The sequence below is a fragment of the Cyanistes caeruleus genome, chromosome 1, assembly GCF_971803275.1.
Source record: "Cyanistes caeruleus chromosome 1, bCyaCae1.hap1.1, whole genome shotgun sequence".
NCBI lineage: Eukaryota > Metazoa > Chordata > Aves > Passeriformes > Paridae > Cyanistes > Cyanistes caeruleus.
In genome coordinates this window covers 128,513-236,064 of record NC_141701.1, presented here as the reverse complement: position 1 = coordinate 236,064, position 107,552 = coordinate 128,513, and the positions used below count along the sequence as shown (strand labels likewise).

The 107,552-nt window shown below is 53.1% G+C and overlaps 3 protein-coding genes and 1 long non-coding RNA gene across 53 annotated transcripts; 2 read left to right on the top strand and 2 right to left on the bottom strand.

The window, feature by feature from the left end:
- Positions 1-895: 895 nt before the first annotated feature.
- Positions 896-2,758, bottom strand: CCDC166 (coiled-coil domain containing 166). Its single transcript, XM_023919986.2, has 2 exons — positions 2,688-2,758; positions 896-1,908 (listed from the first exon to the last, which is right to left on the bottom strand). Exon 2 carries the CDS (start codon positions 1,884-1,886, stop codon positions 1,023-1,025), a length of 864 nt encoding a protein of 287 aa, XP_023775754.1. The 5' UTR covers positions 1,887-1,908; positions 2,688-2,758; the 3' UTR covers positions 896-1,022.
- A 1,030-nt stretch (positions 2,759-3,788) lies between these two features.
- LOC111924044 (NAD(P)(+)--arginine ADP-ribosyltransferase 2-like) lies at positions 3,789-8,975 on the bottom strand. Its single transcript, XM_023919987.2, has 2 exons — positions 4,418-8,975; positions 3,789-4,144 (listed from the first exon to the last, which is right to left on the bottom strand). The coding sequence occupies exons 1-2, from the start codon at positions 5,199-5,201 to the stop codon at positions 4,065-4,067; spliced, it is 864 nt and encodes a 287-aa protein (XP_023775755.2). The 5' UTR covers positions 5,202-8,975; the 3' UTR covers positions 3,789-4,064.
- Positions 8,976-9,145: 170 nt separating this feature from the next.
- SCRIB (scribble planar cell polarity protein) lies at positions 9,146-107,263 on the top strand. Of its 50 annotated transcripts, none has more exons than XM_086873235.1 (48): positions 9,207-9,477; positions 26,856-26,973; positions 27,166-27,244; positions 29,202-29,291; positions 29,952-30,008; positions 33,385-33,448; positions 35,018-35,092; positions 35,175-35,319; positions 35,638-35,756; positions 36,357-36,556; positions 37,232-37,398; positions 37,952-38,076; positions 39,262-39,387; positions 39,988-40,209; positions 40,693-41,010; positions 44,146-44,208; positions 56,360-56,449; positions 56,970-57,047; positions 59,121-59,435; positions 59,624-59,710; positions 60,143-60,223; positions 64,982-65,239; positions 65,841-65,951; positions 67,130-67,306; positions 67,665-67,781; positions 69,387-69,575; positions 70,339-70,458; positions 70,703-70,759; positions 74,016-74,072; positions 74,782-74,865; positions 78,897-79,283; positions 80,685-80,753; positions 82,812-82,862; positions 83,599-83,640; positions 84,432-84,557; positions 86,246-86,359; positions 87,590-87,637; positions 88,258-88,423; positions 90,144-90,309; positions 91,684-91,773; positions 92,149-92,337; positions 95,969-96,121; positions 96,841-96,980; positions 97,595-97,632; positions 98,501-98,575; positions 100,085-100,136; positions 100,276-100,309; positions 105,076-105,215. In XM_086873235.1, the coding sequence occupies exons 1-47, from the start codon at positions 9,316-9,318 to the stop codon at positions 100,278-100,280; spliced, it is 5,862 nt and encodes a 1,953-aa protein (XP_086729361.1). In that variant the 5' UTR covers positions 9,207-9,315; the 3' UTR covers positions 100,281-100,309; positions 105,076-105,215. The 50 variants fall into 50 exon arrangements, 49 of the variants coding, with proteins under 49 accessions (XP_086729502.1, XP_086729361.1, XP_086729429.1 ...); XM_086873303.1 differs by lacking the exon at positions 105,076-105,215 and adding an exon at positions 100,511-100,649; XM_086873376.1 differs by lacking the exon at positions 100,276-100,309 and having other exon boundaries at positions 9,146-9,477; positions 105,076-107,263.
- LOC147655215 (uncharacterized) lies at positions 44,395-53,604 on the top strand. The gene is made up of 2 exons (XR_015282629.1): positions 44,395-50,215; positions 50,299-53,604. It is a non-coding gene; the product is annotated as an uncharacterized LOC147655215 (long non-coding RNA).
- Positions 107,264-107,552: the final 289 nt, after the last annotated feature.

Below are 107,552 nucleotides of genomic sequence, written 5' to 3'. Positions count from 1 at the left end.
GTGCTTGGACAGACTGCTCACATCAGCTTCATCTCAGGTAAATGGTTCAGCTTGGTGGGAATAAGGGAAAATTCTCTTTGTCAGAGTTTTCCAGTGTGTTCTGCCTGGTGGGAGCTCTTCCTTCCCATGGCTGCTGGGAGAGAGCCGGAATAGCCGGGCTGGGATTGCCAACACGTGAGTGCCCTGCAGGAGATGGCAGCACCAGGGCTGGTGAGTTTGTGTGGGTGCTCCAGAGAGTCCTTCATGGGCAGCCAGACCTGAGGGGTGGCTGAAATCACCTCATTTTACAGCCATGGATGTTGTTTCAGGGGCTTATTTTTGTGTGAGCTGGTTACCAGGCTTTTCCCTGGCAGTTGTGTGGGGAGTGACCAGGGAAGCCTCTCTTGGTCTGACAATTCATACCTGCATCTCAGCCAGAGCCTGGAGCAGAGCTTGATCCCACCCGTTCCCAGTCAGAGCTCGGGGATGGTCCCTGGGACCTGACCCTGCAGAGCCCAAGAGCTGCTGCTGCTGCTGCTCTGCTGCTGCTGTGCTGCTGCTGCACTGCTGCTGCTGTGCTGCTGCTGCTGCTGCTGCTCCTGCTGCTGTGCTGCTGCTGCTGCTGCTGCTGCTGTGCTGCTGCTGCTGCTGCTGTGCTGCTGCTGCTGTGCTGCTGCTGCTGCTGCTGCTGGCACACGCCTCTCGCAGGAGCCACATGCACTGAGAGCCATCATTTGATGGAACTTGGGAATGGTTTGGGTTGCAGGGACCCACCCCGTCTCACCCCACTGCCATGGGCAGAGACACCTTCCAGACCAGACCAGGCTGCTCCAAACCCCGTCCAACCAACCCTGGCCTCGAACCCTTCCAGGGACGAGGCAGCCCCACCTGCTCTGGGACAGAAAGAGAATATGGATCTAGTCCATAAATACATTTTATGCATCCTTGTGAGCAGAGCTCAAAGGCCTGTGTGCTTGCACTGCCAAAAGGATTTGTTTGTTTCCACGTTTAGCTCCTGCAGGTGCCGGAGCGGTGCTGTGAGCTCAGTGGCCCATCCTGACGGGTGGGCACGGCAGGTTGTCCCCGCGGCACCGTGGGGCCGGTGCTGGTGTGAGCAGTGCTGCCCGCTGGGCGCACTGGTTCTCCCGGAGCAGCTGCTCCTGCTGATCCTGCAGCTGGATTTTGGCGTCTCGGAGGAGCTGGCAGTGCTGGAGGAGGCCGAGCAGCTCCTGGCGCAGGAGCCTGTTCTCTGCTTTCACCTGTTCCACGTGCTGGATCAGAGCCTTGAACGCCACCTCCTGCGCTCCCCAGGTGAGCTCCTGCATCCTCTGCTGGAATTGCTGCTCACAGTCAGCCTTTTCCTGCAGGAACTTGCTCCTGACGGCGTGGGTTTCCTCGGCACAGCGTATCCTGGTGACCCGCAGTTCCTTCTCCAGCGCCTTCACCTTCTGCTCCGCCTGGACCTTCTGCTCCTTGTACGGCTCCAGCTCCTCCAGCTCCGTGTCCAGGAGCGAGGCCTCGGCCTCCGTGTCCTTCAGGGCACTCCTCACCTCCTGCTCCTTGCCAGCATACCGTGGGATCAGCTCCTCCTTCTGCTCCTGGATTCGGGCCAGATCCTGGCAGTTCTGGTCGTTGAGGGTGATGACCATACCCGGGGGGTCCTGGCTGAGCTTTGCTCCGCAGGACAGGTAGGACTGGCTCTGCTCCTGAGTGCCCTGGGCTTCCTTTTCCAGGTGTTTGCTTCCCTGCAGGAGCTGCTCCGCTCTCCCCAGGTACGTGTCCAGGTGTAGTGCGAGGATCCTGCACTCCTCCTGCAGGTACAGCTGCCTCTCCCGCACAGGGTCCCCCGTGTCACTCGTTTCTTCCGGTGCCTCTCCATCCTTGCTTTTCTTTGTTTTGGATGCCATATCCCAGTCACGATGTGAAAAACTGAAAGAGAAGGAAAAACCAGCTCAGAGTGAACATTTTTGCCCCAGTCCTGCCCTTGTGTTTCCAGCTGGTTCTTTCAGCTGCTCAAATGTTTGACCCAAAACTGTTTGGGGTGGAAGCGCAGTTGCTGTACCTGGATTTGCATTTCCCATCCTGAATTGCCTCAGGAGAAAACCAAAAATTCACATTTTTAAAGATTTCTCTTTTCTGTCATGGAATGTTGGGATATTCCTGTGGTTTGGAGGAAGACGTGCAAGTCTGCCCCTTTCCTCCCTCGCTGATTCCAGTGTTTGAAGAGGCAGCTGCATCCCAAACCAGTATCTCCTGTCTAAAACCAGTATCTCACATCCCAATTTCAGGACATTCTCTTTAAAAAAAAAATAATTATCAGCATTAATTTAATGAGGTTCAGGTTTTAAAACAATTTTTAAGCATTAATTTCAGGATTGGCTGAATTTCTGAACTATTTATTCCAGTGTAGAATGCTGAAATTCAGGATTTAGAGCTGACAGGTCTGATAGTTTTGGTGAATATTTGTAATTAAAAATTCCCATTTCCTAATACAAGTCATGTCAATTCTTAAGGAAAAAAAAATTGTAAAATTCCTGGAGATGGATGACAACCAGAATAAATCCATGAAATCCCAGCACAGGCTGCACTGATGCTGGAATTTTGGGAGGTTGGTGTGGGGAATGTGTGAGGGTCAGAATATTCCCGTATCCCCATGGGAAAAGGACAAAGCTGGGATTGTACAAAATTTGTTATTTTGAGGCACTGACCTTGGCTGCTCTCGGGTTTTCCCTGGTCCCACCGCTCCCGGTTTGCTGCTCCTGGAGCCCGTGTGTTTGGAGCTGTGTCCATGGAGATGAGGAGCTGAGGTCACAGGGCTGCAGTCGCAGGCTGCAGTGCGATCCCAGCCCCGCTCAGCTTCCACAGTGGGATCTGCAGGAGGATCCCATCCCCAGGGAAACTGTCACCAGCACCCCCAGATCCTTTCCCAGCTTTCCTGACTCTGTCCCAAGCCCGGAGCCATGCTTGGGGTTGTTGTGTCCCCAGGGCAGGACGCAGCACTCGGTCACACTGACCCTCACACCACTGACCCCTGCCCGTGGATCCCATCCCACCAACCCAGCCTGGCCAGATCCCTCTGTGGGGGATCCAGGCTCAGATCCAGGCTCTGCAGCTCCTGAAGCTGGCTCTGCTTCCCAAACCTTCAGCTTCTCCTGGCTGCTCCCAGGGCAGCATGCTGCATTGAATTTAGCAGACTTTATGGAATTTCTGTATCTGGAACAGTTCATGATTATTTTAGTTTCTTGAAAACCTTGGGAACTGTGTGGAAAGATGGATGTTGACATAAAAAGAAGCTGTTTCTACTTTCATAAAGATGGTGGCAAAAATCAAGAAATGAGAGGATTTTGTTGTAACATGAGGTGGAAAACTGGGAAACAAAGCTAAGAACAGTAGAGAAAAAAAAAAGGATGGAAGAAGCAGACTAAATATGGCAAAAAAAGCTGAAATGGATTTTTTATTCTCATTCCATATTATCATGGGGTTCTGGAATGGTGGTGGGTTGGAGGATTTTTAAAGCTCATCTCATTTTACTCTGTGCCATGGGCAAGGACACCTTCCACAATCCCAGGCTGCTCCAAACCCTGTCCAATCTGGCCCTGAACACATCCAGGGATGGGGCAGCCACAGCTTCTCTGGACAACCCATGCCAGGTCTCCCCACCCTCACAGGGAAGGATTCCTTCCCAGTACCCCATCTAACCCTGCCCTGTGGCAGTGGGAAGCCATTCCCCTCGTCCTGTCACTCCAGGCCCGTGTCCAAAGTTACCAGAGCAGGATCAGGTGGAGAAAAATGAAAAGGAAATTCATGAATTAAGTAACAAACAGTTTAATAATTCAAAAGAATGGTATGGGAAGGGAGAAAAGAAACCAAAATGAGAAGAAAATCCCCACTGTGCTTCTCCCCCTCCACCCCATGAAGCTGTACCCTGACACTCCAGCCATGGCTCAGGGAGGGTGGCCACAGGGCTTGTCCTGTGTCCAGCCTGCGGGGGCCTCTCTGCGTTCCCAGCCAGTTCTGCCATCCTGGTGACACCAGTGGTTCCATCCCTGACGCCTTGTCTTCACCAGGCACGGTGGTCTTGTGGCTCAGGGGGTGCCAGTGACAGCTGCCAGTGCTGCCAGGAGGAGCCCAGTGAGGCCTGGGGGGTCTCTGGGGACGCTTCTGCCTGCAGAAGCCAAAGAAGGGGGTCAGGGGGAGCTCCCTACTTGGTGCAAAGTAGAATGAACAATAGAAATCCCTCCCTTTGGGGTGTGAAATAGTGCTGCCTCCAGAAAACAAGCCCAGCATCAGGACAGCACCGTCCCACCCCTTGCCATGATGTGCCAAACCAGGACAGCAGCCGGAGCTGTGCCGTGCCCTGCCACCCCCACCACCTGCCCCACCACCAACCCTCCTGTCCCCCGGCCCAGCTGCAGGCGTCCCCAGCCCAGGACGTCACCTTGGAACAAGGCACAGTTGTATTTGCTGTGCACGCCGTGGGAGTGGAGGTGGATGTAAATGTCGTCCCCTTGGTGGGTGATATTGGTGACCTTGAAGGTCTCAAAGGGTGGGATGAGGACCTCCTGCTCCTCGGGGTAGCTGGAGAAGTTGCGGATGTCAGCACCGTGGCAGGTGTCCACCTCGAAGGTGGTTGTGATGCCGTAGGACTCGCTGACGTTCTGCAGCAGGGAGGTGGAGGCGAACTGGCCGAAGCGGACGATCTGGCCGAGCCCGGTGGTGAAGCGGATGCCGTCGACGCCCCGGTACACGTGCAGGCAGCGGGGGTGGCTCTGGGCACCCCGCAGGTCGCTCAGGGCCTCGGTCAGCAGATAATGCAGCACCTTGAAGTGGAAGGTGTCCAGGTACTCCCGTCGGGAGCGCCCGGCCGTGCGCACGGCCTTGTTGAACTCCAGGTACAGGCCCTCCTCCATGGTGTAGGCCAGGAGGGCGATGGCCTGCTCCGGCCGCAGCGGGGACTCCGTGTGGGGCCGGCTGGCCCATGTGGCCACGGCCCTGTTCCAGGCCTCAGCGTAGTCGCCGTAGGGAACGAACTCGGTGCGGTTGAGTGCCGGCAGCGCCCTCATCATTTTGAAGTGGCAGCGCAGGTACTGGTCATCGAAGGAGTTGGGGGCCATGTTCAGTGCAATCTCCTTGGTGGTACCGCCACGCTCCCACCAGTGCAGGTGGATGCTGGTGGCCAGGCTCCCAGCCAGCAGCACCAGCAGCGGTGACAGGAGCTCCATGGTGGCCAGACTCCCCAGGGACCCCCTGGGCACCGCAGGGACTCTGGGGGGATGTGGCCTGTTCCTCTGTCAGGGGCTGAGGAGGTGGGAATGGGGAGAGGGGACGGCCTGCGGAGAGGGGCCATCTCCAGCCAGGAGCCCCCGGCCGTGTCCCAGCACTGCCCTGACCCTGGCCTGGTCCCAGGGGCCGCTGTCCCCCCACGTGGAGCACCCTGTCCCTGTCCCCGCAGCTCTGCGGTGTCACTCCCGGCACCCTGACCCAAAGCGTTGCCTGTGCCCTGCCATGGGTGTGGGCTCTGGGTGCTGCCCTCAGTCCCTCCCTGTGCTCCTGGACAGGAGACAGGGGGTTCCTCCAGCTTTTTATAGCTGGGATGGCTGGGCTTTAATCCAGACACTCTCCCTGCTCCCGGGCAATTTCACTGTCCCCCCAGAGGAGCTGAAGAAGACACCATCCTCTCCAACCCCAGGGACAGGCAGGAACCCCCTGAAAAATCCTCTCAGCCCCCACCCAGGTGTGGAGGGTTGAAATAATTCAACAAAAACACAAGGAAAAAGAAAAGGTTCCGTAAGCAAAGGGAAAAAGATGAGATTTTATTCTCTACTTCCCATGAGCAGGTGAAGTCCGGGCACTTCCCAGAAAGCAGGACTCCAGCACTTGGAGACATTTCTTCAGAAGGCAAACATTGTAAATAACAAATTTCCCCCCTTCCTCCTCCTTTTCTGAACTTTTATATCTGAGCCAAGGTGATGTGGCTTGGGATATCCCTGGGGTCAGCTGTCCTGGCTGTGTCCCCTCCCGAGGCCCCACAGACGGAGGGTGCTGGGGAGCCAGGGCTGGTGTGGTGCCAGCCCTGCTGGGCAGCACCAGAGCTCAGGGGTGTCACTGGCACCTGCCCAGGTCCTGCTGTGACCCTGGCACTGGGAGGGCTGCCGGGGAACAGGAGATCCAGCTCAGTCACACCCAACACAGCACGGCGAGCGAACGTCCCACTGCAGGGCCCAGGAGGGAGAGACAGAGGGGACAGAGCCCAGGAGGGGCTGGGGCAGGACCTGAGGCTCCCCGGGAGCTCCTGGTGTCCCCAGGCTCAGCTCAGCAGCAGAATCCCTTGAAGCTCTCCACAGTTATTGATTAACTGTGGTTTACACTCTGCAGAGTCTAAACAGGACCAGGCCAGATTGATGGGCCGAGGCCTACGGTTTGAGGTTCAGTGAGGCCGGGTTCTGGGTTCTGCCCAAGTGTCACCACAGTCCCCTGCAGTGACCTGGGCTTAGGGCAGAGCAGCTGGAAAGCTGGAAGAGGAGCTGGGGGTGCTGGTGACACTGGCTGAAGAGGAGCCCCGGTGGGCAAGAGGCCAATGGCTGCTATCAGCCAGAGTGTGGCCACAGGCCCTGGCCAGGCCTGTGCTGGGCACTGTTTAGTCAAACCCTGAGTCAGTTCTGCGGCCATCATAACTAAGAAGGACATTGAGGGGCTGGAATGTGTGCTGGGGAAGGGTCATCCAGCCTTTCCAGAGCCTTCTGCAGAGGTTCCTGCCCTCCAGAAGATCCATATTCCCACCCAGCCTGGTGTCCCCTGAGAACTGGCTGAGGTGCTCTCACTCCCCTTGTCCAGAGCGTGGATATAGACATGAAACAGGACTGGCCCCAGTACTGAGCCCAGGGAATCCCAGTGGTGCCCAGCCCCAGCTGGACGTGGCCCATTCCCCACCACTCCCTGGGCCCAGCCGTGAGCCAGTGAGCAGTGCCCTTGTCCAGGCCAGGAGCAGCCAGGTTCTCCAGGAGAATGTTGTGGGAAACAGTGTCAAAGCTTCACTTGAGTCCAGGCAGACACATCACAGCCTTTCCCTCAGCCACTGAGGAGGTGACACTGTCACAGGGGGAGATCAGGTCGGTCAGGCAGGACCTGTCTGTCACAACCCCAGCCTGGCTGGGCCTGATGCTCCGGTTGTTCTGCACGTGCTGTGCAGTGACACTGAGCACGATCTGTTCCGTGGCCTTCCCACTCAGCAAGGTCAGGCTGGCAGGCCCCGAGTTCCCTGGATCCTCCTTCTGCCCGTGCTTGTGGATGGGCATCGCATTGGCACCTCCAGTCATCTGGGAGCTCTCTGGGCAGCCAGGCCAGATGATGGACAATGGAGAGCGGCTGGGCCTGGTCCCCCTCGAGACACATTTTGTGTCAAACCCCTGAGCCTTTTGCAGAACTGTAATTCTTGTCTTTGTCCCTGCTGTGATCTTGCACTTCTGCTGAGGCTTAGGTAGATCAGTGAACCATCCTCAAAGCATCACAGGTTTGCTCCATTGTACTGCCTCTGCATTTATAGGAAACAGAGCTGGGACCATCCTACCCTTGCAAGTCCTACACTTGTACAAATGCTTAGAGCGGGCTTGAAAATTTAAATTTCACCTTTCTAATTCCCAATGTCCAATTCATTGTCTCTCTCACACCACCTGCCACCACACCTGTATTTCCTGACTCCCTAGATGATTTCTGACAGGGCACAACACCAGGTGGTGCATCCCCCCAGGTACTGCCCCAGAAATAATAATTAGTATGAAATCACAAGTCCATGTTCCATGTGGCAGGATTGCTTTATTACAGGATTGCTGTGACAGACACAGCAGGATATCTCTGTTACAGACACTTGCAACTGAGGCAAATGAAAGCTCAATAAACCCAAATATTTAAAAATGAAGTGCCAGGACAAGGGGGAATGGCTTCCCACTGCCAGAGGACAGGGATGGGATATTGGGAAGAAATCCTTCCCTGTGAGGGTGGGGAGGTCCTGGCACAGGTTGCCCCGAGCAGCCGTGGCTGCTCCATCCCTGGAAGGGTCCAAGGCCAGGTTGGATGGGGCTTGGAGCAACCTGGGCTGGTGCAAGGTGTCCCTGCCCATGACAAGGGCATGGAATTGTATGGGCTTTAAGGTCTCGTCCCACCCAAACCCTTCTGTGATTCAATGACTTCATAAATCCCTTCTTTCCTTCCTTCCCAGTTTCCCAGCCTCTGCCTGTTGTGAATGCTGAAGCTGAAAGGAGAATGTTCACCTCCTCCTGCCCTCCTGCCTGCACTCGGACCTGTCCCTCGCCAGTGTCTCAGCAGGGCCACAAGATCTGGTGTCACTCCCTTGTTGGTCACTTTCTGTTCATTGCAGGATTATTTCTGACTCTGCAGACTGAGGAATGCAGTCTCAGGAATCTTTCCTGGCCTGGGCTGGTGTCCCAGGTGTCCCAGTGCCCTATTCCTGGGGCACTGGGCTCTGCTCAGTGTCACACAGGTATGGGTGTGAAGAGTTGTCACAGTCAGACTGTGAGGAAGGAGGATCTGATCTCTGAAAGATAAATGAGAAATGAGGTAAACAACCACAACAGGAGCTGGTGGAGAGCTGTGTGCAAGGCAAAAGGAGCTGGAACAGAGAATTGCATCTGGAGAGGAGATAGGTCTAAGGGCCATGTGACAGTGCTGGGATAAGAGAGGAGGGAGAAAGTTCAACGAGGAGAAACTGGACAGGAAATATAAAGAGTGACAAAGCAACCAGGCAACTGTGAAAGCAGGAGGGGATAGAACAGGGAGGACTGCGGTGTCCTGGGACAGCTCAAAGGCAACGATTCCCTTCGCATTTTGGCTTTTGTCACTAAGTAGCTGTGTCCCAGAACGGACACACGTGAGCTGTAATGCACCCGTTGTTCCCCGTGCCCATGGTTTGTCCTGCGGCAGAGCTCATTTCCCCGCTCCGCCGCTCCCCTGCGGGCGCTGCCGGGGCCGGCCCGGGGCGGTGCCGGGCGGGGCGGAGCGGACTCCATTTCCCAGGAGCTCCATTTCCCAGGAACTCCGTTTGTTTCCCAGGAACTCCATTTCCCAGGAACTCCGTTTGTTTCCCAGGAACTCCGTTTCCCAGGCACACCCGCGGAGGGCGGCGCGGCCCCGGGCGCAGGCCGGGAGCGGCCCCGGGAGCGGCTCCAGGCCAGGGCGGAGGGAGCGGGGCGGGGGCGCTGCCGCAGCGGGAGCCGCTCGGCGCAGCCCGGCCCGGCCCCCGCACATCCGGGCGCTCCCGCAGGCCCGGCCCGTCCTGCCCCGTCCCGGCCCGGCCGATCCCGGCCGGCGCGGCCCGGCGCGATGCTGCGCTGCATGCCGCCGCTCTGGCGCTGCAACCGGCACGTGGAGGCGCTGGACCGGCGGCACTGCTCGCTGCAGGCCGTGCCCGAGGAGATCTACCGCTACAGCCGCTCGCTCGAAGAGCTGCTGCTGGACGCCAACCAGCTCCGCGAGCTGCCCAAGGTGAGCCCCGCACCGGCGCCGCCGCCCCGCGGCTCCCGGAGCGCGGCTGGGCCCGGCCGGGGCCGCTCCGGTCCGCGGGGGCCGCCCGAGCCGTGCCCCCGGCCCGAGCTCTGCCCCGGCCCGAGCGCTGCCCCGGGCCCGAGCGCTGCCCCGGCCCGAGCGCTACCCCGGCCCGAGCCGTGCCCCCGGCCCGAGCGCTGCCCCCGGCCCGAGCCGTGCCCCGGGCCGAGCTCTGCCCCGGCCCGAGCGCTGCCCCGGCCCGAGCTGTGCCCCCGGCCCGAGCCGTGCCCCGGCCCGAGCGCTGCCCCGGCCCGAGCTCTGCCCCCGGCCCGAGCTATGCCCCCGGCCCGAGCTCTGCCCCCGGCCCGAGCTATGCCCCCGGCCCGAGCGCTGCCCCCGGCCCGAGCTCTGCCCCCGGCCCGAGCTCTGCCCCCGGCCCGAGCTCTGCCCCCGGCCCGAGCGCTGCCCCCGGCCCGAGCGCTGCCCCGGCCCGAGCCGTGCCCCGGCCCGAGCTCTGCCCCCGGCCCGAGCGCTGCCCCGGCCCGAGCCCGGCGCCCTCGCCCCGCTCCGACACCGCGGGCCGAGACCGCGGCGGGTGCGGCAGCCCCGGCCGAGGAGGAGCCCCTCGGCTGTGAGCGGCTTCTCGGCCGGGATAAAGGGGTGCCCTGCCCGCGGGGGAGATCGCTTTACCCGAGTCATCAGTCCTGTCACAGTCACTGCTGAGCGAAGTGCAGCATGAACTGAAAAACTCTGGTTTAATCAGTAAACTGCATTAAGTGTGGAGTAAGTTAATTAAAAGCGATAGAGCTGCTTTATAGTTAGGATCGTAGGGCTACAGAGATGCTCAAAGAGCGGGAGCATCTCTGCCATGAAGACAGGCTGGGACAGCTGGGGGTGCTTGGCCTCAAGAAGAGCTCTGGGAACACCTGAGAGCCCCTTCCAGTGCCTAAAGGGGCTCCAGGAGAGATGGAGAAGGACTTGGGATAAGGACCTGGAGGGAATGTCCTGAATGGGACAAGGGGGAATGGTTTCCTACTGCCAAAGAGCAGGGTTAAACAGGTTATTGGGAAAAAATTATTTCCTGAAGGCTGGTGAGGCCATGGCACAGGCTGCCCAGAGAAGCTGTGGCTGCCCCATTCCTGGAAGTGTCCATGGCCGGGTTGGACAGGGGTTGGACAGGGCTTGGAGCAGCTTGAGATAGTGGAAGGTGTCCCTGCTATGGTGGATGGTGTTTAAGATCCCTCCCATCCCAAATCATTCCGTGGTCTGGGGCTCCAGCCTGCATGTGCAGCTTTTGTTGCCATTCCGTTCACCTGCAGGGCTCTGCACATAGGGAACACCAGGATAAGCCTCCGTGTGCTGTTCCATGCCACTGTGGTCTCTGCAGAAGCAAAGGACTGGAGATGTGCTCCACTGCCAGCTTGGCCAGCAACTCACGGCTCCCAGGGGTTTGCTTTTGCAGGGCAGAGCGTTGGGATGGGGTGAGCTCTCACGTTGGGTCCTGAAGCACCATCCAGCAGGAACCCAAGCCCTGGTGTTTGCATTCTGCCTGGCAGTCTGGTACACTGCATGCTGCAGATGGGAATTTGAACCTGCCTCTTGGGAAGGAAAAGGCCTTAGGACAGTCCTGGGCTGTGGGATACTCCCAGGGAAGTTTCATTGTGTCTCCCCTTTGGAAACAGTATGATTTTTTAAAAATTATTTAAGTTCTGCCTGTGCCAGGGAGGAAAGGCGTTTGACTGCCATGTGCTTGGAGAGATTGTCTTTAGGGAATATAGAATGAGTTGCGTGTTTATTAAAAAAGTTCAGAAGTAGGTCGTTAGCTTTCAAGGTTTTTATTGAATAGTGGCATGTTGTGGAATTTGTCATCAAATCTAGATTAAAAAAAGCCTTACAAACCAGAAACTCGGTTTTGATCCAGGCCAAAGTAGTTTGGTTCAGTTTGGTTAAAACACACAGTTGTTGCATCCACACCTGAACAGATTCTCTTGCCTGGAAGCAGCAGTTCTTGCTCTGGTATTTTTGGGTTCTGTTTGTCTTTCCTGCTGGTCTCTTGCTGAGCTCCGGTGAGCTGGGCTGCCTGTGGGACTCAGCTGTGAGGTTGTTCGGGTATGGAGACACTGGTGTGATACTCTCAGCTTTTCTCTCAGGTAGCTCAGCATCCTGCCGTACTTTAGGCGAGGAGATTTCCCAAACTGCTGGAGAATGTATGTTATGGGCAGGCTGGGACGTGGGAATGGGTGCCAGTCCCGTCTGCAGAGGAGGGTGATTGCGACACTCCTGCGGAGAACCTGCTGGTCCCTGCGCTCTCAGCTCCGAGTGTCCTGCTGAACACTCCCAGCCCGGCCTCGTGCTGCACCGAGCCCCTTGGAACTGCAACAGACTGGGCTTTGTGAGCTCAGAAGAACATCTTTTGGATTATAAATACAAATTTTATACCAACTTTTTGCTTAGCCTGTGGCTGTGGATACAATCCTACTGGTGATCACAGGGGCTGTGTGCGTGCCCTTAGTGCCTTCCTGAGTCACCCCAGGAGCTGCTGTTTCACGGGGCTGTGGCATCTCTTGGAGCATCAGTTCTTGCCGTGACCTGTCCTGGCCTCACAGCCTCTTCTCTGACATCTGAGTGCCCCTTCTGGAGTCTTCTGGCAAAGGATTATTAGAAGAACAAATTGAACAGAGCAGTGAGATCCTGGTGCCCTGCTCTCTGGAGATGGAGTAAATCTGGAGAGGGACAGAGAATGGGGAGCAGCAAAGGGTGTGACCAGAGCCAGGATGTAACAGCTTTTGTGCAAAGGGAGGTGAACACTTTCAGGATGTCTCCATCTGTCTGGGAAAGGCAGTGAAATGCAGAGCCACTCCCCATCCGATGGCAGAGGAGTGTAAATGATGGCCCAGAGGAGTGGACTGGGAGCAACTGATCACTGCTGCTGCTTTCAGGACAGCGTTGAGTGAAACCAAAAAGGGCTCAGTTCAGAGCAAATTAAATATTTTTTTCATGCAAAATGTAGTTTAACTGGGCTGTGGAACCAGTCAGCACAGGACATAACAGTGCTGTGAGTTAACATGAGCTCAGGAGATGAGTGGAGCAGTTCACCAAGGAGAAAACAACCAAAAATGAGGATGTGCAGGGACACCACTGTGTGTTTGCACTGCATGTCCTGGGAGGGAGTTGGCTTTGGGCTTGCTGTACTCACACTCTTCCTTCTCAGCTCCTGTCTGGAGCTGCTGAGGGCTTTCTCTGGCCATGCCAGTGTCAGCCCATCCCCAGACAAACCTAAAACCCCTCACAAGGCAGGTGAACATCAGGTGCCTGCAGCTGTGGAGGAGAAGGGAGACAAGCAGAGCAGTCCTGAGTGCTGCTGTTGGGAGTTTGGGAGTGCCAGAGGTGCTGAGCCTTGGAGACACGTTGGGTGCAGAAAGCAGAATCGCAGCCACTGTCTCTCCCCTTCCAGCCCCTGCAGGTTCCCTGTGGCTGGTGCCATGGTTAGTCCAGAGGCACACGAGGAGCAGCAGGAGATCTGCAGTTGGTGGAACAAGGAAGCAGGTTTGATCTGTCTTAGCTTTGACCCAATGTGTGTCTTGAAGGTTTGTGCTCCAGTGCTTCCCTGAGCTGTGCCAAGGTGTGTTTGGCCCCAGGCACACAGGTCACTGCAGGAAGGGCATTTTTTGAGGATATTCCTGTTGGTAGGGACAGATACCTAAGGCAGGAATAGAAATCTCTGTAATATGAGGTGAATATGGTGATGAAAACTGAAAATAAACTGCCCTTCCACCAGGAAGAGGGAAGGTGGGAGCACTGGGTGTAGGCACACACTGTCCCTAAAGGCTGGTGTTGGGAAACATCTTTGGTTGGGTCAGGGGGATGTTTTCCGTGTGAGGAGTCCTTCATGGAAACAAGGCTTTTTTGGGAACTGGGAGCAGGGTTTGTGCTTACCACGAGGGAAGGTGGAGGAAGGGCAGCGTGCTTGTTTCACACAATGGGGCTGCCCGTGCCCGTTCCATGGGAGAAGGTCTGAAGGACAGAGTTTTGCCTGTGAAGATCTGTCAGCAAAGTGGGAATGAGAGAGCGTGCACAGCCTTGGGCAGCAAGCTTGTGTTTGAGGGCTCAAGCAGGGTTTTTAGGGAAGAATTCCCTGTGGAGGTGATTTTTGAGGTGAAGGGATTGGAGGGGTGGCTTTTGGAAAGGTCAGACAACTCTCTTGAAAATATGTGAGTTTATATGGTCCTTCTTCCAAGGGGTTTCTTACCCAGCAGCTGCTGGGTGTTTCAAACAGGCTTTTCTGTGTCCTTATTTCACCTGTTCCAGAAACATGGCATCTCTTGCTCTTTCTGTGGCACCATTTTCCTCTGCAGAATTTCCAGTGCCATTTGTGCTGCTGCTCTGCTCCAGATCTGATGGGATGCTCTGCCTGTCTCCTGGGATTGCTGAGCGACGCTGCTGTGCTCTCCTCGCTTTCCCCTTCCCAGCTGCAGAAGTCAGCCTGGGTTTCTCTCCATCCTGCAGTGCCAGCTCTTCTGTCTGATCTTGCTTTTTTGTCACCTGTCCCTTGCAGAAACTTGCCTGTTTTGAGCCTAAATTTGCCCATAGGGTGGCTCTGCTTGGGCAGTTTGAAGGGATAGATGAAATCCGTGTGGGAACATCGTCTGCCCCACTGCAGGGATTTGCTGCCCTGGGTGATACCTCGTGATTTAATGGAAAATGATAAATTCCCTTTGATAAGTTGCCTGTGCTTTCCCACGAGGGTGTCTGAATTCCAGAGGTGGAAATTACTTGCTCCGTGCTGACTTGTGCCATGCCTATCTTGCAGGGAATGGTATCTGCAGGATATCTGCAGGAGCAGGGCGGGGAGCAGGTCCTGCATTGGTGGTGTGGGTTTTGGAAGTACAGCTGGCTAAATCACTGTGTTGGAGCTGCATAACATCTAAGTCATCCAGGCCACTCCGTGAGCACTGGAGAAGCGCAGGTCTCAGCAGGAAGGAATGAAGAGAGTTTGGAATTTGGAGCACGGGGAGGTGGCAGACGGAGCCGGTCACAGCCCAGAAGGATCCAGAGACTCTTGATGTGCTTTTGGAGGAGCGCTCCAGTTTGGAGTGTGGGGAGGCTAAAGGGAGCTTGGAGGAAAGCTGGGTGGAGCAGAGCTGGTAGGACCTGGTGTAGGAGGACAAGAGGGTGGAGCTGAGTAGGAACTGACTCCTGAACAAGTCTGTGCAGAGGGAGGAGACCTCAGAGCTCTGGTGTGTCAGCTGCTGGACACCCAGCGCAACAGAGCTGGCTGGAGGTGTCTGAGGCTGTGCAGAGAGGAAACCCAAGGGTTGCCTGTGGTCCCAAGGGTTTTAGCAGTGGTGGTGCTGAAGAGGGAAGCCCTGGGCACTTCTAGTGTAGGGGCTGCAGTTCCTCTGCTTTGCTTTGTCCTCACTACAGCTCCCATGATAAACTGAGCCCAGTGCACAAAGCACCCTCCCCACTGCCCAGTGAGCTGATACCCACTGGCACTGGGAGCTGTGGGAGACGGCACTGCGCAGAGAAGCCCATTTCTGTCCAGGGCAGGTCCTTCCCTGTTTGGGCTTGTTGCTGTTTGCATCATGGCGAGGCCCTTTGAAACTGGCTGGCTTTCAGCAGCTGCTCCTGCGTGGCTGCCGTGGCCTGGGGTGAGAGCATCCCTGTCCCGTGTCCGGAGCCAGGATCCCACTGCAGCCAGGTGAAGCTCCAGACCCCGATTGTCACTTTCCCAAAGCAAAATGGGGCCTCACAAAGCTAATTAAGAACAGCTTTTAATTTCCTGGCATCTGAGGGCTGTGAGGAGGATCTTGGGGTTTATGGGAGAGTAAAGCTTCTCCTTCTGATCTCTCTGTACTAATACAGAGACCTGACTGAGAAAGTCAGGGAGCCGGGAATCCTCCGTGGAATCCTCCGTGGAATCCTCCGTGGAATCCTCCGTGGCTCACTGCATGGAGCCTGCCAAGGCTTGGTGTGCCCTGGGCACCTCCTCTTGCTCTGGATGTGCTTCCTTCCATCCCAGGCTGGGTCAAAGCTGCAGCTGCATTTGTTTAACAAAACCAGCCAACAAACTGGTTTCACTTGCTGGTTGTGAGACTTGTGTGCAGAGCTGGCATGACTCTCTGTGCTTTGCAGGATTAGTGGGTTTGTGGGACAGCTGGACGTGTGTTTGTCTCTCCAAAAGCCTTGTATTCTGGACTGCTGCTGCCCAGAAGTCAGAATAAGTGCAGGCTGTCTCCCCTGCACCCTCCCCTGGTGACAGCAGAGGTGTAGATCTGTGCTGGGGTGGCAGCAGCCAAGTACAAGCTCAGTCATGGAGAAAAGAGCTGATAAAACTCTTGGACGTACAGTTCTTGGATATACAAACAGGGAACAGGAAAGAGGCACACAGGTGGATTTTACGCTTGAGGTCTATGAAAGGGAAGTGACTGTAAATATTCCGTTCCCTGAGCTCTCAGGTGTGTTCAGTTCTGTGTGGGACAGCTGTGGGCGTGCTGCCCAGCCTGTCTCCCCACCAGCTCGGGTCGTGGAGGAGGTTCAGGTGTGGAATAGGAGGTGCAGAGGCAGCTGGGCAGTAGAGATGTTTAGTGGAGTAGAAAGTTCAGGAAAATTCAAGTGGCCATGGTTGGAATGGCTCTGCCTCTCACCAGACCTGCTTTGGCACTGGTTTGGTACCTGCAGGGAGGTCACTGGTGGAAGCAGCTGCTCAGTGTTTCCTGGGTTGTTATAAAGCTCTCTGTACGTCTGTGTTGGGTGATTTAACACCTGCCCTGTCTGTGGGTGCCTCGCTGCCAGTTTGGTTCAGGCTTGCCCTTTGGAGTTCTCCTGTTGCTTGCTGCTGGCTGCCTGTGTCAGCTCCCCAGCCCCTGCTGGTGCTCCCGCTGCTGTCTCTGAACCCAGCATTGCACAGACCCTGCCTGCTCCTCTCAGGTGTCCCTGCTTCCCTTTGGCTGCTGCTGAGTATCTGCCAGGAAGGATTACTTCACTGGTGGCTGGAGGTAGAGGCAGGGCTGGGTTAACCTCTTGAGGTCTCCTCTGACCTGTTCTGTGTGTTTCCTGCATTTTGGAGTCCTGTTTTGCCATGTCCCTGGCAGGAGCTTGGCTGAGGCAGCGGTGGGAGTGTGGTGGATGGAAGGGATGCTGTGTGCCGAGCAGGGGCACGTGGCATTGCAGCCTCTCTGTGGGCACTGACTCCTTGTTCCAGTCCTGGTTCAGGGCATTTACTGGTCTGTGTCTGAGCTGTTGCCCTGGGAGCTGCTCAGAGGAGGTGTTTGGGTCAGTGTCCTTCTGCACAGGGACACTTAACTCTTCTTCAAGACTTCTCCAGTCCCCCAGATGTGCTTTCCTGCATCCCAAGGGTACAGGCTGCCATTGAGTGCCCCACTTGGCATCAGTTATTTGGCTTGGTCTCATTTCCTTGTCTTGGATTCCTAGTTTCAGGGTTCTACCTGGTTTGTTGGGTTTTTTTGGTTGTTTTATAGTACCTCACTGTGCTGGAGATCTGTCTGTCGGATAAACCTACTTATGATTTCTGCCTCAACAAAATCTGATTTGAAACAATTGCAACAGGTTATTGTCTAATACAACTTTTGGCATTTTTCCCTTTGTTAATAGCTGTGGCATTACAGATCAGTCAATTACTTTTTGTAATTGCAGGTTGACCCTTCTTTGCTGAGAGGATGGTTTAGAAGGAGATGGTGTCCCTTGGCTGAGTGGGAGGAGGTGATTCCTGAGGTGCTGGGATGACCTGAATACTAGGGCAAATCAGAAAGGGGCAGAGGTCCCTGGGTAGGACCTGCAGGGTGCTGGCTTTGGCTGCTTCACCCGTGCCCAGGGTGCTCTCCCTTGAAATGATCTCCACAGCTCTCTCCAGATGAAAGCTTTTGCAGTGGAGTCACAGAATCATTGAGGCTGGAAAAGACCTTCAACATTGAGTCCTACCTTTGGCTAAACACCATTTTGTCAGCTAAAAACACAGCACTAAGTGCTGTGATTGTTTCATATATTCAAGTATTTCAATGGAAAATGTCCCTGGATGCCCTGTGCCTGCCTCCAGGAGTTCTGGTCCTTCTGACTTGCCCCATCCCACTGCACAGACCAAGGTGGAGGCTGTGAGTGCTGGCACTGGGGCCCCTCTCTTCACACAGCCAGTCTGCCTGATGTCCAGGATCAGTGTGAGAACATCCATCACTTTCCAGGCCTTTGCAGCAGTGGGATGCTAATTGTGGTGTCTCCATTTAATTCTGGCTTGGGGTTGCCTTTCTGGGGGTGGTTTGTTGTTTCACCTGGGCCAGAGATTGCTGCCTGCTCCTGGCTGTGTGCCGGGGGGCAGTTGCTGCCCTGGCCCCTCTGAAGGGGACAGCATTCCTCAGTCCTGCTTCAGTGCCTGAGAAGCAGCAGCTGCTGAGCCTTTGGCTCGGAGACAGCTCGCTTTGTCTTTGCTGGAATGTATTCCCAACACTCAAGTACTTTTATATATTTGCAGCGCATTCCTCAGGGCCCGCTCGGGGTTAAATAGTCGGAAATCCGCGGGTGTGTGTGGGGAGGGCTTGGGGAGGGCAGTGTCCGGCTGGCAGGCTGCTGGGGAGCTCTGCTCCTGGCTCTGGAGTGTGCTGGAGCTTGTGGGGCTGCTCCGTGCCCTGTTCCCGTGCCTCTGCTGCTGTGGGCAGGCGAGGAGTGTCCTCTCCTCCCGTGCCCTCTGCCGGGGTCTGCTGCACACCTGGGTGTGCTCGGCACGGCGCTGTCCCTCTGGGACTCGTCTGAATTGCCACCTTGCAGCTGTTGCTGGCCGTGTGGCTGTGGCCAGAGAAGTTCACTAGCCTGGAGCCAGGTCAGGATCTGGCAAATGCTGAGGAGTGGAGAAGGGAACACTTGCGGGGTGGGAGACAGCTGAGAAGATCTGGAGTTGGGGTGGCACGTGGTCACTGCCTGAGGTTGTCCCACACCTGCTGAGGTGGTTCAGACCCCCGGGAGCTGGGTTTGGGTGGTGGCCGTGGTGCCCTCCCTGTGGCACCAGGGTTGCCCCTGGGGCTGGGTAGTGGCCGCTCTGCTGGAGCTCCAGACTGATGTTCCCACCTCTCAGCAGTGTGATCCCTTCTTTGACCTCTGCTGTTAACTCAGTTCTCCTCATCAGATGTCGGTGATTCTTCTCGAATGAAGCTATTTTGGGGATAACCATTGCCTTCCTGGTTTCTCTCTGCAGGAAGAGCTGTCTCTGGGGTTTGCTGCAGCGGTGCTGCCGAGAGGCGCTGGGCTCTGCTGGCAGTGAGTCCTGCTCTGCTGAGGAAGCTGTGCAGCTCTGGCATCCTGCCTGTGCTGCCCAGCCATGGCATACAGGTCTTTCTGGTTCTGTGGCCTCGCCTGTGCCATGCTGGCTTTGAGCACAGTGACTTGCAGGTGCTGGGTTTAACCTCAGAGCTCATCAGCTCCTGGGTGTTTTGCTTTGCAGTGGCTGCTTCCAGCTTCTCCTGGCTATCCCAGGCTGGATTTTCCCAAAGACACTGCCACAGGTGTTGCAGATCTCTCGGCACACCTGTGAAAGGAGGGGCTCCAGGTCTCTTCACACTCCAGCTGCCTGTAGGTGAGACAGGCGAGGCAGACAGGTGTCTGTCCCCGTGCCTGGCCGTGGAGTGTGCAGCAGTCTCTGCTTCCTCCAGGGACAGCTCTTAAGATGGCAATCCCATGTGTAACCAGGAAAATGGGAATGAGGCACAAGACTCAAATACATGAGCTGGTTTTGCTGCCAGCACTTGAGGAGCTGCTGGGTTGCACTGCTGGTGGATGGATGGATGGACAGATGCCTCCTGCCTGCAGTGCATTCACCTGGCCTGGAGACAAGCACAAATCTCATCTAGGAGCCCAGCCCATGGTGGCATGGGAAGCAGGCCCTCTTGCTCATGAATCACAAGGAGAATTGTAATTATTTTCCTGCTGCACAGTCTGATCCTGCCTTTAATTAAATATGTGCTGTCCTGCTGGAGGCAGGGACTGTTCTAGCAGGGCCGGACAGGTGGACTTGAAATTCTGTGAAGAGAAATGAGAGGTGAGGAGACTGAGGAGGACCTTAGCATGGGCACTTCCAGGGTTGGAAGGGTTGGCAGAACCTCTGCCATGGAGCCCCTCAGCTTGTGTTAGAGTCATCATCACTCAACAGGCACTGCTGGTCCCTGAAGAAGATCAACCGCTACCAGCACTCCTAGCTCAGGGCAGCCCGGGCTGTCACAGGTTGTTTTTGAGGAAGAGGAGCTGTCTGAGCCCTGCAGAGCTGGGAACACTGTGGTGGTTTTGGCTGCAGAAGCAGAGTCTCTGTCCCACTCCAGAGCCAAGATCGTGTTGTGTCCTGTTCCTGACCTCCAGCTGTATCAATTGTCACCGCCTGGTTTCAGAGGCACTGGCCTGAGTGTGACATTGTTGTGGTTAAGCTGCTGCCTGACTCCTCTTCCCCTGGCACGTGTCCTGCTCCCCTCCAGTAGTGCTGCTGTTTGTCACCTGGAGAGATCCTCAGGTGTTGCACTGAAACCTGCCTGCAGCCTGCTTGGCTGAGGGGAAGAATGTCCCCACAGCCTGTGGTGGCACTGGGCAGCCACCCCCTTCCTTTCTGCTGTTGGCAGGAGGGGTCCTGGGGCCAAGGCAGCTCCATGAGCTGCCCATGCTGAGGACAGCGTAGCCCCTTCTCCATGGAAACTGGTAGAGGAGCCCAGATGTCTGTCTCTCCTCCTCTCGGGCTTGGCACATGGAGATGGCTCTCCTCCAGGTACAGGTGGGAATTTGGGGGCTGGCCCTGCAAGGAGAGCACGAGGTGATGCTGGAGAGCAAACCCCCCCATGTCCCAGTTCCCGTGGCATTACGAGATTAGGCACCAGGTGAAGGGGAGAGCTGGAGCTTAGCCTTGGGTAGGCCAGAAACCCTTTGTTATAGCCTCAGGAAAACAAAGGTTTGGAAAGAGCCGTGATGCTGACCTGGGAGAGGGGATCAGTCCGCATGCAGACTCAGTTGGTGTTCCCAGGCTCAGCACCCAAGCACCTTCTGTCTTCCCTTGGCAGTGAGGATGCATCTCCTGCAGGTGTGACGGGGGCTGGGGCAGCCAGGGCTGGGCACACAATGGTTGTGTTGCCACTGTGTGCACCAGGGACGGGCTCTGGGCTCTGTGGTCACTGCAGCTCGTGGACACCAGCACTGTGCCAGGGGACCTCGGTGGCTCCGGTGGATCTGTCCCTGACCCTGCCGTGTTGTTCCAGGGCTGCAGCCCGTTTCCCCTCCTGCCTGAGCAGCAGGACCAGCTCCAGCAGCCCACTGCACCAGCGTGGGGGTGGCTGTGGTGACCCAGCACCGTCACCTCTGAGCCAGGCTGCCTCTCTGTCCCTAATCCTGGCTTTCCAGGCCTGCCCTTGGGATTTTGCCATTTCTGGGAAATGGCATAGCTGAGTGGTGGCTCAGAGGGTTTGTCCTGAGCCTTTTATCCATTGTCCTTTCTCCTTTTTTTCATTTTCCACCTCTTGGTCTGACTGAATAAGAGAGCGGGGGGCGCACCAAGGCTCTGCCAAGCACCACGCTGCAGCAGGAGGGGGACGTGGGGTGGTGTCTGAATTCCTAGGATCTCTGGACACTGTGGTTCTCTTAGATCATCTAACAGCTCCAGCAGCCCTTTGTTCATGTCCTGGGGCTCTGCTGCAGCCTCAGCACTATTGCTGGGAGCTCCTTGGACAGGAACACAGACACGTCATATCAGCTGGAGAAACACAACTTGAAGGCTTGATCATGGCAGAGGGGGGATGGAACCTGCTCCAGATGGTTCCTTAAAGACAAAGAATGGGCTTAGAAGGCCCTTTGAGATTCTGTTGTATGTGTAGATGTCACATGTGACTCTGCTGTGTGCACACATGTGTGTGACTGCTGCGTATGTATGTCACAAGACATTGCTGTGTGTGCACGTGCTGCCCTGGGTGCTGTGGCTGACCTTTCTCCGAGCAGAGGTTGGACTACCTGGTCTTAACAGGTCCCTGCCAACCTCAACCCCTCCCTGGTTCTGCTGGACCCGCCTCTGTGTCCCTTCCAAGCTCAGCCCTTCCATGGATCCGCGTGGATCTCTGTGATGCAGATCACCTTTTGGAGCGAGCTGCTGTACCTGTCAGTCTGTCCCTCATCCTCCTGCACCGCTGCACTTTTGAGGCTGTCGGCTCTCCAGGACATCCTCTGCTCTCTGGACACGCCTGGCAGCTCTGTGCTGCTGCCTGCAGGGCCCAGGATGCCTGTGTGGTGCTGATTCTTGGGTCAGGTGGGCATCTCCTTCCTTCTGAGAGCACTCTGCATTCCTGGGGGCCTGGAGCTGTGCCCTGACCTGGCTGAGGTACACCTCGTCATTCCTGAGCTCCCCACGGTCAGGGACTTTGGTGCTTGTGCCTCTGGCTGGCTGGAAAGCTCTGCCAGTGGGTGTTGGGCATCCTTGTGTTGTCAGGGAGAATCACATCAGTGCCGGGGGCTCTGGGCTGCCCCCCTGCCCAGGTGTCCACTCCTCAGGGGTGAATCTGCCAGGGGAGCCTGTGTTTGCTGCCAGCAGTGTGTCCTGCTCACAAGCCTGCTCAGCCTGTTCTGCTGCTCTGGGTGGCCTCCAGTCCAAGCACAGTGAGCAGTGTGGGAATGTTCCTGGGGCAGCACTCACCTCACCTCTGAGGGACAGCAGGTGTGGCCAGGCTGCTTCTGCTTGGCCCCTGCGGGTCTCAGTTGGAGGGGTCATTTTGGGGACGGTTTTGGTTGTCACAGTGTGATCCTGCTGTGACCACTGGGTATTTTTCTTTCATAAACTGGTGTCAAATGCAGTGCTCTGAATCAAGAGGCTCACTAATAATTGCATGGGGCTTCCATCCTTTCCCACTGCTGCATAGATCAGCCAGTTGGAACGAGTCCAGAGGAGGCCACAGAGATGATCAGAGGGCTGGTGCACCTCTCCAGTGATGAAAGGCTGACAGACTTGGGAGTGTTCAGCTAGAGAAGAGAAGGCTCTGGGCAGACCTTAGTGCAGGTCTTGCTTTCAGTCCGTACAGGAGCCCCAGGAAAGCTGGAGAGGGACTTGGCACAAGGCTTGGGGTGACAGCACAGGGGGAGTGGCTCCCCACTGCCACAGGGCAGGGTTAGATGGGGTATTGGGAAGGAATCCTTCCCTGTCAGGGTGGGGAGACCCTGGCACAACCCTGGCACGTTGCCCAGAGCAGCTGTGGCTGCCTCATCCCCAGAAGTGTTCAAGGCCAGGTTGGATGGGGCTTGGAGCAGCCTGGGCTAGAGGAAGGAGTGGGACTGGGTGGTCTTGAAGCTCCCTTTCTACCCAAAGCTTTCTGTGCTTTGGCATCCCAAAACTGCCACCATATAACTTTCAGTTAAAACAGAGCTCAGCACTGGAAACCCAGGACCAGATGTCTCCATTCTCCAGTTAAACAGGGAAAAAGCCACTCAGTGACAAGGACAGAGTGCAAAAAGGAAGAGACAGGTTTGTAGAGGGGAGCTGTGTGACTCGTGGGTGATTAGTGATGGTGGGGTGTCACTGGGCAGAGTTGGGCTCATGAGGGGCTCCCCACATTCTGCTGGTTCCATCTCCTGGCTGATCTTGGCCACGCTCAGTATTTGGCCAGCAGCAACGACGAGGGATCTTTGAGAGGTTTTATTGGTTTCTGCAGAGGCCTGTGAACCACTGGAGCCAAGTGGTTCTCCTGTGAGGATAATTATTTGGTGGACCCAAGGGCCCAGAGAAGTTTTGGGCCATCCCCCTTGGCTGAAGGTTTGACCAGACAAAAGCCTGAGCAAGCTGCTCTGATCCTCATCCTGATCCTGTCTGGAGCAGGAGGATGGACTGGAGATCTGTCTCCTAGGTACCTTCCAATATCAGTTATTTCATGGGTCTGTGATGAAGGTCTGTGATATATAAAGCATTGGAAGGATATTGTATCAGATTATATTTCAGTTTCTTTTGATGAAAAAATCCATGGGTCTAGGCTGCTTTTTTTGGTCTTTTTTAAAGATTGAAGTGACTGAATTTTGTTTCAGAACTTAGCAAAAACCCTTGAGTGTGTTTGCCTGCATTTGTGTCTCAAGGGGCTGCTGAGGGAGGATGTTACATCTGAAAACCTGCTGCAGAGCCTGGTTTTCACCGTTTCCCACCTTTTTTTGCAATGTTGTCATTTTGTGGAGCATTTCTTATCTTTTGGCATATGGTTCTTTACCAGCTCTTCATACCTGTCTGTAGTTAATGATTGTTTAATACATTTAATACATTTCCAGTTGTTTGCAGTGTGGCTACTCTGCTCTGAGCATTGTAAGAATTTATGTCCCTGAATTTTAATTGTAGGCAGCTTTCTAGCTGTTTTCTGCCTCACCTGCCCCATGAATACTCCCATGCTTCAACAGAGAATATCTTTATAATGCACTGGCTTTGCAGAGGCTTTGACCCCCAACAGAACTGCTATTATGTGGGTACCCCCTAACCTTTAGCTTCTTTTTCAATAGTGATAACTTCCATCACGCTGTGACCTGCTGGATTCCCATCTGCTGGAATCCTCCTGTGCTGATTCTGGGTTTCTGTGTGCTGGAACATTCCTGTGCTGGTCCTTGTGGGCTTTGGGCTTCTGGGCTGCCAGGAAACAGGGGGAGATTTGGCTTACCTTTCTTTCTTCTTCAAACTTCTGTTTTTAATCTGCTCTGAGTCCAGTTTGGACACTGAGGGATCTGGGTCAGGCACATTTGGTGTTGTTTTATTTTATGAATCAGAAAATGTTGAAGTTGGGGAAGTTTCTCTTTATTGGAGATGTTCAATGTGGTGCCAAATCCAGGGGTTTGCTTGGTCAGCTCTGGGAATTAGGGTAAACTTTAATTAGCAGAAAGGATAATTGCCAGTCTCCAGAGACATGTAATCTAGGTTTCACTCTTAGTTCTAGTAACAATTTTTAAATCAATTTGTTCTCATTTTCAAGTGTCACAAGTGAATCTCCTGTGCAGCCTTTGCTTTGGGTTGTTGGGCTGAGCTGAAGTCCTCAGCTGACAGAACACTGAGCTGGATGTGAGATGGAAATCTGTGTCAGGGACAGCGTTTGCAGCTCTTGGTCACATCCTCTTGCCATCCTTTTTTTGGCAAATATAAAACCTGAATTCAGGCATGAAAACACTGTAATTCTCACATTTGTTTTTTCTGGCTACCACTGCTGGCTGTTGGTTGGTTTTACCTTTTGTCACATCTAAATGCTTTATTCAGGTCCAGGATAACTGATTCAAGTTATGGCACTCGTGCAGTTCTGCGTGGGCTGTGCCCAGCCCTGGCAGTGCCAGGGGCTTTAGAAACCTCTTCATTTTCTTCTTAAGAAAAAGGAACAATCTGGGAGCTGCTGCACCACACACAGCCTGGGTTTATTCCTCTTTGCTCTAAATGTCGTTTGAAAGTGTGGAGATGTATTCTGGGGCTACCTGTACCCGTAGGCAGAAGTGCCTGGGCTGTGGGTGTTCGGTCCCTGTGGTTATTTTCCAGTGTGCAGACTCTGGCAGGTCAGCACGATGTCTTGCCTGGAATTTCCTTGCATTCTAAAATTAGGAGAAGGCTCTAGGAAACAATAGCAAATCAAGTCTCCAAACTCCTTCTCCCCTGGACCTTTTTGTCATTTAGACTTTCACCCACTTCCTTTCCACTGAGCTGGTCTGTGTTAGATAATCAGGGTTAACAGAGCTGGTGATGGCCAGCGCTGAGAGGGGTTATTTTTGAAATGTATTTATTCCCTACACAGTTATTATGGTCCTGTAGGACATGACAAGTGTGAATTTCCTGTCAGTGCTGTTGATCCCTGATCACTTTGCTGTGCAGAGTGCTGTGGGAGCTGGACAGCCCCAGGGCAGCAGGGGCTGTGGTTTGGTACCCCTCACACACACACACCTGTGCCTGGCAGTGTGTCCTGACTGGGACTGGGGAGCTGCAGAGGCCTGGATCTGTGCAGAACCTCCCCCAGGTACACCACCAGACTTCGTGGCTGTCACTGCAGGGGAGTTGAGCAGCTCACCTGTGCTCTGTGCATCTTCTCAGGGTTGTGTTTGCTCCATCTTTTCATCCACTCCCTTCCCTTGTCTGCCCTGTGCTCTCGTTTCTGGCAGTGTTGTGGGGGTCCTGAAGGTGCCCCCCACCTGGGGGTACCCTGCAGGTGTTCCTGGGGGGGTCTGTCCCAGCAGCTCTCGTGGATACCTGGAAAGGCACCTGTGGAGGGAGGTTCAGAGCTCCCGGTGTTTGATCCCTCCCGGTGTGTGCTGCAGGAGCAGCCCCCACTCTGGCCGTGTTTTGTGAGCTGCGGATGATCCCAGGGCTGCCTCTCCTGTGCTGCTGTCACCCCTTCCTGCCTCTGCCCAGGGCAAACGCACGGTGTTGTAATTTACAAGTGCCCTGTGCGTGTCACTGCACAGACCTGAGTCTGTTCTCGGTCACTTCTTAATGTTTTCTGCAGTGGCCCCACTCTGTTGTTTGTTATTCCCAGTACTCCGAAACAATCCAGGAAATGCAGCAAACACCCCAGCCCTGGTTCCCATCCTGTCCAGGATCTGACCTCTGGCAGTGGTTGGAATCAGCTGCAGTATGTGGTCAGTTGATAATTACAGTACATTGTGTTTAGGAAACTGCTGGGGCTGCTGGTGTCTTGGAGGAGTGGTTGGTAGAGCCTGCAATTTGCCACTTGCAGCTGATGCACTTGTGGGAGCCCCAAGGGGTGTTTCAAAAGAGTTGAGTGTTGTGAGGGCCCTTCCAGTCACCATTCCTATGGCTGTGGTGTTTCTTGAAAAGACTTTTTGTGCCTTCTCTAGTTCTGTGTTACTTGGGGCCATGCTGGCAGCTCACCTGTGCCTTTTCCACCTGGCACAAGGGGCACAAACGCTGTCCCTGACGGTGTGGGGACCTGCCACCCATGTCCTGACCAAACATCCTGTGCAGCAGGTGTGTGCAGCAGCAGGGACAGCTCTTTGGGCTGTAGTCTCCTCATGTTTCTCCTTTGCTGGCTCTCCTGGACCTACTCAAGTGTCTGCTGCAAGCTGCTTTAGAGTAACTTCCCTGTGGTGCTGGGCTTCAGAGGTGAACTGTTATTGTGGGAAACAGGGAATGTCTCCTTTGTGTCCTGTGCAGGAGGGAGGAGAGCTGTGGGGTAACAGGTGCTAAATGAATGATGAATCTAAACTCATTTATGCCTTTTTTCTTTGTACCCTCTTCCCTTGTAGCCCTCCATGGGGATTCCGATTGCTGCAGTGACACCCCATGAGGGCTGGGATGGGGTGGTGGGAGCAGGCAGCTGTCTCAGGGGTGGATGGCTTCTCCAGAATTGAGGAGATGGGTCTCCCCAGCAGTGCTGCTGACACTGTCACTCCTGTCACAGCCTTTCTTCAGGCTCCTCAACCTGCGCAAGCTGGGCCTGAGCGACAATGAGATCCAGAGGCTTCCCCCCGAGGTGGCCAACTTCATGCAGCTGGTGGAGCTGGACATCTCCCGCAATGGTAAGGCCAGAGCTGGGCAGGGGCAGGTGGCCAAGCCCTGCAGTGCTCAGGAGAAGCTGTGCCCTTCCTCCTCCATCCCTCAGGGCTCCTCAGCTGTGACAGTGGGCTTCTATTGCCACGTCTCAGGCTGTCAGCACTACCAGCTGTCCCATTTCCTCAAGCATCTTTTGTTCTTTCACCTGTTTTTCCCAGACATTCCAGAAATTCCTGAAAGCATCAAATTCTGCAAATCCCTGGAAATCGCAGACTTCAGTGGGAATCCTCTCTCCAGGTAGGAAGGCATGTGCTACCCATTAGTCCAGCTGAGAAGGAGAACTGGAATTGCACATTTTCCCTGCCTTTCTCTGATCTTCATCTTGTCTCACTGTGAAGCCAAGGCCTGGGATTGCCCTGCCCCTTCCAAAGCTGCAGGTGTCTGCTCTGCAGGCAGGTGGAATGCTTGGTGCTGGGAGGAGCTGCTGTGTGCTCCATCCTCGGGGCCTGTGGCTGCCAATTGTTGTCCTGGTGTCAAGCGTGAGGACTTTTGTCCTCTTGCAGTGAGCTTGTGGCTCCCTCTGCACTGGTCACAAACCAGAATGGATGTGGGCTTCTGCTGCAGAGGAGAAAAAGCCTGCATGCCATCCTCTGCACCCCTTTTGGGGCTCAGAGCCCCTTTTGGGCCCCACTCTCAGCCCTTTTTTGCCCCCTCTTAGCCCCATTTCCACCTCTCTTATTCAGAACTGAGGACAGCCATGCTTTGAACCCTGTGTTTGGTTGTTTCCCCTCTTACCTCAGTGTCCAGAGCTGTGCCCAAGTTGGAATCTCTGACTTGTCTTTCAGTGCTGTGTCTCTGGAACTTTCAATACATGAAGTTGGAATTCAGAGTGGCTCCCCCCTGCCTCGGTGTTCTCAGGCACTGTTGTTTCGCTGCTGGGGTCCCTGCAGGTGCCAGCCTGGCCCCAGGTGTCCACTTCCCTTTGTGCTCAGGGCAGGTGCTGTCCAGCTTTGGGGCACATTTCATTCTGCTCCCTCTCCTGGTCCCGGGCACTGCTGGAGTGGGACAAGCTTCTCTGTTGGTGACAGTCCTGTACCACAGGAATGACCAGCACTTCAGGTGTTGTTTGTCAGAGCTTTTGTGGCTCAGGGTTCAGATGAGTGTCTTGCTTTGAAAAGACAGGTGTCTGCTAAGGAAGGCAGGAGCCTCCCCTGAAATGGAAAAATGTGAACCCCACCCCCAAATTATTATAATGTTGAAATCAAGGGGCTCTCAGGCAAAGATATGGGAATAGGAATAACAGTTCTTTACTAGGAAAATTAAAACAAATGTGCAGTAGTACAAAAAAAGCCACTGTCAGAGTCAGAATCCACCTTGACACCCTGTTGGGCAGGGTGTTGGGAGCAGTCCATTAAATGGTGGCTGCAGTCCTGGAGTGACAGACGTGGTTCTGTTGAAGCAGTGATCCCATAGAAAGGGTGCAGTTTTCCTGTGAAGGTCCAGTGGTGGTGTAGATGGGTCTGGTCTCTCCTCTGGGATCCAGTGGAGAAAGGCTGGCCGCAGTTTTCCAAGGCTCAGATTATATCCAGGCAGGAATGCTGGGCTCCTCCCCCTGGCTGGAGCATCTCACCATGGGATGATGGCATTTTATCAGTCCTGCAGTGACACTCAATTGGCCCATTAGCACAAGCTATGCCCCTGGAGGGAGGATGGGTCCTGGAAGAGATAAAGAACACTGCCACACCTGGTTTTAACAGCTGGTAATAGAATATTGGTTACATCTTGCACTGCAAGAAAGTAAGTTGGGAGGGTTTATGAGCTTCCTGTGGAAGCAGAATTTCCTCTTTCAGGGTTTTTCCCTATTCTGTCACACCTTGGGTCTGTTGTGATGGTGCTTCCTGGGGAATGCTGCAGTGTCATCTGCAGAGATATCCTTGCACTTGGAATGCTTGGGAGCCCTCCTTTCCTCCAAGTGTCAGTGGTCCCATGGCATGGTTCAGGCTGGGATTTGTGCTCAAGTCCTGCAGAGCTGAGTGTGCACACCTGGACAGGTAATGTCTGGTGCAACAAGGGCGTTTTGTGGTCTTGGCAGCAGAACTTGTCCTGGATCAGCAGCCAGGGTTAGTGATGGTTCCTGCTCTTCTCCTTCCCACATGTTGATGCCAATTGGGATGAGATTGGCAGGATTTAAGTATTTTGTGGGATTCCATGCTTTGCACACAGGATTAATGGAGTTTTGTTCATGTTCTCACAGGCTCCCTGAGGGCTTCACCCAGCTCCGAAGCCTGGGCCACTTGGCCTTGAACGATGTGTCCCTGCAGAGCCTCCCCACTGACATTGGGAAGTGAGTATGGCCCTGTTCTGGCAGGGGCTGGGCTGGGACACCTGGCAGGTGGGATGAGGACAGTGGCAGGGCCTGGAGGGGCAAACCAGGCGCAGCTTTGCCCTGGTGCTGACCGTGCTGTGTGAGCACTTCCGAGCCTTGGTTTGTTAAGAGACCTTCCTACAGAGGTTTCTGTCCTGGTCCCAGCTGCTTCGCCTGCTGTGGTTGGTGGCACAGCAAGGATTGATCCAGCCTTCTCAAATCCTGTCTCTCCCTGTGTTCTGAGTGCCCATTTGGCCCTTTCCTGGCAGGTGTGGGCTGCCTGATGATGTTTGATTCAGATTTATGCTGCTGGCCTCATGGGGTGCCGTGCTCTCCCATGGGGTTTGGTTTTCCACATGAGGGATTTGACCTCTTTGGGCAGAGTCCTGTGGTGACAGCCTGTTCCTTGTCCTGAGTGTGGGCACAGTGTTGTTCCTGGTGGCTGCAGCAAGCACTCACATCCACCAAAGCCGTTTACATCCGTGCTGTTTCTGTTCCCCCATCTCCATCCACGTGTGCACGTTCACGCATTGCACAGGACATGAGGGGTGGTTCCAAGGGAAGGGAGATGAACAGCTCCTTTTATCCCTGAAGCCCTATCCAGTGAACCTGGCTTTCTTGCTCCCTTTTCTCTTGCAGTTTGGCAAACCTGGTGACTTTGGAGCTACGTGAGAACCTGCTAAAGACTCTCCCCACGTGAGTGTCTGTCTGGGGGCTGTAGAATTCTCCTGCCTGGTCCTTCTTGCTGCTTCCTCAGGGACCGGTGCAGGCACCATCACTTGGCTGGGGAGGGCTCAGGCTGGGCATAAATAGGCTGCATCTTGCTGAATTTCCATAAACTGGGGCGAGGAGGGAGAGGATGGTGCAGGGCTGGAGAACAGCAGAGGATGTTTGGAGCCTGTTCTCAGCCTGTGTAAGGATTGATTTAGAATAGACAGAGTTCCCAAAAAGTGCTGCTGGAAATAGTGAGAACCATTTCCCCTGAAGAGGTGGAGCAGACAATGGATTCTTTTGGAAAGAAAGAGAGAACTGTGGATGGGGATGTAGGAGGAGCTCTGTGCACACTGAGGTTCAGGATTTGAAGAGCAGCAGGGTACAGCTGAAGGTTCCATTTTGCTTCTGACATCTGCTCTGTTGGATATCCCTCCTGGTTGTTCTGGGTGGGATAACTGCCTTCCTAAGCCAGCAAGGGGGAAGAGGTAAGTGTTGTTCCACGTCCTGGAGCTAGGGATAGGGATGAGTTCCTGGCAGGGAACATGATTGCTGGAGGAAATGCTCTCAGCTGGATGGATGTGGAGAGCTGTCCAGTTGCTACTTCAGTCTTTGCTTTGGCCCATCAGAGTTTGTTGAGTTTTCTACCCTCCATCAGCTCTGTCAGCTTGTTTCCTGCCTGCCTATGCATCCCACTGATTATTCCCCCAGCTTTCCTTGGGTGCCATTGGAAGGGATTCTGCCCAACTCCTTTTTGAGCAGCAGTTGTTCAGGGGCCACATGAAGTCCTCAGTGAGGGTGTGATGTGTGCAGCTGTTGTCACCTGTCCTCAGAGCTCTCCTACTGTTCCTGGCAGGAGCTCAGTTTGTCTGCTGGCACCAGTTAGAGCCCGTGGAAGCAGGGATCAGAATCACACCATCACCCTGCCCAGCGCCCATCAGCAGATCTGCTCTGCACACCAGTGACCCTGTGACAGAGCCGTGACAGGAGGGGGCAGCTGAGATGGTCCCCTGTGGAGTATCACCAGTGTGAGAGTTAGAGCCTCTTGTCACAGAACCCCAGGATGGTTTGGGTTGGAAGGGACCTTAAAACTCATCGTGTTGCAGCCCAGTGCCTCGGGCAGGGACACCTTCCACTAGACCAGGTTGCTCCAAGCCTCTTCTAGCTTGGCCTTGAGCTCTCATTCTGGGCTGAGAACTGGCGAGCAGGAGGAGTTTGTGTCCTGGTGTTGGGCTGCTCTTCTGCCTGTTCCTGTCCTGGGTGTTCATACAGGCAGCTGCCACAGCTGCACCACGTCAGCAAGGAGGTGCAATAGCTTCACCCAGGGCTGGGCTCCCACACTGCAGTGAAGATAATCCCAGCAGCTTTTGGCCATCTCGGGACCATGGAGTCTCTGGAGTCTGGAGAATTCAGTCTGTGACCACACCCCTGGGTTTTCCTGGAGATCTCTCTTGCCCACTGTTGCCATGTTGCCCTTTGGTAGATCTGGGTGCCATCCAGCAGGATACTTGTAGTGGGCCATGAGGTTTTGGTGTTTTTCACTGGAAGGTTAATCCAGACTTAATTCATCCTGTAATGCAAATTCAGCTTTTTTTTTTCATCTTTCCCCAATCCCCCAAATTCTATTTTGGGATGATTTCCAAAAGTAGGATGTGGATCTTGAAGGCCAAGGTAATTCTGAGCAGATGTATCAGTCAAATACAAGATGGCAGGCGATGGCCAAAATCATTTCAGTGGTGCTGGGGGGTTCTCTGCCTCAGGCTCTGGTACTTTGGCTGTAAGAGCAGCTCTCAGTGAGATCAGGTGACCTTGCCAAAGAGAACAACTTGAGCAAAAAATGGCTGTTGCTTTGTTGCCAGGGTTCCTGAGCCCAGTGGATAGGTGGGCTTCAACGCTGAGAATTTGGGGCAGAATAATGCATCAGTGTCCTTTTGGTATTTTTCTGCTGTAAAGCTTCTTGAAAGATCCAGCTTGCAGTGACTTCTGTTTGCCAAGATTCCATTTCATTGGTCAGTCTCCTGATACTGACCGAGTTCTGGAAGGTTCAGCTTGTCCAGCTGGTGATCACCCCTCGTTTCTCCCACGCAGATGGGAGGCAGCCAGGGGCTTGGGAGGGGCAGCTCTCGTGTGCTCTTATGGAATAGGGGAGGTTGATCTATACTGAGACCTTTTGCTAGATGGCATCAATGTGGATTCCACAGCTCACTTGTTCCTGTTTTGGGAATTCAAGCTGTGAAAGTGCAAAGAAACAGTCAAGGCTGCATCACCTTCAGAGGAGTTAGAGTTGACATATATTCATGGTGAAGGAGTGCTGTGCAAGAGGATCCTTTGGATGAAACTGCTGATAAAGCTTTGCTGGAATTTATCTCAAAATCCACCACTGCATGCAATAGGAAATTAATTTTCCTGCATAAACCAGATGTTTTTACAGCCTGGCCCAGGGAAGACAGCTCCCTCTTATTGCAGCTCCCAACAGCCTTGGTAGGGGTGGCCCTCAGAGGCAGACCTGTTTCCAGAGAAATGTGGGGGTTTCTCTACTGGAACGGTTCCTGAAGAAGAGAATAAAGCTGTTCCCTGCTAGGGAAGTGGGCAGGGCTGGCCCCTGGAACACGGTGAGGGGCAGCAGTCCTCTGGGGAGGTGGAGCTGTGGTTGATGGGTTAGACTCAGGTGTGAGGACAAACGAGCACCTGGAACATGTCCTGAGAACCCAGCCCTGGGTTTGTGGGACTGCAGGCCTTGTCCACCCCCAGGTGTGGTGGATGGGGAGCTTGGGGCACATCCATGGGCTGCAGGTCCTGTGCAGTGTCTTCATCGTGAGCTTCTGTCTGTACGCGGTCACCTCACCTGAGACATCAGGCCACTGCTGTCTTCCCTTCCTCTCCAGCAGCATGAGCATCCTGTCTGGGGAAACAGGCTGCTGAGTTTGTCATTGCTCCCTGTCCCTGCAGCTGTGCTCCCCCTGCCCCCCAGCCGTGTCCTGTCCTCTGCTGTTGCCTGTCAGTCCAGCCCAGGTCCCTGCCCTTGCTGCGCAGCAGGCAGCGACGTGAGGTGTGGCTGGTCATCTGTGATGGTTTTAATCAAAGGGTATGTTGTGGTGGGAGGGGGAGAAGGCAAACTGGTGCCAGTGGAACCGGGACTGCTGGTGCCTCTGAGCCCAATTCCCTGGGGCGAACGGTCTGGCTTGGGGAAGGGACCAGCTCTACAAACGGTTGGGCTCAGAGGGACCGTGAGAAAGGTCAGGATTGCCCCACCTGCTTTAGGAGTTACTAGAGACCATGTGATTTATGCAATGTGTGTCCCAGATGCTAACCTTCCGCTCTTTATTTCTTGTTTTATCTCTCTGTCCCCTGTGCCTTGCAGTTCACTCTCCTTCCTTGTCAAATTAGAGCAGTTGGATCTCGGTGGCAATGACCTGGAAGTACTGGTAGGTGAGGGCTGGTGGGGAGGGATTTGGGTGGTTGGCAGGGGCAGATCCTGCACCTTGGTGCAGGCAAGTGCATTTCCACCTAAAATGCAAAGAAATAGACCCTCAGGTTATTTGGGGAGATTCTGATCTGCCCAGCATGGCCCAGTCATCATTCCCAGATAAATTTTCTCTTCGTGTGTCAGCCCTTATGTCTTGTGTCCTGCTGGCCTCTCACACTGCCTGCTCTGTCCTTCCCAGGCTCTGGGATGGTAATTCTTCCTGTCTGGCTGCCAAGGATCTTTCCTTTCCAGCAAGACTCTGGTGCTTCCCTTCTCTGTCCTGCACTGCCCCCAGCTGTTTTTCTTCTCCTCCAGCTTCCTGCCTTTCTCCTTTCTGTTCTGATTTCTGCCCCACAGAGTGCTGGGCCATTCCATGTGGTCCATGGCAATGAGGGTAGCCCAGTGTGGGGGCTCTCTCCATGGAGGGCCCAGCACGTGCTGAGCAAGGGCACAGTGTCTGAATTCAGGTTATCTGGGCTTTTGGGGACACCCCGTGATGTTCTGTAAATTTGTGGCTGTGGATTAAGCTATTACTGGATCTTTCTTACTCTTTGTGTTCTGGAATGGGTTTTGGCAGAAAAAGTTTGGCGTCTAAGTTGGGAGGAAAAGGGGTTGATGCAGCTTAGCTGTGCACAGGCTGAACTCACCTGTGAGAACAGGTGTGTGACACTTGAGCCATGCTCCAGTGAAGCAAAGGCCAAACCCAAATGCTGATTGCTTGGGGGGGTTGTGGCATGTGAATGTGTGTCTGTCACGGCTGGTGGTGCCACTGGGTCTTGCTGAGTTGGCCAGTGGTACCCAGATGTTTATTTTCATGTCTGAGAGGAAGAAGTTGCATTTCTTCTGTAAGGCCAGAATTTCCAACCTGCTAGAATAATGGAATTATTTAGGTTAGAAAAGCCATCTGAGACCCACTGAATTCAACCACTCTCCCAACATTCCCAAGGCCACCCCTCACCCGTGTCCCCAAGTGCCACACACAGCTGTTGAGTCGCCCCAGGGGTGGGGACTCCACCTCTGCCCAGCTGTGCCGGGGCTGGACAGCCCTTTCTGGAAAAAGATTTTCCCAGTATCCAAAGTAAACCTTCCGTGGCACAGCTGGAGACCATTTGCCTTTGTCCTGCCCCTAGTTCCCTGAGAGCAGAGCCTGACCCCACCTGGCTCCATCTTCCTGTCAGGGAGTGACATAAAGCAAGATCTTCCCTCTCTCCCAGCTCCCTCAGCTGCCCTCCATCAGAGCTGTGCTGCAGGTTCAGTTCTTGCCTTGCCTGCTGACACAGTCACAGTGTGTCAGTACAATAGTGTTTTCATCTGTGTTTCCCACTGGAGCTGCTGCAACCAGTGGGCCATCCCAGACATTCCCAGACACGGTGCTGCTCTCTGGTAATGATCCGTGGATGGTTCTGGCAGGGCTGAGAGGCAGAGCAGTGCCTGGCTGTGCAGAGAGTGGTGCTATTTGCAGTATCCTGGAGCAGCTTCTCCCTGTCCCTGGAAGGGACCGGTGTCAGCTCTGTCCTGTCTCCTACAGCCGGACACTCTGGGCGCGCTCCCAAACCTGCGCGAGCTCTGGCTGGACCGGAACCAGCTCTCGGCCCTGCCACCGGTGAGTGTCTGCTCAGCACCCACCCTGCCCTCTGCCCCTGCCCCAGCTGCTCCCTGAGCCCTGGCTCTCCTCTCTGATCCAGGAGCTGGGCAACCTCCGCCGCCTGGTCTGTCTGGACGTGTCTGAGAACAAGCTGGAGCAGTTGCCCAACGAGGTCAGTGGGCTGGTGGCACTGACGGACTTGCTGCTGTCACAGAACCTGCTGGAATGCATTCCAGATGGGATTGGTGAGTATTGTCACCACTGCAGGACTCCTGGAGGAGCTCCAGGAAAGAGTGTCTGTGGCAGGGAATGAGGGATTGGTGGACATGGGCACAGTCATCGAGAGCAGAAGCAGTGGGTGGTGCAGATGAACAGAACTCTGCAGAGAGTTCAGGGGCTTCATCTGCATCAGGCGTGTGAGGCCTGTGAACAGGCCTGGTGGGAGGAAAGGCAGAGCCTGCGTGGTTGGGTTGTGTGATCCTTGATGGGATCACGGCCAGGTGAGTGTACAGCAGCATCCTTCTCTCTGGCACAGCTCACACCTAACTTGTCACCCTGGACAGGTCAGCTGAAGCAGCTCTCCATCCTCAAGGTGGACCAGAACCGGCTGACAGACATGACAGAATCGATTGGGGACTGTGAAAACCTGTCAGAGCTCATCCTGACTGAGAACATGCTGACGGTGAGAACACAGCAGCCGCCTGTCTCTGCCATGCTGTTCACTGCAGCCAGCTGCAGGGTCCCCTCCCCATCTTCTGCCCTCCAGGCTAAATTCCTGGGCACGCTCCAGCTGCTTCTGTACACTTTCACCACGTTCATTGATGTTTGGAAGCTGCTTTCTCTCACTGATTTTTTTCCCCTGAAACATTCTGGGGGGTAGCAGGGATGCTGGGATTGTCCATCCCAAAGACCATCCTGGCTGACAGGTGCAAGACCGTGTCCCAGGCTGCGTTGGTGAGAGGTTTGGGTTATGACTGAAAATGGCCCTGCTCTAAACTGCCTGGTGATTTGACTGGTTAAACTGAAAGACTGGGAATGAGCAGATAAACAGAAGGGAAGTCTGACCAGCAGTGGTTGGAGTGTGCTGTGCTGTGTTGAGGAGAACAGTTGGCATGGGTCGGTCTGTGAGCTTGAGGGAAAACCTGTCCCAAAGATGCCCCACGAACGTTCTCCCAAATGCATCTGTTGGGACAGAAGGCAGCTTGTTCCCCAGACAGAGGGCTTTGTGCCTTTACTTGTGCTGGCCTTTCCTCTTGCAACCACTGACTTGGCTCCTTCCCAGGCCTTGCCCAAGTCCCTGGGCAAGCTGGCCAAGCTGACGAACCTGAACGTGGACCGGAACCGGCTGACGGCGCTGCCAGCAGAGATTGGGGGCTGTGCCAACCTCAGTGTCCTGTCTCTGCGGGACAACCGCCTGGCCCTGCTGCCCCCTGAGCTGGCCAACACCACGGAGCTCCACGTCCTGGATGTGGCTGGGAACAGGTGAGTGGCAGGAAGGTGAACAGGCTGGGAGGCAGATGCTGAGCCTTTGTGGATCCCAGGATCCACGGTGTGGAAAAGCCCAGGCTGGCTGCTGAGGGCTTGGGCTTTGCCTATGAACCCCTTCTCTGTCACCTAAACACAGGGTAGAGGTCAGGCACAAGTGTGAGGGCATTTTATCATGTGTGAAATAGAGATCAGGGGAAGTCCCTGTCACTGGCTTCCTTTCCTTCCTGCAGATTTTGTGGGTTTGTGTCATTAGTCCTCAGGGGGTCGGTGCCAAAGCCTCCTTCCTGGTGTGCAGGCAGCTGTTCTGAAGGGTCCTGTGGTTCTGTTCACTGGGGTTGGGACTTCTGGGAGCAGCTGGACGCTGACCAGAGGTTCTGCAGGGAACATTCTATACACTGGTCTGTGAGAGTATTGGTTTACTCTGTTAGAGTATTGGTTTTCTGTTTCTAAACCCCTCCACATGGTTGGAGGGAGTTGTCCTCTGGTGAGGATGGGGTAGTGGAGCCCAGTCCACAGCCATGGACAAAATCAGCTGTTGCAGAGGGCAGGACTGGGATCCACAACACTCTGGCTCTGTTCCTCTCTGTTCAGCTGGGGCAGTCTGGAGCTGTGGGGAGGCTCCTTCCTGGCTAGGTAAATGTAACATGCAGTTGCTCTTCTCTTTTGCAGGCTGCAGAACTTGCCCTTTGCTTTGACAAATCTTAATCTGAAAGCCCTGTGGCTGGCAGAAAACCAGTCCCAGCCTATGCTGAAATTCCAGACCGAGGATGATGAAAAGACAGGAGAAAAGGTTCTTACTTGCTACCTGCTGCCCCAGCAGCCCTCTCCCAGCCTGGGTAAGAATCTGTATCACAAGTGCTGGCTGCAGAGCCTTGTGCTCTGGAGGGGGCTGAAGCCTTGAACCTTCTCTGCTGGGTTGGACTGTCCCTTGCTGTGACTCCTGTAGCAGATCTGGGCTCTTGTATCCCTGGGACATCCTTCCCAGGCAGTGATGGTTAAATTGAGGAATTGCTTTCTGCCAGGTGATAAGGCCCTGCAGCCTCATCTTTGATTGTTCTGCTTGGATCTACTGACCAAGATAGTTGGATAATAATTTTCATTATCCTGTCAGCATGGTATTCCTGCCTTAATTCTATTTTTTTCTGCACTTCTTGGGTAAGGACCGCTCGAGCTGAAGCAGCAGATGCTTCCCTGGAGGCTGCTGTAGGTCTGGTGGGAGGCGTGCAGAAGGTGGCAGGATGTTGAGGCCACAGTCTTTGTCCTCAAGGGCTCTGATGCCATGGGCAGATACAACAGAAATGCCCTAATGGGATAAGAACTCACTTCCATCTCAGTCTGCAACCCTGCTCTTCCCAGAACGAGCTCCCACTGTGTTCTCCTTCTCCCCAGAGAACCTCCTGCAGAACAGCGTGGATGAGAGCTGGACAGACACCAACTTGAACAGAGTCAGCGTGATCCAGTTCCTGGATGAGCCCAAAGGAGATGATGATGAGGAGTCTGGAGCTGAAAGACGAGTAAGAAATTCCTGGTGGCTTTTTGGCTCCCTGTGGAAGCACAGGGACAAGCTAAGCTTTCCAAAGGTGGGGAGCCACTGGGTGAGGCTGCTGCAGACATGTGCAAAGTCTGTGTTTCCAGAGTCTGAAGGCCATTTGGTGCCCTGGGGACCCAAGCAGTAGTGAAAGGGAACGAATTCCCTGGGAGCCAAGGTGCAGAGTCGTATTTTGAGGCTCTCCTATGGGACTGGAGTGCCCAGGGAGCACTCAAAACGTCCAGAGGTCCAGTAGAGTACTGTCATGATTGGGTTTTAGCTCACCTCCACGTGGGGAAAGGCTGCCCTGCCAAACCCAGGCCATCCCATCCCTCCAAGCATGGAGGCAGTGCAGTGTCCTGTAGGAAAAGTACTAAACACTGTCGGCAGCCTCAAAACCTGCAAGAGATTGTTGTGCTTCCAGTGCAGATGCAAAGGCCAGGACAGAAGTTTCCAGCAAGTGCTCCGAGGGTTTCAGTCTCTTGCAGGACTTTATTCCTTTCTACTTTATGGAAAGCCATCCTTGAAATCTGAATCCTTCTAATGAATGGTGTTTGCAGCCATCCTAGCAGTGTGTGTGTGCTGCTGGCATTGGGAGGTTTGGGGTTTTTTTGAATATTTTTTAAACGTTGTTATTAGTTTAAGACTGCTGGTTATCTTGACTCTCTACCTGGGATGGAAATCACTAAGCAGCACCAATTCTGGTGCTTTTGGGCTTGGCAGACCTGTTAAGTCCAGAGGAATTAGGAAGATACCCCAAGATTTCTCACCTGTGTTCTGGAGGAGTTTCTGTCTCGATAGTTTTTCATTCACTAAGCCTGATACACCACTTTAAACTTCCCAATTCTGTCATTCTTCCTGAAGCCACTGTCAGCTGGGGAGCAGGATGGTGTCCAGAGAGCCAATTCTGTCATTCTTCCTGAAGCCACTGTCAGCTGGAGAGCAGGATGGTGTCCAGAGAGCTGTCAGGGTTCCCTTTCTCTGTCCTTTCACCTTCCCAGCTGCAGGCTGTGTAAGGCCTGGGGCAGACCAGCAGCAGGATGTGTTGGTCTCGTCCCCTGTGGCTCTGGCTCTCTGATAAGGGTGTCAGTTGCCTGCAGAGGTTCATTCCCGTGGCCTGGCATGTGCTGCCAGGGCTGGAATCCCCTTCCTGAGGGTTTCACTTTGCCAGGGCCTGCAGCGCCGAGCCACCCCTCACCCCAGCGAGCTGAAGGTGATGAAGAAGGTGATTGAAGTCCGGCGCAATGAGGTGAACGCTGCGAAGGCTGATGCCAACCCCAAATCTCCCAACTCAGAAGTGAGTGCTGGGGATGGATAATCACAGAGAACGTGGGATCATGGAATGGTTTGGGTTGGAAGAAATCTTACACACCATCCAGTTCCACCTCCATGCCATGGGCAGAGACATTTCCACTGGGAACATGTAGCATATGTGGGAAATGGGGAGGTGGAGAGGATTGAGTTTGGGGAAAGATTGGGAGGGACTGAGAATGGATTGCCTGGGAAGGTTGGGAATCTGCCTTGAGGTGTCATGGGGGCCTGTGAAATAGAGCAGGAGACAGAGAGCAGTGTAAGGGGAACCGTGTGTGTCGGTACCAGGTTTGTCACAGCACAGGGAGGAGAAGGGAAGGATCTGATATTCCCAGTAAAGAGTGATGGGAACAGAGCGCTTGGAGGAGGCACCTTGCTGCCCCGGTGGGAGCTGAGAATAAATGCCTGCTCAGGAGGTGGAGCAGGGTGGACCCAGGTCCCATGGAGAGAGCTCAGGAGGGGAAGCTGTGGGCAGGCTGGGGAGGAGCTGGTTCTGCTGGTGCTGCGTCATTCACAGCTCCCAGCAGTCACTGCACGCTCCGTCCGCTGCTCTGTTCCGTGCTGACCATCACAACCCTGTTCTCAGGAGAAGAGGCTGAGTGCCACTTCAAATCGCAGCGAGGACTCTCACCTGTCCACCAGCACCGCCTCTGTGGACTGCAGGGCAGAGGAGAGGGAGCGGGGCTGGCCCAACGGGCAGCTGCCTGACCTGCGGGAGCTGGAGAAGGAGGTGAAGCCCAGAGCGGAAGAGGAGCGCAAGGAAGCTGCTGACCAGGAGGAGGAAGATGTGGAAGTGGAATACAATGAGGTAGGAGCCTGGGAACTGCAGCAGGGTCATGAGAAAGAGTGAAAGGACCTGGAATTTTTAGGGGAAGTGGGAAGTAGGTGTACAGGTAAATGGATGTGGGATTTGGGCATCACTGGAGGCAGATCCAGCCTGTGGAAGGCGGTGCAAGCAGAGACCAAGGCAGCTTTTGGGAGCTGCACACGAGCTGGGTGGACTGGACAGTGGGGGAGCCAGGCAGGCTGAGGGAGAGCTGGGGTGACCGTGAGAGGTTTGAATGGCCTCCATCCCTGGACATGACAGGAGCATGTCCGGGGGAAGGCATGGCTATGGAAAAAGGCAAGGATGGGGAAGTGGTGATCCATTCCTGCATTTTCCTGAGCACACAGGCGGTGACACTGGCTCTGCCTGTGCCGGGAGAGGGGTCACAGGGCCAGCAGGTTCTTCTGTGCTGCCACCCCTCTGTTCCATGGGGCTGATGGCATGTCTGGGGCTCTGCTGTCACAGCCTTCTGTACACTTCGCGGAGGACACGCTGATCCGGAGTGAGGACGAGGATGAGGATGAAGAGCGACCGTTCCCAGTAGAGAAGCAGAGGCTTATCCGCAAGGACACTCCCCATTATAAGAAACACTTCAAGATCACTAAACTGCCCAAGCCAGAGGCAGTGGTGGCACTTCTGCAGGGGCTGAACAGTGATGGGGTCCCCAAAGAGGAAGAGGAGTTGGGAGGCTGCAATAATAACACAGAGCCCAGGGATCAGGAGGAAGCTTGGGATGAGGATGACAGAAAGAATGGAGCTTTGTCTGCTCAGCCATCCGTGAAGGTAAGGTTTTGTGGGGAGGGGGAAGTCAGAGGGACGCAGACCTGCCCTCTGCTCCTGTGGCCGAGCAGCCAGGTTGATGTGGTACTGATGAAACCACTGGCAAGAGGCTGCAGCACTGGGGGATGTGCTGAGGGTGGGAGAGCTGAAGGGCACTGGGGGCTCAGAGGGTTGTCAAAGAGCTGTGCTGTGTTGCTGTGTCTGACACTTCGGCTGTACCCAGGTCCTTGCACCATCCCCATTCCATGTGCTGTTCCTTGTGCTGCAGGGACAGGTCTCTGTCTCTTCACTGCTGGGTTCTGCTGCTCCTTCCAGCCTCCTCCTCACTTGCTGGTTGTTGCTGCTGGTTCCCAGGAGGATGAGCTTTATCCCTGTGTGGATTCAATCTTAGACTGGCATTTGGGCCACTGACACTTGTTGGCACAGTGCTTCCTGGAGCATTGAAGTGCAGCCAGGAGTGGGCCCTTCCCTGTGCTCCCACCCAGACACAGCCTGATGGAGGGTTCACGGGGATTTAGGGGAGCCCATGCTCTGAAGTTTTGGCCTTACTGGTTATACTGGGGCTTAAGAGATAAGGGGTCCCTGGCTCTCTTCAGCTGAACCACCACGTTTGGTTTGGGACACACAGGAGTTCCTGCTTGAGGAGGTTCCTCACAATGGAAAGGGAATACGTGAATGAGGGACACTTCATGAGACCAGCCCAATTCTCACCCGAGCTGGTTTGGAGCTTTTGAGTTGTATTTGGTGGGCATAGGCCAGGATGTGGCTGAGTCTCCATCGCAGTCTGACATCAGCAAATCTCAGGGGTGAGATGTGGGTCTCTGGTTGTGGAAGGTGCCGGAGTCAGATCTGTTTCTGCTGTAACTGCACATGCTCCAGGGTACCAGGATCACCCCTGTCCCTCCTGGAGCTCAGGTTGCCCAGGGAAAGGTCCTTTCCCTCACTTGGCTGTGGAGCCTGTCCCTCAGTGGATGCTTGCCTTGCTCTGTTTGAGCCGATGCAGAAGGGATATTTGAAGTCCCCTTCATCCAAGACCTATCATAATTGGGAATGCCCTCACTCAAAAAGGTTCTTTTATCTGGAGACTCAGAGCTGAGGAGACACTGACCCCCTGGCAGAGCCTGTGATGCCTGCTCAGGAGTAGGGGAGCTGTCAGAATTTATCCTGGCTGGCAGCTGAGCCCCCTGCTTGGGACTCAGTTGTCCTTTCTGTGGGGCAGGTTGGATGCCTGCTCCATGGCAGGAGGTTCATTAGCTGCCTTCTGAGCTGAGCAGGAGTGGGGATGGAGGGAGCAGTGTCCCTATGTAGGGAGTGCAAGGGGTGCACTGAAGGACAGGCTGTGCAGGAGGCTGAATCCTAAAATCACAGGGTTTTGTTGCAAGGAAAATTTGCTTTCAGAAGAAATCCTGAGGTTTCCTGTGCTTGAGAGCAGGATGTACTCTTTCACCAGAGAAGAGGATTGTGCAGTTGTGTTTGAGACTGCTCGTTCCTGTGCAGCAGCTTGTGGCACCACAGGCTCCTTGGTGCTTTCTCCTGTGTTTAACCCTTCCTCTTCCTGGAGTGACTTGGGGTGGAGAAGATGAGGTCAGCTAGTGCTGGACAGCTCAGGGGCCAGGGCCTCAGGGTGCCAGCATGAACTAAACCTGGCCTTAGGGGTTCTCCTTGGCAGGAGTGTGCTGGCCCTTGGCACTCGGGGAGGCCACGAGCAGCCCTGGCACTGCAGAGGTGCTGAGCAGGCGAGGGGGCAGCTCTGCTGCTCTGGAGCTGTGGTGTCAGTGGGCTCAGCTGCAGAGCTGTGGGGTCAGGAGTGACTCTGGGAGCTGTGGGGTCAGGAGTGACTCTGGGAGCTGTGGGGGTCAGGAATGACTCTGGGAGCTGTGGGGGTCAGGAGTGTCTCCAGGAGCTCCTGAGGTCAGCAGTGTCTCTGGGAGCTCTGGAGGTCAGCAGTGTCTCCAGGAGCTCTGGAGGTCAGGAATAATGTCTGCAGGAGCTCCTGAGGTCAGCAGTGTCTCCAGGAGCTCCTGAGGTCAGCAGTGTCTCTGGGAGCTGGATCAGCCTCAGAGCTCTGGAGGTCAGGAATGTTTCCAGGAGCTCTGGAGGTCAGCAGTGTCTCTGGGAGCTCCTGAGGTCAGCAGTGTCTCTGGGAGCTCCTGAGGTCAGCAGTGTCTGCAGGAGCTCCTGAGGTCAGCAGTGTCTCCAGGAGCTCCTGAGGTCAGCAGTGTCTCCAGGAGCTCCTGAGGTCAGGAGTGTCTCTGGGAGCTCTGGAGGTCAGCAGTGTCTCCAGGAGCTCCTGAGGTCAGCAGTGTCTCCGGGAGCTGGATCAGCCCCAGTGCTCTGGAGGTCAGGAATAATGTCTGCAGGAGCTGTGGAGGTCAGCAGTGTCTCCAGGAGCTCCTGAGGTCAGGAATGTCTCCAGGAGCTCCTGAGGTCAGCAGTGTCTCTGGGAGCTCCTGAGGTCAGCAGTGTCTCTGGGAGCTCTGGAGGTCAGGAATGTCTCCAGGAGCTCCTGAGGTCAGCAGTGTCTCTGGGAGCTCCTGAGGTCAGCAGTGTCTCCAGGAGCTCTGGAGGTCAGCAGTGTCTCCAGGAGCTCTGGAGGTCAGCAGTGTCTCTGGGAGCTCTGGAGGTCAGGAATGTTTCCAGGAGCTCTGGAGGTCAGGAATGTTTCCAGGAGCTCCTGAGGTCAGCAGTGTCTCCGGGAGCTCCTGAGGTCAGCAGTGTCTCTGGGAGCTCTGGAGGTCAGGAATGTTTCCAGGAGCTCCTGAGGTCAGCAGTGTCTCCAGGAGCTCCTGAGGTCAGCAGTGTCTCTGGGAGCTGGATCAGCCCCAGTGCTCTGGAGGTCAGCAGTGTCTCCAGGAGCTCTGGAGGTCAGGAATGTCTCCGGGAGCTCCTGAGGTCAGCAGTGTCTCCAGGAGCTCCTGAGGTCAGCAGTGTCTCTGGGAGCTCCTGAGGTCAGCAGTGTCTCCAGGAGCTCTGGAGGTCAGGAATGTCTCCAGGAGCTCCTGAGGTCAGCAGTGTCTCCGGGAGCTGGATCAGCTCCGCGTGGCGTGCGTGTGTTGGGTGGTGGTGGTGGTCGTGGTGGCGGGTTTGGTTGATGCTCCACTAATCCGCATGCCTCTTTGCTGGTTCCTGTCCTAACAGGGGGTGTCGTTTGATCAAGCCAATAATCTGCTGATTGAACCTGCTCGCATTGAGGAGGAAGAGGTCTGTACCACTCCTACTGTTCTCTCTCTGCCAAAAATCATCCAGCCTGCTTGATTTGCTTCCCAGCCTCACCCATTGTTGTAGGGGGAGCTCTGATCTCTCTAGGTCAAGTGGCTTCTGGACCTGGCTTATCACAAACATGATGATTGTTTCCTCCTTGCTTTCCCCTTTTCCTCCTTTCCCATCCTTGAGATGAGAGTGGCTGCTGCAGAGCAGGAGTAAAGTGGAAATGATGTAAAAAGTGAAGGGCTGAGGTGGGAGATTCAGTACCTATTTGCCGTGTGTTGATGGAGAAGTGGAATTAAATAAATGGATTTTCTGGATGTGTGGGTAACCCTGGAGGAGCAGGGACCTCAAGAATCAGCCAAGTGCTGTGTACTGACCCTCTGCTAAAAGGAGGAGGATCTCACTCAGGACACAGTGCCACTGCCTGGGGAAAGTGGACTGGAGTCAGTGATTTGTGCATCTCCTGCAGCCTCCCTTGAAGCCCCTCAAGGCTTAACGTGCAGCACCTTGAGGTGTCAGAATGGGGCAGGTGGCATCCGAGGGACCACAAAGCCCCTGGCATGGGGATGGTGAGTGTGCCTGGCTCATCCTGTGGTTGTGACCATCTTCCTGTGTTGGTCTGCAGGTTTTCAGTGCCTGACCCATGGGGTCAGTACCTTTCTGCAGGCGGTTTCCCAGGAGCTGCTGGAGGCAGAGTGCTCTTGTACTGACAAGAGGCAGAAACAGCGTCCATGCTGAGAGCTTGCACGGAGATCTCTCCCACAGGACACACAGTGTAGGGCCTGGGTGTCTCTGAGAACTTGCCTCTGTTCCCTCAGGTGTAAAAGAGAGATTTTTATTTGTTTTGGAGTATGGCTTTCCAGGAGGGAGGTGATGAATCCTTTCCACCCATGCAGAGTGTGAGCTGGCTCAGGTGTGGTCCCCTGTTAGTGGATCCTGAAGATTTCTCTGTCTCTAGGTCCCTGAAAATCACATTAGTATTTCTTTCATTTCTCTTTTGCATAATCTTCTGATCCTGGAGGTCTGGTTGGGGCTGGTTGGAGCCCCCAGGTTGGCTCTGGTGCCCCCCCAGCACAGACCCCTTGCACAGCTCTGTTCCCATACTGTGAGGAAGAACGTGGCTGTGCAGCTCCCAAGGAGCAGCCTGCTAGAGATCCCCCAGATTGGTGGTGGTGTCTCAAGTCACCCAAGAGCAGACCAGCTTTGGGAGGTTGATTTGGAATACTTGTCCTACAGCTCTGGACTGTGCTCAGCAAGGAACCTTCCACAAGACCAGGTTGCTCCAAGCCCTAACCAGCCTGTCCTCAAACCCTTCCAAATGGCATCTGCCTGCTGTTGCCAGGGATGATTCCTTGAGAAGAATCAGTGTGCTGATGGAGCAGAGCAGAGAGCCTGGGACCCTTGAGCAGCATGGTTTCAGGTTCCTGATACTGCTATCACATTCCATATGTAATTTAGTACAGCCCCCAGAGAAAAAGGGCTACTGATTCCTGGTGGTGTGTTCCTTAATCCTAAACCATGATCGTGAGCTGCAGCCTGATGGCATTGGAGCAGAGCTGGAGAGAGATGCCCAGCCTCTGCCAGCACCCAGCCTTGGGTACAGCCAGAGTTCCTGTTCCTGTGTCAGGTGTGTGGTACCCATGGTGGATACCTGGCTCTGCTCCCGGTGTTTTGTCTCTGTCCCCACCTACCTTGCAGGAGTGGCTGTACTAGGATGTGAGAGGCTTTGAGAGGAGAAAAGCAGCGTACTGAGCACCTGTTTGATGGCACCAGGTTAGACCTGGACTCTGTTTTTGGGGAGTTCTGATGGAACAGCCTGGAAAGCTGCTGGGCAGGTTGCAGGAGCAATGGAAGGAGGGTCCCAAATTGTGTTTCAGTGCCTGGTGCTGCTTTGCTGTAGCAAAGGTTGGTGCCATCCACACCCTCGGGTGTGCCCAGCCTTAACCCCTGCAGGTCCAGGAGCTGCAGAGGGTTCTGTGCTGCCAGAGCTTGTGCTGCTGGGGGGCATTGACAGGGTTTTGTCTCTTGCTCTGCCCGGGGACAGGAGCTGCCATTCCACTCCTGGGAAGGAGAGAAGGCTTCCAAAGATGCTGGATGTTGTCGCTGCTGCTGCTGCTGCTCAGGTGTCACATCCTGTTGCTCTGCAGTCAGGAGTGAGTCAAGCCTTCTCCTTGAAGGAGCCTCATCCTGTGGAAGCTCGGGAATGTCACTGATTGTGTTGGAATTGGAATATTAACTGGCCTCCAGCCTGGCACCAGTTAATGTTTGCCAGCAGCAGATGTGACAGCACAGCCTGCTGCTGCTCCTGTGCTCAAAGGCTTCTGTTTTGGAAAGGCTCCACAGGTACTGGGGAGCACTGGGATGTGCTGGGAGCCATCCTGTGCCTCCTGGAGCGTTCTGAGCTCAGGGACTCAGCTGGGGAAAGGCCAGCACAGGGAACTGGGGAGCACTGGGATGTGCTGGGAGCCATCAGAGATGTCTCTGCGTGGGGCTGCTCTTTGCTGCTGCACACATGGAGCTCTTCCCCCTGCTCTGGTTTTGCATTTATGGGGTGTGTGCTTTATCAGGGCATTGTCAGACTTAGAATTCTTAAGTAGCAAATTCAATTTTCCCACAATGTGACCCATAAATTTTAAACCTGGAAAAGTTTAATAAACCTCTTGTGTAGTGCAGGAGAGGTCACATCACCTGTGTTTGACTGGAATATGACAGAATGGAGTCTTTCTGATGTTAAAAAAAAAGATACAACTCTCCCTTTTCTCCCATTTAATTTTTCAGATTATCAAATTTCCTCTTGAGCAAAGAAAATTCTGTTTTAATTTGCCTGGTTTTTAATTTATTGCCATCAAAATGTTTTTATGACCTTTGCTACTGGATTGAAGGGTCCTCAGTGTTTTTTATAGATTCATAGAATGGCCTGGGTTAGAAAGGACCTCTTAAATGTCACCCAGTGCCACTGCCATTGGCAGCTTCCACTATCCCAGCTTGCTCCCTGCCCTGTCCAACATGGCCTTAAGCACTCTCAGAGACGGGATGGCCACAGCTTCTCTGGCAGCTGGGGACAGCGTTCTCCACCTTTTCCATGACCCTCTAGTTTGGAGGTGGGTTTGTGATCTCTTCCTGTAAATGTACAATTTCACCTGTGGACCTGTGCTGAGGCACGATTTGGACACGAGTCACCCATGAAGTGTGGGAGATTGAGGACTGATTTATGTGATTGCTGCTTGTTCCCTGTCTCAGCTCCAAGCTTTGTCTGATCCGGAGTTCTCTGACGACGAAGGAGCAAATGTGGAATGATTTCTCACACAAGTGCAGTCCTATTTGCAGTTTCCTTTCCCTGCTCAAGAGTGGGGCCAGGATCATTTTGGTTCTGCTCTGTTGCTCAGTCATCTCGTTGGCCTTCACAGAAACAGAGCAGAAAGCAGCAGATGGAGAGAAAATGACATGTTTAAACACAGAGCTACAGCGAGTCCAGCTCTCCCTTCCACACTGGGCAGATGCTGTGTGTTACAGACACGGAGCTTTGCTGCTTGTACCAGAGTTAGGTACAAAAGTCAGGCATTACAATAACCCCTGCAGAAATTAGGGGGCTGAAGCATTAACCTGCCTGAAAACTGGTCCCTGTGTGCTGCAGCATGTTCTGACTGTGTCAGCAGAGGAGAACAGGATTTCCCAGAGAGTTCCAGGACACTCTTGTGGGAAACAAGCCCAGCCTGGATGTGGCACTGGAATGGGGCCAGACTGGGATAGGTTGGCATTTCTGGAAGATGGAATTTAGCTGAAAAAGGGCTCTGCTCAACTCGGGAACGAGAGAGCTGAGTTTGCAAGGAAGGTAACAGAATATTTGGAAGTGCTGAAGTCAAGTCTTCTTACCATGCCTGGCAACCCAACACTATGCTCTGGTTAATAAGTCTTTAATAAAATAAACTTTTTATTAAGTAGGGATTGTTTCACCCTGCTTCGCAGTGTGTGCACACACAGATTCCTCCTCCAGGGAGAACCCCAAAACTTCTCCATATTTCTGCTTCTGGAGTGATTAGAAAGCTTACTTTTAATCTGCCATTTGTTAGTTAATTCTTTGTGTTGTATTTTATCTTGTCCAGTCTCTTCCCTGCTGGCTGGCTCATTGCCTGCTTGTCTTTGGTATAATTATAAGGAGACCAATCCTGATTCTCCAGCCTTCCTTTTGTGGGGTTAGAGAAACCATTTCCTCTGGCATTCTCTGGGAAGAGAGATTTTCATTTATTCCCTGCCTTTCTCACTGCCTTTTCTTTCACCTGACCTACCTGAGCTCAGGTTTGGTGACTACAGACAACATGAGAGATTTTATCTAGACCTTAGTTCACTAAATTCTGTACTTGTTTTCCCACGTCAAATATGGAAGTTCCTGTTCCTGGATGGGAATTCTCTTTAGCCACCTTTGTTCATACCTTTATTAAACCTTTAGCTTTTCTTCCTGTAGCCTTTAAAACTTGGGGAGGTTTGGCTTCCAAGCAAGGTGCACTTGGAGATGTCTCTGCCTGTGTTCTTTGGCAGGTGATGTGAGGTTTAGTGGAAGTTTTCCATGTATTCCACTGTTCCTTGGACTGATGCTCTCTTCCTGCAAGGCCTGCCCTTAGCAGCACAGTCTTGAAGTAGATTTTAGGAGAGTTGTAAACTCTCTGGTCTTTATAGTCTTGTAATTGTATATTAAATGATGGCAAAACAGACCTTTAGAACAGTCTGAAATTGCTGGGCTGAGAAGAGTCCCCAGCAGAATTTAATAGTGGAAAATATAGTGCAAAAAACGACTGCTCCAAGGATTTCACCATGCAAGAAGAGTCAGTAAGAATAGGAATAAAATTTCTGTGCTGCTGAAGGGATTAAATAGAATTTGTTCTAGTGTTACCCATTCCAGCTGAATCTGGGTGTAGGTTTTTGTCCTGTTCCCGGTTCTGAAATGGTTTGAGGATTGGTGGCTTTGGACAATGCTTTCTGTTTCTCTCTAAGCATTTGAATGTTTTCATTTCCAGAGAGACCCTGTCCTGCTGCATTCCATAGTTTGGCCAGCCCGGACCCTTGCAGAATTCCCTTCTTTATCTATTTTTGTGCCCGTGACAAAGCTGGCTCCCAACAATGATAAGAACCAGCTTCCTAAGTCCCAGTTTGTGGAGTTCATGAATTAAATAACTAATCCTGGAATCACAGCCCAGCCCAGGCTGAAGGGGCCTTGAGAGGCCCGAGGTTTGAGGGGAAGGAGCTTGGTGAAGTTATGGCACCCCGGGCTGTCACAGCCAGGGATGTGACTCAGCACCTCCCCGTGGAGCTCGTGTGAAGGATTGTTTTCACTGCAGACATTTCTTTCATGCACCAAGGTGGAATCATATCTTTATATAGACACACAGCACTGCTTTTAATCTGGATAAGAATCTCTAGCCAGGGCACGCAGCTGTCAGATGGGAGTCTCGTAGGATATGTGAATATTCATGTATCTGTGGGAACCTCGGGTTTTATTTATGCTTCAAATGTGGCCATATTTCATGTTTTAAAAAGATATCATTGCTTTCCTCTGCCTTTGGGAAATGTGGCCATTGTCCTTGAGTTTCCTGGGGGAGGGATGTGCAGGAGCAGAGCAGCACCCCGAGCACGGCTGTTCCCCATCCCTTCTGCTGCCAGTGCTGCTGTCACCAGTGGCTGTGGCTGTTCCCTGTCCCTTCTGCTGCCAGTGCTGCTGTCACCAGTGCCTGTTCCCTGTCCCTTCTGCTGCCAGTGCTGCTGTCACCAGTGCCTGTGGCTGTTCCCTGTCCCTTCTGCTGCCAGTGCTGCTGCCACCAGTGGGGCTGTGGCTGTTCCCTGTCCCTTCTGCTGCCAGTGCTGCTGTCACCAGTGCCTGTTCCCTGTCCCTTCTGCTGTCACCAGTGGGGCTGTGGCTGTTCCCTGTCACTTCTGCTGCCTGTGCTGCTGTCACCAGTGGGGCTGTGGCTGTTCCCCGTCCCTTCTGCTGCCAGTGCTGCTGTCACCAGTGCCTGTTCCCTGTCCCTTCTGCTGTCACCAGTGGCTGTGCCTGTTCCCTGTCCCTTCTGCTCCCAGTGCTGCTGTCACCAGTGGCTGTGGCTGTTCCCTGTCCCTTCTGCTCCCAGTGCTGCTGTCACCAGTGCCTGTTCCCTGTCCCTTCTGCTGTCACCAGTGGCTGTGGCTGTTCCCTGTCCCTTCTGCTCCCAGTGCTGCTGTCACCAGTGGCTGTGGCTGTTCCCTGTCCCTTCTGCTGCCAGCTGCTGTCACCAGTGGCTGTTCCCTGTCCCTGCTGCTGTCAGAAGTCTCTTTCAGGGCTCTCTGCTTTGCACTGTTTTTGTAGAGGTGTTCAGTGAGAAGTCAGTGAAGTGCTCAAACTCCCCTGTGCCCACCATCTCTGTCCTCCAGATACCCTTTCCTTTGAGAACTAAACCTATTGGAACAGAGGAAGGAATAACATCAGAGCCAGGAAACCTCCTGCCCCTGTCCAGGGGCTTGTTCTCCTGCTAGGTCTGCTTTTCCTTCATGATCCTTTTCCACTGTCTGGGGTTAATTTAGCTCTCAGCAGTCACACAGCAAGCTCCCATCTCCCTTTTGCTCACCGTTATTTTCAGCCTGTCTCCTTGTCCCCATGAGCTGTCACTGACCAAAGCCAGACAGATTTAGCTCTTCTCATCTTTCCTGGTGGATCAGTGCCTCCAGCTCCTGCTCTTCCACGTCCCAGCTGTGTGCACCCAAGGTGAACAGAAGCCCAGAATCAAGTTCAACCTCCAGCTGATCCACGCCTGTCACCAGAGCAGGGCACTGAGTGCCACATCCAGTCATTCCTTGAACACCTCCAGGGATGGGGACTCTGCCACCTCCCTGAGCAGCCCCTGCCAATGCCTGGTGACTCCTTCTGGGAAGGAATTCTTCCTGATGCCCAACCTAGACCTCGAGGCTATAATATGACAGTTACAAACTGACATGTTAGGTTATGTTGTATTGCACTGACTGATTGTGTGTCAGAGCAAAGTGACAGGAGCTGAGTGGCCCAGACCCCAGCAGGACAAAGGGATCCTTTCCCTGGTGGGTGCTCAGCTCTTGGCACTCTGTGGATCGAGATTTCTGGGCTGTTCATGGCCATGTATGAGGCACCATGGAGCTGCCATCCATGATTTTGTGTGGTCCTCTCCCAGGCCTTTTATACATTTCAGTCCCACAGAATCTAGTGGCAATAAATTATATCATTTACTTGAGATTTATATCAAAAAGCAATTTTTAAGCCTGCCATTAGTATTTCATCTGGTATCTTACTGAGTTCCATTGAATTCTTTTGTGATCACAAACATGGAATAATAATCTCCTATAAAGTTATTAATGGCATGAAAAGACAAAAAGGGTCTGTCTCCTCCTCCTGAACTGGAGGGCTCCCAGCCTCCCCTCACATAGAAATATTTCAATTCTGTCTCCTTTAGAGTAAGGCCACTCCTGATACATCTTGCCTGAACCCAAATTCTCCTTTCTCTCCCAGTGACCCTTACCTGGTTCTTGGCCTGTACAGCACACACCTGTACCAGCTTTGGGTGATGGCAGTGCCAGGTCTGGGAGCACAGCTTCCATCTTTTGCACAACTCTCCTCAGTGAGTCTTCACTTCATCAGCCAAGTCTGGAATCTTCTTAGAATGAAATAGTTTGGGTTTTGAGAGACCTGATTTTCATAAAATTCAGCTGTTTCTCATGAGAGCCATTTGTGGGCCTGGTAAGAGGCACATGTGTTCCTCAGTTGCTCCTCTGGAATGGTGTAATTCTAAGGAGACCAGCCCTGACTTCTCCAGCCTCCCTTTTGTGGGGTTAGAGAAACCATTTCCTCTGGTGTTCTCTGGTAAGAGAGATTTCCATTTATTCCCTGCCTTTCTCACTGGAACGGTGTCTGGATGAGGAGCTGGTGGTTACAGGAATCATCCTGTGTAGTCTCTGACTCCCTCAGCACAATACAGGGGGTCGCAGGGTAAAAAAAAGCCCAGAATTTTCCCTCAGGTCCCTCCTAAGCTTCCTTTTCTCCAGAATTTTGGAAATGCTCTGTAAGCATCTCAGAGATCTCAGGCAGATGTTGGGACTCTTGAACACAAGTTTTCCAGTCCTTTTGATTTTTGAAAAGGTTATTGTTGATATTTAATGGATTCTTCAGCTGCTGTTGAAGTGGGATCTCTCACCCTCACCTGGCATCTGTCCCTTGTCACGCGTCTGTCGCAACATAAATCCAAATTATTTATTGCAGTGTGCATTTCCTGTGTCAGTATGACAGTCTCAAATGAATCTTTTGGGGCATGTAAACACGAGGATTGGACACTGAGAGTCGGGAGTCAGTAAGGTTGGAAAAGTCCTCGAAGATCATCGAGTCCTGCCCATCACCACCACCATGTTCATCACTAAACCATGTCCTCAGGTGCCATATCCACATGGTTTTGAACACTTCCAGATATGAGGACTCTGTCCTGAGCAACCTGTGCCAGGGCTGGACAGCCGTTTACAGGAAGGGATTTTCCAGTGTCCCACGTAAACCACTCCTGGCACCACTTGAGACTATTTGCCCTTGTCCTGTCCCTTGTTCCCTGGGAGCAAAGCCTGAGCCCCACCTCGTTCCACCTTCCTGTCAGGGAGTTGTAGGAACTGAGACGGTCCCTTCTGAGCTTCCTTTTCTCCAGGCTGAGCCCCCCTGAGCCGCCTCAGCTGCTCCTGGTGCTCCAGACGTTTTCCCCAGCTCTGTTCCTGTATCTGGACTTGCTGATGCCCCTCGATGTCTTCCTTGGTACGAGGCCCCAGACTGACCCCAGCTGTGTGCATCCACATGTGCAACCATTTATGAATTGATGCCTGTGCCAGCAGAAACTTTCTGTCTTCTGGATGTGAAGCCCTTGAACCCCACTTTTGTGGGTGTGTTTGGAGGAAGAACTTTGTCTTTCAGCAAAGTTCTTGTCTCAAGGACAACAGCTCTGAACTCTGTCCCTTGAGTCCTGTGGGTGCGATGGTTGGGCACTGCCTGGTGTCTGCCGTGCCCCTGACAGGCTGCAGGAATCCTCAGTGATGAGTTGCACGGCACAGCAGCAAATTCTGACTGTCCCAAATCACCTGGGCAGCACCTGGGCAGCACCTGGGCAGCACCTGGGCAGCACCTGGGCATCTGGGCTGCTGCTTGAAAGCGAGTCTGGCCAGGTGTGCAACGCTTCTATGCGTACAGTTACTTCCTGAAAGCTGGGGATTCTTGCAGGAACAAGTGAATCTCTTAGCAGAAAAGGGTGGGTGGATGAGCTTTTAGGTCCCTTCCCACCAAACCATTCCATGATTCCATGTTAAAAAATAGTTACACCAAAAACCATGTGAGAGCTGGGTTGAGGGGGCCCTGGTTCACTTTTGGTGTGTCCCCAAAGAGGCACAGGCAGAGCCACAGGCAGGACTGAGGGGCAGAGATGGAGCTGCTTCCCTGTGTCATGTCCACTGCCACTGATGGTGAATGGGCTCCTGGTAGGAGCCAGCCAGGGGGAAGGATGGCAGCTCAAAGCTGATGTTGTGGCAGCTTTTTCAATTCCCCCACTTTTCCCCTGGCACTGCAGCACTTTTCCATGCAGGGCTGGGCCCCTGTCAGGGAACTGGGAGCGTGCTGCACTTTCCATGAAGGTTTGTCCTCTCTGCAGAGGAAGAAGCAGCAAATTTTGGTGGGAAGCAGCACAGATCAGATCCTCTGGGGTGGGCTATGGGTAGATCCTGCCTCTGGGGGAAAACCAGACAAGGAGTAAAATTCCCAGTAAAGTCCATGGCAGGAGCAGTGGCCAGGAGGGAGCTGAGCTGCCCCTGCTGGGACAGCTCTGTGCTGTGGTTCCAGTGCCAGTCCAACATCGTGGCAGCCCAGGATGCCCAGGAGCAGCCTTAGGGAAGAGGAGCTTTGGGGAACAGACAGCTTAAGGGTTTAGTGCAAGAAACAGCCTGAGCTGCAAAATGACGGGCCATTACAGGCTTCTGGATCCCGGTCCTTCTTTCTTAAGGTTCATATTCACAGCAGTTACTCTTTCCATAGATATCAAACAAGCACCAGAACATTTGGCTCTCATTCAGTCCTCACCACACTGGTTTTTGTGAGAGAACAGATTTGCTTTGGAGTTTGAAATCCTTTTAGCCTACATATATAAATATCTAATTCAAGCCCCTTTGCTGCAGTTGTCTCAGTATTTTTAATCTGGCCTGCTTTCTCCATGGTGTTTTGCTTTTTGAGTGTACATTGATGGGCAGAAGGTTTTTCCCCCTCAGGCCAGTTGGCTTTTCTGGCAGGTTTCCCCATGTTTTCAGACTGGTTTGCTGAATGTGTGAAATCCAGGGGGTTTGTGGTATGTCTTTCTGTTAGCATACAGCTCCCATGCAGCTCCCATGCAGCTCCCATGCAGCTGGAAGTGACTCTCTGTGAACAGCGATATCAGACAGTCCTCAGTCGTTGTCCAAAATCATGATCCTGTCCAATGGATTTGGGCACTGAGCAGAACCAGCTCAGCTCTGTTCCTGGGAAATACCAGGATTCTGCTGTTGGACTAGTCCATAGTCCATGCCTGAAGACCTGGTTTGCTACCATCCTTAGAAGCTTTTGTGTTGAATGTAGAATTACATCCATTTTCCTCATCAGGATCATCAAATCCATCTTCTGGCCCTGCACAGAGCCCCAAAAATCCTCCCATGTGCCTGAGAGCATTGTCCAAATACTCCTTGAACAATACAGATATGAGTTGTTAGAGCATTTCTGGAAGTCCAGTGAGTCTGGATGGAAAAACGTGGGGTTTGTAATTAGTTCCTAATAGACGTGGTCATGCAAGAAGCATTTGTCTGGTCAGGAGCTGGTTTGAGGTGGGCTTTGTTGGATGTGGTGCTGTCTCATCAGTACCCTGTTTCTGTCTGACTTGGGTATTCCAAAACTTGGAATTTTACTCAGTTTCTGGCTCTTGTAGCAGAGACAGTGAACTGATGTAGGTCTGGAATCAGGGATTTCCCTGGGAAGGTTGCAGAGTGTTCTGCTGTGCTGTTAACTGGGCATCAAAGGAACTGCAGGGCACCTCAGTTTGTCTCATGTTTCCTGCAGTGGTTTTTTGGTTTGGTTTTTGTTTTAAACTTAGCAGAGTATGGAGCTCCACAAGATGCTGGTTCTGTCACTGCAAGAAGTGAAAGAGGGCTGGAAGGGAAGTGTTAGGGAAGGTAATCTGCTTCTTTTGCTGCCCATGCTGGGGCCATGTGGAGCTGACGCTGACACTCGACATCTCTGCAGCAGCCTCTCTCCATCCTGAGCTTTGTTTGCAAAGAGGTTACATGGAGGACAGCAAATCTGGTTCTCTAGAGGAGTCTGTGATCATTTCTGTCACTTAACCTCACCAGCTCCTTGGTCCTTGGCCCTGAGAGAGTCCTGTCTATCCTGTTCCTTTCCCTCTATCCTACCACATGCTCCCTGTCTTCCTTCTCGTGACTGTGGCGTTATGGATGGTTCCTGCTGGTGTCCTTAAAAGAAACAGCTTCAGGTCAAGTCAGATCAGCTGTTGGCAGTGGGTATAATTGGGTGTGTAGAGGTGGGAGGTAGGAAGGAGGAGACTTGTGGATTGCTCAGCTGTGATCCTGAGCAGCTGGAGCAGAGGGAAGCAGAGAATCTGGACAGAGCAAATGGGGTTTTTTGGAGTTGTGTGTTGATTTTCATCAATACAACAAAGCCAAGTATCCATCCAGAGTATTCTGGACAAGGTGCCATCCTTATCACTGCACACTATGCTGGCGTGACCTGGAATACCCCAGTGGCTGACAGAATTACACTCAATAACTGCATTGATAATTACACTCAGAATTACACCCTTGGCAGAGCTAGGCTGTGGTGTGAACGCTGTCCCTGTTGTGTGATCCAGTTCCAGTCTGTGGCTGCCCAGTTTGCTTTGCAGTGGAATCCCCTTCTGCCGTGTCCATCGTCAGCAAGCTGACTCGGGTCAGGACTCGGCTGTGGGAAGGGATTTGTGTGTTTGATGTGCAGTGGTGGTGGTGCCTCTGGCTCCCCCAGAGTGTCAGCAGGGCACTTGGGATTGCTGTTTCTTATGAAAAGAGTCATCCCCTGTTCTCAGGTGCCCTGAGCCATAACCACTGTCCCTTCTGCTTCCAGCTGACGTTGACCATCGTGCGGCAGACGGGGGGGCTGGGCATCAGCATCGCGGGGGGCAAGGGCTCCACTCCCTATAAGGGGGATGATGAGGTAAGACCTGGGCTGTGCCACTGCTGAGGCTCCTGCTTTCGGGGCCTCTTCTCCGTAGCTGGAGCTTGGGTGTCCTCGTGTGAGAGCCTTTTGGGGCCGGGTGGGAGCAGCCCTGAATCCCCCAAGAGCAAGAGGTTGGTGGGGTGACGCAGACTCCTGCCTCTGGACCTGGGTGGTCTGTCCTGGATCAGGCACGGGAGCAGAGGATTCCTTCCCAGCTGTGTCCTGGGGCACAGAGTGTGGGGCTGTTCCCCACCCGCTGGCATCAGCCGTGTCGTGTGCCAGTTCCACTGCACCAGGGATAGCGTGTCGTCCCCGGGTCTCGTGTCTCACCTTGAGGTCGCCCTGCAGGGAGGTTTCTGTCCCCTTTTCCCAGCTCCCGAGCGGGGTGATGTGGTTGCTGTGTCCCCTCCTCCTGGGGTCAGGACTGGCCAGGCACTGACCCCTCTCCCTGGAGCTGAGGGGTCCCTGCACTCCAAAGGGAGCAGGCTCTCCATATAACAGAAGGTTTCGTTTCCAGGGCATCTTTATTTCCCGTGTGTCTGAGGAGGGTCCTGCGGCTCGCGCAGGGGTCCGCGTTGGTGACAAGCTTCTGGAGGTAAGGACTTGACGTCTGTGACGAAGCAAATGCTTCTGATAGCTTGGAGTGGAGGGAGGCATGAGATGATTTGGAATAGATTTACATCACGCATGTTTCAGACCAAATTAAGCATTAGGAAATGTGTAAGAGCTAAAGAAAATCCCTTTGGCTCAGAGATTGTTGTTTAATTTATGTTACCATGAATCCTTTATTGCTTTATAAGCTCCTGCATTTACTCTGGCCCAGCTCTGAAGTGTTTTGTGACCCAGGTGGGAAGAGGTACATCCCCAGCAGGCTGAGCTCTGCTTACCTGTGTGGGGTGAAAGTGAGCCCTGTAAAATAACTTCTGAGCCAGGGAGCCAGCCATGGGAATTGTTTGGGTGGAAAGGGACCTTAAAGGTCATCTCATTTCACCCCCTGCCATGGGCAGGGACACCTTCCACTAGACCAGAGTGCTCCAAGCCCCATCCAACCCGGGCAGCCTGGGCCTGATGCCCTGGTTCTCCCTTGTGACGTTCCCCACACTAAGGGACTGTCACACTGACAGCTCCAGTGTTTCAAGGGTGTGAGCAGGTGGATGTCCCTTCTGGAAGGTGGTGAACAAGGGTCAACCTGATTTGTGTTGAATTTTGCTGGAGATGGTTCTGTGTGAGGGATTATCTGTCTGGGATGTTGCCTGTAGGGATAACACAGGTGTAGGGAATTTAAGACTCCCTGCAGGGAAAGAAAGGAGCCTTTCCTTGGTTGCTCTGGCCTGGGACAGGTAGCAGGTGCTGTGGGAATGCAGGAAAACTTCCCAGAGGTGTGGACACACCTGTGGGAGCTGGGCCTGGGAGGGGTGTGAGCTGTGTCCTGAGCCAGTTCCCTTGGACAGCAGTGGCTCAGGCTGGGGCTGTGTGTGAGGTTGGGGCTGTGTGAGGTTGGGGCTGTGTGAGGTTGGGGTTGTGTGTGAGGCTGGGGCTGTGTGAGGTTGGGGCTGTGTTAGTTGGGGTTGTGTGGCTGGGGCTGTGTTGCTTTGGGCTGTGTGTTGGCTGGGGCTGTGTTGGTTGGGGCTGTGTGTGAGCCTGGGGTTGTGTTGGTTGGGGCTGTGAGGTTGGGGCTGTGAGGTTGGGGCTGTGTGTTGGTTGGGGCTGTGTTGCTTTGGGCTGTGTGTTGGTTGGGGCTGTGAGGTTGGGGCTGTGTTGCTTTGGGCTGTGTGTTGGCTGGGGCTGTGTTGCTTTGGGCTGTGTGTTGGCTGGGGCTGTGTTGCTTTGGGCTGTGTGTTGATTGGGGCTGTGTTGCTTTGGGCTGTGTGTTGATTGGGGCTGTGTTGCTTTGGGCTGTGTGTTGGTTGGGGCTGTGAGGTTGGGGCTGTGTTGCTTTGGGCTGTGTGTTGGTTGGGGCTGTGTGTGAGCCTGGGGTTGTGTTGGTTGGGGCTGTGAGGTTGGGGCTGTGTGTTGGTTGGGGCTGTGTGGCTTTGGGCTGTGTGTTGGTTGGGGCTGTGTTGCTTTGGGCTGTGTGTGAGCCTGGGGCTGTGTTGCTTTGGGCTGTGTGTGAGCCTGGGGCTGTGAGGTTGGGCTGTGTGTTGGTTGGGGCTGTGTTGCTTTGGGCTGTGTGTTGGCTGGGGCTGTGTTGCTTTGGGCTGTGTGTTGGTTGGGGCTGTGAGGTTGGGGCTGTGTGTGAGCCTGGGGTTGTGTTGGTTGGGGTTGTGTTGCTTTGGGCTGTGTGTTGGTTGGGGCTGTGTGTTGGCTGGGGCTGTGTTGCTTTGGGCTGTGTGTTGGTTGGGGCTGTGTGTTGGCTGGGGCTGTGTTGCTTTGGGCTGTGTGTTGGTTGGGGCTGTGAGGTTGGGGCTGTGTTGCTTTGGGCTGTGTGTTGGCTGGGGCTGTGTTGCTTTGGGCTGTGTGTTGGTTGGGGCTGTGTGTTGGCTGGGGCTGTGTTGCTTTGGGCTGTGTGTTGGCTGGGGCTGTGTTGCTTTGGGCTGTGTGTTGGTTGGGGCTGTGTGTTGGCTGGGGCTGTGTTGCTTTGGGCTGTGTGTGAGCCTGGGGCTGTGAGGTTGGGCTGTGTGTTGGTTGGGGCCGTGTGTGACAGCAGGCTGTTGCTGTCTGTCCCCAGGTGAACGGAGTGTCCCTGCACTGTGCCGAGCACCACGTGGCCGTGGAGGCGCTGCGGGGCTCGGGGAGCTCGGTGTCCATGACGGTGCTGAGGGAGCGGATGGTGGAGCCGGAGAACGCCATCACCGTCACCCCGCTGCGGCCCGAGGACGACTACAGCCCCCGGGAGCGGCGTGGGGGGCTGCGCTTCCCCGAGTGCCCCGAGGGAGCAGCGGCCACCGAGAGATTTTCCACCTGCCTCATGCGCAACGAGAAGGGCCTCGGCTTCAGCATCGCTGGTGGCAAGGGCTCCACTCCTTACCGGGCTGGGGACACGGTCAGTGCTGATCCCTGGGGTCCCTGAACCCTCCTCATCCCTGGGCATGCAGCAGTGCAGCCTGGCCCTGGGCTGGTGGGCCAGGTGGACTCTGAGACAGCTGCTGTTAGGTCAGGGAATCATGGAATTCCATTATGGGTTTGAAGTGACCTTAAACCTCATGTATTCCATCCCCTTGTCATGGCCAGGTTCCAGTGTCCCACGCTGCTCCAAGCCCTGCCCACCATGGCCTTGAACACTTTCAGGGATGGGGCAGCCACAGCTTCTCTGGGCAGGTTTGTGCCAGGGCCAAACCACCCTCAGAGGGAACAATTCCTTCCCAGTATCCCATCCATCCCTGCCCTCTGGCAGTGGGTGGCCATTCTCCTCTGTCCTGTCACTCCAGCCCTTGTCCAAAGTCCCACTCCCTCGTTTTTAATAGAAGGAGGGAAGCTGGGGCCCCCAATCGCTGCCGGTGACATGTAATCCTACTGCTGCCCTCTTGGCACAGATTCCAGGCTCTGGGCCACGGGAGGGCTTTGCTGCCACGGGCTCTGGGAGCAGAGGGTTTGTGTGGAGTGGGGAACCAACAGGAGGCATCAGGGCAGGGGAAGGGTGTGTGGAGGGGAGAGGGCTGAGACCTGCCTGGTGTCGGGGAACGGGTTTGGAAAGGCAGGCTCAGGTGAGGGAAAGCCCAGGCTGCTCTGATCTTCCTGCTCGTGCTCCAGGGGATCTTCATCTCCCGGATCGCAGAGGGTGGCGCAGCCCACCGGGATGGGATCCTGCGCGTGGGAGACCGGGTCATCTCGGTGAGTGTGTGGGCAAGGAAGGGGCTGACTCGGCTTCAGGCCCTTCCTCGTGTAGGGGCTGCTTCTCTATTACTGGAGCTGGATTTTGGGGATCCTTTTTTCAGCTCCTGAGCCTCCTGGGAGAGCATTTAATTTGGGTGCCTCTTCCCTGTCTGGTGGTGGGTGCAGTTACACCTACCCTTTCCCCAGCTGCTTTATGCAGGTGCTTTCCCCAGGAGAGGCATGGAGGGAGGGGACACAGCAGCGCTGCCCCAGCCTGGTGTCCCCCTGGAGCCTGGGCAGCAGCTGGGGGCTCAGCCATGGGGAGGGGGAGCCCCTCGGGGCACAGTGGGTGGCAGGGTCAGCACGGGCTGGGGCAGAGGGAGCTGCCCAGGGCTGGTGTGGGGCAGTGTGGGGGTACCTCAGCGCTTCCCTGCTTCACTTGGAGCTCTCAGCCTCCCGTCCCGTCCCGTCCGTGTGGATCTCACTGCTCTCACCTCGTGTCTCTGCCTCCTGCTCCTCGCTCCCCTGCTGCGGGAGCTTCTCCTGAACCTCCCGACCTCCTCCCACGCTCGCATGCTGCCTCTGAGGGAAACCTCCAGGTCCTGGTGCTGGTGGTGGGTTTCTGGCCCAGCTGCTGTGGTAAGAGCACGTGTTACCACAGCGCTGGCGTGAGTAAACACTGATACAGCCTCGTCAGTGCTGGCTTCTGTCTGCTCTATCCCTGGGCTGGGGCTGTGTTGTATTTGCTCAGGCACAGCATTTTAGTGGAGCTTGGGCCCAGGTCTGACACTGGTGTCTTGGCAGGAAGCTTGAGCTGGTCTTTCCCTCATTTCTAGTGTTCCCTACTCCCCAAAATCAAGCCCTGACCCTGATTTATGCCAGATAGGCTGAATTATTTTGGATTTGCTCATGTTTTGATGTTCCATGGTACAGAGACAGTACTGAGGCCCATCATTTGGGGTTGGTTTGCTCAATCTGTCGAAAAAATAGACACAAAAATCTTAGAACAGATTGAAAAGTCAAACCTGTCTCCACCCTGCTTTAGCAGCTCTATTTATATCCCTGGGCAGCTTCATAGGAAAAGCAGATCTAATTCCCTAGTAATAGCTTGCAGTGGATTCCTTATGGGATGTGTGAGCTCAGGGCTCGCAGAGCTCGGGCCTCTGCTGGATTTTGATGTGGCTGAGGCACTGCTGTCATTATTCCTGACACCCCCAGCAGGGATGCCCGTGGTTACCTGTGCTGAGGTGTGTGTGACCATACAGGTTTGGTGCTGAGCACCAGCTGAAGCTCACCTCTGATGGCTGCAGGAACATGTCACCTTTCAGGACAACACTCACCAGGACTGCTCCCAGAACTGCCAAGTTAGCACACTCTTTCGAAGCAGCAATTGCCCATTTTTATTGGAAAGCTTGCACAGTGCCATGATATCTAGGATGTGAGTTGCCTGCAGGGGGAAGGGGAGGACCCTTGCTGGGTACAGGGCTTGTGGGTCCTGCAGGCAGGGTCCATTTCCAAAGCTGTGGTCTCCTGGTCGTGCTCAGCTCACTTTGCCAAAGAATTCTGTTTTCTTAAGAAAATAAATACATCACAGCTTCCTGCTCTTTCCCTGTGCTCTAAATCCTCCTGGACTTCTCCTCAGGAGAAGAACTGGGATTGCTCCTTGGACTTTCTCAGGGGAGCTTTGAGCACATGGATTGAAGAGCCCAGCCTAGGTCTCCCCTGAGTTAACACCCCTCAACAAGCCCCAGTGACTGACACTCACTCCCCAGCGTTCCTGTGTCTCCTGGGAGTCGTTTTGGTGGGGGAGACTCTGCACAGGGACCTGCTGGGGGGGAGTGCTGGAGAGCTGGAGCTGTGGGATGAGGATCCAGCAGGGAGGGAGGGGAGCAGTTGCTAAGGGCAGCTGATTCTTTTGGGGTGAGACTGGGAAGAAAACTGATTGTGGGAGATTTAGGATAGTGGTGGGTGACAAGTCCTAATGAGGCAAGATTTAAAGATCTGCCAGGATATTTTAATTCCCTGGCACACAGAGAAACATGTGGAGCAGGGAAGGGACAGACACTGTTCCTTCCCCATGGCGCTCGGAGAGCCATGCTGCATGGCTGGCCTTGCTCTCTAGCTAGATAAAGGCCATGGAAAATTAGCTGCCCAAAAGCTGGGTAGCTGCCAGGATTGCCAGGTAGGGCAGAGTTACTGGGTGAAATGCACCAAGGGCTGTTACCTTTGAGACAGCTCTGACTCCTGGAGTCCTGTGGCCTGGTCCCTGCTCCAGGGAGGCACTTGGTGCCCTTCTGGTCTGACTCCATCTGACCACTCATCCTGTCACGGGCTGGAAAATGGCAGAGGGGATGTGAGAAATGAGAGTGGACTGTGCTGCTGCAGGTCTGTGTGTGCAGTATCATCAAGCCAGAGCAAGGCTTGGGTTGAAGAAATCCTAAAGATCATCTTGTTCCCATTCAGTGAGCATGCTTGGTGTTGATCTGGTGATAGAAGCAAAGAGTGAAGTCTCTCCTGCATGTTGCCTTTGCTAACCATGAGAGGAATCCCCCCTTCCCAGACCCCTGGACACACAGCTGCTGCTTTCCCTGCTCCCAGTGCAGCCATCAGCAGGGATAAGTGCAGGCTCCAGATGTGGAGTACACTGCAGACACAGCTGGTCTCAGATCACAGAGGCAGGACAGGGGTGGTACCTTTATAGGTGCACACCTGAGCACAGGTAGTGCTCACAGGGCAGGAAGAACAGCCAGCTTCTCCCTGGGAGAACCCCTTCTCACTGGGATTCAGCTTGCTGCTGGAACATGCACACCTCCTCCCTCACTCCAGTAAATGCTCCTGTCTGCAGGTCTGCAGCCTCTGCTCCAAGCAGCAAGGTCTTCCAGGCTCTTTGGTCAGAGCCCAAGCCTTTCATCCAGCTTCTGGGACACCTCTTGAGTCTTCCCACATTTTGGATTCCTACTTGCTGGCTAGTCCAGCTTGAATTTTACCAGTAGCTCTTGCACATGTACCCAGAAGAGAGTGAACTGACACAGTAAATACAGAATGTGGCAGGGCAGATGTGGACTCAAGCCCAGGGCTTGGCCAGACCAGCACTGACCAGCAGCCTCTTGTTCTCCCCTGTATTTCCCTGTGCTTGTTCCTCACCTCCAGTCCTCTTTCTGTTCTGCTAAACGTCCCATAATAAGTGCTACATATTCCCACACCTCCTTCAAGCTTCCTGCAGCCACTTGGCCCTTTCCTACAAGAGATGTGCTGAGACAACCCCTCATAATCTCCATTTCTTCTGCAAATGGGTTGCCAGGTTTGGTCACACTTCTCTAACGTGGGTGATTCCTTTGGGTGATTGCTTTAAGGATCCATCCAGGAGTGTCTGAGCTGTGTGTCTGTTACCACCTGTGCACCTGGTGGTTAATTTGTTACCTTGCCTGCTTGATGCCCTGTCCTGTGCTCAGCAGCCATTGCCCAGGTCGCCCTCACCCTTCCTCTTCCTGCGGGTGCGTGCCAGCTGCTGCCTTGACATCCCTCTGCCTCGTGCCAGAGGTGTCCCTCTGGGGCCAGGGCTCTCAGCAGAGGTGGCACCGTGGAGTTCCCAGGACAGTACAGGTCCACGTGTGCTTCTCCCTCCCAGCCCAAGGAGAGCAGTTCCCACAGCTCGGGTGGAGTGAGCGCTGGGAGGGTCACAGGGGGCAAAGCCCTGGCAGACGGTGCATGTCAGCTTAGTCCAGAAACTGCTCTCTGGGAAGGAGCTGGGCAGTGAGAGTATTTCTGGGAATCAGGCACTGGGGAGTTGGGCTACAAAGCCCAGGTGCTGTGACTGTTCCAGTCACGTTATTTCATGAGCCGATCAAAGCCCATCTTGGCAGCTCCTTTTTTCACATCCTCATTGTTCATTGTGGAAAGCTTTTCCAGAACCTAATGACTAGAAACTTTTTAATTTTCAGCTTCAACTTTTTCCTGTCAAGTTTTGTTGTTTTGGCTGTGTTCTCTCAGCTCGGCTCTCCTCAGGTTTCTGCCCCTTTTACGTCCGTGGAGAACAGTCACATCCTTTCCAGTCCTTCGAGTTTACAGGGAGGCAGTTTTAAATCTAAATCTAAGTTTTGTAGGAAAGGCTCTCTGTTCTTTCAAATCTCTCTGTACCTGGTGTCACTTTTAATGCCTTAGAGCTGGCATCTTCCCCGGGCTACCATGACCTTGCCCAGCCTGGGCAGCCACTGGCCCAGTGACCGGTCCTGTCACCCATCAGATCGTGCCTGCAGTGTCTGTGTCGGGGCTGTTGGGTGACTGATGGGGGCAGCTGGCTCAGTGAGGAGGCAGCAGCTGCTTTGGCACACGCTTGGCTTGTGCCATTGCTACTGGCAGTCACTGGTTTTGCCTCTCCCATAGTGAGACGTTTGTCTGTGGGAGGTGGAAGATCACAGCTGAGCTGCGTGGTCCCCTGAGCACCGTGTCAGTGCTGCAGGGCACCAGGCGTGCCAGCAACCTGGGAAAGGGGCAGGAAAGCTGAGGAGGAAGGGAGTCGGGATCAGTGGGAATGATCAGGTGCCTGTGTCGGGATCAGTGGGAATGATCAGGTGCCTGTGTCGGGATCAGTGGGAATGATCAGGTGCCTGTGTCCCTTTGCCAGGGCAGAGGGAGCTGGGAGAGTTACGAGGCGCTCTGGGGCACAGGTGTTTGATCGGGGGCCGTGTGCCGGCAGGACAGGGCTCCCAGGGGCTCGGCCGAGCGCCGGGACGCGCCGCGGTGCCGGTCTGACGCCGCGTTTGCGGGTTGTTCTAGATCAATGGGGTAGACATGACAGAAGCCAGGCATGATCAGGCCGTAGCGCTGCTTACCGCGGCCTCCCCCACCATCGTGCTGCTGGTAGAGCGAGAGGGCGCGGAGCAGCCCGGCGAGGGAGGCTCGCCCGGCGCGCCCCGCGGCCGCATGCACTCCCCCCCGCCGCCCCCCGGCCCCGGGGACAGCCTGCCCGAGGAGACGCCGGCGCCGCCGAGGAACCACCTCGCCAAAGGCCTGGAGGATCAGTACCCTGTGGAGGTGAGCTGGCTTTGGGGTGGGGGATAGTGCAGTCCTGGCTGGGTGCTGTTTGGAAGAGTTGTGTTTGATGGGGACCGGCCTGCTGGGTTCTTGGGGCCTGAGATGTCATCGTAGAAAGGCTTGGGCTTGGGGTGGAAGGGACATGAAAGCCCATCCAGACCTACCATATGCCATGGGCAGGGACACCTTCCACTGTCCCAGGCTGCTCCATGCCCTGTCCAACCTGGCCTTGAGAACTTCCAGGGATGAAGTAGCCATAGCTTCTCAGGACAACCGGTGCCAGGGCCTCCCCACCATCACAGGGAAGGATTTCCTCCCAGTATCCCACCTAACCCTGCCCTAACCCTTCCCACGCTCAGGGGGAACCCATTCCCTCTTCTGTCACTCCAGGCCCTTGTCCAAAACCCTTCTCCAGCTCTCTTGGAGCCCCAGTCTAGCTCTTCTCCAGGTTGCAGCGTACCACACGGGGAATCCCCTTGTCCCATAAGTGTTCACCTTGTGCTTACCCATGCAAAACACCCCTGACTCTACGTTTGTCAGTGTTTGTGGTCTGTGTGTGATATCCTTCACTGCCTTTGACACTGCTTCTTGTTCCCTTAAGGAAATTCACCTGGTGAAAGCAGGTGGTCCCCTGGGCCTCAGCATCGTCGGTGGCAGTGACCATTCCAGTCATCCCTTTGGGATTCATGAACCAGGTGTCTTCATCTCCAAGGTAGAGTCCCAGGAGAGGTGCTCTGAGTGTTCCTGAGCTGTTGGTTATTGGGATTAAGGTGAAGCATTTTGCTGTGAGTCCAGATGTACAGGATGGATTTGCAGAAGCGGGGCATAAGAGAGGGATGTGCCAAGGGTTGTTTGTACTGGATGTGCTGCTGCTGGAGCCATCTGAGGGCATGTTAAAGCCTCAAACCTATATAATCCGTGCTGAACCCTTTGGAGGGTTAGCTTTTGAAATTGCTGAGTTCATGTTGGCTTTAATGAATCCTGGGAAGATGCTGGCATTGCAGAAAGCCAGTCATTACAGGGAAGGTGCTGGTGGGATGAGTGTGTGACTACTGGGGCACCCAGAGCTGCTCTGCTGCACTCAGGCCAGTGTCCTTTGATCCCACGTTCCCATTCCTGTGGTGACATCAGCTCATGCCATTGGGGACAGCACACAGGCTGGCCACTGGCTGCAGCCCATTCCCTTACAGTCCTGCACATCCATGCTTATTGGAATAGGAATGCTGGAGAGGACATCTGTGCTGAGCCCTTTCTGCTTCCTGACTTCTCTTGTCACTTGGAGATGCTGAACCTGACTCGTCTGACAGCTGTGGCTGGGTTCAGACCTTGTTGAGGGCTGTTTGGAGTTCCAGGAGTGATGCCTGCCAGGTCTCCTCCTTCATGTGCCCACGGTTTTTCTTGCAGTGCATCAGCAGGTCAATGAGACAGGATTTGCCCTTCTCAAAGCAAAGCTCTTTCCCACCATCCTTGCTTGCCCATGTGCTCACAGATTTCACCCTTTCCTTGCTGACTCCTTTGCTTCACAGGAACACAGGTTTGGTTCTATGTTCAGACCCCCTGTTGCTTTGAGGAGCCTCTGTAGAGTGCTGGGTGAGGACTGGAGTAGTACTGGTGCTGTCAGTCCTGGTTACAGTCATAGGCAAAATAATGGCAACACTGGCACAGGATTGGTTCAGATTCAATTTGGAATAATGTGGAATAGCACTTCAGAGCACATCCCACTCCATTCTTCGCCAGTGTTCTCAGGTATGTCACCTCTTAGGGAACTTTGTCTGCAGAGAGAGGAGTCAGGTCAGGCCTGCAGGGTGTCAGAGGATGCCTGGGGACACAATCACATCTCCAAGGAGAGATGGCCTTCCCTTCTCTAGCTGTGCTGGTGGTTCTCTGCAGGTGATTCCGCGGGGGCTGGCGTCACGCAGCGGGCTCCGCGTCGGGGACAGGATTCTGGAGGTGAACAGCATCGACCTGCGCCACGCCACCCACCAGGAGGCTGTGAACGCGCTGCTCTCCAACGCTCAGGAGCTCACCATGCTGGTCCGCAGAGACCCACCCCCACCGGGCATGCAGGTGAGGGGGCTGGGGGGAATCACACAGAGCGGCTTCTGGGGAAGTCCTTTACCAGGCTGGAGGTCTGGGAATGGGGTACAAGCAGACTCCAGGTTGGAATTCCCTTCTCCTTTGGCAGAATCCAGTCTCTTGTAAGTGCATCTCCAGCTGGGGCATGGTGAGGATCTCTTGCCATGGCCGTGGTCACCATCATCAGGGAACAGAAAAGGGCAGGTCCTCACCAACAGGAATAAACTGCCAAATGAGGGATGGGGCTAATTCAGGCCCTTTTCAGGGCACTTAGAATTGTGATCACTCTGAGGAGTGCTCCCTCAGCTGAACTTGGCCCAAAAACAAGAACTCTCTTCTGTGTTTCCAGGAAATATGCATTGAAAAGGCTCCAGGAGAGAAACTGGGCATCAGCATCCGGGGAGGAGCAAAGGGCCATGCTGGCAACCCGTTTGATCCCACTGATGAAGGCATCTTCATCTCCAAGGTACCAGAGCACCACCCCTGCAGGCACTGCCAGGGGAAGAGTGAGTGATCCCTGGGGAGCTGTTGGAATGTGCTGTCAGTTTCACTTGTGCATCACTGCTGGAGATTCCCCCTCCAGCAAAGGAGACAAGTCCTTGTCCTTTCATATTTCCTCCTCCACAACAGCTACACGGTTTCTTATATTTCCTGCTTGCCTTTATTTTGCTTGGTGTTTCTTCTCTTGTGTTTTTTTCTATAATGCAAATATACATGTCTTTCCTTGTACCCACATTCCTATTGGTCCACTTGTGCCTGTGCTTCCTGCCCACTTAGACATGCAAGCTCTTTCCTCCTTCCCATGGAAAGTGTCTGGAATTCCTAACCTTTTCTCCTGCACCATGCGCTCTGTGTGTAACTTTGTTCCTTTTTTAGGTGATTGCTTGTGTCACAAATAATTCTCACATTGCTTTTCCTCCAGAAATTACATGTTTTCTTGTTTAACTTACGCTTGTGCTTATCAGTTTATGCTTCACCCAACCCTTTCCAAAAAGTTTTTATTTCTTTGCTGGCAGCAGAGTGCAATAAGACACATAATAAGACAGCAATAAGTGGTGTCATTTTGGTCTTGCTGCTGACAACGAGGACTCTGGGTGTTCACCTTAGTGTCACTGGTTCCCTCTTTAGCTGTTTTTTTGGGGTAGAAACTGATGTGAGTTGTCCTCATGGCTGAAGACACTCCATAATTTGCAGTCAGCCCTGATAATTGATAATTGGTTGCCATTAAGGCAAGGGAACATTCAGCATTTGTTGTTACGTGGCTGTAACTGTTTTATCTGAGTTCTAAAGTTAAAAGAATAAATACCCTCTTTCAGAGTGACAGTTGCATGTTCACCTGGGACATTTTTAACAACAGAGAAAGAAAACCTGGGATTATTCTAACTGACAGTTGTTTGGAGTAATTTGCTCTGGTTTTATCTCCTGCAGAATTACAGCATTTGGGGGTTGGAAGGTTCACAGTTTAGCCATGGCACAGAGTTAGTTTACCCCTTCTCCCCTCCCTGTTTTTTTTCCAATACTTGTTGTTATAGCCTGCAGAGAACCAAAATCCTGAACTTCTCTGCTCTCCCTTGAGCTATGTTACTCCCCTCCAACCTCTCTTACCTGTCCTATCTGGAGGAGTTTTCCTGCCTCTTATTTTCCATTGATATTTGTAGTAATCAAGAGACAAAGTGGTGCTTTTCCTCTTCTTCCTCTTTGCATGTCTGATCCCTGTGTCCTTCCTCCTTAATTTCACTTTATTTACATTTCCATTGTGTCTCTCTCCCATCACAAAATGATTTTCTGTGAGCTCCATCACGATGTGACAGCTTTTCCTTCTCATCTGCTTCTTTCCTTGGGACAGCACATTTCAAATTCACATTCTTTTATCTCACTTTATAAAAGATTCTTCCACACCCGTTCCCTCCCCCAGCCTGTCCTTCCTGTTGTGCCCTCTCCAGAGTACTTGCAGACGCTTTCCCTGACTCTCAGCTGCAGGTGTGTGCTGTCCACTCCTGCTGCCGTGGTCCCCATGCTCTCCTGTCCTCCCAGCTGCTCCAGTGACGCTTTGGCTCCCGGTGTGTTCCAGGTGAGCTCCTCCGGGGCCGCTGCCCGGGACGGCCGCCTGAAGGTGGGGATGCGGATCCTGGAGGTGAACCACCAGAGCCTGCTGGGGATGACGCACACGGAGGCCGTGCAGATCCTGCGGGGCGTGGGAGACGCGCTCCTCGTGCTGGTCTGTGACGGCTTCGACCCCAAGGCTGCGGCTGCCATCGAGGTGAGCGCTGGAGTGCAGGTGCCCTTGGAGTCACCAGAATCTCCCCATATGGATCCCACCTCTTTCTTCACAGAACACTGGATTTTCCCAACCTTTTGCTGTAAATTTTTTTGGTTTTTTGAGGTCCCAGATTTCAGAGTCTGACCTATGATGTGAACTGGAGGGGGTCTCCACTCTAGAAAAGCAGTGGTCCCTCAGGACTGTCTTTCTCAGCTGTTCCAGAACTGTCCCACAGTAGACCTGCACTGGAAAAAAAAGAAAAAAGTCAAGCTCATTTTCACTAGGCTATTTATGCCCATTTTTTCTTGGCCAGTGTTACATTTAGACTAAATGGGCTGGCTCTTTATTGGTGTTCATCTTTGTTGGTAGAATTTCCCTGGAGCAATCCTGTGCCCTGTCAGATTTCTGTTTCCAAAGCTTAGCTAGTCAGCTTCTGTATTCTTCAATAGAATATGAAGCAAGTCCCTGCTCCTTATCCCCTTCTTGCACCTGGATCAATTTAAATTCAGCTTACTTCAACCTTGGATTCCTCAAACTGTTGTCAATCTAAATGGCAGGGATCAAGCTGGATACTCTTCAGGTCCCTTCCAACCCAAACAAGGCTGGGGTTCTATGAAATAAGGTTTCCAGTTGTTGAAAGAATTATGGTTCTGACTTGCTTGTGATTGTCCTGGTGCTCTGTATGTGGGAGGCTGGAATAGGGAATTTTTGGAATGGCACTCTGTGGGCTTCCACCAGGTGGGATTTGCCGTTTGCTTTGCAGATGTCCCCAGGAATCATTGCAAACCCTTTTGCTGCTGGCATTGGGCGCAAGAACAGCCTGGAGAGCATCTCCTCCATTGACCGGGATTTGAGCCCCGAGGAACTGGAGCTCCTGCAGAAGGTGTGTGTTGTGGCTGAGCTGGGAGCCTGTTAGAGTGGAAGCAGTTTCTGGAAATCTCTAGTGTCTCCCTTGGTGCATGCAGCCTGCAGTGTGCTGTGCAGTGCACATGGCATGGGATCAGCAGAACCCAGCACTTGGATCAGGAACACGCTAGGATGGGACTGTGACACCTTCATCAGGTTCTAGATGCTGCAGGTGTGGAGAGAGCAGTGGGTGAGGTGGCTCTAACTCTGCTCTCTCCTAGGAGATGGAAATGGTGAGAGAAGCCACTCAATGGGAGAGAGAAGAAATGGAGAAAGTGGTGAGAGATGATCTGTGTAGCAGAATCTGTTTGTGGCAATGGCTCTGCTGAGCCTGTGAGTCCCAAGGAAGGTGTCACAAGTTATCTCTGCTCCACTGTAGTGCCACGGGGAGCTCTGGAGCTCTGCCCTGTTGTCAGTGCCACAGGAATGCTGGATCTCTGCGCTGTTGTCAGTGCCATGGGGTGGAGCTCTGGGCATTCCCTCTGTAGTGCTCTGCTCTGTTGCCCTGGCTGCTCTTTGGCTTTGCTGTACCTCCTTGTACACCTTGCTGGTGATGTTCCTGTGGTATTCCCAAAGACCACCCCTTTTACTTGCTGGTACCTCCTGGCCAAGCTGCAGCTTCAAGAAAAATGGCCAATGAGCTTGGAAGTACCAAATTTAATCAGTTTTCTCTGTCCAGCACCCTATGACTGACAGAGCTTTTGTGAGCAAAGATGAGAACACACAGCTCCGAGCTGCCCTGAGTGGAGAAGTGATGCTGCTGGTCAGCCACAGCTTTGTGCTCCTCATTTCACATGGTCATTTCTCTGCTTTGCTGTGAGAGTTTTGTGTCTCTGCCCACTGGCTCAGCCTTGCACAGGAAGAGAATTTCACAGGAGAATTTCACAGGAATAGATCAGCAGAATCAAGCCTCTTGAGGGCTTAGAGTTTTCTAGTCATCCCTTTTAAAACAGTAATTTATCCAGTCTGAGTCACTGGAAGAAGAGGGGAAACTGAATTCCTCAGTGTTGTCAGTGAGGAATCTGCTCTCTTGGCAGATGTGTGTACATTTTTCAGGTGTTTCATCAGGTTTCTGGTTCAGATACACCTGAAGTTTCCCTGGGTTGTCTGCAACTGCAGTTCCTGAGCTTGTTCACATTTGCTGCCCCACAAAAGCAGGATCAAGTTGGCAGTCCTGGAAGGAAGTCAAATGACTTTATAGAGTGATCTTCAATCTGATCCAGTTGAAGATGCCCCTCATTGCAGGGGTTGGACAAGATGATCCTGGAAGGTCTCTTCCCACCCAAACCATCCTGACTAATTTGGGCAGGAGGGACCTCAGCAGTTCTCTTGGTTCAGCCCAGAGCAGAGGCAATTCAAAGCAGATTTAGATTTTTCCTGTAAAATGTATAATTCCTTGCCTGGGAAGGAACTCAGACTGGTTTGATGTGGTTTCAGCAAATCTGATTTCATTGTGTTTCTGTCTGAGCAAAGGATATTCCTGCCAGATTTCATGTTGACAGTATATGGATTTGAATATGGATATATGGACTGAAATACATTCCAGGAGACTTCAGGTACTGTGGGTCAGGTTCAGCATTCCTACCGTCTGTGAGTATACCAAGTGTGGCCCCAAACTATGTTGCTCAGGCTGAGCAGGTGGCCTTCATCCAGGCTCAGGTGGAGAAAGACTTTGCCAAAATTTATACTGAGATTACTTAAAAATACTTGGGTCAAAAAAGAAACCCAGAAAAGCCTTTATGATTGGTGAAGTAGCCTTGGCCATATCTCATCTTAAAAAGCGCTGATGCATTTTGGTGTCCCTCCCCTTGGTGTGTCAGGAGGAGGTAGCAATGGATGCTCCAGGCTCCTTGGACCTCCTGGGATCCTCAGGCCTGGGAGCAAATACATGTTTTTCTGCTGGGCCTTTTAAACCTTGAATCTGGGATTATGTCTCTAAAACTGGTTTTGATGATTAAATTTATCCCCATGATGGAGCCAGCACTCCGTGGTGGCCATTGGAATGCAAAGGGAAGTTCCTGCCCATGCCTGATCCCTGGTAATTTCTGTCACTGTTTCTGGACTGTTTTTTCTTACTCTTCAGTGTTTCATGTTTGTTCAAGAGTAATAGAGACCAAATGTGTCTCCAGCCCACAGCATGCTGCCAACTGAAAAACTGGGAGGAATTATGCCTTTGCTCTGCTCATGGCAGAAGTTTTCAAACCCATTCACTGCTGATACCTCTTGCCTCCAGTTCTCTGATAATTCAGTCTCTAGTAGAACTGTCAGTAACTCTGAGGCTCTGTGGACTGATTCCTGGTGCTGTCTCCTGGCTCTGTGGCTGTAGTTACTTTCCTAGTCTTAATCCAGGTCCTCCCCAGCTGCTGTCAGAGATGGATTTGGAGCATGCCACAGCTCCATCTGGGCTGGCTGGTGCTCCTGTCACTCCTCAGAATGTGACCTCAGAAAGCAGTCACACACCAGATTAGTGTCTTCTGGAACCCTCACCCTACAGAGAACTCTTGGCCAAAACAAGCATAACCAGATTCAGAATAAACTTAAATATCCCTCAATATCCTTTTGGGAGTTGTGATCCTCCAGGGCATTAGTGACTTCCCATGCTGCTTATCCTTGCTTGGGGGTCAAGGGGTGATGTGTGGCAGCGGGAATCTGTAACCAGATGGAATGGTTAATGGAATCTGTTGAAGAACAGGGCCCAGCAGAATTTTCTGATGACTCCCTCTCAGCTGCCTTCCACCTCCCATGCTCCCAAGTGTCAGGACATCTGGACCATCTGTGTGGGAAGAACAGCTGGGAGGGATCCATACACAAGAGAAGGGAAGGATGCTGCTGTGCTGTCCCCAGGCCTGGCTCTGCCCATGGGTTCCAGGTGACAAGACACAGAAATATCAGTGCCCAGAAATCAGTCCTTAGGACAAGTCCCACACTGTTCCCTTCCTCTTGCAGCCTGCAAACAAGCCCGTGGCTGGGGCTTTTGGGATCAGTCACTGGTCACTCTCTAATGCCTCTGCAGGCTGACAGCTGGTGCTGAGCTGACCTTGTGCCATGACCTTTCTGTCCCTTTGCTTGTATTTACACCATTCTGTACGTGATGCTGTAAGCCAGCAAGACCTGTGCTCTGTAGATTTGATTTTCCATTCCCTTCCCTGTCCTGTCTGTGCTCCACCAGGGTGTCTCTTCTAGCAGTGAGCAAACTCCTCCTCTCCCTTGGTGTAGCTTATGCTTGGGGGCACAGTAGCTCTCCTTACTTGCCCCAGGATTGTCCCTGCTGAGGATCTTGGGGACACCTGCTCTCGCCCCTCACCTGTGACACTCCGATGATCTTGTTCTGTCGCTGTCCTTTCTGCTGGCAATAACAGTGCAAGTGCCAAATTCCAGCTCCTCCTTCCCTGGTCCCAGTGTTCGTGCGGGGTTTCTGCTCCCCCTCTCCTGGTGCTGGCACTGCTGTGTCCCCTCAGCAGTTCGTGCCCAGCACGTGTGACCTCTGTGCCTCTCTCTTGTCTCTCTGCTCTGGCTCTGTCTGTCCCATGGAAGGAGCGGATGCGTAGGGAGCGGGAGGCAGCCACGCAGCAGCTTGAGGAGGAAGCAGAGGTGAGCAGCACAGGGGAAGGGCTGGAGAGGCCCAGGAAAGGGCTACAGCTAGATTGGAAGGCTGGAAAAGTCCCCAAAAAGAGTTTGCTCCCCAAAGCTTGTGTTCTCCACTCCCTCCCCTAAAAGGATGTGGCTTTGGGGATAAGAGAAGAGGATCAGAACCGAAGAAATGTATAAGGGATTGAGGAAAACAGGGACTGGGTTAGAAACCTTGGCTTCTATTTAGGGTTAGAAAGGCAATACATGGGAAGCAAAATTGAATGGAGTTGTACAGTGAGTGTGGGTTAAGGTCAGAAGAAGAATTCTGTAGAGGAATTGTGGACTTGCAGTATTGCACGTGTCCAGATCCGGTCATTCCGGGTGCTGTTGGAGCAAACAGGTGGGCACGGCACCTTCTGTTCTCCATAGGGAAGTGGACGTGGGGGCAGGAGGAGCAGAGGAATCTGTGGTATCTGCAGTGAGCGGCCAGGGGTCCGCAGTGATACTTTCTCTGTGGGGTTTCTCAAGCCCTGCTCCTGCCACAAGTTCGCATGGTTGTGTTCGAGCAATTCCAGCTCTTTTTCCGGGCAGTGGGAACTTTGATGAGTTTGGAGATAAGGCCTTGGTTATTACTGGGGTGGTTCCCTTTTCATTGCTCATTCTCGTTGATTTAGCTGACTTTGGGCCTGACCTGTTCCTGGTGTTTGTGGTTTTTTTTACCCCTCTCCAGAACGTCCCCAGTGAACCCCTGCGCCTGGACTACCGGACCCTGGCAGCACTGCCCAGCAGTGGCCTGCAGAGAGGCAACCGCACCGTGAGTGGAGCTGGAGGGCCTGGGGGGGCTGTGGAGGTGGGGGTCCCTGCAGGGGAGACAGGGAGGGGCTGTGGAGGTGTGATTCCCAGCAGGGAAGGCCGTGGTTCTTCCATGACCTGCCCTCCACCTGTGCCATGGTGTGAGAGACACCTCTGTGTGACAGCATCCTCTGCAAAGGAAAACTGGGAAGCAGAACTGTGGGGGACTCAGGCACTGAACCAGGAGGTAGCTGTGTAAGAAAGATGGGACTAAGAAAATGAGGAGAGCAACAGCCAGGCAGCTTTACCTTTTGGGAAGGGAAGTGGCAAAGTTTGAGAAGTTGCAAAAAGCAGAGTTTGGAACAAGGCGGAAAGAACAGCCTGGTAGGAGAGAAGGGGATGTGAGTGGGAGAGTGCAGGGATTTGTTGTGGAAAGAAGAGGCTCCAGAAAGCCACCAAGGATGGAGAGAAGGATTCTTCCCGACACAGCGATGACAGTGTTGTGTGCACAGCTCAGTTGTAAATCCATTGTGGGATGGTGTTTAGGAAGGGGCAGGGATGAGAGTGCTGAAACTGAAAGTATTAAAAATAAAAAAAAGTTTAAGGCCAGGTTGGACAGTGCTTGGAGCCATCCATCTAGTGGCAGTGTCTGCCACTGGTGTTCTAGTGGAAATGTCCCTGACCATGGCAGGGGGTGGGACTGGCTGGTCTTCAGGGTCCCTTCCAACCCAAACTACCCTGAGATTCTGTTGAAGCCAAGATTCCCCAGGCCTGCAGAAGTGAAGTGTCTGTGGTTGTGTGTCATGACTGAGCCCTGTGGTTCACATATCCTGTTGTGTATTGTGACTCCTGCTGTGGGCATTCCTGTCCTGTGCCCTGCCTGGCAGTCCCTCATATGTAGTGACCAAGAGAAATTCCAGATTTCACAGACTTCACATATTACAAACTTAATCCTCTCCTGTGTTGTTTAAAATCTCACCTCTCCAGAATTTCTTTCTTCTATCTTTCCTGCATCACACCCATTCTGCTGAGTTTCTGCCTACTCCTCACGCATCCTCAGTCTTCTTCCTCTACTCCTGTGTCAGCAAGATCTCGCTTTGCTGGCATCATCCCATTCAGCATTCCCATTCCAGTGTTTCAGGATCATCTCTTTTGCCTTTCCTGTCTCCATCTCATTCCATGCAGACAGGTCTCCTCTCCTGTTCTCTTTCCTTACTCTAGTAACAGCTCTGCTTTGGCTCCAGCTCTGCCTCCTTTTGTTCCCACACTTCCCAGCTTTTGGCTTTTCCTCTTGCTGTTCAGACAACAAAGCAGTATCAGGAAAAGGCCTATTTTTAGCATCTCTGAGTGTAACTCAGGAGCTGGAAGAGGGGGAGAGTCAGCCCCAGGCAGCAGCTGCCTCCGTGCAGGACAGCTCGAGTGTGGTCCAGAGCAGAGCAGCATTTGGGGTTGAGCCTTGCAGCCGCTGTCAGCCTGGGAATGCCAGGCACGGGAATGTGGGGCCAGAACGCCGGGGCGCTGGGCGGCTTCTATAAATGTCCCGTTCCAGGGAAGGGCCCATGGGTGCCTGGGTTTGTCCAGCTGCCACCAGCCCTGTCTTTGCTGTGCTCTGAAAAGTCCATCTGCCTGGATCGTGGGGACAGGGACGGTCTGGAGGTCCTTCAGGAGCTGCCCTGGAGGACCTGTTAGGTGATCGCTGGAAGACTCAGCCAGGGTCAGTCCAGCCAGTGGAAGATCAGGTGGGTCAGTGACAGATTGTCTATCTCTGGACAACCTCACACAGATGACTGGTGCTCTTGCCCTGTTCACATCGTGGTTTTCTCTTTCTTACTGTCCCCAGGCCAATTGTCACCACAGACACTCTCCTCTGAGCAATGACTGGGTGTCTTTTACTGCTGCACAGTTCCCTGTGAGGGAGCTGCAGCGAACTGTTCCTGTCCTCACCATGTGACACGAGGTTCTGTAGGGAACGGTTCTTACTGTGGAGCAGGAGGAGGTGCAGGTCCATCTGTCCACTGTGGAACAGGATCTCTCCACTGACCACTGTAACTGTGGGTGGAACTGGTCCTGAGGATTCCCCAAGAACAGCCACCAGCCGAGGGAGCAGGTGTTTGTCTGTCTTGGATCGATCTGTGTTACTGCATCTGGGTCCACTTGTGGGCAGGATTTGACAAAGGCTGATGAGATGCTCATTCTGCTTGTCCACAGTTACAAGCCAAAATGAAAATTGCCATTGGAAGCAGCATGGGAATGTTTGTTTGGGGGATGGTCTTTGGCCATGCCCTGAGAAGCTGTGGCTGCCCCATTCTTGGAAGTGTCCAAGGCCAGGTTGGATGGGACTTGGAGCAACCTGGTCCAGTGGAAGATATCCTTGCCATAGCAAGGGGGTGGAACAACATGAGCTTTCAGGTCCCTTCCCACCCAAACCATCCTGGGATTCCGTGACTCTGACATTTCCCTTACAGAAGCCAAAGAGCTGCTCCAGTCTCTGTCTTCACACTGAACAGAAATGAAAGCCAGACCCATGACAGCAATTTTGTTCACAGCAAAATGATCAAAGTCTAGTTTTGTTTCTGGACTATGAGAAATGGAGAAGACATGTATCAATACCAGGTCACCATGGTTAGTTAACTATCAACCTTTGCTTTCTGTTCTGAATCTATTTTTCTTCAGTTTCTTGCCATTGATTCTTTTTTTTTCACTTGTTCATCGGATTTAGGATTGGATTTCTTTCAGTGCCAGGAAGGATGAGGAGTAGCACATGTCTGTTCCATCTGCAAGCTGGGAAAGCTCGCTGCATTGCCCAAATTTTTGCTTGCCCAAAATAGAAAATGTGGCTTGTCTGACAGGAATAGCCCCACTGAGGCTAGGGAGTGAGGAATCCCTCACCGGGACGTGTTACAGCAGGAGCTTACAGCTGAGACACAGATCCAGCCCAGTTCCAGTCCAAGAACAAAACAGGGACTGGGGCTCCCCATCAACTGTCAGGCATTGTGTGACTCTGAAGAAAAGGGGTTAAAACAGGGTTTTTACATTGAAAAATCACACAGTCACAAGAGCAGAATTTCTCAGGGTAACACAGGCTTCACTGGTGAGGAAACACGATATGAGCCGGGGCTCTGCCAACCACAGAGGTTGGGTTAGGGGAGGGCCTCTGAAATTCCTGAGCCTCCCAGCTGCCATTGTAGTCACCAGCCCACCCTTGAGAACTATTTTGGTGACCGCTGCCATGACACAGGAGTTGGGGAATTTGCTCTGAGCAGAAGTCTATCTGCTCCCTGGAGGCACTTGGATGGAAGCTCTGGTCTTTGCTCTCTGACTGTCGCTGCTCCTCTAAGGAAGGCTCTGGCTGGGGTAACAAACTCTCTTCTATGGCATTAAGAGGAAGGGTCAGGGCTTCACTCGGGCTGTGTGCATTGAGCCAAACCAAGCTGGGACTGCCTCAGTCCTGCCAGCAGGAGCCACCCAAAGGGTCTGCGCTCTGTCTGCTGCACTGAGCTCTGGTGTTTTGGGTGTGTTGTGATGCAGCGGGGCTGTTGAAGCCTGTTCGCCTGTGCAGGTGTGGTGGAAGTGCACAGGATGGGTGTTGTGTGACTCTGTGGCAGCGTGGGGGTGACAGCAGAGGCTGGGCCATAGGTCATGGGACTCAGAGAAGTTGAAGTTGAACTGGAGGATCTCCAGAGATGCCTTCCAGCCCCGGCTGTTCTGAGATTCTGTGTGCTGAGGTGAACAGGGGGGAAGCATGTGCTTGTACAGGTGTTGGAAGTGGCTTTGGCTGGGGAGCAGCTGCAGGAAGGTGTGTGAGTTGGAGGAGTGCAGGGAGTGCTTGTGCCTGTCAGCTCTCCGGGGTGTGTGTGCACAGCAAGCTCCTCTCCTGGGAGTGACACTGGGGGTCACAGAGCGGTGGCAGAGCAGGAGAGAGGGTTGGGGTGGTGTGCGGGCATTAGCACTGGAATTCTCTCCCCTGTTCTTCAGCAGCTGCTCTGTATTTTCTCCCTCCTCTTCTTTACTCTGTTCTCCTTATTTCTCTGTGATCCTTGTGTTTCCTCTCAGCCTGTTGGGTGCGCTGAGCCCAGCTGCAGCATGGAGGGTGACTGTGCGCTGCTGTCCCCACCCGCGGCGTGGCACGGCCGGGAAGCGTCCCCAGAGCCGGCGGCGGCCGTGACCGGGCCCCCTCAGCCCCCTGCGCCTCCCCAGCCGCACACCAGCGGGGCACAACAGCCCCGGGGAGACAAGCAGGACCCCGAGGGGTGTCCGTTGTCCCAGGAGCAGCTGCCAGAGACGCCAGAGTGCTTGATCGACTCGCAGCCCATCCCCTTCAGTCAGAACCCCTTTGTGGTGGCCAACCGCAGGGGCAAGGCCGCGGGCGCGGCCGGCCTGGGGGGGCCGCCCCTGGGCTATGGCCGGGGGGGCGTGCTGAAGACCAGCCCGTACTCCAAGGCAAGCAGCGTGTGGCGTGTGGCATGCACTCACACAGCCCAGGCCACTGCACCCTACTAAACCCCGGTGCCGGGCAGCACGGTGCCCGAGGGCCGGCTCCCCCGCCCCGTGTGCTGCCCCCGCGCCGGGCCGGCCCCGCCGTGCCATGCTAACACGGCCTGGGGATGGTGATGTGTGTGCTGCCGAGGGGACGGGATGGCATCCGTGCCTTCCCTGCCGTCCCTCCGGCTCGGCCTGGGGCAGTGCCGTCCCTGCCCGCTCAGCAGGCAGCCGGCAGGCCTGGTGAAAAGCCTGGTAGTGCTGGTGCCACACTTCTGTTCGTGGGCCTGAACACAGCCCTTCTTAGACATCTGGAAAAGATCCGCAACCCAGGAGCTGCTCCTCCGAGTGACACTATTTGGTAGATTGAAACTGGAATTTCAAGGGAGAACTTTGATTTCTGCCCTGGGAGATCTGTATTTGACATTCCTGCTGTTGCACAGGGAACCTGTGGTGGAACAGGGACCAGACCCAGAGATGCCATCCTCCAGATGAGCACCACCTTGCTCTCCCCTTCTTCCTTGTTAAGCCTTTTGGGAGGTGTGAAAATCAAAACAGCCCCACATAAACAGCCCCATACACAGTGGATAAACCAAGCAAGCAACAAACCTAATCCTCAGCTGTAGTGATCTTGGAGGTGTTTTAGTTCCTTGGTAGGAATTTCACAGGTGTGTAGCCAGGTAAGCTTAGAGCAAGGTGTCTGGAATCTGTGCTCCAGTATAAACTTCAGGTCACTTCAAGCTTGGTGTTTCAAAATACTGACTTGATTCAACTGAGCATGTGCATGGCTGTGGTGTTAGTGACTGGGAGCTGTAGGTTTGCCTAAATAGTTCCCTAAATCCCAAATGACCTGCTTCTACCTGAAGGCATTTGAAATACTTGGGGAACACGCTCCTCGTGCTGCAGTCAGAGTGCAGGTGGTTCCTGGAACACTGCTCTCTGTTCGGCTCAGCTGAGCCTCAGTGCCAGAGGTTTCTCTGGAAGCCAGGAGAGCCCTGTCTCCCCCCAGCCAGGAATGGCTTTCAGCATCTGTTCAGCAGGAGGTTTGCCTGGGCCATGAACCCTGTCTTTGAGGGCTGTGGGGAGTCAGGGAAGAGGATTCCTGGGATGTGCTGTGAGGCAGAGGCTGTAACCTGATCCAGCTGGCCTCGCAGGGCACTGGGATATGATCCTGGTTCCAATGTTTAACGTCATCCCCTCGCTCTTTCTAGCGCTTTTTGGCATGTGCCAGCTGCTGCTGGGCCCTGCTGATCCTGCTCCCTGGATGTGCAGGGTGTCCCATGCCCCCTGGGCTGTACAGACCCCCTCCTAATGAAGAGTAACACTTGAGCTTTGTCTTGAGCTTTGTATTCTCTCTTTCAGGCTCCTATGGGCGAGTCTGGGACAGGAAATTCCAGGCGTGAATCCCCCTATTCTTCCAGTAATCCACAGGTGAGACTGTCCCCAGGACAGGTGATATGGGAAAGGCAGGGAGGCACTTCCAGGGATAAAGGAGAGAGGTAGCTGAGGGCAATTTCCATCCTTGAGTCACACTGGCAAGGTGGAGGGGATCCATCAAAGCAGGCAACCAGAGAGCAAGAGAGCAACTCCCTCCTTCAAAATGTGTCAGAGATCCAGGAGGATAAGCTGGTCATAAATGAGCTTTGAGGGGTAGCTTAATTGCAGGGTGATGAGGGGTAGTTGTGAATTTTTTGGATTAGTGCCTTGTACAGAGATTCTTCAATTCTGGCAGCTAGTATGTGGTAAGAGAGGGAGGAGTCAGGATTTGGAAAAGCATCTTGGATCTGCCCAAGACCAGGACTTCCCACTGCTGCCCAGGCCTGCAGAGGATCCCTGGTTCTCCATGTGAGGCTGGAGGTGGAAGGGTCCTAGATGATTCTAGGTGTCCCTGCCCTCAGGGAGTGATTTGCTACAGCTCCTTGCTAGAGGCTTCCCCTCTGGAATGGGAAATATCTTTGTTTCTTGTAACTTCTGATGATTTTTTTCTTTATGAACAATACCTCTTATCCCTTGACATTCATATTCCTTATTTATGTCTGAACTTTCCTTTTCAATATCTGAGTCTTTGTTCCCCATGTCCATCCCACAGTAGGAGGTGTCACAGCTCAGCTGAGCCTTTTGAAATTAAAAGAATTTAAGTAGATTTTTAAATTTTCCCTTTACAGTCATTGCCTATTATTGGGTTATATATTGGGGGCTGGAGTGAATTGCCAGTTACACTGTTGTTCTCTGTCCTTAGTCATTTTGGGTCTGTTGCATTCCTTTTGGAGTCCAGCTGTTCTCCAGCTGCTCTTCCCACCAGCTCTGGCATTTCCTTGGTCCTCAGTGAACCATTTCAGTTCTCAGAGCTGGACAGGAGCTCTTGAGGTGAACAGAATCACCTTGGGGTAAGGTGACAGAGGGGTTTAGGAGAAGGGCCAGGACTATGCAGGAAGCAGTAGGAGCAGCACTCCAGTCCATCTTCTGTTTCTTCTCGGCCTGTCTCATACCTCCCTCAGTTCTTGGATCATTTGGAATTGAGTGTTCATCAGGAACACGGTAAGATTAGAAGAAGATACTGTTATAGCTGAATAATTTCAATGCACTTTGTTCTAGCTGTGTTTCCCTATTTACATTTCTAACAACAGCTGTGTTGTTTGTAAGTTTTCCTTTTACCACAAGTGCAAATTTTCTTTGGTTTTCACAGAATCCCAGGATGGTTTGGGTGAGAAGGGACCTTCAAGACAATATCATTCCAGTCCCCTGTCATGGGCAGGGACACCTTCCACTATCCCTGTTTTTTCCAAGCCCTGTCCAAACAGGCCTTGGAGACTTTCCAGGAACGGGGCAGCCACAGCTTCTCTGGGCAACCTGTGCCAAGGTGTCATCACTTCAAAGGAAAAATTTCTTCCCAAAATCTCATGTAATCCTGTCTCTATCAGTAGGAAGCCATTCCCCCTTGTCCTGACCCTCCAAGCTCTTGTCCAAAGTCTCTCTCCAGCTCTCTTAGGAGCCCTTTAAGGCAGTAGAAGGGGCTCTAAGGTCTCCCTGCAGCCTTCTCTTCTCCAGGCTGAATATTCCTGGATCTCTCCTTTTCTGGGGATTCAGGAGCCTTGACCTTCAGGTTGTTGCTCCAGGGCAGTAGTTCTGAGGAATTTTGTCTCTTACTCTCTGGCTCCATCTATTTTTAATGTTAATTCTTTGGTTTCAACATCTTGTAGTCCAGCCAGAATTTATTGGTTTATTTCAGAGAATTCCTTGAGGGAAATGCAATCCTTTGTCCCGATTTGGCATTGTGATGGTCATGCCTGGCCTGGAGTTCTGCAAGGGGGTCGGGGGAGGAAAGAGGTGTTTGTGATGGATCTGCATGTGCCAGGCAGGGCAGAGTGGCTTCCCCCATGGTGGGGACCCCACCAGCTCCGGCTGCTGCAGTGTCTCTACTCCTCTCCTGTGGAAAACCCAGTCTCTCCATTTTCTCTCCCATTCTCTCCCCTGCTGATGCCCCTCCAGGTGCCCGCAGCCCCCCGGCCCCCTCACCTGGCCGGCAGGGAGACACGCTTTGTAAGTGCTGTTGGTGTGCGGTGTGCGCTGCTCCCGCTGCCCCGGCTGCTCCCGCTGCCCCCGCTGCTGGCTCCCCGTCCCCACGGGGGCTTGGGGTCCCCCGGGGGGAGCAGCACCCTCCTGGCACCCGAGGCACGAGGGGCTGTTCCCCATGAGCTGCTGCTGTGATGGCACCCACGGGTGCTTTGGGGAGGAGCTGCGGGGGGATGGCTTTGCTGGGGCAAGTGCGGAGGGTTGGGGATGTGCCCAGGGAATGGGCCATGGGCCAGGAGCAGGGGATGTGCCCAGGGAATGTGCCCAGGGAATGGGCCATGGGCCACGAGCAGGGGATGTGCCCAGGGAATGGGCCATGGGCCACGAGCAGGGGATGTGCCCAGGGACCAGGACCTGGGATGTGAGCAGGAGACAGGACCAGGGACTGTGACCATGGGCCAGGACCTGGAGATGTGCCTGGGGACCAGGAGCAGGGGCTGTGCCCATGGGCCAGGACTGTCCCAGAGTTGGGGTTAGAGTTTGGAGATGTGCAGTGAGCTGTGAGGGCCTCCTCACATAGCACAGGTGCTGGGAGAAGCTCACAGAGGTGGGCTCTGGCCTGTCCTCACTCGAAGAAGCAGGTATTAGGGGACAGGGGTTCTGTGGGACCTGGAGCTCCCCATATAGGATGGGCAGTGGGTCAGGGGTAAACTAAAGGCTTTCAGGGTGGATTCCAGATTTACCCCTGTACTTCTGTTTGCAGGCTTCCATTAACTTCACTACATCACAGGATGACAGTAAATCAGTGAGTACAGCTGCTGTGAGACCTGACTGTGGTGTTCCTGTGCATCCCCCAGCACATGGAGCTTGTTTCTTCCTCCTGTTGGTTCCTATTCTGTCTCCAGTCCTCCACTATGCCTCAAGTTTGTACAAATGCATCAGGTCTTACATATGGTCCATCTGAAAACCCAGCAGAACTGGTTTTGCAGCTTTTACTCGTTTCCCCTTGCAGCTTCCCCTCCTGCAGGTTTTGCTGGCTTACCCAGTTCCTGCTCCCACTCTCTGTAGTTGCAGATGCTTTCACACAACATCCAGTAGTGATGGTGACATCTAGTAGAAGTTTTAGACTCTTGCCTCTGCTCCAGTAACTGCATTTCTTGTCAGAGCTCTGACTCAATCTGGTTCACGTCCATCCACAGCTTCTGCCAATTCCCATTCCTGTTTGATGCTTCCCTGCTTCCATTCCTGGTGCTCACATTTCCTGAGCTTCGTAAGACTTACCATACCCTGCAAACCCTTGCAGCTGCTGCTGGCATGGCAGGTGCCTGCTTTTGTCTTGGCCTTCTCTGTAATCCACTGGTTCTGTGTAACCCTTCCTTGGCTGAGTCTCTTTTGGTGTTGGCTCCAAGAGCTCTCTCCAGTCTGGCAGCTGGTGCAGGCAACACAGCTGAGGAAAGAAGTGGGGGTGCATGGATTTGTTTATTCACCTGCATGGCAGACACCTCACTGCCCTAACTGCTCATTTCTCTTCTCTCTCCCTCCCCCTTCTCCTCCTCTGCCTTTTCCCATCCTGTCCTGGCGCACTGGCACGAGCAGACCAAGCCTGGTGTCATTCAGCCTCTCTCCCGCGTGCGACCAAGTGCTGCGCCACACAAAGCCGAGGAGGGGGACAGCCCCAACCCCTTCCAGCAGCCTGAGCCATGCTTCAGGATCCACAGCTCTGTAAGTGGCCCAGGCTTTCCTCCCTAAAGCCGCGTGCCTGCCCCGGGTGGCTGCAGTGGGGCAGGACACCCTCCCAGAGGTGACTCTGTGGTTCGGTGACCACATGCCTGAGCTGGGGCTGGTGGTGTCCATGCACCAGCCTGGGCTCCCTGAGAAGGGATCCACACTCCTCACAGGCAGAGCCAGGTCACTGCATCACTCTTATTTCTTTATTTCTCTGGGCCTCCCCAGCTGCCTCATGTCTCCATGGCCCTGTCCCGAGTCAGCACCGCTGAAGCTTTTGTGGCCAAAATCCCCAGAGCAGATATAGGTTTAGAGCCATATTTGTGAGGTGTTGAGTTCTGTGGAGACAAAAATCTTACAGAACCTTGGTTGATGTCTGGCACTTTGGAGCAAAAGCCAATCCCATTCTGCTGATGGGTTTTATAGGTTGCAAAGTGATTGATTTTGAAAGGTTCATACTCCTGGGGCTGTTTGTTGATGGGAGAGAAAAAATCAGGTATTTTGGTCTTTGTCATGATGGAAGACCTGTGTCTCTTCAATATAAAAGTGGAAGGTGTCTGTGCCCATGACAGTGGGGGAGGGATTGGATGGGCTTTCAGTCCCTTCCCACACAAACCATCCTGGGTGAGATTCCATTAATCCAGTGCTTCTCTCCCTGTTGGAGCTTGTACAATGTGATACCAAAACAGAGACCTGATTTGCAGGCAAACAGCTGTACAGAATCCATGGAACTGGACAAGGTCCGTATTTCTCAGTGTCTTCTGACCTCACTGTGCTGTCCTTTAGCCCGTGCAGTAGCATCATCAAACAGCATTATTTAGCCCTAGTTCAGGACTAAGAAAAAACAGGCAGCCTGGAACCAGACTAGTGCAACTGGAGGGTTGGAGGGATGAACAGCTAAAGGGAATTTACTTTGCAGCAGGATGAAGGTGTCATTCCCCCCCACCCCTTCCATTTCTGTGATGCTTTGAGCACCCCAGTGCTGCTTCCCTGCAAAGAGGGCAGGATGGGTCACAGGGAAGGTAGGTGAGGAAGGGACCAGCAAAGACAGTGACAAACAGTAGGAAGGTCCCCTCAGACCTTGTCAGATGTTTCTCAGTAAGTGTAATTCTGCAAAAGGAAAATTTGAGATCAAAGGCAGATGTCCACATCACAGATCCCTAGATCAGGTCATGGAATCACAGGGTGGTTTGGGACAGACCTTAAAGACAGGGATGCCTTCCACTAGAGGGAATCTTGTTCAGCCCTAGAGTCATTGTGTAGCTATCCTGTTCTAGCCCAAAAAACCCTGGTTCATGTAAGCACTTGCTGTTTAAATTGGGTGAAAATCCTCAAGGACTGGGACAGCAATGTGCCCTTGGCCAGAGGATCTGTCACAACATTCCCATCGGGTCAGTGCAGATCTGTGCCACCAACAGGACCATTGCTTCACCATCCAGGAAAGAATGGGGCTGTGACCCTTGTGCTGCTGTGTGCAGTGTGTGTGCAGTGCTCTGCTCCTTGTGTTCCTGCCCAAGGCTCAGGAGCAGCCTTCCCAAGGCTTACATATTCCTTACATGTTCCCTAATATATTCCTTTCCATATCCCACTCGTCAGGCTCTGTGGGCCAAGAGTTGGGCTGTGTTTCCCCGTGTGGGTTTTTTCACCCCTCCTGTGCTCACCTTTACCTCCGTCTGTCCCTGTAGCAAAAACCATCGCCACTGTCGCCACCCTCCCCTGACGAGGTCCCCATCAATGTCAAGCAGGCCTACAAGACCTTCGCAGCAGTGCCCCTGTCCCACCCACTGCTGGGGACACAGGTAACTGAGTGCTGGGGTGACAGCAGCACAGGTGTGAGCAGGCCAGAGGTGAGAAGGGAAGGAGGTGGTGATTCGTTCCCTCCAAAGAAAACTGCTGTAGTGGAGGGACATGTTGAGGTCCTGTGGAAGTTGGAGTATGTTGATGATGCAGATGTTTATCCTGGCAGAGTATCCATCAGGTCCTGGAAGCTCATGGAATCTCACATCATTGTTGTTCTCCCCAGACATTTGGATACTGATGAACAACCATGCTGTTCTCATGCAAAGGAACTCTGAAATTCCTGACTCCAGGACTAGATTAAACCTGTGCTGAAACATTTTTTAATAGATTTTGATCTTCATTGGGACTCTTCTTTTTTCTCTCCATCTAGCTGAATCCTGGAACAGTCCAGGCTAGGTGAGGCCTTGGAGGTCATTGCCTCAATCCCCCATGCAAAACAGGGCAGCCTTGGATGTTAGAATTGCAGAATCCTGGAACATCCTGAGTTGGAAGGGACACACAAGGATCATTGAGTCCAGCTCAGGATGCCCCCAGGAATCCCACCATGGGCCTAAGAGCATTGTTCAAACACCTCCAGAGTTGTAGAAGGTTGCTCAGGCAGATCCACACAAGTTCTGAATTAGTTTCTGTGTATTTGGATAAAGCCAGAGGTCATCTCCTTTTTGTGGGTCCATTCAGTTTGTCTAATTATAAAACTTGCTGCTTTTCCATAGCTTGTTTGCAGTTTTCAGTTTACCCCTATGGATCCCTGGTTCACAGATAGATTTTGTGGATCGGTTTCCTCCCCCTGTAGTTCTGTTCATCCAATATCCTGTTATGCATCCCAGTAAATACAGAATTTGTTCTTTCTCATGGTATCTCTGCTTCTTTGAAGTAAATTTTGGTTGTTTTTGTCTTTGATGTAAGCAAAGTGTGGGTGAGCTCCTGCCAGCTCCTGTGAACCCCTTCCAGCTCTAGCTTACCCCCTGCTCCTGCTTTGTGCCTGTTTCCCATGTTTTTCAGTTTCTGCCCTTTCAGAAGTTGTCACACCTGGTTCTGTTTAACCCTCAATTGAACATAAATCCTCATTCCTGACAATTACTAAACCTTGTTAAGTCTGTGTGAATTCTGGGACAGTTTTGGAAGCCCGTGTCACCTCGTCTGGCCTTGGGGACAACATGGCTGGAGGATTACTGGGGAGTGGCTGGAAGCTTTGCTTTTAGAACATGCTAGTTTTTCTCTGTTCTTAGGAGCTGTCTGGTCAGAGCAGCACAGAAAACACCAAAATGGCCTTGGAGGTGAGTTCTGGAGCTGGGGCTGGAAGAAAGGTGGGAGTCATGGGGGCTGTGGATGGGGAGATGGGGTCGTAGTATGGGAGGGTTGGGGAGGAAAAGAATATGGGGCAGCTGGCAGAGTAAGGGTTGGGCTGACATGGAGAGGGTGCCCATGGCCTGTGGGCAGTGCTCTGTCTGGGTGGGCAGTGTGTGGCTGGGTGGGCAGTGGTGTGGCTGGGTGGGCAGTGTGGGCAGTGGTGTGGCTGGATGGGCAGTGGGCAGTGGTGTGGCTGGGTGGCCAGTGGGCAGTGTGTGGCTGGGTGGCCAGTGGGCAGTGGTGTGGCTGGGTGGCCAGTGTGGGCAGTGGGCAGTGGTGTGGCTGGGTGGGCAGTGGGCAGTGGTGTGGCTGGGTGGGCAGTGTGGGCAGTGGTGTGGCTGGGTGGGCAGTGTGGGCAGTGGTGTGGCTGGATGGGCAGTGGGCAGTGGTGTGGCTGGGTGGCCAGTGGGCAGTGTGTGGCTGGGTGGGCAGTGGGCAGTGGTGTGGCTGGGTGGCCAGTGTGGGCAGTGGGCAGTGGTGTGGCTGGGTGGCCAGTGTGGGCAGTGGTGTGGCTGGGTGGGCAGTGGGCAGTGTGTGGCTCTTGCAGGTGGCCGGGCACAGCCATGGGGGACAGCACAGCCCTGAGCAAAGGTCCTTCCGTGAGAGGCAGAAGTATTTTGAGATTGAGGTGAAGCAGCAGCACCTGGACAAGCCTCCCAAGCGTGTGTCCTTGGTGGGGGAGGATGACCTGAAGAAAATGAAAGAGGAGGAAGGTACGTAGGAATAAGAGCACAGAAGTTTGCCCTGTTAAATGATTCCTTTCCCACAGAAATGCAGCACTTCCCGAAGCCCATGGGTGGTTATTGTAAGGCCTGGGAATAATTTGAAACTAAGTGAATGTTGGAAGAATTCTATGGATGCTCAGCTGATACTTTCTGGGTTGAAGTGCTGTAGTTTCAGGGTGTCCTGTATCATGGAATCACAGAATGGTTTGGAGGTTGGAGGGACTTTTAAGCCCACTCAGTCCCACCCCTCTGCCATGGGCATGGACATCTTGTATTAGACCAGGCTGCTCCATGCCCTGTCCAGCCTGGCCTGCAACACTTCCCGGGCTGGGGCAGCCACAGCTTCTCCTGGCAACCTGTTCCACCACCCTCCTTGGGGAGGATTCCCTCACAAGATCCCATCTAAGCCTGCCCTGTGGCAATGAGGAGCCATGTCCCCTTGTGCTGTCACTCCTGGCCCTTGTCCAAAGCCCCCTCCAGGTCTCTTGAAGACCCTCTGGGTACTGAAAGGCTGCAATAAATTCTCCCTACAGCCTTCTCTTCTCCGGGCTGAACAATTCAGCTCTTACAGCCTGTCTTCAGGGCAGAGGGGCTTCAGCCCTCGGAGTATTCCAATATCCCTGCTCTGGACTCTCTCTAGCAGCTCTATGCCTGCAGTTGGTAAACACTTCAGTGAATTTTTAAAGCCACTGCAGACAGTGAGTCTGTGCCAGCTGCCCAGGTGAGTGGCACCCTCACCTGGACTGGCAGCAGAGCTCTCAGACCTCTCAGTGCTCACTGTGCTGCTTTAGGTTTGCACTAGGAGCTAAATTGCTGCTCTCGTTTTTGATATAATTTCCTCCTGCTTGAGAGTTGTTTTAGGTGATGAGGATCAATGTGAAGTTGAAAAAAGTGTTTTTATTAAACTCTCCAGCCAGTCCAAATTATGCCTGGACCTGGCATTGTGCTGTCCCAGCTGTGGAACCTGGTATTTGCTGTGGTTCAATCCCATGTCATTAATGGTTGCCCAATGCTCCATCCTGTCTGGATCCTCCTGTAAGGCTTCATGGCCCTTGAGAGAGTCACCAGTGCCTCCCAGTTTGGCATCATCAGCAGTGCTACTGTTGCATTCAGCTCCTGCAGCCAGATAAAATTATTAATAAAAATCTTGCCCAGAACTGGCTCCAGGCTTGAGCCCTGAAGAACACCACTGGGGGCTGGTAACCTGCAGGACACCTGCCCAAAGAGCCGCCTGCTCATGTCTCCTCCTGTCCCTGACCCTCTTGGGACTTATGTTCAGCAGCAGAATTGTTCTCATGGCCACTGCCATGCCAGCACCAGCACCCAGGCCTTGGTTCCTCCAGAAGGCCAGTGGGGAGATGCAGACTCCCAGGGCTGTTCCCTCTGGGAAAAGGGCAGAAGAGACTGTACCAAATTTCCAGTTTGAGCATGAGAACACTGGGAAATCTGATGGAAATCTGTCCATTGAGTGTCCAGGGGTGGAAGTTTGGTGGATAAGGAAGGAGGGAGTGAGGAAACGAAGCAGAGTTTGTTTCATCTGAAGCATTAGTGGCAATGTGGAGGAACAAAGATGTTCATGGAGAGGGAATGGATTGAAACCAGCCCCGACCTGCAGCGATGAGAAGCGTAAGGACTTGCCCAGAAATCCCATCCTGGGGGGTTCAGCAAATGCTTTGTGATGTCAGCTGGCTCCTGTCTCCCTTGGCAGCCCGCAAGCTGCAGCAGCAGCGAGCCCTTCTGCTGGAGGAGGAAGCTGAGGAGGATGAGGAGGTGAGGCAGGGGCCTGAGGCTGTGCAGTCCAGCGTCATCATCGAGGGTGTCGAGTACAAGGTGGAGAGGCTGAATGGAAGGAACATCCAGGCTTCAGCAGCTCGGTAAGACAGGAGCCCTGTACCACCCACATGTCAGAGGCGTCCCAGGAATTCTCAGGGAAGAGGGCTGGGCAAGATTTCTTCTTCAGCATAGAAAAGGCCAAGTTTTCCAGCTCACTTTTTGCAGAGAACATCTCCCTCCTGTGGAAGTACCTATAGTCTGAGAGTATGTAGAGAGATAATTGTTTCAAGATAATCTGAATGATAAAGTGATGCTAAAACAGGTTTGGGGTTTTTTTAAGCTTTTGTTTCCCAGCTGTCTGGGACTTGGCCTCCAGGTTACCTTGATGGTTTTTTCCTAATTATTGAGCATAGAACTGAGGAATGAGGACAGGATTCTCAAAGGCTCCAGATAAACTAAGAACGCACTGGAGTAAAGCTGAAGCTGTTCTTACCTGTCTTTGAAGTCTTTGGAACAGACATTCTACTTTCCACAAACACTTTTCAGTCACGGTGGTAGAACACACCCTGGCATGTGGCATCTCATTTCTCTCTGTTCTTTCTGCCCAGTCTCAGCTGAAGAACTTCTCACATAATGATGCCCTGAGCCTTTCCTTGCCCCTCCCGTGCTGGGGAGCTCCAAGGAGGAAAGCAGTCATATGCAACTCTTTGGTTCTCTAGGAAGTCACACTTAACCCTCCTGTTTTCATACTGAAACATGGGATGCTGAAGAACAGGAAGGCTAAATCCATCAGATGACTTTCAGTTGCTTATTTTTTATGCTTGAATGCAGGGGAGGCAGAGGAAGAGACTGAAGCTGTGTTTCTTGAAATAATCTTTCTCATGCTGGAAGAGAAACTGAAATTTAATTAAAATAAACTTGAGCAGTAAAAATTAGGGCTGAGTGTCACTATAAACTGAGCACCCCTAGCTCTCCCAGCCAGGTTCCAGCCCTCAGAGCAGCTCATGTCCATCTCATGGAAGAACTTGTAATAATCAAATTAATCTGTTAATGAAGATATAAAATCAGGATCAGGTGACTTGTGTTTCCAAGGTGAATCTTTCTTGGGCTCCTCTGTTTGGAATTAATTTGTGCTACATCTAACAAAGCCAAGTATGAGGTCCATGTTCCCAGGACTGAAGGGTAAGACCCAGAGGAAAAGAAAGCCCAACAAATATTTTTATTAGAAAATCTGAGAAAAAAATGTGTGTGTGTGTGTGTGTGTGTTAGTGCCTGGCTGACCTCCAGCTGCAGAAAATGAGCTCTGATATTCATGTGGACATTTAGGAGATCCCCACAGGGATTTTCACAGCAGTGGTCATGGAGTGCTGTGACTTCATCCTGGAGCAGTTGTTGCTTTCTTGGGGTGGACTTGTCCCACCCTTTGCTGGGTGTGCAGCCTGTGGTGCTGCAGCTCATAGGGGTTTTTTTTCCAGGCCCTTGGAGCTCAGTGAGAACAGCAGCTCACAGAGGAATTCCTTGGAAGAGGGGATCAAGTCTGAGCAGAGAACCAACTCCATGTCGGGGTGAGTGGGGCACCTGGGGCAGGGGCCGGATGGTTCCTTCTGTCTTAGCAACCAGGGGCTGCAAAGGAAGGGTTTGGGGGAGAAAGGGAAACTGATCAGAAACAGCTTCATAGAATCCTAGGATGGGGTGGGGTGGGTTGGGTTGGAGGGACCTTCAAGACCATCTGGTTTCAACCCCCTGCCCTTTGGGGGTTGCTCCAAGGACAGTCCAAGCCCCATCCAGTCAGAAACTCCTTACAAGAAACTTGCCTGTGTTCTGTCTGCCCCCATCCCACGGCAGCCCGGGGAAGTGGCACTGAGCAGGTGATTAGAGCTGCCACTCGCAGGCGGGTGAGTTGTGGTGGCCCCACAGCCTCAGCCTCACCTTCTCTCCAGGCTGAGCCCGTCGCCGCTGGGCGCGGCGGATCCCGCGGCTCCCGTGCGCACAGCCAAGGCCGAGCGGCGGCACCAGGAGCGGCTGCGGATGCAGAGCCCGGAGCTGCTGAGCGGCCAGGAGAAGGAGCTGTCTCCAGCAGAACGCCGCGCTCTGGAGGCAGAGAAACGGGCCATGTGGAGGGCAGCACGGTGAGCCAGAGCTTCGCTGCCCCTTCTGGGCCAGAGCAGGGGAGCTCCTGAGGATCTGGGGCCTAAAGAGAATGAAACCAGGGAATAGGGGACCCTTTCAAAGGTAGATGTTGAGGGAGGTTGAGTAGGATCTATTTGAGAAGATGGTGACTGGTGACGTGGCTGAGCCTGTCCACTTCTGTCAGCACAGGGGAGGCGGGAGGGCTCCCAGATTCCCCCTGTGCCTGCACAGCCGTGGTCACGGGGAGCTCATGATGAACAGGAACACAGCTGTGTTGTGGTGGGTGTGTTCCTTCCCTCAGCACACCATTCCCACCTAATTCATAGCCCATGTGAAATGGTGTTATTGAAGCTGCAAGGTCACATGTCCAAAATGAAAAATGGAATTTCATATTTCCAGTGCTGCTGGGCTGGAAATCATGCTGCAGCCCAATCACTGGCAGGATCAGGCCATTCCAGTCTTACCCACATGAGCTATTCCATCAGCTATGAGAGAGTGACTAAAAATTGTTGTGGAAGAAAGAACTTTCTAAGTCAGAACTTAAGACTTAAAGCTAGTCCAGACATTTACTGCATCATAGAATTCCTTCCCAAAACTAGTCAGTCTGCTCCTAGTGATAGTTTTTCTTCTCCTGATATTCCCGTAGGAGACATTCAAAGAACAGTCTGAACTGTCTCTTTTGGGGTTTGGATGAGGCTTGGAGATGAACAAGGTTTTGGATAAGACTGGAGGGAATCACTGAGCAATTCCAAAGTTTGTGCTTGATGTGGATGATGATGGGGCTGTTGCTCCCAGGGAGGCTCTGAGAATGGAGAACTGCAAAGCATATCCTCAGTGAGAGCTGGACTGATGTTCTGGGGCTTTGAGCAAATTTTGTCTGAGATTGGTTTTCACAGAATCCCAGGATGGTTCGGGTGAGAGGGACCATCAAGCCCATCCAGTCCCACCCCCTGCCATGGACAGAGACACCTTCCACAATCCCAGGCTGCTCCAAACCCTGTCCAATCTGGCCTTGAACACATCCAGGGATGGGGCAGCCACAGCTTCTCTGGGCAACCTCTGCCAGGGCCAAACCACCCTCACAGGGAAGGATTTCTTCCCAAGATCCCACCTGACCCTGCCCTGCAGGAGTGGGAAGCCATTCCCCTTGTGCTGTCACTCCAGGTCTTTTTCCAAAGTCTCTCCCCAGCTGTCTTGGAGCCTCTTTAGGGACTGCATTGCTCTGCCATAGCCTTTCTTATGAGGCTGGATGGCGAGACCACCAAGTTCCTTGTGCTGCAGGTGTTTGGAGAGGGCTGGAACCACATCTCTGTCTCAGAAAAAGCTGTCAGTGTGAAATAGTGCCAAAAGCAGCCATCACTGTCAGGCTGGGCAAGCACCAGAGTGTCAGACATCCTGCACACTTCCTCTTGGTCTTCAGACCTCCTGTCAGGCCTCTTCTGGAAATCCACATCACTGTTCTTGGAGAGGGGTAGTGCCCAATCTGTCATCCCTTCCCAGTGAGACATGCAAGGGTTTCAGTCCCTCGTGCCTCCACTTCCTGAGTGCATTCCTCACATGATGGGGAAGGCTTCCTGAGATGTGTCAGTTCTGATTCATGCCTGAACAGGAATGTATCCAAGGAATGCTGTAATAGAAGCTTTGTTTAAGATGAGTGTCAAAAGGAGAAACAGGATGTTGGCCATGCAAACTTTTGGAAGCGGAGTCCATGCAGGGACACTGCTGCTGTCCCACGTGTGCACCTCCAGCCTCGGGACTCTGCTCTTCCAGGAATTTGGTGTTGCCAGCAGATAAATCTGAAAAATGCTGGGAGGGAAGAGGATGCTTTTAGGTGATGTGATGTGATTTGTTCTATCTGCCCATGGTGTTGGGCCAGCTGGGACTTGGCTGGAGTTGCTCAGGGCAGAGTAAAAGTTTCACGTGACACTTTAGGAGGATTAGTGAGTGTGGAGCACCATGGGTTTGTCCACTGTGGGCAGAAGAGAGATCTCTCGTCCCAGACCTTCACTCTCTTTAAAGTGTGCTTTGTCCATGGAAAATGAGGCTAGCAAAAGAAGAGCCTTTCCAAGGAGGGAACACCTGCAAGGAGAAGCTGCCTGAGCTGTCAGATCCCGCTTTGCTGGGTTTTAGTTTGGCAGACCAGGGCTTCAGCTCTACTTTGCTTCCAATGCCGAGGCCCAGCTTTTTGTGCAGCTCCTGGAGAAGGGCCTGGCTGATGATTTGGGCAAGAATCAGTCAGTCACTGATTCAGTCAGTCACTGTGCTCCCTTTTGTAAGACAAGGAGGGACTATTCCTGCTGCCACAGATCTCCCAGGAGGATCCAGTGGTTTCAGGGTCCCTCTTTCCTAGCTCTGGAATGGGCACAGTGAGGTGATCAGGTCCTGTCTCCAGAGGTCCCTGTGCTGCAGGGGAAATTCTACACTACCCCACATACAGGGCTCAGCCCCACTAACCCATGTTCTTTCCAAGTGCTGCTGGGTTTGTTCCTCCCCTTCTAATCTCCTGTCTTCTGCTTCTTTCCAGTTCTCTGCTCTGTGCTGTCACTCGTGACCCTCAGTTTGCACCTACTTGGGCTTTCCTTGTTCTCCCTGTGTCATCAGTGCTCTGCCAGGATGTGTGATGCCCCTCCTTCCCCCAGCACCCCTCATGCTCTGTGGAGACACACACAGAGACCCACGTTACACACGTGTTCTGGGCATTCCCAGCCTCTGGCACAGTCATGGAATCATGGAGTAGTTGGGGTGGAAGGGACCTTAGAGCTCATCTGGTTTCACCTCCTGCCACAGGCAAGGACATCTTCCACTGTCCCAGGCTGGCTCCAAGCCCCATCCAACCTGGCCTTGGACACGTCCAGGGACAGGGCAGCCACAGCTTCTCTGGGCAGCCTGTGCCAGGGCTTCCCCATGCTCACAGGGAAGAATTTTTTCTCAATATTTCATCTAAGACTGCCCTCTGGCAGTGGGAAGCCATTGCCCTTGTCCCTGCACTCCAGGCCCGTGTCCTGTGGGAACAGGGAGGTTCAGAGGCTCTGGCACAATGAGGGGCAGGTGCCCAGGAGTATTTTGGCAGTTTTCCTCCCTCACACACACTGGTTTAGGGACACGCTCGCCCTCAGTTACACGTGTCCCACAACAAAAGCTGTGTCATGTGCTTGGCCATTTTGTTCCCCTTTTCCCATGGTCAAGCCGAGGTGCACGGAACACATGACCAGTGTGGGCTGAGACTGTCCCACGTGTGCCCACACCCCTCAGTCTGACTCTCTCTCACACTCTTTAACCACCTCACAGCGTTTTCTGTGGGGCTGAAGTTGTTCCTGGTCCCTCCAAGCACACGGGGAAGGCAGCCCTGGATGTGGAGGCTCTGAGGCTGATGTTCCTGGGTACAATCCCAGATTGCCCCCAGGGGTTCCTGCTGCCTCAGCAGTGGCCAGGGTTGGGCAGGATCAGATCTGGGACCCAGTGTAGCTACGGCTGCCCCTGTGTCAGACCTGTATTTCCCCATCACCCGGGTATGTTCCTGTATCTGTTTCTTTCTTTTCCTGTTCTTGTCTGCTGCAATGTTCATCACCATCATCTCTTCCTCTTCCTCCTCCTCCTTCTCCTCTTCCTTCTCCTGCTCCTCCTCCTCAGATCCTCAGCTCTTGAAGACAGTATTAAACAGTACGAGCAGGATCTGGCCAGGAAGCTGTACCAGTCCCGGCAGTGGGCACCTGCTCCCGGGGCCAGGTCTAGCCCAGTGCAGAGTCACGCCTCAAGAATCCCTGGGTCAGGAGGCCAATCCAGGTGTGCACAGCCCCCTCCCCACAGCTGCATGCTCCTGTCTGTGTCCCTGTGCCCTAGCTGGGGCCTCCTGGGGCAGGAGGACATGGGAGTGGTCCCTGGTGTCCATTGCCCTGAGAACCAAGGGGGGATGCTGGGGCTGTCTGATGGGGAGAAAGGAACAGACATCTCCGAGGGCTGACCCACTCTTTCACAGCTATTTCACAGAATCTCAGAGTGGGGTTGGAAGGTACCTTAAAGATCATCTTGTTCCACCCCTGTGCCATGGGCAGGGACACCTTCCATTAGACCAGGTTGCTCAGGGTCCCATCCAGCCTGGCCTTTCATGATCTTCTGATGGCTGAGGAGGGTTAAGGTGCAACACACTGAGCACAGAGGAGAGTAAAGCCCCCAAGGACTGATCCTGCTCGTGTGATCCTTGTGTTTTGTCCCCAGCTCGGGTCACTGTCCTGTTGTGTGGCACTCTCGGACTGCCCTCAGCATGTTGATCCGTAGCTTCAGGCTCTGTGTGTTTGACACATGTGATCACGTGTGTGGTTTGGGATGGCAGCCAGCCTGGCTGTCCTCCTGCCTGCCTCGGGGACCCCTGGGGGCTTTGTTCCACCCATCTGTTTTCAGCCCACGGGCTCTGGCAATGCCCTGCTGCACGCAGATGGCACCTGTCCCCTCAGCGACAGGGCAGTCACTGATGGCTTCTTCTCTCCACCCCATTCCTGAGGCAGGATGAAATCACTGGAACAGGATGCTCTTAAAGCCCAAATGGTTATTGCCAAGTCCAAGGAGGGGAAGAAACGCAGCACACTGGAGCAGCTGGCAGAGTCACCATCACCCGCTCCAACACCGTCTCCAACGCCGCTGGAAGGTACCGAGCAGCTGCTGCTGCCTCCAGGGGAAACAGGCAGTGCTCCTGGAGCTTAGCCTGCTCAGAAGCAGAGCTGTGGGAAGCAATTCCCTCCTTCAACCTGGCTGGAAGGTCCTTGGGGCCATGTTGCATCTCTCAGCACTGCCACACTGGGCTTCACCTCACTGTGGGGACACCAAGATCCCAGCCCGAGGTGTGTCATTCCAGTGACCGACTGGCTGTGGTAAAGCTGCAGTTTGAGAATTCTCAGACAGTTTTACTTTATTTGGTGTCTGTTCTTCACTGTCACCTGTCCCCTGTGGTATTACTCTTCTCCTGGAAGTCATTCATCACCTTCTTTGAGTGCCTTCCTTTGGGATGTGCCCCTCTCCAGCTGTAGAACATGTGATAGCACCTGAGGTAGCGGTGAGGTTCCAGGGAACCAGGGTGGAAACACAACCAGCATCCTGACTTTCTGAAAAAGCAGCAGTGTTTGTTGGGAGCACAGAAGGCAGGGTCTGCCCTCAGTGTGGTGTCAGCACACTGAAATGCTGCTGAGGAAGGAGGTGGCATGGGGAGGTGAATGTCACACAGCCAGCCTGTCACTAACTGTGTTCTTCTGTCACCTCTTGCAGATTGCAGCCCCAGGAACGTCACTTCCCCGGGAAGGCTGGTATGATGCTCTCCTGCTTGCTTTTTTACCTTTCCTGGTTACTCAGCTGTGCCTGGGAGCTGTGGGTCCCCACTTAATCCTTGAGCCAGACCTGGCTGCATGGTGCAGGGAATGGTGAGGGGGTCAGTGGATGGAACATGGCCAAACTCCTGGCTAGAGGCACCCCCTTTATTGCAGCTCCCATGTGACATCTGCTTTCTGTTTCCCTGTTTTATTCTGTCATCCTTTCCGTGGTTCTTCACCTCCTTGTTCAGAAAGTTTCCCACCATGGTCAGAAAGCCTTTCCCCAGCTTCAGAAGGCTATTGCCTGGGTTCAGAAGGCCTTTCACTTCACTTCAGGGACTTTGGCCCCATGTTTCCTAAACATTACAAATCAGACCTTCAGCTGCAATCAGCATTTTCCTTTTCCTAACCCTGAGTTATGCCATGGGACATTGTTGCACAGAACTGTAAGAATTGGTGAGACAAACCAGGGAAAGCGGGTGGGGAGCAGCTGCGTAGAGGGATCCTTGTCCTGCTGGGTCACACCATAATGCAGCCCTGGATCAAAATTCGGAGTCTGCTCCAGCTATCAGAAATCTTGCCATGAATTTCCCCCCCAGAAATAGGTTTCCTACTTGACTTGATGTGCATGGACCACATGATGTTTCTTCTATGACTCAAAACCCCTGTCCTGACACCAGAAGAGCTCCAAAGGCAGTGTCCCAGGATGTCCCAGGCTCTATCCAGGCACTCCTGCCTCTCCCTGAGGATGTCCCTCTGCTGCTGTGATCTCTGCTTAGATTGCTCAGCTTGCTGCTGCTTCTCCATCTGTTTCTCTCCCCTCACTCTCTCTTTTCTGTTTCTTCCCTTCTGCTGTCCCTTCTAGTCAATGTCTGAAAAGAAGTTTGACTACCGGGAATTTGCTGCCATTCCTTCCTCCAAACCCGTTTACGAAATCCAGGTATAAACTGCATGCTGAGCCACCTTTAGATAGGTCAGGACTTGCTTTGGTGGAAGAGCTGAAGCTGAGAGATTCGGGGAACTCCTCCGCAGAGGCCTTGCCTGTGTAGGGGCAGTGACGCCAGTCTTGGTGAAAATTGAGGGCTTATTGGAGGATTCAGCCAAGTGGAACTGAGAAAAAGTTGGTCCAGATGGTTTTAAAATGAATGACAAAAGCTTTGCAGATATAAAACATCTGCATATTCAACAAAATGGCTCCTGAAATATTTTAAAGTGAAAGACGATAACTAAAAGGGATGAAAAGTTATAGGAATCATTACAGAAATGATGGCTAGCAAATGCCAAATTGGAGCAGATGTGAACTTGCAGCTGGGATGTGTCTGGTTCCTGCCCGAGGAGCAGCTGGGCTGCCTGTTCTCAAGTTGTAGTTCTGCTATCAGTGAGCTGTGGAGTAAACACCTGGTTCTGAGAGTGAATGCCATGCTGAGGTGTTTCTCCTTCCTAAAATTGCTGATTTTAAGTTGCTTTGTCATGGAATGCCCGCTCTGGAGGTGATCCTGACCCCCAGCCCCTGCTCTGGGGGCCACTGGAACCAATCTTTTATACAGCTTTTTATACACACCATGAAGCAGATACCTGTGCATGGAGAGCCAGCAAGCACTGCCACACTGGGCATCACCTCACTGTGGGGACACCAAGATCCCAGCCCAAGGTGTGTCATTCCAGTGACCGACAGGCTGTGGTAGAGCTGCAGTTTGAGAATTCTCAGACAGTTTTACTTTATTTGGTGTCTGTGGTATTGCTCTACTCCTGGAAGTCATTCATCACCTTTTTCGAGTGCCTTCCTTTGGGATGTGCCCCTCTCCAGGTTCTGTTCCAGGTGCACTGAGGGACAGGGCTTTGAGCCCTGTGGCAGCTCCAGACCACCAGGTGCAGCACTGGCACTTCATGCAGCTGAAAAGGTGCCTCCAAAGGAGGCTGCAGCTCCAAATCCTATGGCCTCTCAGTGGTGCAATAGTTCATAGAATCCTGGGATGGTTTGGGTTTGGAGGGACCTTAAAGTTTATCTCATTTCACCCCCTGCCATGGGCAGGGACACCTTCCATTATTCCAGGGTACTCCAAGCTCCATCCAACCTGGCCTTGAGCACATCCAGGGATGGGGCCACAGCTGCTCTGGGAAACCTGTGCCAGGATCTCACCACTCATAGGGAAAGATTTCTCTCTCATATCTAACATAAATCTCTCTTTCAGCTTAAAGTCTTTTTCTTCACTCTACATTTCCTGCCTTTTGTATTACTTCCTCTCCTTCCTACACACAGGCCAGGCAGTGGATGCTTGGCTCAGGCTTGAGGGATTCGTGCTGGAGTCTCTGTGGCCGTGTCCCCACTGTGGCAGTGCCAATGCCTGAGAGCAGCAGGTTCTCTGTAGGGTGCAGGAAGGTGGAGGTGGGGAATTACTGGGCACAGGTGTTGCAGGTGTGAATGATCACATTTGCTGTTCTCTTCCAGTCGCCTGATGCAGCTGATGACCTCAGATACGTCGATGACCGGAATAACTCAGGTAAGCCCAGGCCAAAGGAGCCGTGGCTGCACTACTCACTCCCTGCTGTGCTTCTAGAGGGTTCTCCTCAGCTTGTGGAACCACCCTGAGGACTTTACCTTCTGTTGCTTGAAGCAATGTTATGTTTTGTCTGTTCTAGAATGAAAACTCCACGCTCACCACGTTAATTTTGGGTAGGATATTTGCATTGTGCTTCAATGATGGCTAACTTTTCCAGTGTGGTGTGTTACAAGCATGCCTGGTTTTCTCCAGTTTTGTGTCCTGGGGTAGAGTGGTGGTAGGATGTGGCAGGGAAGTTTTGGCATCTATCAGCTGTTGCAGGTGCATGATGTCCATCGTTCAGGGGCTGTCTTGTGCCCCTTTTGCTGGAACAGGGAATCGTGCAGGTAAAATCATCCTGCTGCAGCCTTGGAGCAGTTGGCGCTCCAGTACCCAGATGGCTCCGAGTTACACTCATGGATCTGTGGGCATGGCCATCTCAATCAGCAGGAATTAAAGGTCTGCAGCTGGATCTCCAGGCTGTCCAGCTGCGGTGTGGCTGCCTGTCCCCAGCTGTAACAGACAGGTGAGACTCCCACCCAGTTGGTTCCAGTGGTGATAGCAGCTCCATGGAGCTGGGCAGAGCCTGCGTGCTCTGTAGAAGCACTCCTCTTGCCTCTAACAGTTGGTGCTGGTTTGCTTCTACCCATTTTGCATGTTTCACTCCTTTATTTGAAAAAAAACAAACAAAAACCAGTTCCTTTTATCTTGACAAATTCCTCTAAGTACGGGCTGCATCCCAAACAGCTGACCCATGGCTGAGCTGGTTCCAGAAGGAGGTTCTGCTGTAGGACTCAATAAAAACTTACTTTCCTGGGAGCAGTGTCTGTTCTTCATCCCTCAGGGTCATCCTCTAAGCTCTGGGTTATTCTCTTGGGGTTGTTTATTCAGTCAGTGCAGGGTACTGAGAGGTCAGGGAAGGTCTGGGAAGTACCAGCTGCTGCTTAGGGCATTAGGACCTCACTGTTGCCTATCACTGCTCTGTTGGGCCCTCAAATGGGATGAAAGCCAGAAAGAAAAGAGTGTGGTGCTCATCAAGAGACCCAGCCCTTAGTCCTTAAGCTTAAATCACCTGTGATGTGTGTGAGGCACAAGAAAAAGAAGCAGGTTTTCCCACATCATCTGGAAAGGATGGCAGGTGAGGATGCCAGTAAGCTCTCTTGGCATGGGACCAAGCTCTCCTGGCTTTTTTAGAGCCCCCCCATCCCATCCCATCTCCCAGGCAGTGCAGCATTCCAGCCAACATAATCAGAATTGTCCTGGATCATGTAATTATGGCTTTTTGACTCACAGCAATTCTTAAACTTTGTGCTAGCAAACCATTGTATCAGGAACTCTGAGAAAATCCAACTGCAGGAAAGTGGTGGCATCTCACTCCTCCCAGCACACCCTTGTCCTCTTGTCCATGCAGAAACAGTTCCTTCCGTTCTCCGGTCTAACTTCATGGTCACTGTCTCTTAAATGTTTTTAAAAACCTTTATTCCAAGGTTTCCATGAGGCTGTGGAGTTACTGAACTGCAGAGCAGCCTTTTTAAGGTGGAACCAAGCAGTGTGCTCCTGTTCTGGCATAACTTTTCCAGATAACTTGGAGACTTTTGGTTCCAAATCCTGTAGCCCTCAGGTTCCAGAAATTCCCTTGATGACTGTGTGTTGCTCCTGTTACTGGAAACCTGCTTATGGGGTGTGAGAGGCTGCCCACCTGGGCTGTCTGTTGTTTGCAGCAGCTTCCACAGGAACGGTGCCTCCTCATCCTGCACCTGCTGTTGGATAATGAACTTTGCAGCTCTTACACTCAGAGGAACCAAATGTGTTCTCTCTGCCCTCTTGTGGCTTTAATTTATTCCTGTCCACCCTTTTTAGCCACATCACTACTCCAAAGACTTGCATCCATCGTTCTCTTCTCTAGACTTGAATTTCACAAGTTCTTTTCCTCCAAAATGCCAACATTTCACAGAACTAGAATCTCTGGATTCATACCAGTGGCAATGCCTGTGCTTTCCCTCCAGTATTTCCTGTTTTCTCTCAGGATGGGAAACATGTAGGTGAGGGCTTTACTGGTTCAGGATACACCAGGATGCTGTTTGGTTAGAAATTGGTTCTTAGGGTAAGACCATAAGAAACAAGGAAAATGAGCTTGTATAGATGAATATTCTCTGTTTTCTGGGCTCACCTATAGTGTAGGCACATCTTGAACTAGGTGTTGTGTCTTCATCAGCAATGGAATGAGCCTGTGTAGAGCTCCAGATATTTTTTAATCTTCCATGGAGTGTTGTGATATCAAGTTCCACAATGAGGCATTTTATTTACTTAAATTGTTTCTTGATAACTCCCTTGCGTCTTCTGGGATGCAGTGAGTGACTTTGTCTCGCTTGCTCTGTCTGTTCCAGTCACGTCAGCCAACAGAGCAGCAATTCTCTTCTTTCCAGGCTAGCAAATCCTGGTTCCTCCTTGTGGGAATAATTCCCACACTCATCCAGACTTTTTTTATTTCATCGGTATAAGGTAGAGGAGGGGACCAGGACTTCCTGCAGTTTCTGCTGGAGGAGAGGACATTCTGAATTGTGTTCTCCCATCTTTTCCAATACCTAAACTTCATTTCAAAGTGAAATGGCATTTCTGGGAAGTTGCCAGTATATACAGAAATATCTGCTGATGCCTATAGAACCATCATCTAATTCAAGGACGGTGCATTTCTTTTAGGCAATCAGGATTCTACTTCTCTTATTGAGCTTAAACGTCATCCAGTAGTGTAAAAATGAATTTACTGAGTCAGCACAAGGTTCTGGCCAATCTGGGATGTGATGGGAGCCACTAAGAGTGCCAGAAAAGGGCACAAAAGAAGAAATGCCCAAAGTAGTTCCTTCTAGAATTGCTGCAGGCTGCAGCCATCAGGGGATTTGTACTTTCTAAGCCAGAGGCTTTGGTTTTAGAATTCTCTCTTTCTTGAATCTATTCACATCTGCAGTAAATTGCCCCTTCCATGTAATTTTACCCCTCAACTGTATGGATCATGATGCACTTTGTTATACTTGAGCTTCATTTGACTCAGATACAGCTTGATGGCATCAGTAGTCTCTCCTGATACAACCTTCATCACTCCTCCTCCTCAACTACAAGATACTGACCCAGGTACGAGTCCTGCTTGCTGGGTCCTGTGGCAGCACCTTCCTGCCCTTTTCCTGTGGTGTGACTATTTATTTGCCCACCAAAGCTGCCCCACTTGTTTTCAGTAGAGCTTTTCCCAGGGTATAATCCAAATATTTTTAAAGCTTAGTGTGCTGCATGGGGATCACTAAGCCTTCATGTTTGGGGGCTCCTTTGGCCTAAGAGGGTCTAAAAGGACTGACTTCTCTCTGAGCCATGGGATTTCCTCCCCCACCCACCCAGGCTGGATTTTTATCTTCATCTGCTCATGTGTTGCTTTTATAGCGCCTTGTCTGAGAATCAGTCACCTGCTTCAAACCCCAGCATTCTCTGGAGAGGTTGCACAGGCTAGGAGGGCTGGGAGTGTTCAGCCTTCAGAAGAGAAGGCTCTGGAGAGCCTAAAGCGGCTCCAAGAGAGCTGGAGAGGGACTTTTTATATGGGCCTGGAGTGACAGGACAAGAGGGAATGGCGTCCCACTGCCAGAGACCTGTGCCTGGAGCAGAGGGTTGTGCCACCTGACACTGGGCACAGCTCAGCAGACTAAGTGAGCCTTGGCTGACAGATCTTCAAAGATTGCTCTATTTGAGGTTCTCTGCTGCATCCAAAAGCTTTAGAGAGCTTTCCCAGGAGCCGTTCTGTGCTTGATGCTTATGGATTGCCTGTGCTCTCCTGGGTTGTCCTTCCAACAGATACTGGGGTGGTTGAATTCCCCACCCCGCCCCGAGGACCAAGGTTAATGTGAGGCTGCTCCCATCTGTGTCTGAGGGGAGATCTCATCCCCTCAGTCTTCCTGGTCAGGAATGTCACCTGTCCCTGTAGTCCTGATCTGTGAGCTCTGCTCAGCTCCTCAAGCCTCTCAGGTGCAGCTCCCTGCATCCAGCTGAGCACTGACACACAGGGTGAGCCTCACCTCATTGCCCCTGTCCTTCTCTAAGGGTCTAGATCCTCCTGTTCCAACACTTCAGGCACAGGAGCTGTCCCACTAAGTCTCTGTGGTGCCCATAAGTTTAAAGCCCTCCTGACCAGCTGGGCCAGTCTGTGACCAAAAATGCTCCTCCCCCTCCCTGACAGAGGGACCCCTCAGCCCCCTACAGGACTGAGTCAGGGTGGGTCCATGGTCTGGAGAGCAGCATTTCAGGACACATGATTTTTCATACAGCTTGGCACTTCCAGTCATGTTCAGTGAATGATGGGTGTTACAGGCAGGTGTCTTCTTACACATGGTACTTCCTTCCCAGGATCCACAATGGTCACTACATGAGCTACAGGTCACCAGGAAGTTCTGGGCATGGAGTTACCGTGAGTGACTGAGACCAGTGCTGTCCCAATTCTAGTACCTGGGGGATACCCTGGAACACTCCCTGAAAGTGTTCAAGGCCAGGTTGGACAGGGCTTGAAGCAACCTGATCTAGTGAAAGGTGTCCTTACCTATGGCAGGGGTTGGAATGAGATGACCTTTAAGGTTCTTACACAAACCATTCTGTAATCCTATGATAGCTGTAACATCTGCATTAACTGTGCCAGCTGTGTGCTGCCAGAATCACAGAATGGTTTGGTTAGGAAGGGATTTTACAGATCACCCTCTGTCTTGAGCAGGGACACCTTCCACTAGACCGGGTTGCTGCAAGCCACAGCTTCTCTGGGCAGCCTGTGCTAGGGCCTCACCACCTTCATAGGAAAGGATTTCTTCTCAGTATCTTACCTAACTTAACCCAGTGCTTTGTCTTCAGGTCTAACCATCTCTTGTTGTTGCAGTTCTCCGGGAGCAGGATGGGCAGCCAGAGGAAGAGGACACATTGGGAACACGGGATCCATCAGCACCAGCTCCCTCAGCCCTGGAGGACATGGCCCTGTACAGCAACAAGCGGAAGCTCCGGCACAGCCGGCGCAGTTTGGAGACCGCTGTCCCCACATAGGTGACCCGACACATCTGGGCAATGGACTGGCCTGGCACAGCCCTTCTGAGCTTCCTGTGCTCCAGGGACAGCACCAGGCTGCCACCTTGCCTACAGACTCTGGATGGAACCTGGGCTTCCCGGGAGCTCTGTGGCCAACTGACTCCTCTGAGGCTGTGAATCGCCCTCGTTTCTCATCCAACAGTCTACTGGGGCACATCCCAAAATTGGGACAACACTGGACTGACTGCTGGCAGATGGAGAGGAAGGGTGGCCAGGACAGTGGGCAGCTTGTTAGCCTGTAAATATTGTGTGTGGGGAAGGGTAGGACAGGGAGAATGTAGGAGTGTGAAAGTGTGTTGGGCTCCAGCAGTTACTGCCTCAACTTGGGTTTTGTAGTGGTTAAAAGGAGCTTCTCCTCTGGTGGGAATCAGGAGAAAGGTCCAACCTGCCTTTACTCCTATTTGGTTTCCAGTCTTTTGCCAAAAAGCATCTCCTCCCACCTCCTGCACTGTGTCACCTCACTTCCCTTTGGGAGTGTTTGGGAATGGGAAGCTTGGAGGCAAAAATAAGGAAAAAAAAGAAAAAATCCCACCAGAATTCCAGCAAAGTGCCTCCCTCTGCCACTGACACTCTGTGCTTAAGGAAAACAGAGCCAGCTCTCCACCACCTGCCTCTGTCTTGGTGGGACAGTGCTCCTGCCGGGGCTTTGCACTGTCCTGGGGACAGGTCCCTCCCTGGTCGGTCACACCCCTTTGTCACACACGGTGTGAGCCACTCCATGAGCGCACAAGTGGAGGAGTCTGTCTCCTGTAGCACTGGGGCTGAACTGGCCAACTGGGGCAGGAATGGGATGGAGCCAGCAGCCTTAGCAGGGGTGTAGGGGGTATGTGACAGCAATGGGGAGCAGGACAATTGGGGTAGGAGACGGTGGCAGAGGTGGGAGGTGTGACAGCAGGTACCTTAGGGAGTAGAGTTCAGGAACTGGGGATGGGTAGAACGTGGCATTGCTCGGGTCAGGTTGGGAGTTACAGGATCTTTGACTTGGGAGACACTGGTGGGGAGTCCACGGTGTCCACGCTGGCTGGAGGGTGGAGTGGGATGTCAGGGGTGCTGGTGTGGGCTGGCAGGGAGCACCAGGAGCACCACAGAGCAGGATGGGGCTGGCCTGTGCCTTGCAATAACTACACAGTTCCACTTTGCCAGCTCATTGGCTTCAGGCCCCTTTCCATGGAAGACAGGGAAAATGCACGTTTGGCCACGCAAGAGGGAAAAAAGAAAATGAGAAATGAGTGGGGGTGTGAGTCCTGGTTTCCACATGTGGAACAAGGGCTGTGAGCAGATTCTGTATCACGTGAGCTCTGCAGATGTGGAGGTCACAGCTGCTGCTCCTGACTCTGCCATCAGCTTCTGCTGCCACTAGTGAGGGGAAACAACCCTTTTCTTTTTGGTTTTTTTTCACTGCCTCTAACCGTGAGGAAGGTTCAAGCTCAGCACAATCCCATTCCTTGTCTGTTGGTGCTCTCTGACTCCCCAGTAAGACCAGGGTTGGACCTTGAGCCTCACAGTGGCTGGGCAGTGACAGGCATTTGTGCATTTGCTGAAGGAAAGAGCTGGATGCAGTTTTTTGGGTGCAGTTTTTTAGTTGAGCATCTCTTTTCATGCCAAAATCCAGCAGATCATTTTAACTGACTCTGTATGTTTTGATTTTACAAACTTGTGAAGGAGGAACTGATAATCTCACACTGCAGCTGCAGCTGCTTCCATCATCAGCAATTTGAGCTTTTCCTTTTTAAATCTAATTTTAGCATTTGCTTTTTAACAACAGCAGTTTTGGAAACAATCCTGGCTGGGTTTTGGTGACTAACTTGTGATTCTTCTCTTCTTTTCCTGTGCGGTACCTGGTGCCAGGCTCTGGATTCTCTCCCGTTCTCTCCCAAGAGACTCAGAGGGAAAATTAGCGCAGCAAGACTGTAACTAGTGAAATTTGTACAACCAAAGAAATCTATTTTGTGGTTCAAGGATAATAAAGTTTACTTTACATTTTAGAGCCTTTAGTGACAGTGATTTGCCCTGTGTGAAGTCTGCAGTTTCAGTTTCAACACTTTGGTGGTGGTTGTTACTCACCGCATAATCCAGCAATGATGCTCCTTGTGTTCCTGCTTTTAGGAGCAGGAATTACTGCCAGCTGTGAGAATATCAATATTCAGGGATGAGGCAAAAAAAAAAATGTAATATGAAACACAGTGATACCAGCAAGATCTTCAGTCTCTTGACTTTCCTTATCTTGGCTGTGTTTAAAAAACAAAACCAACAAAAAAAACCAAAACAAACAAA

What these genes read in the sequence shown, in the direction of transcription:
- SCRIB (XM_086873376.1), top strand. Translation starts at nt 9,316, where the DNA reads ATGCTGCGCTGCATGCCGCCGCTCTGGCGCTGCAACCGGCACGTGGAG. An exon ending in GCTGGACATCTCCCGCAATG is followed by an intron (nt 26,974 to 27,165) that starts GTAAGGCCAGAG and finishes TGTTTTTCCCAG; the next exon opens with ACATTCCAGAAATTCCTGAA. An exon ending in GCTTCAGGATCCACAGCTCT is followed by an intron (nt 84,558 to 86,245) that starts GTAAGTGGCCCA and finishes CTGTCCCTGTAG; the next exon opens with CAAAAACCATCGCCACTGTC.
- LOC111924044 (XM_023919987.2), bottom strand. Translation starts at nt 5,201, where the DNA reads ATGGAGCTCCTGTCACCGCTGCTGGTGCTGCTGGCTGGGAGCCTGGCC. An exon ending in CAACTGTGCCTTGTTCCAAG is followed by an intron (nt 4,145 to 4,417) that starts GTGACGTCCTGG and finishes TGGCTTCTGCAG; the next exon opens with GCAGAAGCGTCCCCAGAGAC.
- CCDC166 (XM_023919986.2), bottom strand. Translation starts at nt 1,886, where the DNA reads ATGGCATCCAAAACAAAGAAAAGCAAGGATGGAGAGGCACCGGAAGAA.